Consider the following 144,179-nt stretch of genomic DNA (forward strand, 5'->3'; position numbering starts at 1 on the left):
GTACGACATCAGGTTCAGACTGGCGTGGTTCGGGTATCACACGTTTCTACTCATGACCAGCTTGCTGATGCTCTTACCAAACCTCTCTCCCGACCGCGGTTCGAAGGCCTATGCATCAAGATTGGACTCTCCTCCGGTGTTCCATCTTGAGGGGGTGTATTAGCATATAGAAAGTATATATTACTAGTCGTTAGTATCTCGTTGATTACTCTGTCATAACTCTCGTATATATCTCTTTCCAATCTTGTATATTCTCTGTACATATAAACAGAGCTCCTATACTCAATAGAATTATTCAGTTCTCCATAAGTCAATATTTAGAATTTCAAAGGTGAAAACTGAAAAAGTACTGCAAGAGGCACATAAGCTATATGTTTTTAGGCTAAAAACTGCATGCAGTTTTTTTGTTGTCTTAAGTTTTTGCCCACCAGTCACCGTTTCTACAGTTGACTGAGCTAATGCTGTTGATTGTAATCCAATGGCCACATTTATTCGTTGCCGAGCCATCCTGCTCAATATTAGCCATGTGAGCTGCTTCTCAATCGCTTTGATTGGCCACCCGTAGACTATTCTGGCGGCAGCATTTTCATGTGATATAAATTCCCACGTCGATAAATTTAATTTTTTAGTCAAAAAAAAAGCATAATGATTTTATATTTAAATATAAAGTTTTTTTTGCAACAATGTTAAAATTTTATTACCATTTTCAAGTTTTAAATAGAAATACAAAGGGTACAAGGAACAGAAGATGCACGAAGATAAACTAAACAACAACTCAATCTAAACTAAGCAAAGCCAACAATAAGCAAAACAACAACAAGACCATAGACTACACCAAACTCAGCAAAAACTCTTTCCACAAATTGAAACCACAGTTAATTCGAGAACTGAATCTGATAGATTTGGCAGTACCCGGTGATCAGTTCATAAAGATTAGCTCTTCAAGAACAGTTCGAGAAAGACCTCCTTATCGGCAACAACCATAGACAGTGAGCAACTCAATGGTGCGTGGCGATCTCAGGTGGTTCTTCTCTCCGATTAAATATAAAGCTTTAAGACTACAAACTGATGTTGTTAAAAGAAAAAACTACAAACTGAAAATTAAGAGACCAAGAAACATAACAGACAACCTAGATGACCATCGCATAATTTAATATAATTGTGAACTTATATAGTTACAACAAATTTACATATGCATTTTAATCTATATATGTTATACTTAGTGATTTCTATGCAACAAACGGTTGTCATTAATACTATTCAATTTTTTTTTTCAATATACATTATTATTTGAAAACAAGTAAAATAAAATTAACTTAGAATCTAATAATATGTGACAAATAATATAATTTTCTATTACATCGGTTCCTAAAAAAATGAAACCTATACAGCTTAAGTATATTAATTAAATATATAATAAATACTTAAAATTAAATATATATTATTTATTTCTGTCATATAATTTACAATAACAACTAGTATTTAACTAATTCTGATATTTTAAATTAATATTTTAAAGGTTTACAGCTTATTAATAACAATTTACAAAAACATCAATAAAATCTTAAACATCTGTTTTTCAAGAACATAGGAAATATTTAAAAGAGAAATTGCTTGAAACACACTAATTTGGATACCAATTTTCAAAAATACATTCAATCAAAAATACTATAACATTTGAAATTAGGGCTTATTTATTATTGTTTAGGGTTTAGTTTATAGGGATTGGGATTGAGTTCTTAATCTATTATAAATAATTTTTAACAATTTATAAATGATTTAGAATGATTAATTTTGTATTTTTATAATAAACTTAAGGTATTTATGAAAATAATTATCATTTAAAGATAATTTGAAAATGGTATCATGAGGTAAAGCTAGAATTTTCCCTATTTAAAAGTTGAAAAATAAGAAATTTTTACCATGTATGTCAAATGCTAATTACCACTCATATTTTTGCTAGTTATTTTTTTTTTAAATGTCACGTGGTGCATTAACATATATATTACTGTCCAAGTTAAAGTATAATATAGTCTGTTTTTTTTTGGTTTTTTATTATTTAATTTAAATAAAAAAAATTTCGTTCACATAAATATAATATCAACATAAACAAAAGGAAAATTACCTTTACAAACCTTCCGTTTAATGTATATGTATATACTTTAACTATCAACAATCAGATTAAAATGTTGTGTTTGTAAATATTTTCTGTTTTTATCATATTAAATTTTATTTGTCAAGCTTTTTTTTTCACAGTTGTCAGGTATTTTATAATGTTCAGTAGCGCTAATTAATAATAATAATATTATTTTTGATAAAGGGTTTTTATGAATATATAATATAAAAGAGTTTATAAAGAAACACGTAAACACAGAATACAAAAAAGAATTGGAGAGATTGTATAAATAACTGTAAAGAGAAGGGTTTAGAAGAAACCAAAACTTATAATGATTTCAATGATCAAACCAAAATAAGCTAGACTTTCACCAAGAGGCAAACTCAGAAACTTCAAAGCCAAGCATTTTTCCTGCATCAAAATGTTAATATCACGACCTAGTTTCTTGGAAGGATGAGACATACCAAAGTACCATAATCTATTATCAAATGACATAGATATCTGCATGATAGTCTCTTACCAAATGACATAGATATCCGCATGCCAACCTTGTAAAATAGCCAGCTGCTTATCAATATCTTGATGGGTAGATAGGAGCCAAAATTGTGTAATGCCCCCGGTCATGTATAGGACCAGACGGAAGTCCTATGGACAAGCGTAGTTGAGGTTAAGTCAAGCTATCGACTCGGATACCCCATAGGCATAGTCGAGAGATCGGATCGGAAGCTTGGGTAGTTTCCACGACCCGGAAACAAGTCTCGTATAGCTTAGGATAGTATAATTAGCTCAATTAGCTGAGGCGGTTGGGTTTGGTAGTGAGGAAGTTCTGGTCGGTCTGACCATGACCATCGGGTCTGGTCGGTGGGGTCAGATGGTTAGGCGGTTATACTAGGATGGACCGGGATGGGATAGTTTAGCTAGGCTTGGTTAGGTCTTAGCAGAGGTGGTTAATGGGGTAGAGGTTAGATTTGATAGTTATGGTCGAAGGGTTACAAGTGCATGGACGAATGGTTGTGAGTGCAGGAATCAAATCCACAAAGAGCTAGGGCACACAATAGATCCTAATCAGTAGTGATTAAGCTAGGTAAATTATGAAAACAGTAAATAGCAAGCAAGGCGAACAAGGCAGTTGTTCAGTTGATTGGTTTGAGGTTTGGAAATAGTTATTAGAAAACGCTAGATCTAGGGTTTCTATTCAGGTAATTAGAATTATAGAGGTATATAATACTTAGGTTGTCAATCCTAAAGCTCGACTTCTAGTGTAAAGATATCCAGCTTTCGCTTGTGATTCTTATGTTTTGACTAAGTCCAATATCTCAGCTGTCGCTTGTTGATACGGATCAAACGTTGATCGATGTTATGGTAAGAACGTTGATCGATATTCTCTTAGACAGGCTTTAATTAGTTGATCGATAGGTTCACTAGTATTGTCTAAATCAGCCTTCCCTTGTTTCTAGCAGTACTAGCTCAAAGGAATTAATTCTGGTGCAAAACATACCGTTATAGTTGTCCACAATCCTAAGTTCAAGGTTCTAGTTAGCTAATGTAGAACACATGCATTAACCACAATTCTTTGAAGGATATTTATCATCTTAGCAATTCTATATTTTGGGCTAATCCCTCATAACCTATTTGAACCATAAATCTAACAGTTGAATTCAAACATAGCAAATCAATTCATAAACATAAACTGAATAAAATGCATAAATAGAATAGAGTTAGAAATACTGGAGTTCCAATACAAATCTTTAAAGGAGTCTTGGATCTTCTCTCCAAATCTACTAAAAACCCTAAGTATTGTTTGCTGTGAAAAGTAGAAAGTATGAAAGCGTGTGTTGCCTATAACAATGGCAGAACACATAAATATTATGTTAAAATCGGCCAGGGGTATCTCTGTAAATATGTTGTGCCTTGGGATATAAGTCGGCTGAAAACCTACCCGGGACTAGCGCACTTCGCTGTTGATCGACGGCACATGATGTGCGTCGATCGATGTTTGTCTCTGATTGTCGACTTTCGGACTAGTTCGATGGTCAGCTACGGGCTTCTTCTCATATTAGCTCCAAAATACACCAAAATCACCATTTCCTTCAAAACACTCATGAACCTGTAAATTTACTAAAAAGACTCTAAAACATAATAAATAATTTCTAAAACACCTATATACCATGGCTAAAAATGGGTAAAATCCATGGTATATCAAGGGCCGAAAGAACACAAAGGCTGAGCGAATGGTTAAGAGTGTAACTCGCACCATTTCAGCCCTTGGCCAATGGTGTACCATCGACCATTTCCTCTTGTCTATAAATACCCATCGCCACTTCCTCCTTTAGCATAAGAAATCAAAAGGGAAAACCTTAGAAATTGAGAGAGAGAGAGAGAGAGAGAGAGGGGGGGGGGGGTTAACCGGTAAACGGTTGTAACTGAGTGGTCTACTCGGTTAGGGAGAGTGGTCCGACAATAAATAGGGGCAGTCCGACGAGCTTTGGGCGGTTGTTAAGGAAATGACCGAAAGGGTGATTTTTGTGTTTGTGATTTCTCTTCTTCTCATTTCTCTTTGGTTAGCTAAGGTGAGTGCGTTGACGTAAAGTTAGAACCGATGGTTTATGACTAGACGAGTATTGGACATGGCCTTTAGTTTGATTATGGATTGTGAGTTGGATTGATTGAGTGTTGTGTGATCGATACATAAGGCATTGAAGTTGAGTGTGTTACCTTTGTTTGGTGCATTCATATAGATTACACAAACCGATTATAGGAATATAGATCCTAAGAATGGTCATATGCTTGGGTGAGGCTAATGGGCCGATCAGTTGTATGAAATGCTAGGCGATTAGTTAAGGCAACCGACATATGGGAGGAATTCGCCAAGGCCTTTCCTTGGGAATAAACCATACCTAGCAGACCTAAACTATGAGGCCGAGTGTGTGTTAGATTGATTTGGTTAGGACACTATCGTGACTTAAAAGACTCAGGATCATTTCTTGTTAGGATTAGGTTTTCAGGACTAATTGTGTAGGCGGAATGATTTGCATGACTAAGAAATTGTATAGTTTCTTAGAGCATCATTAATGGGGGTTCTTAGGACGGGACTCTTAGCGGAATGTAAGAACCCGACTCTTAATTTTTAACTGAAAATGCTAAGAGTCGGCTCTTAAATAAGAGATTTAAGAGCCGGCTCTTAACTTTTTCAGTTAAAAGTTAAGAGTCGGGTTCTTATATTCTGTTAAGAACCATGTACTAAGAACCTTGCGTTAATGATGGTCTTAAGCCTCATTGAATGTGGCAGGTTTTAGAGATGCCTGGGTTGACACAAGACAGGCAGCCAATGGGTGTGAGTGGTATTTGAGTCATTTGGGTCTAGTTTTGTATAAGATTGATAGTATTCTATTTAAACTACAATGTATCAAATCCTTTATGATTTATTCAATGCGGCCATATGGCTTTCTTTGCTTCTGCGTATTGATTGAGTAGTTAAGGAATCCTTGGTTGAGAACCTCATTTGAATATTATACTTAAACTAAAAATAGACTGGTTAGACTCGGGTCACCTATCGGTTCGAGTTGTGGGAGATCGGTTTGGACTGGCGTCCGGGTCGAGTCTTACAAATATAATATCAGTCTAAACAAAAGGAGCGGATGAAAAATGCAGCCAAGACATGACAGCAGACCAAAACGAAGATGGATAATTGCAAATGAAGAATAAGTAATCTTAAACTCACAATCCAAACCACAAAGTATACAATTATTCTCAATATCTAAATCCCATGCATATAAACGGTTCATGGTAGGAATACGATTTATAGTAAATACTCAAGTAGTAATAACATGGTTGGGGGTACCAGCTTTGTTCCAAACAAGAAGCCCCCAAGATGTTACCGTCTCTGAGATACAAATGACACTACACTGCTTTTGAAAATATGGTTTTGTAGTTATTACCATTAATGAACCAGATATGGTAATTATTAGTTTTTTGTGGGATTATAGTAAGGAAGGATATAATCTAGAGTTGCTTATCTGACCATGCAGGAAACAGACGCCAACCATTTGGATCCCGAGTATCGGCAACTGTTGATGATGAATGCCCATCTGAGAAGGAGCATCCGGACCCAAAAACTGATATAGACTTCCAAAGAGAATCCAAGAATTCCACAGAAAAAGTGGAGTCACCAAATTTGATGGATAAAGATATTTTTACTTTGTCTCTCATCTTTAGAAAATTCCTGAAATCCAAGAAAAGAAATAATTTCTCTCGTTGAAAGCCCAAAATGAAGAGGTAGAAAAATATATTATTCTAATCCAATCTACTTAAATTGAACCAGCTCTAAAGAAAAGCATCACGCGATTTTAAGATGCAGGTTTCATTACAAAAATTGCATTTTTCTCATCCCCAAACGACCCTCACACACTTGGGAAAAAAAAAAATCTGACATCTAGAAGCACTTGATCCCGAAAATGACTTAAAAAATTAGAGTTAGGCGGCTTCTTATTGATAATGTTTTTTGATTTCCAAGACCCGATCTTTTCACTTGGGATAAATGGAGATCATAATCACGAAGTGCTAGCTAGTTTCCTGGAGCTCAGCGAGAGCCCTAAGCACCAAATGGATAGAGAGCCGTCCCATACACTTTGGTGGCTGAAAGCATTTAAACAAGATGTGTCCCTCATAAAATAAAATATTAAAATTTGGAAAATGACAAAACTATAATATAACAATAAAAATTTATTTGTGAAAAACAGAAATTTCTAGCTTTCTTCAAACAATTCGTTCATACTTTTTTCGTAGTTGTGGGAACCGAAATTCGCACTGTCGATTTCCGTTGATTTAGGAAGGCTAAGAAAACCTAACTTTCCAAGAGGTCTCTGATATCTGCTAAACCATACGCCAAGCAATCAAACACGATAGTAAACAGACGAAACATAAATACGAAATACAAAATATGAATGAGTAAAGAGCAAGAGGAGGTCTTATTTTAAATTTTTGTTTGAACGATTACAGATGGCAAGAGTCTCGGCCACAAGAGCTGTTGGCGAGTTCTCTATTTCAAGTAATTTAAGACTACTAAACCTAATCGAATCAAAGTTCGATAGCAAAAATATTTTTTGCCTAATGCTCTAATCGCTAAGTTTGCTCTGGGTAGAAATTTTTGTGTCTCTCTGCCTCTTCAACCTCGACGTCCTTATATACTCCTCTTAGAGGTGGTTTGCTCTTTCCTTTTCTACCCTCGGTCGAGTTTATCGCTTCAAGAAAATATTCCATTTTTCTTCGATCTTTGATTGACCCTGTTTGGTAAAAGAAAGTTCGTGCTATCGGTCATTCACGCAATGAACAGTCTAAGCTCGTGTTTATCTTTGAAAACTTCACATTTATCCTCCGAACTTGACATTTATCTTCTCATGCAGAATAAAAGATAAACCGTCATAACGATTAGGCATGATTTCGTGTAAAATCGTGAGTGGGCTTTTAGCCGCGTTCTGGACCCTTTCGGGCAGTTTTCTGACTTAAGCGCTTTTACGATTTATCGAAAGAGCGCTTCCGAAACGACGTCGATTCCAAAGAAAGTTCAAATTTCCCGTATAGTGGAGGCAGTTCAAGGTGTTTAGTTAACTGTTGCCGTTTTATACGATCAATTCGAATTTTATACGAGAAAACGAGTTCTTCCAGTTTTTAAATCGTAAAGTTCCAATGGTGACTCCGATCGAGATGAAACAAGAGCAAGTTCGATCCGATCTCGAAGGAGGGAGCTACGAGGACGGGATGAAGATAGATTAGTTGGGCTGCTTGTTCGGTCTAGCTCGCTTAACGGGCGAGTTGGACGATAGAACCTTATAGTTGTTTTGTTTTTTGGGATGCTTTGTCTGAGGTCTAGTGTAACCTTTCTCGAGGACTTATCGTATGAATCTTTTTTGGAATTGATACGAAACTCGATTTAGGTTTTCCCGCTTTTCTTCTCTTTTAAATTTTATCTCTCTTTTTCAAAGAGGATATTTCCCGGGAAATTTCTGACGTTGATTCCGTTGTAACCGATTTTGACCCCAACAGTTAGTCCCCCGGCTCGTTAGAATCATGATGTTCTTGCGAGCGGTTTAGGCATGTCGGGTAAGTTAGGCGGAATCCAGTGTCTGAAAATCCGAAGGTGAATAGTGAATTCTCTTGCCTATAAGTATGTGGAGTAAGTTTTCAAATTCTGTACTTGCTCATTTCCACAAACATTTTTTTCCAAGATAGAAAGATCCTTGTCTCTCTTCTCACCCCTTGGTAAGAATTTTTTATTTTTTTTGAACATGTCTTCAAGGAGAAAAGCTTCCACCAAGTCTCGTCACGATCGTTCCGTTCCTGACAGCTCTAGCTCGCAACATAATGATGTTGCACCAAAGGTGGAGTTTGCAGTACACTCGGTTGATCCTGAGGAGGCCGATGCGTACTGGGCGGCCAGGGGCGAAGTAAAGCCCCCTAGGCCCAGTGATGCGCCTCGGATCGTAGACCCGTGCCAGGATGATGTGATGATGGCTGAGACAGATGTTTCTTCAACAAAGGACAAAGCAGGATGGATTAATGGCGAGCATACTGATCTAAAACCAACTGAAGTGAGAGTAGATGAGCTGAGTGAGCTAAGTGACACTACTTTGGAGCTGGATGAGGTAAGTGACACTACTTTGGATCTGGATGAGCTAAGTGACACTAATTTGGAGCTGAGTGAGCTAAGTGACACTGAAGATGGAGCTGGTTTAGCTGCTGGGCGAAATGGGCCTTGTTCATCCAAAAGAAAAGTTCATAAAAAGTTCAATATGGGTTTGTTTCTTTCCAAATTCGACCAGTCCTTTCCTCAGTCCATTTCAATCCTATTCTCATCAAGAATACTAAGAGGGAGTCAACAAATAATTCATGGTCGTGGCTTTCCAAGAGTTCTTCAAAGACTAGTCAAAATTCAACTTCTCGGTTCTACAAAAGTCTTTAGTCTTAGTCTTTGTTTGTGTTTTCTAAATTTCTAGTTTTCCACAATTTCTTTATGTCTTTGTTTGACCATTGCTGCTATAAATATGTAATCTCATTCCATGAATAAGATAACCTTTTTCCCTTTTATTGAGTTTATCTCCTTTGTTCTTTGTAGAACACTTCTTGTTTCTTGGTGTGGTTAGCTCCAAGCAAACTTCTCTATTCCGTTGGACTTATGAGTCATATCAAGCAACAGATATAAACCCTTCTTTTGTTGGACTTGTGCGTCATATCAAGCAACAACTAAAGTCTGGTAGTATCAAGAGACTTTCCGCCCCTCTTGTGTCACCATTCAATCCATCATTTCTCCCTTTTTGGCGAGTTCATATCCATAAGTCCGGCTGAGTGATCCTTCCCTAATTTAGAGCGTATCAAGTTGTATCAGAGCCACTCAACCGGTACTATCTATTCATCTTCCATTTCTAAACACTTCTTCTTCATCTTTCTATCTCAAATCCGGGCCACTACCTTAACTATCGCCATTCTTCTGTAAAAAAAAAAAGATCTATCAAGAAAAAAAAAGAAGAGAAACAAAAGTTTGATTTATTTGGCTAGGTGATGGAAAAGAAATCTTGCTGGCTGAGGAGAAATCCAGCCTTGGAGTGGTTAATACGAATTTGACAAATCAGATTTCTTATCTCTCTATCTCTTTTCATCCATTGTTTGCTTGGAAAAGCCATCGGATTACTTGATTTGTTCTCTTAGAACTTTGAGAGGAGACTCTTGTGTGACCACTAAAACTTCCGAGAGAAAAACTTGTGTGGGTGAGGATAAACACTTGAGAGTGTGAGGATTATTTTTATTTGTTAGCCTTTTGTGTTGAGAATTTTCAGGTTAAGATGTTTGAAGCTGATCAAAGAAGGATTTTCAGTCAGTTTGAAGTCCGATAGTTTTGTGACAACCTTGTGGAGGGAGTGGTGAAAGCCCTCAAGGACGTCAGGAAGATCCAAAAAAAGAGCACAACCACACGTGCACCTGTAGCTGAACCATCCTTAATCATCAGTGAAAAACCCAAAGGTAAGTCTGAAAACAACCTTGAAGATCTAAAAGATTTTTCAGATTCTTTACCAATTTTTGATGAATATGATGAAGAGCTGATAGAAAATTTGATGATTTGTGAGGATAATTGTAAACTTCCTTTTTCAGAATCTGATCTTGTGTTTGATGATGAAGAAACTAATGGACTAACCTGTTTTGAACCAGAGCATCCAAGTAGTTTTATTTTGTCTTCACATGATTTTGAGGAAGAGCCATTCGACTACCAACATCAAGGATCGCTTCTTGGCACCAGGAGACCCATGGACGCTGATCTATGTCCCATCTTTGACGAGGAAGACGATCACTTGGACGACGATTTTGGTCCAACCTTTGATGAGAAAGCACTAAGCGTCACGTCCATCATCATGGAGAATCAACTTTGCTTTGATCCAGGCACAACTCCTACGCCTTTGTCCGCAGACATTAAAGAGCACTATGAGAAACTTGATTTGATTGATTCTCTGCCTGGAATGTTTGTTAAGATCAGTTCTGAAGATGTGAAACGTTTTGGCTTTGACAAAGTTAAAGAATTTCGTGTTTCAAACTCTATTTTTGAAAACATGATTAACTCTTTTCAAGTGTTTGAACTTGATAAACTTTCTGATCAAAAACGTTTTCAAAATGGCAATAACATCCACTCTGATCTTGTTTTGAGTTTTGATCAGTTTTTGAAATATAGCAAGGGTTTTGATCATCTTGAAAAGTCATTAGAGCTTGGTTTGCAACGACCTGTTTTCTGTTCTAGAAAATAGTTTGATTCATTTGTCTTCAAAGAAAATGGCTTTGATATGAGTTTTTATAAACATGAACTGATCACTGGTGATTTGTGTTCATCCACTTGTGCCTTGGACGAACTAATGATATTTAAGACTTTGCTGGAACAGAAATCACCTAGAGTTGAAACCGATTTTTGTGATTATGTTTTGAAGCTTGATATTTTGTGTTTTGAAACTGATGGACCTTGGCATGTGTTGAGATCATTGCTGAATAATTGTGTTGTTTTGAGCTTTGATGATATTGTGGTTTACAACACATTCTTTGAAAAACATATTGAGCCTTTGATAAGTGATTCTCAATCCGACCTTACTCTTTTGTGTTCTGATTTTGAGAAAGATAGACACGTTTTGAAAATGTTCAATATTATTTTGTGCCTTGATGCCATTCTGGTCTGTAATGCTTACTTTGATGTGAATTTTGAAAGGCTTAAACTTGTGCTACATGTCCAAGGGAAAGAAACTTTGATTTCGTATTTGAACAAGTACATGTCTTGCACATATGATCCTAGTATTCTAGTTTTTGTTTTGAGTGTCCAGGATAAACATGTTCAGTCTCCAAGAAGTGTCAGGAACATAAGCATAGGCCGTGTTTATCAGTCTGAGATTTGGAGATGCATGTACTCGAGGAAAATGACATCAAAACTCCAAGGAAGTTTCTTTCCAAAATTTTCCTTCACTAAGTTTTACATGTTTTTTAAATTCTTTTTGTCTGATTCATTTCCTTTTGATACATGAAAAATGGATTTGAGGTCAAATCCTTTTCAAGAGGGATGGAATGATGCACCTCAGATCGTAGACCCGGGCCAGGATGATGTGATCATGGCTGAGATAGATGTTTCTTCAACAAAGGACAAACCATGATGGATTAATGGCGAGCATACTGATCTAAAACTAGCTGAAGTGAGAGTAGATAAGCTGGATGAGCTGAGTGAGCTAAGTGACACTACTTTGGAGCTGGATGAGGTAAGTGACACTACTTTGGAGCTGGATGAGCAAAGTGACACTAATTTGGATCTGAGTGAGCTAAGTGACACTGAAGATGGAGCTGGTTTAGCTGCTGGGCGAAATGGGCCTTGTTCAGCCCAAGGAAAAGTTCATAAAAAGTGCAATATGGGTTTGTTTCTTTCCAAATTCGACTAGCCCTTTCCTCAGTCCATTTCAAGCCCATTCTCATCAAGAATACCAAGAGGGAGTCAACAAATAATTCATGGTCGTGGCTTGCCAAGAGTTCTTCAAAGACTAGTCAAAATTCAACTTCTCAGTTCTACAAAAGTCTTTAGTCTTAGTCTTTGTTTGTGTTTTCTAAATTTCTAGTTTTCCACAATTTCGTTATGTCTTTCTTTGACCATTGCTACTATAAATATGTAATCTCATTCCATGAATAAGATAACTTTTTTTCCCTTTTATTGACTTTATCTCCTTTGTTCTTTGTAGAACCCTTCTTGTTTCTTGGTGTGGTTAGCTCCAAGCAAACTTCTCTATTCCGTTGGACTTGTGCGTCATATCAAGCAACAGATAGAAAGCCTTCTTTTGTTGGACTTGTGCGTCATATCAAGCAACAACTGAAGTCTGTTAGTATCAAGAGACTTTCCGCCACTCTTGTGTCACCATTCAATCCATCAGTTCTCCCTTTTTGGCGAGTTCATATCCTTAAGTCCGGCTGAGTGATCCTTCCCTAATTTAGGGTGTATCACCCGGGACGTGGGATTTTCCACTGTTTCGTGCTAACCCTATGGATGGTTGTCCGAGCAAGAGCTGTCCGAATGGGCTCGCTGCCATTCGGAGTTTCTGCAGAGTTCCGGAGTTAGTCGAGTTTCATCTCCCAGAAACTGGGGAAGTCGCCGGGTCTCCGCCTGAAGGCTATTTCACATGCTATGAGGCGTACCTGATTCAGTGCCACCAATGGTTTCCCATCCCGGAAGTCATCGTGCGGCTTTTCGACCGATTCAAGTTGTCGATCAGCCAGATCAACCCGTGCGGTTTGCAGCACATCGTCGGGATTTTGGTGTTGAGTTACGAACTGAGTATGACCCTTGACGTTGACCACCTTGAAGCCATGCTGAAGCCCTGGGGAAATTCAGCCATAGTTCAACTGAGGCTTCGGCCGAACATGACGATCATAACGGAGTTCGTGTCAAACAACCACGATTGGAAAGAACACTTCTTCTTTGTCCGCGTCAACGATGCATCTGTGGAAGCGAAAGGCATTCCCATCTTCAGGACTAGATGGGGTCGGAAAGGTATTCCCGATTGAGTGTCCGCTAGTTTTGATTTTGATGATGTTCGATCTTACGTGCTTGTTTTTCGTTTTGCAGATATTAATTCTCTTCCTCCGAATCTGGAGGTCTTGGCATCGCCCGAGACTTACTCCGTGGAGGTCCATCCTTTTGGGCCATGTTTACCCCGAAGCGGGTTCGTCGCGCCGTTGCTCTTCACCATTCTCAGTTTCAGCCGGACTTGCCGGTTGAGGAAGGGTCGGAGTCAAGCATGGATGGGTTCGTCATGTGTGAGGTTCGAGCGAGGACAGAAAAGTCTAGGTCCCGCAAAGACAAACACGTTATCATTGATGATGACGTGGCCGACGGACAGTGCTTTCTTGACAACATACTTAGAAACTATCTCAACAGTGAAGCAGGTGGAAGTGGTGGTGAGCAGATTAATCTTGACGGCTTGCTCGATTTTGACTTTCCTCCGGCCGAAGGCGGATCCAGCGAAGTGCCGAAGTTCACCAAGACGTCGAGGATGGTCAATGGGTTAAGTTTTTGTCCTTGAGCATTTTTTATGGCCAAACTTTTCTTGACTTCGAGAGTTTTCGCAGGGCCTCCTCATGATGAACCGAGCCCTTGACACGAGCAACCAGGAGGTTTGCATGGCTCAATTCAGGGCCGAGATGGCCGATAAGGAGATCGCCCGTCTGAAAGATGAATTGGAGTGTTCTTTTCGTCGTGAGAGAGGGTCCGCTGCGACGGAGGTTCGTCGCGCCTATAGGCGAGGAAAGAGAGAGAGAGGTCTCTAAAGTTATGAAGAACCGTCGTGACAGGTTCTCGTGCGAGTTTCGGGAGTTTAAGGGGAGTTATAAGGTTCTCGGGTATTATCGCGAGTGCCATGGTACCATGGACGGATTGTAGCTTACGCAAGATCCTAAATATTCGTTCGATGTCGAGTATGCAAGGCAAACTAAGCATATGAACGAGAGAGACATGAATTTTGCGATTCCTCATACATGGAGAGGATTTGGTTGCAATGGGATCCGATTCCTGTTTCTCCCGACATGGTGGAAGCCGAGACGGGAGCCCCTGATGAGACGGTCGAAGTGAACCAGACGACGGCTCCCCTTGATGTCAACGACTACTCGATTGGGAGGTCGATGGCTGGGTACTTTAATCTCGACGATTGATCGTAAGATTTTTTGTGACTTATTGGGATAGTTTTCCCTTGTCTTGTAATATGTTTATTTCCGGCCAGGTGTGGCTGTGTTTCGTATAGGGGGACTGGCCATGTGTGGCTTTGAATCCCTGCCGTTTACCGACTTTTGTACGAGTCATGCTTTTTATAAAATAGTTTTTCAAGAATGTTTGGATTTTTGTTAAGTGTAGGGGGAAGGATTCGAGTTGTCATCTTTCCCCTCACCCCTTTTTGTGGATTGTCCTGTTCATTGCTCGACCGAGATGTTTGAGAAGTTCTCAAAGTTTTGAGAGCGTTTAGATGCGGACAAAGAAACATTCTTTCAGGATCTCGTATCTTTTTTATATCATGTCTTGAGACGTTAGAGACCAGTGTGCTGGGTTTAGGGCAAGACCTAGGTCTAATCACGACTTTAGGGGATGCGATGACTACTTTAACTTACGTTTCCTATATCGTTTTCGACCTCATTCTGTCCCGCTTTAAAGTTCGTGATATGTTCTCGGCTTACGTGACTTGTATTGTAGGAATCGAGCATCTCTCCGGGGACAATATTTAAGTCTCCCGAAAGTGATGTCCAAAATTTTGGATTTTTTTATAGCGCGCTATTTATCCTAGTCGGATGTAAGAGGATATCCTTAGGATGGATGTAAAAGCGCTCGGCGGGCCCAATCGACGAGCGTTTGTAATTTATAGTCGCGAATGGACTGAGAGCATGTTCTCGAAGATCTAGGCAACGTCTCGCTTATTTTTTCGAAAACATACTTTGTGTTAGTAATGTTTTGAGGATCTGAGACTGAGGTATTGTGTTCTGGTCGGGAGTCAGAATCGACGGTACGGCCGAGATATGTTTGTGAAGGAGTTTTTGTGGTTTGCGGAATCTGTTGATTCCGGCGATGCCTTAGTCAATGTGACGAAATTTCTTTGTTGGATAAGCTAGTTTGGAGTTGATCCATTTTGAGGTAGGACGATTTTTTTCGTGAGTTTCCATTTTTGGGTTCGTACGATTATCGTTTTGCTCGTATAGGGATGTTTTCCGAAAGTATAACAAGATGTTTCTTGAGATAAGAGAGATTTTGCGAGATTTTAATGAAGTCTTTACTGCTGAAAAAGTTTCAAAAAATATTGAGTACAAGGCAAATATTTTAGAATGCGGGAATATACGAGTATTCTTATATGTACTCACCCCCCCCCCTCCCTTTTTAAGAGGGGGGATAGCTGAACTCGTCCTTTGACGAGCTACCTACGTACCCCTTTCGAGGATCAAGCCATCTCGTAGTTCTGCTTTTTGTGCGAGTGTGTTTACTCGGCTGCTGGGATTGCGTCGATCCCGTTAGTTGCAGGATCGACTTCTTCTACCAGGTTTGTCTCCTCCTGTTGGGTAGAAGCGTTGGGCTCTGAAACTGGTTAGTTTTTGGTTGTTGCTTGAGTTGACGATTCTGGATCGTCTTCTTCCGAAGCGTTTCCCGTTGGTGCCTGAGTTAGCTTCGCCCGTTTGGGCTTCACCATTGCGGTGGTCATGATTTGTCTTAGCTTGTGTTCGGCCAGGAAGCAACGTCTTGACTGTTTCCGCCATCCCCAGATCGCGGCGATTGCGTTATGAGTCGGGAATTTGATGCCTAAGTGATAAGTCGACGGGACTGCCTTCATGACGTTTAGCCAAGGTGTGCCCATAATGACATTGTAAATGGCCGGGTGGTCGACGACCGTGAAGTCGACGATCTTGGTGACTTCTTTCGCCACAACGGGCAGTTTGATTGAACCGAGAGTCATTGACGTTGTGCCTGAGAAGTCAGTTAGCGGCTTGGGCGATGGTACGACTTCTCCTAACTCGACGTTCATCCATTTGAGAGTATCGCGGAAAATAATGTTGACAGTGCTGCCCATATCGATGAGAACCCTGGCGACCTCGAAATCTCTTATCACAAGATCAATCACGAGTGGATCGCAGTGGGGCTGGCCAATCCCGCCAGCCACTTTTTCATCGAAAGTGATCGCTCCTTTCGGGATGTCACTGGGTGCGAACCAGGTTAGTAAGCTCGCGTTCGTCTCGGCCTTGCGCCAATAAGCTTTGACGGCTGAGACGGTATCGCTGCAGTATTGCGATGATCATGTTCACTATGCGGCGACTATTGTTGTTACCCTTCTTGTCCTGCCTTCTTCTGTGTTTTTCTCCCGATTGGTTCCCTTAGGAATTCCCTTGGGAAGAGTTCTCCGTTTTTTCGGGGGGGGGGGGGGGGGGGGGGGGGAGGGGGGGGAGCATCTCAATCGCGGACGAGGTCTTTTACCCTGGACACTTCAGCAAGTTCTCCCGAAAGCAGCTTTGCGGCGAACCTTGCGCGGAGAACTTTGCAGTTAACGGTAGAGTGGCCGTGGGCCTGGTGAAAGTCGCAGAAGACATTCTTGTGTTAATTTGGATTTCGGGTCCATGTGTTCCCCGTCGTCCGGCCTTGCTCCGATCCGGAGTTTATGGCGTAGTTACGTGCTCCTTGGGTCTCTTCTTCCCCGCGATTGACGTTTTTGTCGTTTCGAGGGTTTTTTCTTTTTCGACTTTTGATCCGACCCAGGATCCTTTGACGACGTCTTTGTCAGCTTTTGCTTTTGCGACAAGAACTTCGTTTCCTCCTCGATGATTATGTAGTCTGTGGCTTTGTGGAGCGCATCCTGGATCGTACGCGGCTTCTCCAAAGTTATCCACTTCCTGAACTTCGACTTGTACCAGAGCGTATTTCGGAGCGCATCTATGGCCACTTTGTCGCTTATTCCGCTGACTCTATCCTTAACGGTCTTGAACAGTTTTATGAAGTGGCGGAGAGACTCGTCCTCTCCCTGGGATAGTCTCTAGAGGTCGACGTCGGAGGTTTCTCGATCTATGAACATAGAGTACTGCTTGAAAAACTCCGAGGCGAGTTGGCGGAAACTTCCGTTGGAATTACGCCTCAGGCGAGAGAACCATTCGAATGCTGTTCCTCGGAGGTTCTCGACGAAGAGGCGGCATTCGCCGGCATCTCTTTTGCTTTCTCTAAACTTGGCTCTCCCCATCGCGATCTGGAAAGCCTGCAAGTGTGCCTTAGGATCGGTTGTACCGTCGTATGGTGTCACTTTGACTTTTCTTGGATCCGAAACCCTAGTTTCGGTGATGCGAGTAGTGAAGGGCATTTTTTGAGCCTCCTCGAGCAGTAGATCGATCTAAGGTGCGGTGCTAGTAGCGTGATAGATCTGAGATTTCACCGCTCTAACTTCTGCTACCGTTTTCATGAGATGATCGCGGAGATTGCGAATCTCAAAGTTTTTGCTAGCAGATTTCCTATCTTGTCGGCGTTTGCCGCGAGTGCTTCGAGGTTGTTTCTCGGCCAGTTCTTCCTGTTTGTCCCAGAAGACGGCTTCTTCTTTTTCGATCATAGGGTTGTCGAACTGGGAATCGTATCGAGCCGCACGGCTCCTTGTGCGACGTGGGTGTACGTCTACGTCTTCGTCTATGAGCTCGGACTGACTGCTAGAATCCCCATCGACGCGTTTGATTTCTCCTTCTTCTTTATCTTCCTCGATAGGGGGAAGATCTCCCGGGTTTTTTCGTGTTGGTGCAGGAGTGATATCGTCGAGATTTTGTCCAGACGGTTTTCCCCTGTGCGTTGCCGGACCGGTCCAAAGGAGTCGCAAAATCGAGTCTTTTTCCGTGGATTTGGGTTGTTCCACGCGGAAGAACGGTCCTGGTTCTTGCTGTTAGGGTTTCGAACTGTTTAGCGAGAAAACTCATGACCTTATTATGTTCTGTTGACTTCTTTTCGAAAGTCGAGAACATATTCTCGACTTCCTCGAACGCTGTGGTGTTTGCGTTAGCGTTAACCATGGTAACATTCGTTTCTGGAGTATTCTCAACGTTATCGTTGACGGCGTTGTCGTTGGCGGTGTTGCCGTCATGATTTTGTTGGTTATTGAGATCTCCGGGTGACATGTTTGATCGAGCATTGGTGGCTGAGAGTTAGATTGATCTGTACCTCCCCTCCTTCTAGCGCCAAACTGTGGGAACCAAAATTCGCACTGTCGATTTCCTTTGATTTAGGAAGGATAAGAAAACCTGACTTTCCCAGAGGTCCCGAATATTTGTTAAACCACACGCCAATCAAACTGGATAGTAAACAAACGAAAAAATATACGAAATACGAAATATGAATGAGTAAAGAGCAAGAGGAGGTGTTATTTCGACTTTGTGTTTGAACGATTAAAGACGGCAAAATTCTCAAGAGCTGTTGGCGAGTTCTCTAGTTCAAGTAACTTAAGACTGCTAAACCTAATCGAATCGAAGTTTGATAACAAAAAGGAAATATTGCCTAATGCTCTAATTGCTAAGTTTGCTCTGGGTAGAAATTTTCATGTCCCTCTGCCTCTTCAGCCTCGACGTTCTTATATACTCCTCTTAGAGGCGGTTTGCTCTTTCCCTTTCTGCCCTCGGTCGAGTTTATCGCTTCACAGAACTATTCCATTTTCCTTCGATCTTCGTGTTTATCTTTGGAAACTTCACATTTATCCTCCGAACTTGACATTTATCTTCTCCTGCAGAATAAAAGATAAACCGTCATAACGATTTGGCTTGATTTCGTATAAAATCATGAGTGGGCTTTTAGCCGCGTTCTGTACCCTTTCGGGCTGTTTTCCGACTTAAGCGTTTTTACGATTTATCGAAAGAGCGCTTCTGAAACGACGTCGATTCCAAAAAAAGTTCAAATTTGCCGTATAATGGAGGTAGTTCAAGGTGTTTAGTTAACAGTTGCCGTTTTATACGATCAATTCGAATTTCATATGAGAAAACAAGATCTTGCGGTATCCGATTTTGATCCCAACAGTAACTCATTCAACATTTCTTTTCATATCTTTTCAATAGATTTTCATAACCATATCTTTTTAATAGATTTTATTGATAACTCATTCAACATTTCTTTGACATAATAGATCATTGTTGAACTTTCATAAACTTCAACTTATAAAAACGTCTTTCCACAGAGACAACATAAACTAGAATTCAACAATAGCCGATAATCACTCCATATATTCATATAAAGTAGATTCTCTTTTCCTTTAAAAGAGTATAATACCTCGGAAACTCTTTTTAACTTTTGCTGATAGGAACATTCTTAAAAAAAATAAGCTCTGAACATAAATCTTCCCCTTTACACCTGAATGTTCACCATGTCTCAAAAAACCTCCACGCCTGACACAAAATTCCATCAGCTCATCATCACTAGCTGAATTTAGCTTGTTTAAATCAAACAAAATTTCAAAAGTTTAATCATAACTTTGAAATTGTTAAAATTTTGTTTCAACAGAAATAATATCTTGATAGATGATGTTTATGAAGTAGTCCACCCTATAACCCTCCTCCCTAAGTAATATCATACTTCCAACATCATTTTAGATATCTTAATCAAAATGTCTTTTCCTTTTATAGTACGGTTAGGCTTCACACAAATGTAGTTTCAATCTCCATCTAATTGAAATTCGTCGAGCTTCAGGTTTTTCTCGATCAAAACTTGTTTCTCTGTATTCTTTGAGAAATGACACAAGCTCCTTTAGTTGAGAAATAACATCATTAATATCCATATCCTCTGATTGTAAGATATTGCTTACTATGTTAAAACCACAAAGAAGGTCGTACTAAAAAATAATTCCAAATAAGAATTCAAACCCTCCAATTTCATGTGATTCACTCTCAGCAAGAGACTCATCTTCAGTTTTATGCATTGGATTATCACTACTTTCTGTCAAGTAAAACAAAGCATTTCGTATTTGTGGACTCTGAAATTTAATAGGCTTCACACTATCTATCAGACTTTCTCATCGAGTTTGTGATATTGGTTTGAATGTTATGTCACAATATATACGTTAAACAATCCCAAAGAATGACACTGATTTTGTAGATAGTGTAGCCATATCAAAGCTCGAGATTAAGGATATGACATCACATGGAGTATAACATTATCTTGGATTAATTTCAAGCAATCTGCTTTGCACACATTTGTATTTCTACTCAATTCTTAGCTGTATTTATACTCAACTCTTATAAGAGAAAATGACTAGGATAGCACTAAAATAGTTTTTGTCACAAATATAGCATGTAAGAATAAAAATGATCAAAATAACACTTAATGTTTTATCAAAAGAGATAAATATACACTTATACCCCAATGGTAAATTAATTTAGACATTAGGGTTTAGAGTTAAGGGGTGGGGTTTAGGATTTAGGGTTTAGGGTTTAGGGTTTAGGATTTAGAGTTTAGGGATGGAGTTTAGGGTTTAGGGTTTAGAGTTAAGGGGTGGGGTTTAGGATTTAGGGTTTAGGCTTTAGGCTTTAGGGTTTAGGATTTAGGGTTTAGGGTTTAGGGTTTAGAGTTTAGGGTTTAGGGTTTGGAGTTTAGGTTTTAGGGTTTGGAGTTGGGGAGTGGGGTTTTGGGATAAGATTTCAAATTTTGAAAAATAAAAAAAATTAAATTTTTCAAAAGATAAAATGCTATTTTGGTCATTTTAGTTTTTGAGAACTATTTTTGTGACATAAACTTAGAAAAATGCTATTTTGGAGTTTTGCCCCTCTTATAAAGATATCAGGAGATTTTAGCGGGGAATAATATATGAATCATATCTAAGACGGTTAAGACATCAAGAAAGAAAATTTTTCACGTTTATCTTCAAGAATCGGAGAGGAGAATCCTTAGAATGCGACAAGCCTATTCAAGGATTGGGAGACAATTGTTGGACCCAGATCCCGAATCAACTTAGAATATTGTTTAAAGCATGGAGGGAAAGCAGATAGGAGGTTAGCCTCGGTCTCGAGTTAAACGGATATGGAGGTTGATGGTCCTCGAGGTTGCATTGAACTAGTGCAAGACCATAAGACCGAGTCAATGGAATATGCCATGTAGTTGTAGACCTTCGATATGTGCAATAACAGAAGGCGTCCAGAGAACTTTGGGATCGTAATGAATAGATAGAGAAGGAGATTTGGCGCAACGACTATTATAAAATGAGGAGAAAACGAGAGAAGAGACAAGCCGTCCCGCATACACACACACATACTATTCGACGTCGAGCTCTCTCGATCAAACACATCGACCTCACTTTGTTAGTCCGTTTTTAGCCTAAATTTCATCCTTGTTTCGATCATTTATCTTGTAACCCGATTATCATCAATACAATTTATTTTGTTAATTTTAATTTGATAACATCGTTGTGTTCAAAGAATTTTGTGCACACAAGTTTTTTCTTCCCTACAAATACAATCACTACCAAATTCTTAGAATGAGTTTTATGATCCACATTATTTGTCAAATTAATGATTACGTATGAGTATACATATTTTCACTATACCACTTGAATTTATCATTTGATTTATTTTATTAGTTACTGTAAATTTTGTGGATAATCTATAGATATTACAAATACTGTATAATGCTTTTTACTAGTGTTTTGATAACTGGATCAGCGGGTTAGACCGTGGCTCGCTCATCTAAGCGGTTCTGAATTGTGCTAAAATCAGATTTGATTTAAACCAGCAAACCCGGTCAAAAACCGTTCAAACTCGTTAAAAATCGGTGATCCGATTTGATATGAAAACCGGTTTCTCAAATTCAAATTAAAATATAGATTGATTGCATATTTGAAAAAGCTTTCAAAAAGATCATAATATTTTTAGTATCTATTTAAATAAACAAGATTTCATTATATTTTATATTATTTTTGAAGTTTTGATTTTATTTTTATATCATTTTTAGATTCTAACAATGATATAAAGTTTTATAAAATTATTTTATATTTGTATAGTTACTTAATTTAGTTAATTTAAACTTAGATTAAAACTTAAAATCGTTTAAACCGATCTGATCATTAATCCAGCTATAATACCGTGTCGATGTTCGGTTCGGTTTTCGAAACATCACTTTCTACCGTAGATCAAGGAAAAGAGAAGTTATCACAACCACTCCAGGTCCGAAAAAAATGGCTTCGTGGTCGAGTTAACCAATACTCCGGTTTAGAGGTTAAGCCGATAGAAGAGCACAGCTTGGTATGAGCCGACGAGACCAAGCGAACGCCGTTGGGGAGAAAAGTCCTCGTCTTCTCTCTCTTTTCGCACTTGTGCAAATGGATCCGTTCTTTGTTTCGAGCTAAATCTGGGCACAAACGGGAAACATTTATTCTTTCTTCTTCGGATAAAGTTGAATCGGATCCGTAATCGATGGAGGAAGAGAAAGGTGCGGTTGCGCAGAGCTTAATTGATGTAGTGAACGAGATTTCGTCCGTTTCCGAGTACCGTACAACGGTGAAGAAGCTCTGCAGTAATCTGGCGAGGAGGTTGAAGCTGCTTGTTCCGATGTTCGAGGAAATCAGAGAGAGTAACGAGCCGATCAATGAAGATACGTTGAAGACGTTGGTCTCCTTGAAGGAAGCCATGTCCTCGGCGAAGAATTATCTTAAATTCTGCAGCCAAGGGAGCAAGATTTATCTGGTTCGTCTCTATTTTTTTCTCGATTTTAGATCTGTGCTTAGAAAGTAGAAGCTGATTGATGATATAGTTTAAGGAATTGTTCTTCCATCGAGTGAGCTGCTTTAGTGTGGTAGATATCTTGAATCAACTGCAGAAAATTAGTGTGGAGAAGGAATCAGGCTTGAGCATGTTAGATTTTGTGTTTTAGCTGCTTTGTGACTTGATGATGTATCTGATTTATGGGAAGTTGTGGAAGCTTTATGCTCTGATCACGTTTGATTTTGATATGAGAGATCTTCTTGCTCTGTCTGTAGGTCATGGAGAGGGAACAAGTGACAAGTAAATTGCTGGAGGTTTCAGTTCAATTAGAGCAATCTTTGAGCAAGATTCCGTATGAGGATCTTGACATCTCCGATGAAGTTAGAGAACAGGTAAGTACTATAACAGAGAATAGGATCTTCAGCGGATATGTGCACATTTTGATGGCGTTTTTTTTTTCTTTTTTTTTTTTGCAGGTTGAGTTAGTTCTCAGCCAGTTTCGGCGAGCCAAAGGAAGAGTAGATGCATCAGACGATGAACTGTATGAAGATCTTCAGTCACTGTGCATCAAAAGCAGTGACGTAGATGATTATCAACCTACCCTGCAGCGGGTTGCTAAGAAGTTACATCTGATGGAGATTCCTGACCTAGCTCAAGAATCAGTGGCTCTGCACGAAATGGTTGCTTCGAGCGGTGGAGATGCTGGTGAAAGCATTGAGGAGATGGCAATGGTACTTAAGCTGATTAAGGATTTTGTGCAGATAGAGACTAACAATAGCGAGGACCAGAGTGCTGGGGTAAACTCGAGTAGCAACGGGCAAACTTCTACGGCTGCGAGTCACAAGATACCGGTGATTCCTGATGATTTCCGCTGTCCAATATCTCTGGAAATGATGAGAGATCCAGTTATCGTTTCAACAGGGCAGGTAAAGTTGCAGTTTCTTCAAATTTCTTTAGGTTCTATAATCTTTTCAGATTTAATTATTGAAGCATGTTCTCCTCTGTGTGTAATAGACCTACGAACGCACCTGCATTGACAAGTGGATAGAAGCTGGGCATTCGACATGTCCAAAAACACAGCAGGCGCTAACAAGCACAACCCTCACACCCAACTATGTTCTCCGAAGTCTGATAGCTCAGTGGTGCGAGGCCAATGATATCGAGCCTCCAAAACCTCCGAGCAGTTTAAGGCCCAGGAAAGTATCATCCTTTTCCTCCCCAGCAGAAGCAAACAAGATCGAAGATCTTATGTGGAGGCTGGCTTACGGAAACCCTGAGGACCAACGATCTGCAGCTGGAGAAATCCGCCTCCTCGCAAAACGAAATGCAGACAACCGTGTGGCCATAGCTGAAGCTGGAGCCATACCTCTTCTCGTTGGCCTCCTCGCAACTCCTGATTCTCGTATCCAAGAACATTCGGTAACAGCTCTTCTAAACCTCTCCATATGTGAGAACAACAAAGGAGCCATTGTCTCTGCTGGAGCTATCCCTGGTATAGTTCAAGTGCTCAAGAAAGGAAGCATGGAGGCTAGAGAGAATGCAGCGGCCACACTTTTCAGTCTCTCCGTGATTGACGAGAACAAAGTGACTATTGGTGCCTTGGGAGCAATCCCACCGCTCGTTGTACTGCTCAATGAAGGTACACAAAGAGGCAAGAAAGACGCGGCTACTGCACTTTTCAACCTCTGCATATATCAAGGAAACAAAGGAAAGGCCATACGCGCAGGAGTGATTCCCACATTGACGAGACTCTTAACAGAGCCCGGAAGCGGAATGGTCGATGAGGCGCTTGCCATTCTGGCGATTCTCTCGAGCCATCCCGAAGGGAAAGCAATCATAGGATCATCCGACGCAGTCCCGAGTCTAGTGGAGTTTATCAGAACTGGATCTCCTAGAAACAGAGAGAACGCTGCTGCGGTTCTAGTCCACCTCTGTTCTGTTGACCCACAACATCTGGTCGAAGCACAGAAACTCGGTCTCATGGGTCCATTGATTGATTTAGCCGGAAACGGGACAGATAGAGGGAAAAGAAAAGCAGCTCAATTGCTTGAACGTATAAGCCGTCTAGCTGAACAGCAGAAGGAGACGGCAGCACAGGCACAAAACACAGAAGAAGCTGAACCAACACATTCAGCATCCACCACAGAAGCTGCTGATACTTGAGTTGTTTTTGCTTTGGTCCCTATGGTCTTTTATTATTCCCACTTCTCCTTTCTCGTCTCCTACTCGGTCTTCCTTCGAGGTACGCTCCAATGTAGATGGCAAAAGCAGCAAATGGCCTCCTTGTCCGACATGTTTTAACTTTATGGTGTTACCTCTGCAAGGACGGAGCTATCCGGTCCTGAGGAGAGAACAGCAAATATGCATACATACACGTCAACTTGTATCATTGTAACACTTCAATGTTTGTAATCGTTTCCACCAGCTTTATTGGTTTTAATACAAGAAATGGGAATTTAATTAGAATAGGGTTCGGATCAGTAACCTCAAGCTTATATTATACGGCCCGAAGCAAATGTTTTCTTTGCATTATAGAAGGGACGTGCCTGGTCATAACCTTCCTGTATATACGCATACACACGTAATTCTATTTTATCTTGAACATATGCACAACATTTGTGTTTTTTTTTTTCACTGAAAGTTCATTGCTAGTATTAAAAGAGACGGTCTTGAGTCTTACAAAGCCAAGGAAATAAAGACAAAAACAGAACCCAAGCAAACACATAGCTTACTTGTGACTTCTGTCCATAACATTCCACTAAAAAACGATAGAACCCCATAACTGTACGAACTACGCGATCAAAGCTCTACATCTGTCCACTTCAATTACTTCCTTCAGCCAAAATGGAGCACCGGAGGCCACATACGATTGTACTCTCTGCTCTGATGTTACACTCTTCGCAATCAGGAAAGCACATTTATTTGCCACTCTAGACACAGCTGACCGCTCCCAATCTTTACATCTGCTCAGAGCCTCACGAATCTCCACACCAAAAGCTCTAAAAGAGGGCCAAGCTTTCAGTCTTTTCGCTGCACCTACCATCTCAGAAGCCTCAGTTTCAAAAATTACCTTCTCCAAGTGATGAGACCCAATTCTCTCTGCTGCCCACACTATTCCAATAGCTTTTGCCTCTGCAGATGATCTAATCCGGCTAAACCTCTTCTACTATGTACCACAACCTCTCCTCTGCAGTTTCTTACTATCCACGATGCCCCAGACATTTGATTTTTTCTTGACCACGACACACTGATATTACATTTCATAAAACCAGTTGCCGGAGCTCTCCAAGGTTCCTCTCTTTGTCTACTACTCAAACTTCGTTCCTCTTTTAACCCTTTTTGCGCCTCAAACCATGGTCTCGCATCATCTTGGGCTTTAGCAACTGTCTCATCAGCTGAGAACTCTCTCCCTTCAACACAGAAAACATTTTTGTTTTTCCAAATTATCCATAAGATCCAAGGGAACACACGAGTTAACTCCTCCCTGATGGATTTGTTTTTTCCCATCCTCATCAAATAGTCAAAATTCTCAAACAAATTTCTGTTCTCAAATCCACTGCGTGGAAAGGGAAATCCCGACTGTGCCCAAACCAGCCGAGCTACTGGACACTCGAAAAGAACGTGGTTAATTGATTCATCTTCTCTCCCACACCTTTGGCATCTAGAATCAGTTTTCATTCCTCGTGCTATCAGCTTTTCACCCACAGTTAAGGCATTGGATAAAGCTTTCCACATAAATTTTTTTAATCTTCGGAACAGTGTTAACTTTCCAGACCTCACTCCTCAAACCGTTCACTGATGGCTGTGTTAACGCTTCTCTCCTCACCTCTGACTGATCAATGTTACAAGCCAACCAGTATCCCGATCTGACTGTGTAGGTTCCACATCTATTATTGACCCATTCAAAAGAGTCCTCCTCATTAACAGCTGGTTTCAGTTTCAAAATTAACTCTATGTCCTTTGGAAAGAAATTTTCTTCTAACTTCCCACGATCCCATGTCCTTGTTTGAGGATTAAGGAGGTCACATACTCTTAGATCAAGGTTGAACAAAATCGGCTTCCTCATAGGTGCTCTTGGTTCACTATCAAAAATCCAAGTATCCAACCACACATTAATGCTTTCACCCGAGCCTACTGATCTTCTTAACCCCTTAGACAGAAGCTCGCGACCGAACAGTATGCTTCTCCATGCATAGGATAGCCTTGACCCTAGATTCGCTGATATAAAAACACCATTTGGATAATATCGACTACGCAAAACCCGAGCACAGAGAGAGTCCGGTTCCATCAATAGTCTCCAACCTTGTTTAGCTAGTAGAACCTGATTAAATTTTTCAAGATCCCGAAAACCCAAGCCGCCATTCTTCTTTTCCAGACACATTCTCTCCCATGAGACCCAATGTATCTCTTTTCTTTCCTTCCTGGGCATTCCACCAAAAGTTGGTCATTGCACTGGTTAGATTTTTACAGGTCATCTTCGAAAGCTTAAAACATGACATAGCAAAAACAGGCATCGCCATAGCCACAGATTTCAGCAGAACCTCCTTCCCTCCAGCCGATAGGAACCTTTTATACCATCCATTGAACCGCCCTGTCATCTTTTCTTTGATATAGTTAAGCATTTCAACCTTGGAACCACTAAAATATTCGGGTAGTCCAAGATATTTTCCAGTTCCTCCTTCACCAATAATGCCAGTGATCTCCTTAATCTTTAAAATCATGGGTTCTGCTACCTTCTTTCCAAAAGTTATGGCTGATTTGTTGAAGTTTATCATCTGTCCTGACGCTTCCTCATATGTTTTCAAGATCTTAACCATCGCTCGGGCTTGAGCTTCATCGGCTTTAAGCAGAAGAAAAGAGTCATCTGCAAACAACAAATGATGAACAGAGGGTCCATTCTCAGAGAAACTGATCCCGCTAATCTCTCCATCATGTTCTGCTTTTTGTAACAAATGTGAAAGCCCTTCCGTACACAGATCAAACAAAAAGGGCGACAAAGGGTCTCTCTGTCGTAGACCACGCTTTGGAGCGATGAGACCTTGGGCTTCACCATTGATCAGAACCGCGTAGGTGACTGACTTTACACAGAACATGACCCAATCACAAAATTTTGCATGAAACCCCAAAGACTTCAATAAAGACTCCAGATAATTCCACTCTATGCGATCAAATGCTTTAGACATATCAGTCTTAATAGCCATGAACTCTCTTGAAACCCGATCATGAATTCGCAGTCCATGCACCATTTCGTGTGCAATAATAATGGTATCAGAAATTAAACGCTCAGGGACGAAAGCCGACTGAGTGGGTGACACAGTAACCTCCAGTAATGGCTTCAGTCTTGCTACCAAGATTTTTGAGATTATTTTATACAAAACAGAGCATAAACTTATGGGTCTCAGGTCCACCATATCAGTAGGCTCTGTTATCTTCGGTATCAGGCTTATAAGAGTGAAGTTCCGTTCTGGCTGGAAAGAACCGGTTTAAAAAAATTCCATTACTTCCCTTGTTACCTCCTTCCCTAAGATGCCCCAATACTGTTGGAAAAAACGGCCATTCAAACCATCATTCCCTGGAGCGCTCGAAGCTTTAATGGAAAAGACGGATTCTCTGACTTCCTTCTCTGTTGCATCCCGAATGAGTTTCCGATTCATCTCCTCTGTAAATTTTGATTCGAAACCCTGAAAAAATCTATCCAGATTTTCTGGTTCCGTAGATGCAAACAGCTTGTCAAAATACAAGGTAGCAACCTTTCCCATCTGCTCATTGGAAGAAACCTCACGTCCTTCTTCATCAGTTAATTTGGAGAGTTGGTTCTTCTGTCTAGTTGACTTCACTGAGGCGTGAAAAAAACTCGTATTGTTATCCCCAACCACTAACCATTTATCACGGGATTTTTGCTGCCAAAATTCTTCTTCCTCTCTAAATGCCTTGCCAATCTCTGCCTTCAGATCTCGAATGTGATCAACACAGTCAGCTAAATTCTTATCTCCAAACTTCACTTCCACCTTAACCTCTTTTTTCCAAAGAAGGGCCAAACCTCCACTGTAGCCATCAGGCTCCACCGCAAAGACTTTATCATAACCTAAAGAAACTTGTATATCAGTAACCGAAACTCTCTGTTGCTTTGTCTCCATCAAAAACAAAATCTCTGGGAAATATTTTTTACGTATTTCCTTAAGACGGGGAATTGTCAAGTCTTGAGACCGTCCCAAGCCTTGGCAATTCCAGCTCAGAATCAGCATTATTGATTCGGTAGTCCCCCATTTGGGACCACCTCTGATTTTGCTTGCCTTACAATTCTCAAAAAACTCCCGCCACTTCTTCTGCCCGTCTTTTTGATTCCCTGATCTTGTTTTCTTCGCCATCATCCACTACATCTTGAGCAGGATGGCCCAAAGGCTTAGTCTTAAACTTTCTCATCCTCTTTGAAGGCCTTTTACGTCCTCCCATTCCTTTAGAAAAAGATATCCGGAAGATCTAGCACTGACCATCCCTGCGCTAAAACCCGTCGGACATTCAAAAAAGGACTGACAAGATGAACCACTGTAACCAGATTCTGCCACTTGAAACTCTCTGACTCCTCCTGGCGTGAATCTACTTGCGTTTCTCATACCATCAATTGAGTCATTTTTCTCTGTTTTCCTTTGCTCTTCCTCTGCGCCAGAAACATTGAAAACAATACCCTTGTCTTTGTTAACATCAGTAGTGATCTTAGGAGGAGGTTCCAGTCTCAAAATAGTCTTCTGTCGAACATATTTTTTCACCCTCTCTTTTCGAACACTTCTCTCCCCACCTTCAGATGCTAAGATGTATTCTCGCATGTTTTGTAAGACCTCCGGATTGATTTTCAGGCGCCCTGTTTCCTTATCAACACCAATCTGCTCATCAGTCAATACACCAAAAAGCGGATCATCACTCGGGATCGTGACCACCAGTCTCTGTTTTTCTTTCTGTATTCTCTGTTTCTACTCAGCTGCCTTTTCCCGTCTCGCCTGAATTAGCAGGGGGCATTTGTCCTTCTCGTGTGTTAACCTCTGGAAATTATAGCACCGCCGTTGCAGACGTTCAAAGTCATACCAGATTGTTACTGATCCACCACTAGGTAGATTGACCACTTTGGATCTCCTCACAGGCCTCGATACATCAAAGAAAACCCGAACCCTTACATAATCATGACTTTGGGGTTTGTCTGGATCAAAAGCAACTTCATCAACTTCCCCAACTAGATCTCCTAGGGAAGTAATGGATTCTTTGGTATAATGGTTTACTGGAATGTTATGAATCCGAACCCATACCAGCAGATACTTCAAATAATCTTCTGGAGGTTGCTCCATCCACCTACCTATCAATGATGATGCTCCACTCATTAAAAATCCACACTCTTCTCCTCATAACTTCTTCCAAATCATGTTCGTACTTAAAAACAGACTGGAACGTTGTCTTGGATAAAGATATCCCACGAACCCTATCGTACACTTGCCACTTCCTAGGCATATCCAAAATAAGATCACTGATCTTCTATTTCTCCGGGTTTAGAACTCTTCCCATAATGCTCATCTTGTTTCTTTCAATAGCACTAAACTGTTGGAGATCCGGGAGGTTAAAAGGAACCTCTTCCTCTTCTAAAGACATGGATTCAAACACCTTGTCAATATTCATCTTCAAAAAACTCAATAACCACTCCAGCGCCAAACTTTGTTCTTCGTGTTCTTCAGAGGAAAAGACGGCTACACATGAAAGCCCTAGTCAAAGCCTCTAAAAACACAATAAACTCAAATATTTCCACCCAAAACGAAAGATTTCCTGTTTATTATCAAACAGAAGAGGAAAAAAATCCCGAAACTCAAGCCCTACTTTCCTTAAAGACAAAATTTCCTTTAAGCCATAGAGAGAGAACAATCGCCCAAAAAAGGGAGCCCAGCGCTAGGTGTTGAAATGATACATAAGGTTATACTTGCACAATCTTTGTGTTTATCAGGATATAAACACACAAACAAAATAAATATAGAAAGACTTACCCGAATTAGGTTTTAAACTTGATTTTAGACATAAGTCCTTCTCTTTCTCCTACCACCAGAGTTTCTTATGCCCCATTTGTTGATTTCTAACTATCACAATATTTTTCCCTTCTTCTTTGGGTACTTCTCAAGTACACTTTGGGGCCATGTATTATCACCAAAAATAATAAACTTGTTCCAGAAAATTGATAACTAGTTTAGTCCATTATGAAAATGTTATAAATTTTTAATAACATAATAAAAGAAATCAAATAAACAATATCAGTGACTCTTTTTTTCTTCTTTGAAATGCTAAAATGGATAAAAAAGCAAAGCTAGTACTTTTCTAAAATAAAACCATAGAAACAGATTTGTAAAATACCCGTTTTTGTATAATAGACTTGGAGTGATTACTGTTACATTTACTGCTGACAAAGCTTTTGCCATCATTTATCGAAGAATCAAGCTTTGAAACATGAGTACATTCTATTTACTACTTGAACTCTGTGAAAATGATTATTAACTGAAAATAAGAGCAAACGGAATCTAAAGTAAGAGTAATGATAAACCATAAGTCTCATATGCTCTTCAAGACAAAAAAGTAATCTCTCATACTCTTAATGAATTTACCATATTTTTCATTAAATAGATACTTTTGAGAGGGATGGTAAAAGTCAAAAATAAGAAAGGCTTACCCCAGATACGGCTATGACGCAAGGCCTCCTTGCTCACCAGAAAATTCTCTCACCGGAACCACCGGGGAATTCCCATCATAAGTTTCGCCACTGCCTCTCCTGCAAAGGATACTGGGTGAGATACATCTGATGGCAAAAACCAAACATCGGTAAATACGAAGTCCCAGAGGAATGGTAAACTCAAGACTCAAATAAAAGAGAAGAAGTTACCAACAGTACGCCATAACGTAGAATAACCGAACGGCTCCAGAATCTTCACGAATATATACCGGTTGTTCCAACCAGCCCCGAAGGGATAATTACCCCTAATAACCCTTTAAAGCTCTTCAACTATAGGAGCTCCATCACAGGATCAGAGGTGGTAGAATCATGCTTTGTTCACCAGAGGGGCAAAATAGTAGGAGTACATAACCTCATGAACTCTGACAGAGAATCCATGAAATTCCCCGAGCACTTGGACCGCTATTAAAGTCCTCCAGGTTAAGAGAGTAAGTTGAGAGGGACATAAACCAAAGTAAGAGGAAACCTCAGATATGAGGGAAGGGATACTGCCCCGGAAGCCCGACTCTATATATGCCTCGTAGACAGCCAACTCATTCGCTCCCCCTTCTGGGGTACGCTCGAAATCGGAGGGACTTCTCATCCCCACTGAAGGATGAATCGCGTACTTCCTCTGAATATCAGCAAGATCTCCTTCCTGGATCTCGGAACGAGGACCGTCATCAAAGAAACAGGAGGGACGTCGTCTCAGGGGCGCCATCGGGACCGTTTCACTATCAGCCTCCGGAACATCTCCCCAAGAAGAAATTGAAGATGAGAAAGGATCGGTGATGAGACAACGTGGTCTCGACCGGCCACCCATGAGTGAGAACTTAAACGTGAGAAGATCGGGATTCATCTTTCTTGTCTGAAAATCAGCCTTTATATATCGGGATCGGGATTCATCTTTCTTGTCCGATTAGAAGGTATCACGAGCCTTTATATATCGGGATCATCCTTCTTCACAGAGCCGGAAAAGGAAATAAGATGTTTCCAAATATCCCAGAGAATCCTCGACGATCAGCATAAAAAAGGAAACTCGGTCCTCACAGGAGAAAGGAAAATCCTCCCTGAAAAGGGAAAATTTCGCAAATAAAGTGGAAACGTGCCTCTTAAAGAAGATTCGACTTAAATGTCATTCGAAGCATCTGGAACCCTTGAACGAAATCTTACGCTATAGCTTCAGACCTGCATCACGCTCAAATGCTCAGGCCTCCTCTTCAGAAATCATCAAGGTTCCAGGCTCCATCATCTCCAAAGATACCTCTAAAACACCGAGCTTCGTCATCTTTGACAAGGATCAGCGGTTCAAGAGGATATCGCTAGGTCCCGGTCTACCTCAGAGGAACTAGTCTTCACCCGGGTTCAAAATATGGCTCAGGCCTGAGAGGAACCCTGGATAGCAGGATTACTGGAGCGATGTCCTACCTAGGGGAAGCCTGCTGAGAATAAGCAACTCCGGTTGACTTGAGTGCACAGTTATTCCCCGAGTTCGATGACGAAATAGAGAAATAAGGGGCAAACTGTTGGAGAAAAATACTCAGGTATTGAATTCTTCCAGACCCCAGGCAAGACACCGGCCTTCGGGTCCCCGCTAGGAAGCACTCCGGGTTCGGTCCCAGGGATCACCCCTTCCTCCGGAAAATGGAAAACTTCCGATATGGATAACCTTCCATATTTCCAAACATGGAAGAGTTTAACCTACTCAAACCGACTCAGGCCGACCTCAAGACAACTATATAAAGGGAAATCAAACCCTAGAGTAAGGGGATCGATACCTCGATACTTCGAGACTTAGAAATTAGAACTAGACGGCTAGAGCTAGGGTTCATACTCAATACGTTGTAGTTCCGGATTGTTTACTCAATAAAACATCTCTTCAAATCTATTTCTCTTCAAATCTATACGAAATCAATTTTTTTCCATCGTTTCGTAGTACTCACAAAGATCCTACACAAAGATCCTACAACAGGGGCCAAGAGATCATGCTAAGATTCATCGGGCGGATCTGATGAACTGTCGGATTTCGAGACATGGGAATCAAATCTCCTCCTCGTTTTAGCCTTCTCCTCCGTCGAAGGAATAGAAGAACCAGAACGCTTCGACATAAGGAGATCGTCTCCTGACCAAGAAATCGGTAGATGAGAGCAGAAGGAATCAACCTACATGCCTAAAACGACTAGAAGGAGTTCGATCTACATGATCATAGAGAGAAAAATGGCAGAAAATAATACGTGAAGATGAAGTTGCGGAGGATGAGTTGTGATATTGTGAAGAAAGAAGAAAGAGAGGAGATATTTAAAAGAAGATGTTGCTATCTTCTTGAGAAAGTCGCCGACTTCAATCAAGAAAAAAAAGGGAAATTTCGAGATTTAAATTAAGCCCCTTTTCAGGAAAATAGGGCGAAAACCCAGATTTGATCAAATCTGCAAAAATGAAAGAGAATCAGGAGTATTAAGGCTGATTCGATCAACAAAATCCATTTGCGAGGATAAAATTCCGCCAAACCCCATCCTTCCTCCAGGGTCCTGCACCGGGTCCAAGGACTCGGTCTCCAAACATAAGAGACGACGTACATAAACTATCTTCTCAAGGAGTCTCACGTCAGCTTAAGAAGACTAATCCAGATCTTAAGCCCTGCGTATCCATCTCGCCATTCCTTGAAGTGCAAAGCCAGGGTCCGGAATCCTGCAAGATCATCTCCAGGCATGTCCAGTGCCTATGGATATCTAAGGTAGGCCTCTGTCTATCCAGGGGAAGCCGACTCTCCTCTAGGTTCAAATACTGTCCAGGGCTAGACAGAACCTAGAGAACGGAATTACTGGAGTGATGTCTTGCCCAAGGGAAATCTGATGAGATGGAGAAATTCCGGTTGACTTAAGTGCACATGTTATCTTCCGAATTCGATGATGAAATCGAGAAATAAGGGGAAAATTGTTGGAGAAAATACTCCAGTATGATTATTCTCTAGGCCTCAGGCAAGATACCGGCCTTCAAGTTTCTGCAAGAAGGGATCCCGGTTCCTACCCCTGCTTTCGTCTCCACCTCCGGGTAAAATGGAAGTTTTCTATTTAGGGGGATCCTTCCATATTTCCGAACATGGAAGAGTTTAACCTACCTAACCGACCTCTCCGCGACTATATAAGGGAGCCCATACTTTAGAATAAGGGATCAACATTCAAAGACTAAGATATTAGAGTTAAGCGGCTAGAACTATGGTTTATATACCCAACGTTGTAGTTCTTTCTCAAATCATCAATAAAACATCTTTTAGTCTCGATTCTTGCTTGTTTACCAGCTCTTCTATTGTTATGTAGTACTCACAAAGATCGTACACAAAAATATCCTAACAACTTCCCATAAGGATCTATCAACATTTGGGAGAATGATTACTACTAACCTAGCTTCGCAATTCAGTCTGCTACACCTTCAAAGAGGAAGATCAGCGCAATGGAGCCAGATGAGGACTACAGAGAAGAAGAGATCATTGAGTAACGTGGCCTTGCCATAGAAGAAGCATGAGTTCTCAAGATTTCCCATGAGCCCAGAGGGGAAACATCGATCGACAGAAACAACAAGATATATCGATCGATACTCATCACGGAACAGAGTCAGACGCAAGAGCAGAAGATTCAACATCGATCGATAGGAGAGGAAAACCATCGATCGACGGTCTCTTCGAGTTTGGAAAGAGAGCTTATGATTCCAGCGGCAACAGAATATTCAAGTGGGAAACAAAAGATGAATACGGCGTATACAGGGACGAGCATGGATATGCACGAGCGCCAGATGGCATAATCATTCATGTTTCTAAGGAAGACATCAGAGAAATTCTGGAAAGAGCTACAATGCATGAACAAGGTCATATCTGTGTACCAGAACATGCAGAGAAGTTCACCAGAACCATGCTAGAGTTAGGCAGTTATAACAGAGCAGATATTGATGATATGGTACATGGGATCTAGAAAGCCAAGGAGCTGTCACTAGAAGAATCCTACAAGAGGCTCGATGATGTCTACTACCCACTCAATGACAGCATTGAAAGGTTGACTATACGCATGGATGAGCTGAAAGAGGAGATGAACATGATTCGGAGACAGAATGCAGTCTGATCAGAAGCATCGATCGACGGTTACACTCGACCATCAATTGAAAATAGGCACGCATCGTTGCGAGGAAGGCTGGTAATAGTGAAATTGTTAGAAGACAAGATTGATGAGAATAATTTTTCTCAAGACTTGATGAGAGAGGATTTTCCCCAGAGATTGGAGGACATCGAGGAGACAATTCACACCAAACTTAGAATGCAGCATGACTGCATTGGAAACCTTCAGAACATGATGCATGTCAATGAGGTTGATAAGGAGATACTGAAAAACCAGTGGACTAGAGGAGATGAAGCCATAAGAAGCTTCGTTGGTACATGGTTTCAGATGAGCAAAGAAGATGTAGACACTTGTTTCCCAACAAGTAGTCATCCACCTCCTTACTAGCCAACCTACTTCCAAAGTCAAGCTAAATGACTATAACAAAGCGCTGAGTGGGAGGCAACCCACTATTAGGTAAGTTTTACTTAGTTTTACTTCAAATTATTACTGATTTTCTCATTACATTGACTGCATGTCATAAAAAAAAACCAAAAAGAGATCTGAGGAGACGATTGCTCAGCCTATAGACTGATGAGACCTAGTCGACATCAATCAACAATATTACACCAGCACTGATCGTCGTACACTTAATTGTGTCTATCGACATCAAACATTAGCGGGCATGTATATCGTTCTACCTTGTTAATTATGTACTTGTGTTTTATTTTATCACCAAACTCCGACTAGATATACACTGGGGACAGTGTAATTTAAGTCTGGGGGACGTTTACTAATATTTAGTTTATTTATGAGTCTTATCTTATAAAATATTTCAAAAAAGTTTTTATTGAGTCAAGAAGGAGATAATGAACTTTACAATTTCACTTATTATCTAACCACTATCTAGCACCACTCTTAGATTTATTGACTGAAGAGTGTATTAAAGATACTAAAGTGGATCACCTGCCAGTTATCCACACTAGCTGAGAATGTTTGAAGGAACCAAAGTTGACCTCAAACCTAATTGAGCTTAATCTGCTTGTCTTGGGGCTTGGTATACATTAGATCAGATTCCTCCTGCAAGTCTGGAAGGTAAAAGTCCGTGTGTTTCTGATTCTCTTCTCTCTCTCTCTTCGGCATCTATAAGTATAAAAAGATTGAAATGATTTCATGCGGTTTAGAGGGGTAGGAGTGTCTTGTGACCCCCATTATTCTACTCTAGTGGAATGATCACACATCGTTGGAAGCGAAGGGTAGGGTGTCTTCTATGACCCCATTATTCACCTACACTTTGTCAAGAAAAAAAAAAGAGAAAGATAAAAGAGAAAATCGAAAATAAGATGAATAAATATGGACTGTATCAACATCATTGTTCATTGGAATTGAGATTCAGAGAAGAGAGAAAGAGGGAAGAAAGGGATTAGATAATACTACATGTGTGTTCAGAAACTTGCTTGAGTAAGAGTCCATGTGTCTTTTGATCGATACTCCCAAGGTAAAGCCTACACTTTTTATATATGTACTAAATGAGATTCGTAGAGGGGTGAGTCCGACAATACTGGTTAAGTTGCTGGTTAGATGGATTTGGTTGCTAAGCTAGGATATGATATATAAAATACCTCTAAAGTTAGAATTGATTTTATGTGGCTTGCAACATTGTAGAGGTGATGATAGTGAGTTCTTGAATTGTGTCAATCCCTGCTGTTTTCAAACCTCTTTCATAAATACTACTCTTTGTTTTGCTTGAGGACATGCAAAATGGTAAGTCTGGGGAAGTTGATATACCATGCATTTTATCCATTTTTAGCTATGGTATATAGGTGTTTTAGGAACTATTTATTATGTTTTGGAGTCTTTTAGCACATTTACAGGTTCATGAGTGTTTTGGAGAAAAGTTATGATTTGGGTGAATTTTAGAGATAAAATTAGAGGAAGCTCGTAGCTGACCATCGAACTTGTCTGAAGGTCGACGATCAAAGACAAACATCGATTGACGCACACCCTATGCTGTCGATCGACAGCAAAGCACGCAAAACCCAGCTAGGTTTCCAGCCGGTTTAAATCCTAAGTCATGACATTTTTACAGAAATACCCTTGGCCGCTTTTAACCTAATATTTATGTGTCTGTCATCGTTTTAGGCAACACCCGCTTTCTTATCTTCTACTTTTTACAGCAAACAACACTTAGGGTTTTTAGTAGATTTAGAGAGAAGATCCAAGACTCCTTCAGAGATTTGTATTGGAACTCCAGTATTTCTAACCTTAATCTATTTATGTATTTTATTCAGTTTATGCTTATGAATTGCTTTCCTATGTCTGAGTAACTCACCTGTAGATTTAGGGTTCAAATAGGTTAAGAGGGATTAGCCCAAAATATAGAATTGCTAAGGTGATAAATATCTTTCAAAGAATTGTGGTTAATGCATGTGTTCTAGAGTACCTAACTAGAACCTTGTACTTAGGATTGTGGACAACTACGGCGGTAGGTTCTGCACCAGAACTAATTCATTTGAGCCAGTATTGCTAGAAACAAGCGGAAGCTGATTTAGACAATACTAGTGAACCTATCGATCAACTCGCTAACGCCTGCCTAAGAGAACATCGATCGATGTTCTTACCATAACATCGATCGACGTTCGATCCGTGTGAACAAGCGACAGTTGGATATCTTTACACTAGAAGTCGAGTTCTAGGATTGACACCTAAGTATTCTATACCTCTATAATCCCAACTACCTGAATAGAAACCCTAGATCTAATGATTTCCAATATCTGTTTACAAAACCTTAAACCAATCAACTGAAGAACTGCCTTGTTCGCCTTACAATTTATTGTTTTCATTATTTACCTAGCTTAATCACAAACGGTTTAGATCTATTGTGTGCCCTAGCTCCTTGACTAGCTCATTGTGGATTCGATCCCTAAGTACTACGATTGAACCTCTTATTTGAGAGAGTAAATCACTCCTTAGGATAATTTGAGTGATATCAACAATCTAGAGAATCCCGAGCACACACTGAAGCAAGTGATTTGAAGTGTCGAAATCTGGCCGCAGTTCCGTACTAAACCAGTGATGAAGAGCAAAGAAGAGGGGATAAGGCCGATAAACAACAGGGATGAGTCGAAGAAGATTAGGCGGAAAAAGGAGGTGTCGCGACTGACGTTCAGATGGCACCGGTGGTCATCGGAGCCGAAGGTACGGAGGAGACGGCAAGAGTAAGGATGTGGGCGAAAAAAAGAAAGGAAAAATTCTCTCACCTCTCTCTTATTCTATTCAAGATAGTGCATGTCGTTCATATTTTCTAAGTTGTTCTTTCCCATTAGGTATAAACCATTTCAACCAGTTAGATCCATTATATTTAGAATTATATGTTTGTGAAATTTTGAAAAAACATCATAAGTTGTAACCTTAACTTGTAGTGTAAACGTGAAACCACACGAACTTTGTAACTCTTTTACTAATAACAAACTAACATATTTGACGAACAACCATACACAATATTATTACTCAGCGAAACACTTGTTCGTTGTAGTGCAGCCAACAACTGCACAAAATTGCAACGAATTTGGCCACAAACTGGTTACCCACCTGTCAGTGGCTCGCTACTGGCTACATGATACAATACTCATTGTTTGTCTTGTTCATTCGTTTTGCTTATGTCAGTGGTAGCCACGACATGGCCATGGGAATAACCCCAGATGGTCCGTGGCTAATGCTTTACGTACAACCAAATTTCACATAATGATTTCGAAGTCATCTCAAACGACCGTTTCTAAATTATACTATTTTATAAATTGGATTAACAAGCAGTTCTGATTCGAGAAACACAAGTTCTTTTTTTTCCTTAATGATCTTCATTAATCCAATTAATTAGGTATAAACCTTGGCGAGAGAAAACAGAAAGGAAGTTTCGGCAACAAATACAACTAGTAAACCAAATAATTTATATAATGGGACTTATGGGTGTGGTCCGGGTGGATGATAAACTTCGCCTAGGTCTGCTTGTGGTGTGTATGTGCGGCTTTGTAGTGTTGGGAGAGGTACGTTGAGCATTTGATCGCAGGATATCTATACATTGAACACAACACAACATATTTTAAGACACTGAAACGGTAAAAGGTCGTAATGTAACAAGGTGAAGATGCTAAAGTCTTACTTGGGTGGCTTGTTTTCGGACTGGCAGGTAGGAAGACACTCTATTATACAGTCGTGGCTCGGTTTTAGGAAGAAAGGAAACTGCGATGAGAACACTTCGACTTTGATTAAATAAAAAGTGTTGTATAGTTTTCCGAATTCATTTACGAACATGTTCAATAAAAACTAGATTTTGAAGAAACAGTATCAATTAAATGCAGCATGTGACTGATTTGTTTTCCAATATTAACACAAGAGTCAAGAGACTTACTGAATATCGGTCCTGCCCATTCCCAAGTACCCAATGCAATGTCGATCTGTATGATACAAGAAAATGTGAAATTCATGACCAAAACGAAAACCTTAAGAAAATTATGCTAAAATAATATATTACTTGTAAAAGCCGTTACTCCAACGCTCCAACAAATTACCAAGATTCACAATATAGGCTCTGTAGAAGAAAAAAAAAAACATATAACAGTGGCAAAACTAAAACTAATATAATGGAATATAAAAAATGGTAACGGGAGTCAATGTAGCATGGACCCAATAAACAGAAGATATCTCATTATAATACCCTTTAATCGATGGTACGTATTTCCATTTTTGAGGCTTCAAGTCTTTATCCTTGCATATCTACAGTTAGATGTTGAGAAGTTTTCATAACTTGACCGGTGTCATCATCAGAAGTTATATGAGACTAGCAAAAACTTTACCCTACCCAGGGTCGGCCCTGACCTAAAGCCTGTAAAGCAAGGGCTTTAGGCGCCAGTGGTTATATAAAATTTAAAGGCGCCAAATAATTTTAGTTTTCTTTAGTGTATTGGTCTTTGGACCAAATTTTTTGCCTATAGGTAGTAAGTTTAAAAACTCACTTCTGTATTTTGACTTCTTTCCTTTTTCCTTCTTCCTTGTCTTTTGATAATGATAACAATAATTTTAGTATTATTCTTTTTCATCCGCGAGTTGATCTTAGTTTACTCTTTTTTAGTTTTAAACTATTGTTGTTTTTTTAATAACAACAATGTTTATAAAATATTTATGCCTTCATCTTTTATTGATTGATTATTGTTCTATCTTGTAAATTTTATCTTCTATAATTTTGTGCGATTATTATTTATAATTTGTTTTTCAAAATTTTAAAATATTTGACGGTAAAAAATTCTTAAAATCTAAACAAACATTAAATTATTATGAATTGGGTTCACCTTTCTCAATATTTTTCTAAACAAATCAATGAAATTTTTCAAGTTGAATAAATGATTGTTATCCAAATATATATATATATATATATATATATAAAATAGATATATCCCATCGTATATAGTAGTTCCAACTTTAGTTACTGCTTGCAAACCTCATAAAAAGAACTATGTTCAAGTATGAAGTATGTATCATACTCAACAAAATGAGTTATTAATGATATCAAAAGAATATGAAATGGATAAAAAATTATATTTTGCATGATTTTGATTCCATATTGAATATGCAAGAAAATTATAATGGGGGCAGATTTGTTTTGTTCGCTTTAGGCACCATTCGGATCCGGACCAGCACTCATTCGTACCTGAAGTCCCATCACATCATCAGTTGCTAAGAGAGACAACATTCCGAAATCACAATGTGCTCCACAAGCATATATTCCTTTTGAGGGATTAGACACCCCTGAAAGGGTAAAGAAAAAACGAAGATAATTGAAAAGGGTGAACGTAGAGAGCACTGACATACAAAGCTAATGTGATTAGAAAACGAATCACCTTCACAGTGAAACAATATCATATCTGCAATTGGATTTCGCAGCATATCAGGTGTATCAAAGTAATTCACATCCAAGTCCAGTGCCAAAGCCATTATTCTCGCAATAGACTTACAAACCCTCCTGATCATGCAGAACGGCTCATCAAAACGGTACCGTTTGAAAAAATTTCTCCATTAATGGTTCCACGTAGAATAATACAAGTCAACTTGTATACTTAATTAATTACAGAATCGTCATTTTTTTATTATTTATTGTGAATTGATTTTAAGATGTACATTCATAAATTTTGACATGATGTTAGATTTCGAAATATCAAATATGTACAAAAACTTAATTTATTTTCATTATTATTAATCTATTACACCCAACACACACATATATATATCCCAACTTAATACCCATATTTACAGAGAGGAAGAAATAAAAAATAGTGAAATAACATGTTTACTTAATTAAAAACTGAAGTAACTTAAAATTCTATAACGGTAAATGAAATCTATAACAATAAAGGAGACTTATCTTCTTCTTTATGCTGCCACATAATTCAGAGGCTAGAGCATTTTAGGACACATGGTTTCCTATTTTTTTATTTTCAAAAGTTGATTTCGTGATGGGCTTATTTGGGTCACATGTAAGATTTGTTAGGCCTTTGTGTAATTGGGTTAAACTTTATATGTGAAAAATTATGTATATTATTATTACACATTGTCGCACTAGATTGCTTCTTATTTCGTTATTAGGCTGTCGTTTGAGTGATCCAACATCTGTATCACATCCATATATACCTGGCCTAACAACTTTATATTGGCCCAATAACTTAGGCTGCTAAACAACATATTACCGTCACCGTTTTACTGATTACACCTCCTCTGCAAATTCGACTTCGGAACGTCTCAGGCTAGAATTCAATCAATGTAATTAAGAACCCCTTTTACATTACTTAATTCTTGATGCATTCACTTAAACCAATAAGAACGATTGGCTTCCACTACCACACATTCAATACCCCTTCTTCCTCCATGGTTACAGAAGAAATCTTCTCCTATAAATAAGACCTTCCACTACAAGAAAACAGCGGTATTCTAACGGACATTCCGACGGAAAATGAAATCCTCGGAATATCCCGAGAAATTCCGAGGAAGCACAAAATTGGGTTTCCTCGGAATTTCGTCGGAATATACCGACGGAATTCCGAGGAAATATCTATCCGTCGGAATATTCCGAGGAAATTCCGAGGGAAAATGGGTTCCTCGGAAAAAAACTGATGAATTCCGAGGAAATATTATAGCCGTTGGAGAGCCGTTGGGGGATTTTACAAAATTCCGAGGAAATTCCGACGAACTAGCCTTTTCCGTCGGAATTCCGTCGGAATTTCCTCGGTCTGTTGGCAGGATTTAAACTATAAATACAAGCACTCCTCTTCCTCTTCATTCACTCCATATGTTCATCCTCCCTCTTACTCTATTTACACACGAATTTGATTCATAAAAAATATGTCTTCTTCAAATTATTTTCGTTCTTGGATCGATCGACCTCATTTGGATCCGAACACGAGATTTCTTACGGAAGAATACCAACGAGGTATAACCGAATTCATGGGGTTAGTTCACCGACAACCGGAAGAAAAAACAGGTATGTTAAGATGTCCTTGCTCTAATTGTAAAAATAAAAAGGTTATTAAAGAGTGGGATGTTTGGACTCATCTATATTTGAGTGGGTTTACACGAAGTTACAAAATTTGGTATCATCATGGGGAAACTGATTATGAACATGGTAGTACTAGCGAACCTCAGCCAGCGGTTAGATTAGAAGAACCAATTAGAACAGATGTAGATTATGGTGTAGGTACTGAGCAGATGGTAAATGATCATTTTAGAGGGGAAGATTTACCCAATGCAGAAGCTAGGAGATTTTATGATATGTTGGATGCTGGAAAGCAACCATTGTACGAAGGTTGCAGAGATGGTCATTCAGCTTTATCATCTGCTACAAGATTGATGGGCATTAAAACAGATTATAATTTGGCTGAAGACTGTGTGGATGCGATTGCTGATTTTGTAAAAGGTATTCTACCCGAGGATAATGTAGCTCCTGGTTCATACTACGAGGTTCAGAAACTCGTAGCTGGTCTTGGTTTATCGTATCAGGTAATAGATGTATGCAGCGACAACTGCATGATTTATTGGAGGGCGGATGAACAGCGGGTTACATGCAAATTTTGTGGAAAGCCTCGTTATAAAGATACGAGTGGAAGAGTTCCAGTGCCATATAAAAGGATGTGGTATTTACCTTTGACGGAAAGGTTGCAGAGGTTGTATCTGTCTGAACGCACAGCGCAACCAATGAGATGGCATGCGGAGCACTCAACAGATGGTGAGATTAGACATCCTTCAGATGCAAAAGCGTGGAAGCATTTCCAATCAAAGTATCCCGACTTTGCGTATGAGAGAAGAAATGTCTACCTTGGATTATGTACTGATGGTTTCAGTCCGTTTGGCAAGAGTGGAAGACAGTATTCTCTATGGCCCGTCATTCTTACACCATACAACCTACCCCCAAACTTGTGCTTGCGACGAGAGTTTTTGTTTCTCTCGATTCTCATTCCCGGACCAGAGCATCCTAAGAGATCACTTGATGTGTTTCTTCAGCCACTAATATATGAGTTGCAACAACTATGGGCTCAAGGTGCTGAAACATACGATGTTTCGTGTAAAGAAAACTTTCAAATGCGGGCAGTACTAATGTGGACAATAAGTGATTTTCCAGCATATGATATGTTGTCTGGATGGACAACGCATGGAAGGCTATCATGTCCATATTGTCAAGATAACACTGATGCTTTCCAACTAAAACACGGAAGGAAAACGTGTTGGTTTGACTGTCACAGGAGATTCCTACCACCTGATCATCCATATCGTAGGAGTAGGAATTTGTTTACGAAGAACAAGAGGGTGTTTGACAGTCCACCTCCGGAAATTTGTGGGAAAGATTTGAAGATACAACTAAGAGATTTTGGTGCAGAAAGGACGCCAGACGTCGGTGGACATGAGCGTTTTCCGGTAGATGCTGTTGGAGAACTACATAACTGGCACAAAAAAAGTATTTTCTGGGATCTGCCATACTGGGAGGATCATCTGCTAAGGCATAATTTAGATGTCATGCATATTGAGAAGAACTTTTTTGACAATCTCATGAACACGATCCTTAATGTTCAAGGTAAAACAAATGATAATTTGAAGTCAAGACTGGATTTAGTCGATATATGTGCTCGTTCAGAACTTCATGTTGATGAGAATGGTAGGGCTCCTTTTCCCATATACCGACTTGATGCAGAGGGAAAAGATGCGTTCTTTGATTGGATTTCAAACGATGTGGAATTTCCAGACGGCTACGCATCAAATTTGCGTAACTGTATCGACAGAAAGGAAGGAAAGTTTATTGGCTTGAAAAGCCACGATTGCCATGTAATGATGCAGCGCCTCTTTCCGTTCGCCTTCAAGGAACTATTACCACGAAATGTTCATGAAGCAATTGCAGGGATAAGTGGTTTCTTCCGCGATTTATGCACGAGATCAGTGACTCTTGAAGGTATTGAAAATTTGAAGACTAACATAGCCGTGATTCAGGGCAACCTTGAGAAGATATTTCCTCCCTCATTTTTTGATGTTATGGAGCATCTTGTTATTCACCTGGCAAGAGAATTGGAACTTGGTGGTCCTGTGCAGTATAGATGGATGTATCTGTATGAGCGGTATATGTTCCATTTGAAAAAGATGGTGAAAAATTTAAGTAGGGTGGAAGGTTCTATAGTCGCACAGATGATCAATAAAGAAACTTCAAACTTTGCCGAGTACTACTTTCCAGCAGAAGTTCAGACCAAAAACAGAAGACCTGCTCGGCATGATGATAGAGGCGAACGGGCAACATATCATGTTACGGTTCCAGACATTTTCACAGACGTTGGACGACTTAGCGGAAAACCAAAGGACCGTCGACTTACTGAGCAGGAGCGCAGTCATTTGCAAACATATTTGCTCACCAACTGCGAAGACGTTCTTCAATATGAGAGGTAAATAAATGAGCTTACAAATTTTTATTTTAACAAGTTGAAATTTAAATCTTAATTAATTACATTATTGTCATCATATACAGGATTTTCATGGCAGAAAAGCGGTTCGAGTATAGATACGCCACAGAGGACGAACTAGAAGAAATGAAGCAGAAAGAATTTACTGGATGGATGTTTACTTATGTGAGTGCTTTGAACAAATTAAAATATATTTTATCACATATTTATACTAATTCACATTTATTGATATAACATATATATATGTGCTATTAATAGGTGTCTGCTGGTTTGGCCAGAGGTGAAACATTTGACGATTGGATACGTGAGATGGTCGTTTGACCAAACTTTGTTGTGAAGTCATATCCGAGATTTTGTACTCGAGGATATGCATTCACAACTCAGAAGAGGAGACGTTCGAGTACGACTTATGATGCTGGCGTTTGTTCTGCATCAGGAGATGATGTATACTACGGACACATACATGAGATTTTGGAAATCAAGTATTTGGGCATGGTTGGATTGCGCTGTACTGTTTTCTATTGTGATTGGCAAGACAACACTCCAGATCGAGGTGTGAGAACAGATGCATTTGGTGTTACATCAGTAAATTCGAGGCAAAAGCTGCAATATTATGATCCTTTCATTCTTGCTTCTCAGGCCGATCAGGTATTTAAATGTTAATTATTCAGAAGGATTCATCATCATGTGTATTAATTTATAATTTTTTTAAATGTTACAGGTTTGTTATATCAAGTACCCTCGGGTGAGGAACAGAGATGATCCATGGGTTACTGTTACAAGACTCAACCCGAGAGGCCGAGTTCAGGGAAGTTCTGAGCTGGAAGACCCACTACAACCAAGCACATCCGGCAACTTAAGTGCAGCAGAAGATTTAGCTGGAGTTGGCCTTGTAGTCGATTTAACCGACTTTGAGAGGAAGCCGTCGTTCACGTAGAGGATGAACCAGTGATTGGAGAGTTTCACCAAGATCCAAATTCAGATTCATCTGGTGATGATGACTCGGAAACAGACTACCATTGATTTTTTTGAGGGATGTGGTCGACCTGGTCCAAACTCAGGTGGTAGACGAAGTGTCTCAGCTTCAAACCGAGGATGACGCTTCGACGGCTTCGACCAACTTGTCCCGGTTTCGAATCCACGAAATCGTTGAATCCGTAAGTTCTTTTTTTTTTAAAAGTTCAATTCATTTATTTCTTGGTTTAAATTTGTAAATTTGGCTATTTTCTATTCAGTCGGTTCCAAAGAAGAAGGGACGTTTGGTCGGTTTGGGTCGTCGCACCCGGTCGGTTCCTCCTTCTTCTGCACCACCGCCCTTTGTTGATCCAGAAGTGCTTCCGGCTCAGTTGAAGGACAAAGATGATTGTATATCTTTGTTGGAGACCCAGATGGCGGCTCAACAGGCGGGCTATGAGGCACAGAGGAGGCTGAACCAGAAAATGATGGAGATGATGCAGAGGATGTACCCGAACGAGGTCTTCCCGGACGTGCTAGACTCATAGTTTTTTTTTTTTTCCAAAAACTCGGAATGTTTTATTTTTATTTGTGAAACTTTGAATATTAATTAATATGATTTCAATTTTAATTTTAATTTCATATTTTCGAATTTAAATTTCAGAAATTTTCTTTTTTTAAAAAAATTAATATTTTTTACATTCCGAGGAAATTAATTATATTTTTTACTCGATCGATCGATGCGTTTTTGGACATAAATCCATCAATCGATCTGTTTATAAAAAAACTTTCGGAATATACCGAGGGAAACCTTTCCTCGGAATATACCGAGGGAACGGTTCCTCGGTATATACCGAGGAACATTTCCCTCGGAATATTCCGAGGGACAGATCCCTCGGAATATTCCGAGGAATATGTCCCTCGGTATATTCCTATCGATCGATGTATATATGCCTAAAAACGCATCGATCGATGAACGTCCGAGGAAGTATCCCGACGAAGTTCTCCCTCGGTATATTCCGAGGACCTTTCCGACAAACTAGTGATCCTCGGAATTTCCTCAGAAGTTTGTTTCCTCGGAATTTCGTCGGAAAATTCCGAGGAATTTCCGAGGAAAGAAGAAATTCCGAGGAATTATTTCCGACGACTTGTTTCGTCGGTATGTCGTCGGAATAACGATATTCCGACGAAATTCCGACGATTTTTTTCCTCAGAATCCTTGCTGTTTTCTTGTAGTGTTCGATGGATCACATCACTCATCCTTACGATTAGAAAGTGTTGGGTTTCATCCAGGGATATTAAGGTGTCTTTGATATTGATAAGTTTTTTTCCTTCTTTTTATTAATTCATATTTCCCAACTATGATTTATTGATTCTTTGTGTTTGATTTGATTCTCTAGCTTGCATTGATCACAGAGGTACACCAGAACCTCCTGCAAGGACTTTCACAATCAAGAAAGATGGATAAGCCAACTAAAGTGTCTATATGATTCAAGGATCTTAAAGTCTGTTCATGAGGCTTGTTACCACACATCCCTAACAGTCTAATACTTTGAACGGTGGGGTGCTGCACATTGTGTCCGTCGAGGACCAGAAGAAGAATGTTTGGCTATGGAGGTATGTTTCAGCATCTAAAAACTAAATGATTTATCTTTCACGGCTCTCTCACTTCGGAAGCTCCAAATCTCTCTTTCTCTCTCTGATATTAATCAGACATTTTTTGGGTTATCATTTTTTGGGTTATTATCTTATCAAGATTCTTCATTTCTGTTTCAAATCTATCTATCATTTTCAAGGTTGTACTTAGCAGTGATGCACGGGGACGGCATATCATTGACGTCTCGCGTACCAGCGGCGTTTCAGGGACGGGGACGGCTCGGGGACGGTGTGGGAACGTTTCCGAAACGTTTCAGAGAGGCTGGGGACGGCAAAGGTTTGTGGGGACGGCATGGTTAGGTTTTGGAAACGTTTCCGGAACGTTTAGGATGTATAGTCGGCATAATTTTGTAAAAGTTTGATTATTTACTTTTGCATACTCTTTTTATTTGGATAACAATTGAAAAAAAAAGGAAACACGTTTTGTATAAAACAATTAGGGTTATAAACTTTTAATCCATCTTCTCTTAGTCTTAATCAAGCTCTTATTCTTCATCTTTCTCACATCTAAGAAAAACACACTAAGCATATCATAAACTCTGGTTTTGGTTTTTCAATGCTCACGTAAAAGAAAGTCTTAGACAATATTAATATTAGATAGTATTTGGTTTGTTTCATGTACGTAATGTACGTATGTGTATACACATTTATATATATATATATATATATACATATATATATATATATATATATATATATATATAGACGTACCCATGCCGTACCCGTATCTATAAATTTTAGATTTAGCCGTTTCCCGTCCCCGCCCCCGTCCCCGTATCTGTCACCGTATCCGTCCCGGTGCAACATAGTTACTTAGTCTCGAGGAGTTAATAGTCTGGTTGAATTTGCTTTATTCTTCCTGCTATTGAGTAGTACCAAATAATAAGATTTTTTTTTTATTTTGTTGTTTTAATTTCTCTGTGAATGTGACACTGTAAATGTCTTCATTTGGTATCAAGATTGGTGAGAGAATGCTTATACGAGCTTCTTGTGGAAGTGACCAAAGCCAACACTCCTAGGATACAGAAATGTTATAATCTCTACACACTCAGTCAGACTGATATTGGACTCTCCCCAAACACCTTTGATGTATCAAATTAGCTAGCTGTCAAATGAATCTCAGCCAATTGTTTCTTAAATAGGGTGCACATTCGGATGCAAGGGAAGTTGAATTAACAATCAATGGAATTGGCCAAAGAGATGGAAACCCTCGGTAGAAGAGGTTAGATCAGAAGAAGTTTAATACTAAGTATAGCATTCAAGACTTGAGATTTCTTTGAGAAACAGTGTATGCAAACATAGATGCAAACAACAATGAACCAATCACATATGACGACCTAAACTAAGGATTGGCCATATTTCTACTCAGCTCTTTTCTTCTTTACCATCATATATATATAAGCAAGAGTCTGAAACCTTTGCTTTTGACCAGAACGTTTGTGCAAATACATTCCGATAGAGAATTATAAGATTCACTGAATAAATATGGAATAGGAGATGATGCAACAATCAAGATGTTCCCTCAGACGACGATTCACATAACGTAAGCAAAAATGATTTATCATCTCATCTCTGGCTGCCGTTTTTAACAGTGTCTTCCCTATTTAAGAGTTCCTCTCGCGGCAGTGCGTCACTTTGATTGAAGACATATCATCCATTTTTAACGTATTGTTGTCATATTATTTGCAGACAGAAGAAAACAACATGATTAGAATCAAGTTTCATGTTAATCTGTGATATAAAAATCATTGACCGATTATGATATCACTGGAAGAAACATGTCTAACAAGTGATATAAAAATCATTGACTGATTATGATATCACTGGAAGAAACATGTCTACCAATAAAAACCTTTTTAGATAATGTTTCAAAACATAATGTTGATTATTCGGAGTAAGAGGACAATGAATTAAGAGATATTTAAGATTTGGTTTTAGGTTTAGGTATAATGCAAATTGTTATTGAACAAAATAGTTGGTAATAATATAAACAAAAATTAACATTTAATATATATATATATATATATTTTTTTTTTGTAAGTGATGAATGTTGATAATACTATCAGAAAAGCTGTTAACTGATTATAAAACTTGATTAAATATTTGGAATAGAATGTGGTCATTTATCTTAGTAACATTATGAGTTGAAACTATAATATTTGAAATATGGTTACTATTGTATGTGATACTTCTTCAGATTCTTTTGTTATATGTGATACTTCTTCAGATTCTTTTGTGACGTTGTAAAATTCAGAATTCTCGAATATTATTACAGATAGAAAGAAGATCAGTCACAGAGCTTAATATAGTATTTAGTAAACATAAAATACAGTTAAAGTATTGATCAGAATTATATAAATGATTGTTTGCGATATTTGTAATACCATATTTTCATACTAAACAACTAAATTTATAAAGATTATTCGAACTTTGTTAACAAATTTCCAATCTCGGATTACAACTTAGGTGTTGTCAAAGAAAGAAGATTACAACTTAGACATAAAAGGTTAATGGTTATGAATTTTGGACAAATGTTGTGAAAATAACAATGTCATGCCTACAATAACAATGTCAAAAATAACAATTTCATGCCTACAATCTACGGTACGCAAATTTGCAATTACATCAATTGCAAAAGTATCATGTTAAATACTGGTTCCAACCAAACATTCACAACCCGATAAAATTTAGAAACTAACTTCAAAAATATAGTTGCTTAATTAAAACATAAGAATCCTGAACAAATTTTAAATAATAGTTATTTTATTAATAAGATGCAAAGTCAATATAAAGAACATATATTATGATGCTCTCTTACAAATCCACACAAAATATAAAATATTATAGATAATTTTGATAAAAATTAACTAAGAAATAGTTTCTATAAAAATTAACGAAGAAATATTATAGATTCCAACTAAATTAACATTGTTACGACTATCGGCTTTTTATTCTACTTTTATTGAATCGATTAATCACAACTACTTATGCTATTCCACTTTGAACTAAACAACTTCAAAACAAATTAATACACTACGATCGATAAATACTATCAAATGGATCGTAAAAAAAATCATTCTCTTTCAACATATTTTTATCTTCATATTTTTTAACATATTTTCTTTACTAAGACCTGAAATTGAATTGTAAATTCATTTAAAAATAAAATATATGAATCCGGTGCGTAGCGCCGGAATACACTAGTTATACTTTATAAGGGAGAGAGATGTCACATTCATTGGATAAATAATAGCCAACCTAATATTTATCATTGAGAATATTAACCAAAATATTCACCTACTATTTACATATATAAAGAAAAGAAACATACATGAGATTTACAATGCTTTTTGATAATATTTCTCCATGGTCTCCCACCATCTAGGTAAAACATCTACCAAAAACTTTAGAGTTCAAAGACTAAAAGCATCAAAATAACAAACAAATATACGACAAAAACTAACCAGGGTTAGGCCAAATGTTGGGGCTATATAATGTCTTATCATGATGGGGACCTTTCTTGGGGCCTTCAGTTCCAATGGTAAAACCTTCTTTGTAATCCCCTAAAACCCATGAAGGTATAAAAAGAGAGAAACTTCAACAATAATTTTAGACAAAGCAAGAGAAAGCTGATCGGACAAACCTTGCATTTGAATTTTCACTACAAAAAAACACATGCTTAACTACGAAAATTAACGAGGAAAAACAATCCTCGTAAATTTGCGTCGAGTTTACGACGAATTTACGTGAAAAACTAAAGTCATCGTTATTTCCTCGTAACGTAACGACAAAACTGTTTCGTCGTAAAGTAGATGTAATTTTACGAGTATTTTACGAGGAAAAACTATTTCCTCGTAAATACGACGTAAACTTTGCGTGGTATTTACGAGGTAATAGTTTATGTGTATTTAGCGAGGAAATTTTTGAATCCACCAACTTTATAGGTGTTACACGTTTTTTTTGCCCACCTAATTAATTTTCGTCGTAAATTCATAGCAAAATTACAACTACCAGATTCGAATTTTCCTATAAATATGGATGTTTGAACATCATTTTAAACACACCAACAACAAAAAACGTGAAAGAAAAAAAATGGCTGGCTCCGGGACTATTTACGAGTTGCGGAAGTGGATGTATATGCATAGAGATGCTAACGGGAGAGTGACGAAAGAATACCTTGCGGGTCTGGAGACATTTATGCATCAAGCAGATTCAACACCGCTCGCCCAAGAAAGTGGTAAGATGTTCTGTCCTTGTCGGAAATGCAACAATTCGAAACTGGAAATCGTGAAAATGTTTGGAAGCATTTAATAAATAGAGGTTTCACGGCAAATTACTATATCTGGTTTCAACATGGAGAAGGTTTTAATTATGATCAGAATGAAGCAAGTAGTAGTAATAGCAATTTTCAGGAAAAAGAACCGGTTGATCATCATTTGCATAATGAACATAGTTACCATCAGGAGGAGATGGTAGATTATGATAGGGTTCATGATATGGTAGCTGATGCATTCGTAGCTCATGATGAAGATGAAGAACCTAATATAGATGCAAAAAAGTTTTACGAAATGTTAAACGCGGCGAATCAACCACTTTACAGTGGTTGTAGAGAAGGTCTCTCTAAATTGTCGTTAGCTGCTAGAATGATGAATATTAAAACTGATCACAATCTACCTGAAAGTTGCATGAACGAATGGGCGGACTTGTTTAAAGAGTACTTGCCGGAAGACAATGTGTCTGCTGATTCTTATTATGAGATTTAGAAACTGGTTTATAGTCTTGGGTTGCCTTCGGAGATGATAGATGTTTGCATCGACAACTGCATGATCTATTGGGGAGATGATGAGAAGCTAGAAGAATGTCGATTCTGCAAGAAGCCACGATTCAAGCCGCAAGGACGGGGACGTAATAGGGTACCGTACCAAAGGATGTGGTACCTACCAATTACAGATAGATTGAAAAGATTGTATCAATCAGAGCAGACTGCTGGAAAGATGAGATGGCATGCCGAGCATACTCAGACGGATGGTGAGATGACTCATCCATCAGATGCAAGAGCCTGGAAACATTTCAACAAAGTACATCCAGATTTCGCTAGCAATATCCGGAATGTGTATCTCGGATTATGCACAGATGGATTTAGTCCGTTCGGAATGTCAGGGAGACAATATTCATTGTGGCCAGTCTTTCTTACTCCATACAACCTGCCACCGGAGATGTGCATGCAACGGGAGTTACTATTCTTGACCATATTAATACCTGGTCCGAACCATCCAAAAAGGTCCGTGGATGTTTTCCTACAACCACTGATAAAAGAGTTGAAGGATTTGTGGTCAACAGGGGTGAGGACGTATGACTGTTCAACGAAGACGAATTTTACGATGCGAGCGATGCTTTTGTGGACCATAAGTGATTTTCCTGCCTATGGGATGTTGTCTGGATGGACTACACATGGGAGATTAGCTTGTCCATATTGTAATGGAACGACAGATGCGTTTCAACTGAAGAATGGTAGGAAGACAAGTTGGTTTGATTGTCACCGTCGATTTCTTCCCATTGGCCATCCTTACCGAAGAAACAAGAATTTGTTTAGGCACAAAAGGGTTGTGAGAGACACTCCTCCATATCTAACTGGAGAACAAATTGAAGCGCAAATCGACTACTACGGAGCTAACGAAACAGTTCGTTGGGGTGGTAATTGGCATGTCCCTCGTAATATGCCAGATTCTTACGGTGTTCATCACAACTGGCACAAGAAGAGTATATTTTGGGAGTTGCCATATTGGAAGGATCTTCTTCTGCGCCACAACCTCGATGTGATGCATATAGAGAAGAATTTCTTTGAGAACATCATGAATACAATATTGAATGTCCCAGGGAAGACAAAAGACAACATAAAATCGAGGTTGGACTTGCCGGATATTTGCTCAAGAAGCGAGTTACATATTAAAAGCAATGGACAAGTTCCCGTTCCGATATTCAGATTATCTTCAGAAAAAAAGTCGGTGTTGTTCAACTGGGTGGCATCAGAAGTGAAGTTCCCCGATGGGTATGTTTCGAATCTCTCTAGATGTGTTGAAAAGGGTCAAAAGTTCTCCGGGATGAAGAGTCATGATTGTCATGTATTTATGCAACGACTACTGCCCTTTGCATTTGCGGAGCTACTTCCAACAAACGTACATGAAGCACTTGCAGGTACGTAGTGTATTATATCACAATAATTTACAAAATAATATATGACTAACAATGTGTTTAATTTTTTTTTGAATATAAAAGGCATTGGAGCATTTTTCAGGGATCTGAGCACACGCACTCTTAAAGAAGAAGTTGTGGAACAGCTTCAGGAGAACATTCTCATCTTATTGTGCAACTTGGACAAGATATTTCCTCCCGGATTTTTTGACGTCATGGAGCATCTAGCTGTCCACCTCCCATATGAGGCATTGCTTCGTGGACCTGTACATTACGGATGGATGTATCAGTATGAGCGAGCCATGAAATATTTGAAGGGAAAAGCAAAGAACCTCGCCAAAGTTGAAGGTTCTATAATTGCTGGAAGTTTGACGGAAGAAGTTTCTCACTTCACATCGTACTACTTGATGATATCCTTCTCATTGATCCGCATAATCACGAGTACGAAGATCTTACCGATGATGCCACAGACGAAGCTGTTGAAGACGAGTTTAATGAAAATGATGATGTTTCTAGTGATGACGAGAATGTCGATGTATCCGATTGATGTATTTGTTTTATGAATAAGATGAGGGAGTTTGTTTTATGAATAAGATAATGTGGGGTTTATTTTATGAATAAGGTAATGTGGGAGTTTGTTTTATGAATAAGCAAATGTGGGAATTGTGGTTTGGAATGGAAATAAAGATGGGGTTTGAAATATATGAAGTAGAAAATAAGGAATATGGGGTTTGGGGTTTCGGGTTTCGGGTTTTGGATTCTAGGGATTTAAACATAACACTCGTTAATTCCACGTAAGCTTAAATCGTCGTAAAGTCCTCGTATTCCAACGTGTAAATAACGACGAAGGATTCGTTAATTCCACGTAGGACTAAATCGTCGTAAATACCCCGTAGGATGAATTCGTCGTAAAAACCACGTAGGATGAAATCGTCGTAAATATAACGTAATACAACGAGGAAATAACGACGAAACCTAAAAATAAATATGGGGTTTGGAATATATGAAGTAGAAAATAAGGAATATGGGGTTTGGGGTTTCGGGTTTCGGGTTTGGGGTTTGGGGTTTCGGGTTTTGGGGTTCCGGGTTTTGGATTTCGGGTTTCGGGTTTTTGGTTTCGGGTTTGGGGTTTCGGGTTTAGGTGTTCGGGGTTTGGGGTTTCGGGTTTTGGATTTCGGGTTTCGGGTTTCGGGTTTCGGGTTTCGGGTTCAGGGGATTTAACCATAACACTCGTTAAAAATAACGACGAAACTTAAAATTAAATATGGGGTTTGGAATATATGAAGTAGAAAATTAAAGATGGGGGTTTGGGTTTCGGGTTTCGGGTTTGGGGGTTGGGGTTCGGGGTTTCGGGTATGGGGTTTCGGGTTTTGGTTTCGGGTTTCAGGTTTCGGGTTTCGGATTCTAGGGATTTAAACATAACACTCGTTAATTCCACGTAAGCACAAATCGTCGTAAAGTCCTCGTAGGATGAAATCGTCGTAACTACCACGTAAAATGATTTAAACAAAACACTCTTTAATTCCACGTACGCAGAAATCATCGTAAACACCACGTAAACGGATTTATACATAAACCCGTTAATTCCACGTAAGTACAAATCGTCGTAAATATCTCGTAGTGTACAAACTTGAAAAAAAAAGGAAAAGGAGAGAAATGCCAGATTAACATGTGGCAAGACTTCCAGCAATTATAATACGTAAGTCTCGCCCACATGAATTCTAATATCTTCTCCTTTTCCTATTTTTTTCAAATATTTATAATTTGAATAGGATTTTTTTGAGGATTGTGATTTGAGATAAGGTGTGATTTGGGAGTTTGTGTGTGGTTTGAGAGTGAGAGTTGTGGGTATATTTATAGGAAAGCAAGCCTCGTTAATTCCTCGTAAGGTAAATCGTTGTTAATACCTCGTATAAAAAAACACGGGCCTTTGTGATTCCTCGCAATTTCCTCGTAAAAAAAAAGACGGGCCTTTGTAACTGCTCGCTATTTCGTCGTAAACTTACGAGGAATTTGCGACGATATGTAATCTTATATATACACCCGAGCGCTCACTCTTTCTTTCCTCTCTACTTCCTCTCTACTTCCTCTCCATTTCGTAGCAATGGTTAGCCTCTCTGATTCCTCTCTAATTTGGTTAGTTTATGATAGATTAGGTGGTTAGTATAGGGGATTTAGATAGGTTTGCGGATTTTATGTTGTTTAGTGTTGATTATGTGGATAATGTTGGGAAATATATTGTTGATGTTAATTTTAAAAATTTCATTTTTTTTCCAGGTTCGAAAAGGAAGACTTACTGCCCATTACAGAGAGATCTTCGGTGAGCCGGGTAGTCGTTTAGACCCGGCCTCTTCTTCCGCTCCCAGTTCTTCGGGCCAGGAGACTGTCCCCGAGACTCAGTACACTCAGAGAGTCTCTGGGTCTACTTCTTCTACTGCACCATCGGCTCCTCATGTGCCTCCTCCGATGCCTCCTCCTGTGCCTCCTCCGATGGCACCTCCGATGGCCGCCGATATTCATCCTGATTTGATGGTGCCTCCGAGTGCTCCTTACTCGCAGTACACTGTAGAGGACATTCTCAGTCTGCCAGGCAGAGAAGGTTTACCAGTCATCGACCCAGACCGACCGGACGGAACTTTGTGGTATGTTGCATTAATTTTTTTTTAATTCGTTTAAATTTCTTTTATAACATTAAAAAATAATTTATATTTTAAATTTGTATTTTCCAGGTGGGGGGTTGACGGATGTCTTGCATCGGACGTAACCGACACGATCAAGGGTTACTTCTCCATGCCACATCCAAACTGGAGTAAGACGCCTCACTACGTCAGAAAGACGTGGTTCAAAATTTACGCTGTAAGTTTCTATTAATTAATTATATATACTTTAATTTTTTCATGATTTATATATATACTTTCTAAAAAACTAATTGTTAATTTATTTTTCCAACAGCAAAAATATACTTGGACCTTGGGGATCACTGAGAGGGTGAGGCAGAAGTTTAACGCGAAGGCGAAAGTTCGCTTGTTGGACACGGTCTCCAACTGGAAGGGTGACTGGATCGTGAAGGGGTATGAGCGTGGCAAACCCGCTGAGCTCACCACGGATGTGTGGGATGGCCTCATCCGTTATTGGCGCCTTCCTGATTCCATTAGAATCGCCCAGGCTTGCTCTAACTCCCGTAACACGGTCGATGAGCACGGGAACGGGCCGATGCTTCACACTATGGGCCAAAAACCCCACGCCGGTGTCCGTTTGGAAATGGTAATTAAATATTTTATTAAATAATTTTTTTAATATATATATTAATTTATTCTAACTTTCTTAACTGTTTTTTAGGCCAAAGAGACGGGACATCTCCCTTCTCTTATGGAACTTTACGAGAGGACCCACAAGAACAAGGCGAGCGTATTTGTAGATGGCAAGTCCGAGCAAATCTACAACGACGTAGTTGCTCGGGTTGAAGACCGCCAGACTCAGCTGACCCAGCAGTCTACCGACGGATTACCCGTCACCTTATCCACACTTGACGTGGATAAGATTTACGAGGAGGTAAATTTTCAAAAAAATTAATTTTTTATTATTCATTTAATTTAACTTTAAATTTTTACTTACAATATTTATTTTTTGTTTTTAAGGTTGTCCCTAAAAAAAAGGGACGGACGTTGGGTATTGGTTCCGTCAACGATGTTCCGAGAGCGACATCGTCTTATGGTCAGCGACGGGATGATGAAGTCACTGAGCTGCGTAGAGAGTCCGCTCAGCTGCGTAACGAGTTGACCGCGACAAAATCTCGTATGGGTGGAGTCGAGGGTTTCTTGGACGTTATTGCGGCCACAAATCCGGAATGGGAATCCATGTTGAGGAACATGCGACAACAACATCCCATTCAAGGCGAGTCATCCGACGTACATAACGAGGCGGATGTTACGAGGAGGAGTGATGAATTCTACCGGGCGATGAACGACCCTTAGTTTTTTTTTTGGTTGTTGTATTATATAAATTCAAAACTTATTTATATATAAAATATTTTCATTTTGATTTATTTTTATTTTAAATTTTAATTTATTATTAAATTAAATAATTTTAATTATTTTTTAATTATATTTTTAAATTCTGTAAAAATAATAAAAACGAAGTAAATTCGTAGCTAATGTACGACCTCTTTACGTGGAAACCTTACGAGGAAATGACGAGAAACAATTAACGACTATTTTACGAGGAAACATTTGCGAGGAAATAACGAGGAAAAGTTTACGAGTATTTTACGAGGAAATCGTTTCGTGGTTGTTACGTGTATTTTGCGAGGAAACACTTTCAAGGTATTTACGTGTAGGTTATGAGGAACTCATTTCGAGGTATTTACGAGGAATTGTAGCGACGTCTTTGCGTGGAATATTGACGTGGTCTTTACGACGAATCGCCCTACTTCGTCTTTACGACGAAATATATTCCTCGCTAAGTTACGACGAATTAGCGAGGAAATATGTGTTACGACGGACGAGTAACGAGCAAACGCGCTTCCTCGCTATTTCGTCGTAAAGCCTCTTTTACGACGAAATAACGAGGAAAACCGCCCTCGTTAAGGTGATGTTTTCTTGTAGTGTTTAGGATCTAAGTGTTGATCACATATTGGTGCATAGCCTCGAAACTTTTCGTTTCCAAGACCTTCATCTTCTCTTCCAAAGGAAGGGTGAAGAACTTCTTGCTCTGCTCGAAAGCGTGGTCGTTCAATTCCTCTCTTATACCATGATTTATGACAGAAAAATCCACTATCCGAACATGCCTTGAGAAATATCACCCACAAAAAAACCCACAATGTATCAATGTTTCGACATAAGTTATAATGATCGGAATGTAAAACATATTCGAGGAAAAAAAATACTTGTATTAGTGATGAGCCTAACTCACACCCAAAAGCTAGATCAAGAGTGGAAGATTGCCCATACATATATATATTACCCAAAGATCATTATATTGATCGATGTGGGTCTTTATTAGCCCCTCTCGGGATGTGGGTGAGAAACGGTCCAATGGAAACAACCCAAGCGCAACATCTCAGAAATACCAGAGCAAGATGGACCATTTTTACAGGCTACATAAGCATGAAACTGTTATATGGGAAATCATCTGTTGGGCTTAACCATGGACTCTGATACCATATTAGTGATGGACCTAACTTACACCCAAAAGCTAGCTCAAGAGTTGAGGATTACCAATACACATATATATTACCCAAAGATCATTATATTGATCGATGTGGGACTTTAATAACCTGCTTAAGCAAAACAGATGATTGATGAAGATCAGAGCTTGCTAGATCTATGTAAGTAATGGTTGAAACTTCGATGATCAAAGCCTCTTCCTGATTTTTATTCTCCATCCCTTTTCACTCTCTCTGTTGACTTTTTAAGGAAAAGATGAAGACAGACTTTCCCAATTTGCTTTTCCCCTGTTGCCACAGCCATATGTATATATACATAAATCATTTTCAAAGTTGCATGTGCTCCATATTATTATTACACATTTTCGCACTAGATTTCTTCTTATTTCGTTATTAAGCTGTCGTTTGAGTGATCCAACATCTGTTTCACATCCATATATACCTGGCCTAACAACTTTATATTGGCCCAATAACTTAGGCTGCCAAACAACATATTACCGTCACCGTTTTACTGATTACACCTCCTCTGCAAATTCGACTTCGTAACGTCTCAGGCTAGAATTCAATCAATGTAATTAAGGACCCTTTGTACATTACTTAATTCTTGATGCATTCGCTTAAACCAAGAAGAACGATTGGCTTCCACTACCACGCATTCAATACCCCTTCTTCCTCCATGGTTACAGAAGAAATATTCTCCTATAAATAAGACCTTCGATGGATCACATCACTCATCCCTACAATTAGAAAGTGTTGGGTTTCATCCAGGGATATTAACGTGTCTTTGATATTGATAAATTTTTTTTCCTTCTTTTTATTAATTCATATTTCCAAACTATGATTTATTGATTCTATGTGTTTGATTTAATTCGCTAGCTTCAATTGATCACAGAGGTACACCAGAACCTCCTGCAAGGACTTTCACAATCAAGAAAGATGGATAAGCCAACTAAAGTGTCTATATGATTCAAGGATCTTAAAGTCTGTTCATGAGGCCTGTTACCACACATCCCTAACAGTCTAATACTTTGAACGGTGGGGTGCTGCACATTGTGTCCGTCGAGGACCAGAAGAAGAATGTTTGGCTATAGTGGTATGTTTCAGCATCTAAAAACTAAATGTTTATCTTTCACGGCTCTCTCACTTTGGAAGCTCCAAATCTCTTTTTCTCTCTCTGATATTAATCAGACATTTTTTGGGTTATCATCTTATCAAGATTCTTGATTTCTGTTTCAAATCTATCTATCATTTTCAAGGTTGTACTTAGTCTCGAGGTGTTAATAGTCTGGTTGAATTTTCTTTATTCTTCCTGCTATTGAGTAGTACCAAATGATAAGATTTTTTTATTTTGTTGTTTTAATTTCTCTGTGAATGTGACACTATAAATCTCGTCATTTGGTATCAAGGTTGTTGAGAAAATGCTTATACGAGCTTCTTGTGGCAGTGACCAAAGCCAAACACTCTTGGGATACAAAAATGTTATAATCTCTACACACTCAGTCAGACTGATATTGGACTCTCCCCTAACACCTTTGATGTATCAGATTAGCTAGCTGTCAAATAAATCTCAGCCAATTGTTTCTTAAATAGGGTGCACATTCGGATGCAAGGCAAGTTGAATTAACAATCAATGGAATTGGCCAAAGAGCTGGAAACCCTTGGGATAAGAGGTTAGATCAGAAGAAGTTTAATACTAAGTATAGCATTCAAGACTTGAGATTTCTTTGAGAAACAGTGTATGCAAACATAGATGCAAACAACAATGAACCAATCACATATGACGACCTAAACTAAGGATTGGCCATATTTCTACTCAGCTCTTTTCTTCTTTACCATCATATATATATAAGCAAGAGTCTGAAACCTTTGCTTTTGACCAGAACGTTTGTGCAAATACATTCCGATAGAGAATTATAAGATTCACTGAATAAATATGGAATGGGAGATGATGCAACAATCAAGATGTTCCCTCAGACGACGATTCACATAACGTAAGCAAAAATGATTTATCATCTCATCTCTGGCTGCCGTTTTTAACAGTGTCTTCCCTATTTGAGAGTTCCTCTCGCGGCAGTGCGTCACTTTGATTGAAGACATATCATCCATTTTAACGTATTGTTGTCATATTATTTGTAGACAGAAGAAAACAACATGATTAGAATCAAATTTCATGTTAATCTGTGATACAAAAATCATTGATTGATTATGATATCACTGGAAGAAACATGTCTAACAATAAACACCTTTTTAGATAATGTTTCAAAACATAATGTTGATTATTAGGAGTAAGAGGACAAGGAATTAAGAGATATCTAAGATTTGGTTTTAGGTTTAGGTATAATGCAAATTGTTATTGAACAAAATAGTTGGAAATAATATAAACAAAAATTAACATTATATATATATTTTGTAGCTTGATTCAAGTTAAGAGATGAATGTTGATAATACTATCAGAAAAGCAGTTAACTGATTATAAAACTTGATCAAATATTTGGAATAGAATGTGGTCATTTATTTTAGTAACATTATGAGTTGAAACTATTATATTTGAAATATGGTTACTATTGTATGTGATACTTCTTCTGATTCTTTTGTTATATGTGATACTTCTTCAGATTCTTTTGTGATATTGTAAAATTCAGAATTCTCGAATATTATTACAGATAGAAAGAAGATCAGTCACATAGCTTAATATAGTATTTAGTAAACATAAAATGCAATTAAAGTATTGATCAGAATTATATAAATGAATTTTGAGATATTTTAATACCATATTTTCGTACAAAAAAACTAAATTTATAAAGATTATTCGAACTTTGTTAACAAATACCAATCTCGGATTACAACTTAGGTGTTGTCAAAGAAAGAAGATTACAACTTAGACATAAAAGGTTAATGGTTATGAATTTTGGACAAATGTTGTGAAAATAACAATGTCATGCCTACAATAACAATGTCAAAAATAACAATTTCGTGCCTACAATCTCTGGTATGCAAATTTGCATTTACATCAATCGCAAAAGCATCATGTTAAATACTGGTCCCAACCAAACATTCACAACCCGATAAAATTTAGAAACTAACTTCAAAAATATAGTTTCTTAATTAAAACATAAGAATCCTGAACAAATTTTAAATAATAGTTATTTTATTAATAAGATGCAAAGTCAATATAAAGAACATATATTATGATGCTCTCTTACAAATCCACACAAAATATAAAATATTATAGATAATCTTGATAAAAATTAAGGAAGAAATAGTTTCCATAAAAATTAACGAAGAAATATTATAGATTCCAACTAAATTAACTTTGTTATGACTATCGGCTTTTTATTCTACTTTTATTGAATCGACTAATCACAACTACTTATGCTATTCTACTTTGAACTAAACAACTTCAAAACAAATTAATACACTACGATCAATAACTACTATCAAATGGATCGTAAAAAAAATCATTCTCTTTCAACATATTTTCATCTTCATATTTTTTAACATATTTTCTTTACTAAGACCTGAAATTGAATTGTAAATTCATTTAAAAATAAAATATATGAACCCGGTGCGTAGCGCCGGAATACCACTAGTTATACTTTATAAGGGAGAGAGATGTCACATTCATTGGATAAATAATAGCCAACCTAATATTTATCATTGGGAATATTAACCAAAAAATTCACCTACTATTTATATATCTAAAGAAAAGAAACATACATGAGACTTTCAATGCTTTTTGATAATATTTCTCCATGCTCTCCCGACATCCAGGGAAAACATCTACCAAAAACTTTAGAGTTCAAAGACTAAAAGCATCAAAATAACAAACAAATATACGACAAAAACTAACCAGGGTTAGGCCAAATGTTGGGGCTATATAATGTCTTATCATGATGGGGACCTTTCTAGAAGCCTTCAGTTCCAATGGTAAAACCCTCTTTGTAATCCCCTAAAATCCATGAAGGTACAAAAAGAGTGAGAAACTTCAACAATAATTTTAGACAAAGCAAGTGAAAGCTGATCGGACAAACCTTGCACTTGATTTTTAGGATCTAAGAGTTGATCACATATTGGTACGTAGCCTCGAAACTTCTCGTTTCCAAGACCTTCATCTTCTGTTCCAAAGGAAGGGTGAATAACTTCTTGCTCTGCTCGAAAGCCTGGTCGTTCAATTCCTCTCTTATACCATGATTTATGACATAGAAAAATCCACTATCCGAACATGCCTTGGGCAATATCACCCACAAAAAAAAATCACCCACAACGTATTAATGTTTCGACATAAATTATAATGATCGGAATGTAAAACATATTCGAGGAAAAAAACAAAATACTTGTATTAGTGATGGATCTAACTCACACCCAAAAGCTAGCTCAAGAGTGGAAGATATATTACCCAAAGATCATTATATTGATCGATGTGGGTCTTTAATAGCCCCTCTCGAGATGTGGGTAGGAAACGGTCCAATGGAAACAACCCAAGCCCAACATCTCAGATATACCACAGCAAGATGGACCATTTTTACAGGCTACATAAGCAGGAAACTGTTTATATGAGAAATCATATGTTGGGCTTAACCATGGACTCTGATACCATATTCTGATACCATATTAGTGATGGACCTAACTCACACGCAAAAGCTAACTCAAGAGTTGAGAATTGCCAATACACGTATATATTGCCCAAAGATCATTATATTGATTGATGTGGGACTTTAATAACCTGCTTAAGGAAAACAGCTAATTGATGAAGATCAGAATTTGCTAGATCTATGCAAGTAAGGGTTGAAACTTCGATGATCGAAGCCTCTTCCTGATTTTTATTCTCCATCCCTTTTTACTCTCTTTGTTGACTTTTTAAGGAAAAGATGAAGACCGACTTTCTCAATTTGCTTTTCCCGTGTTGCCACGGCCATATGTATATATACAGAAATCATTTCCAATTTGCATGTGCTCCATATTTTAAAATTTCAATTGGACAATTACTGATAACGCGAGATCATGGCCAAAACAATCTGCTCCTTACGTTGTTTTTCTAGTCCAGGACATAGAGAGAATCAGAGAAATGATCATTGTAAATACATTTCTTTTCAAAGTCCACTTTCTAATCTGGACGTCACGTTTGTTGGCAATCATTACCGTCACATATTATGTTATTGAATCCGTTCAGATGGATATAATAATTCGACCGTTGGAATTAATGGTACATACCGCATCCTTTCATATGTGATTTAAACAATTCCCTTGTTTCATGAAATTAATGCTTGCGACAAAATTAAGGTTTGAAAATATTAGATTTTTAAGTTTTATTTTATAGTTTAGGGCTTAAAATGTATTAATAGTTCAGGGTTTCAAACTGTCACAAAGAATTCATGACAACTTCGTGACTATTTTATAAATACCCCCAAAAAATCAGTGACTAGTCGTGGTAAAAAATACTCAATATAAGTCGTTTTAGAATTGTACACATAGATTAAGAAAATCATTAATTTTTTATATTTTCTAAACAAAAACATCATTAATTATTTACCTAACCACAAATCAACCAATAATAAAATAGAAGGTATATTATCATTGGTCATATAACATTAAGTGAATAAATTTTACATAGAAAGCCGAAAACGTCATATAATTTGAAACATAAAAATCTTTCTAAAACGTCTTGTATTAAAAAATATTTTAAATATAAAACCGAAAACGTCATATAATTTGGAACATAAATTTTTTTCTAAAATGACTTATATTAAAAAACGGAGGGAGTATTTTTGTGTGGATTAGCCACGATTCTATCTATATTTTATTTCGTGATTGTGTTGTCACAAAACAATCATGACTAAAAATGTGGCTAATTATAGTTACGTTTTGTTTCATAACAATTTCATGGCTTTTTAGCCACAAACTAGATACAAGTAGTCACGTATTGCATTTTTTTACTTTTCATGATTTTTTATGATTTTCTTTTTGAAAAAAACCGCGAATTTTTCGAGACTATAGCCGAGATTTTTACTAGCAGATTCCATAGAAAAACTAGATATAGCTACAATTCTGGTATTTAGGGCATAGACAATTACTCATTACTTGTTTGCAAGGTTATTTCATGGTTTAACATAATCCCCATCAATTACCTAATTCCTTGTGTGAAATCATTTGTAAGTACACCTTTTGCTGCTGGATCTTTTTGAGGTTGGTTTGTCCATCCACAATTAAAAAATCAATCATAAGGATTTATTTAGATTTTTAAGCATTAATGTGTACGAGGGTGGAAATATATTTATCGGTGGTATATGTACATTTTCGATTGGTTAGGAACAAATTTCCGATGCATTTACAACTTTTTCAAACCACTATACTTGTCTATCAGTTTCTGCCGAATAGATGGACTATATCAAAGCAGCAGAAAAACTCACCGAATTAAAATATATTCCACAAGTGTGTGTGTCAAAAATATCTGTTTTTGTAATGAAATACAGCAAATTCAGAGGTGCAATCATAGTATATAAAAGTCGAATCTACAGAGATTCAAGATCAGTCAATAAATATCTGTTTTCAAATTAAGTTAAACATAGAAGAATAAAAAAGAATCTAAACGGTTGTATTAATTCAGTTTAGGAAAAAAGTTAGACTCATGGATATTCTCAGGTAAATCAAAATTATAGATCAAACTAATTGCTAAGAGTTTATGTAAGAATAATTCTTGAACTCAAATCACAGTAGAATAATTCTTGAACTCAAATCACAGTATTCAAAACAATAAACTTTTGTTACAAAAATTAGTTTTACTGTTAATGTACCTGGTGTGGTGTTGGGGTCAAAATCGGTCACGACGGAATCAATGTCTGAAAATCCCAGAAAATATTCTCAAAATAAAAAATTAGTATAATTTTTATTGAAAAATGTTAAACGACGAGTTCTGGATATATTTTATCGACAACAAAAAGCAAACATTGTTGGGGTCAAAAACGGTTATCTCGAAATAAACGTCCAAAAATTACGTTTCTGTACGAAAGCTTTCTCGACACACTCTCGAAAAAAGTTCCTAAGCAAAAGACTCGAGAGAAATGGATCACGGAACACGCAGTTCAACTCGTTCATTCGTACCTTTTGAGGTGCAGAACTGCACAGACGCGTCAGATGTTTAGCTATTGATTAAGACCTTACCATGGTTTGATTGAGCCCATCTTTGGACACAAGATAGAGCTTTGAGTTAGCTTTCCAATGCCACCGGTCTGAGGTCATCAGCATTCTGTAGAATAAGTTATGCCAGTTTTATTGAAGGGTGGACAGAGCACACCGTCCAGCTCGGCGGATGGCCGAGCTGAATCGACAACCCGACCAGCTCGGCCATCCACCGAGCTGAACCAGTCCAGCCGCCGAGCTGGATCGAACACGCGACCAGCTCGGCCATCCACCGAGCTAGACCAGTCCAGTTCGGCGGATGGCCGAGCTGGATCGACAACACGACCAGCTCGGCCATCCGCCGAGCTGAACCAGTCCAGCTCGGCGGATGGCCGAGCTGGATCGAACACGCGACCAGCTCGGCCATCCGCCGAGCTGGACCAGTCCAGTTCGGCGGTTGGCCGAGCTGGAACGATCGTTTTGTCTTCGTCCTGTCCTCGCAGCTCCCCCCTTCGGGATTAGAACGAACCTGCTCTTGTTTCATCTCTATCAATCTGTGCAGATTTCCCAACAGCACCAATAAGAAGTAAAAAGGAGTTACCGTTGGAACTTACGATTTAAAAACTGTAAGAATTTGTTCTCTCGACTAACATTCGGATTGATCGTATAAAACGTCAACGGTTAGCTGAACACCTAGAATTTCCTACGCTATACGAGAAATTTGAATGTTCTTCGGAATCGACGTCGTTTCGAAAGCGCTCTTTTTATTAAATCGTAAAAACGCCTAAGACAGAAAACGGCCCGAAAGGGCCCAGAACGCGGCTAAGAGCCCACTTACGATTTTATACCAAATCAAGCCCAATCATTATGACGGTTTATCTTTTGTTATGCAAGAGAAGATAAATGTCAAGTTCAGAGGATAAATGTGAAGTTTCCAAAGATAAACACGAAGATCGAAGGAAAATGGAATATTTTCGCCAAGCGATAAACTCTACCAAGGGCAGAAAGGGAAAGAGAAAACCGCCTCTAGGAGGAGTATATAAGATCTACCTTTTTCGGTGAGTTCGTTTTGTTATCTTTTCGTATTTTCCACATTTGTTTGGTTACTTGTCGTTGGCTCTCACCGAGAATCCGGGACCTCAGGGAAAGTTAGGGTTTCTTGACTCTCCTCTGATTACGAAAATCGACGGTGTGAATTTCGGTTCCCACAGTTTGGCGCTAGAAGGAGGGGGGGGGGGTACGGATGAGGGGGGGGGGTACAGATTATTCTAACTCATAGCCACAAAACGCTTGATCAAAACAATGTCTGGAAATAAGAGAGACAAAATTGCAGTTCGCAACAATGCTGGTAAGACAACTCCAGCCACCACTGCGCCTATGGCCAACGCTACGCTAACGCCACAGTTCTTGAGAAAATTAAAAACCTAGCCGTGACTTTTCGCCAAAGGAAGTGCAATGAAACGAGCTCGCGATTTCTCTCTCTAAACATAAAGGGAAACGATAAATTTTATCAAACCCTGTAAGTTTGGCTCATTACCGAACTAAAGAAGTCTCAACGTGTAAGGGTTTTACCAAAACACGTTTTCGGAAAAGTAAAACTTGCTCTCCCCAAAACCGCAGAAAACCCCTAGGTTAATCGCGGAAAAAGGAAGCACAGCAAATCGGGTACATAACTCACCGCTGTATTTCTTCCGAATATCTTGCGGAAAAACCCTAGGTTAGTCACGGAAAAAAGGAAGCACAGCAAATCGGGTACATAACTCGCCGCTGTACTTCTTCCGAATATCTTTTGGAAAACCATAGATTAATCGTAGAAATAGGAAGTGCAGCAAATCGGTTACGAAACCCCCACGGCCGTACTTCTTGCAAATAACTTTCAGAGAAAAGAAGTTGATTTTTATAGAATCACTCGAAACCTAAAACGGCTGACGAAGACTAAATAAAGCAAAACGGGAGATCGTATCCCCACCGCTAAAACGTTTTCCGAAGCCTAAGATTTCGTAAGAATTCAAGTATCACTTCCATAGTAACAAATTCTGCGAGTTGTCTATGTTTGTCACCTAAATCTTACTTCGGAAAAAACTACTCGAAACATCTACGGATCAATCCCACGGATATGAGAAAAACTTCTGATTAAGCTTGGTTGCAATAATTAACCTCGTCACGGCTCTCGTACAACCAAAACTTGAAAACTTCTTTACAGAACAAATCTCGTAAAAATTATGCTCGACAACATCTTGCGAAAAAACCTTTGCAAAAATTAAGCTCGACAACATTTTACGAAACAACTTTCGTAAAATTAAAATCGATAACATTCTGCGGAATAACTTTTGTAAAATTAAACTCGATATTATTTTTCGGAAAAAACTTTCGTAAAACTAAAGTTGGCAACATTTGACAATCTTCGAAAATCTAACAACGATCGTAGAAAAAGAATCTCGGATAAGGAAAGAGATGGAGCGAAATCCAAGAATCAAAATTCGCCCATCCACCTCTCTCCACGGTCTAACTATCCTTCCTCTAACGCCTTGATCTGTCGCCAAAACCTCATCACCTGGCGAGTCTTCCTGATCATCCTTAGCATCTCTTGATCGTCCCTGGCATCTCCTAAACGTTAAAAATTTTTCGACGAGATGCTTATTCATTTTAGTAAATCCAGTGATTATTGAAACATGGATCACGAAAACCGCAAGATTGGCAGCAGCCTAAACGCGGCCAAGAAAGCAGAGAAGTCCAGGAAGAATCAATATTCTTGCTATTTGAAATGGGCAGACAGACACAAAAAGAGTAAGGGCAAATGAGCAAGCAAAACGGAGAAGAGGCTAACCCGAATCTTCGAGAGAAATAAGGTCTTTCCGACTTGAAATTTTTGAAATCATACTTTGAATTTTCGTAGGAAATTACTAAGAAATAAAAACGCCTTTGAGACTGCCATAGAACTTTAGGGAACTTAAAACCTAGGTGGATAGTATAGCGAACTAAGTCTTAGGCGATTTTCTTGTCTCGGTATATCGTTCCATAACTGTTCAGCCAAATCTTGCAAAACGATCTAAACTCTCTGAAAATCGAGAAACGATCGCCATGCATATCCAGCTCGCTTCCTAATGAGAAAAAAAAACTAGAGACTTGAACGTCGTCTTAAAACCGATTCGTTTCTAGCGATTTTCTCAAAACCGAGACATATTGTAAGTCGTCAACCTAGAAACAACCAAATCACAGTCCCAGCGTTGTCTTTAAATCGACCCGGATTGTCGATCATTCCAAACCTTCAAAGAAAAAACGTACACAACCCTTCAAAGTATCGGTTCAACCGTTTTCTTCGTAAAAAAAGGGGAAGTAGGTACGTATACTATACTCGTATACTCCCAAACTTCAAAAACTTTTGCAAATCGTCAAAAAAACGCTTTCGTCAAAGCAAATCGTCCCAAATAGGCAAACGACAATCGAAAATCTGTCTAAACGCCAGCAACGTATCCAGACAATCATGAACATAATCTCAAAGACTATACATCATTTCTTGTCCCAATCATGCGTATAGAAAACCTGTACCAATATCAAACTGAAACTCGACGATTAGCCAAAGTTTTGAAACCCTCTCCGGCTTTATAAAGCCAATTTCGTATAAATTTTTTTTACGAGAAATCTTCAAGCATCAAAGCATTTCTTGAGTCTCCGTTGAACCAAGTGAGTCACGGTAATGCATCGAAAACATTTGCGGCGAAGAAAACTTGAGAATAAAAGTAGCAGCGAGCACATTAAAGGGAACACTTTCTTCCCGATCGTTGGCCAGATCTACCGCTGGTTGACCAATTCGTTCCAGAAACGAATATGTCATGAGAATCTTCTCAAAAGCCTATGAAAAACGTTATGCGACTAGATCATAGCGAAATAAACTTCGGTAACACTCCATGAGTAACTCCAAGCAACTTTCACCAAAGATCAAAATCAAAGCAGAAATGTTTCTCGTAAAACCCGTAGAAACAACGTTACTTTGACATGTGCAAACGTATCACCGATTTACAACCTTCGTAAAACCGGTCGCCCATTACTTACGCGAAAAATCAGATCAAGTCATACGAAGAAACTTTCAAAAGCAAACATAACAAGTTTTACGAAGAAATATTTTTTGTATAGAAAATACAAAGCTGTAAAATCTGACTTTGGATGATCAATATAAAGGGAGATCTCTTCGCATCATGATTTAATAGATCTCATATTTTAGCCATGCGGCTCACTGGCTTCTGCGTTTCGTTCCCCTCGGTCACATCCGAGCAGGAAATCGTCCCGCAACTGACTCCGCACTGGTTCTGTATCAAACCTCTTAGGCTATGTCTTCCTCAGACAAAAACGAATCAATTTTCATAAGACTATAGGTAACATTATACGAAACATTCATCGTATAACTGAAACCTAAAGCGGAGAATCGTTTTCTATGACTATCGGTCATCTTAACACGGATAACTCAGATAAACTTGGCCTATCAATCTCGACAAGCGCTCTTTGGCCTTGGTCAATTACGCCTTCCAGTAAAGGTCCAAACCAGAATTTGGCCACCCCTTTAAGGACGATCGTAAACTAACATGACCTTAATATTAACACGAAAGTACCATGGTCTAATCCTGCATAACAACGTCCTTGGCTATTTGAGTGAACACATCCTTCACGCCAAGCCAAACTATTTGAGAAACCACCGCTCCATCACTTAACGGCTAAACGACAATCTATGATTTGTCTAAAAACGTCGTGTGACTATTAAGAGAATAATTATCGTATAGCCCACAGTCGGAAATCATATGATAAATTCTTCGTAACGAATCTCAGTCCTAACAACCAAATGGTTAACGGAAAACCTAAACTTGTCGACAATCGACCAAGTTCGATACACTTTAAGCCCGCTATGTTTTACCCATAATACGCTGCCTGTAAGGAAAAATTCGTAACAAATCTCCTTGAGCTATACGAAACATCCTAAAAAATGCATGAAATAGATCTCCGAAGGCCAACACTTCACAAAGCACTATGAAGGAACACGTTTCTTCCCTTGGACAAATTTACGCGACCCCTTGGTCCTAATTCCTCGATCGCAAATCAAACTATTAGCATCCGAACAGCAATAACAGTTTTGGCTGCGAACATCCGTAGATAAACCAAAAATGTTTCTCCGACGTAGGGTTAAGACTAAACGCTTGCAACACCGCGAAACATCTTCAAGCCCACAAACATGTCAACCACGAAAATGCGGCATGCAAAAGAAAAACCAACCTTCAGTATCCCGAGACTTCGCAGATGGTTGAAGAATAAGTTTTTTTTCGACAAAAATACCTTCCTCGATAAAAACACCTTGTTGGAAGACCAAACAGTCATACGTATTAACATCTTTTCAAACACATATCCTTCGTGAGGAGTCAAAAACGGTAATATCTACCGATAAGTTTGTTGCTGATCACAACAAACTCTCAACTTCCTAAACAGACTAAGCCATCTCGTAGAGATAGCTCTCGAACACTCGACACAAGGGTAATAGCGCTATATAAAAAATCCAAAATTTTGGTCAGCACTTTCGGGAGACTTAAAAATTGTACTCGAAGAGATGCTCGATTCCTACCATACAAGTCACGTAAGCCGAGAACATATCACGGACTTTAAAGCGGGACGGAATCAGGTCGAAAAGAATACCGGAAACGTAAGACGAAGTAGTCATCGCACCCCCTAAAGCCGTGATTAGACCTATGTCTTGCCTTTAACCCAGCACACTGGTCTCTAACATCTCTAGGCATAGTATCAAACACCCTGATACGAGATCCCAAAATTTGTCTCTTGGCTAATATTCGAGCGTCTTCAGAAATCCCGCAAGTTTACGCACTGTGGAAAACTCTCGAAACAGATCACAGATATAGCAGTTCACACATAGTTAGATTACGAGATGACAACTCGTAGTCTTCCTTCTACACCCATATAAAAAGCCATCGGCAGCAACATGCCTGATAACCTCTACATATGAACTAGACCGTAAAGGTCTCGCTGGAAAACAGGTCATAAGAACCTTAACTTCAAAACGAACTACGAAAGGCTTGATCCCTTCAACAAGGGTACGTAGGTACCCGTCATAAGGCGCAGCCCCAATCTTATCGCGTTCCACTCTTAGAAGAGCGAGAAGACCACTTACGTCGGACCTTTTCAACCATTAATTCCGCCTAACTTGCCTAACTTGCCAAGCTACTCGCTAGAACCTCACGCTAGAACCTCATGGTTCTAACAAGCTGGGTGGGGGGGGGGGGTAACTGTTGGGGTCAAAACCGGTCACGACGGAATCAATGTCTGAAAGTCCCTAGAAAATATATCTCGCAATAAAAATTTCGTATAATTTTTATTGAAAAGGTTATACGACGAGTTCTTGATATATTTTATCGACAACAAGAAGCAAACATTGTTGGGGTCAAAAACGGTTATCTCGAAATAAACTTCCAAAAATTGCGTTTCTGTACGGAAGCTTACTCGACACACTCTCGAAAAAAATTCCTGAGCAAAAGACTCAAGAGAAATGGATCACGGAACCAAACACGCAGTTCAACTCGTTCGTTTGGACCTTTTGAGGTGCAGAACTGCACAGACGCGTCAGATGTTTAGCTATGGATGAAGACCTTCCCAAGGTTTGATTGAGCCCATCTTTGGACATAAGATAGAGCTTTGAGTTATATTTCCAATACCACCGGTCTTACGTCAATCAGCATCCTGTAGCATACGTTATGCCCGTTTTATTGAAGGGTGGACAGAGTACACTGTCCAGCTCGGCCATCCGCCGAGCTGGACCAGTCCAGTTCGGCGGATGGCCGAGCTGGATCGAACACGCGACCAGCTCGGCCATCCGCCAAGCTGGACCAGTCCACTTCGGCGGATGGCCAAGCTGGACCGAACACGCGACCAGCTCGGCCATCCGCCGAGCTGGACCAGTCCAGTTCGGCGGATGGCCGAGCTGGAACGATCGTGCTGTCTTCGTCCCGTCCTTGCAGCTCCCCCTTTCGGGATTAGAACGAACCTGCTCTTGTTTCATCTCGATCGGAGTTACCGTTAGAACTTTATGATTTAAAAACCGCAAGAACTTGTTTTCTCGACTAACATTCGGATTGATCGTATAAAACGGCAACGGTTAGCTGAACACCTTGAATTGCCTATGCTATACGAGGAATTTGAATGTTCTTCGGATTCAACGTCCTTTTGAAGGCACTCTTTTTATATAATCGTAAAAACGCCTAAAACGGAAAATGGCCCGAAAGGGCCCAGAACGCGGCTAAGAGCCCACTTACGATTTTATACCAAATCAAGCCCAATCGTTATGACGGTTTATCTTTTGTTATGCAGGAGAAGATAAATGTTAAGTTCGGAGGATAAATGTGAAGTTTCCAAAGATAAACACGAAGATCGAAGGAAAATGGAATATTTCCGCGAAGCGATAAACTCGACCAAGGGCAGAAAGGAAAAGAGCAAACCGCCTCTAGGAGGAGTATATAAAGACGTCGAGGTTGAAGAGGAAAGGGGACAATTCTTTTTATTCTGAGAACTCTCTGCACTTAGAAACTTTTAGGCATCTTTCTCGACATGTTCTGTTTCTATGACTGGCACTCGATTACTAGTCAAACTCGCCCAGGCAGTTCGATCTCTTGTTCTACTCTTTCAATCAAACTACGTTCGGCTTGATCCTCGAAAGGGGTACGTAGGCAGCCTTTCATAAGGTTCAGTCCGAAATCAATCAAAACCTTTTTCGTATCTTTTTCGTCTTCTGTTATCGAGCTGCGACTCAACTAGGTTTAAGGTTTTAGGTTGCTAGAACTAAGTAATTCGCTGACAGCTCTTGCGGCCGAAGCTTTTATAATCTCTTGTAATGATCACAATGCTCTTATGCGGATTCGAAATAAGATCTACCTTTTTCTGTGAGTTCGGTTTGTTATCTTATCGTATTTTCCGCATTTGTTTGGTTACTTGTCGTTGGCTCTCACCGAGAATCCGGGACCTCAGGGAAAATTAGGGTTTCTTGACTTTCCTCCGATTACGGAAATCGATAGTGTGAATTTCGGTTCCCATATGTGGTAACTCAAGCGCCAATCTTACTGCTTTCTTTGTCTGGATAAGCAGGGAATTTATGTTTTCCCGTGGTTAAAATTTTTGCACATTTTCTGTCAATGTACAAACTCTTGGTTTGTGCTTATGTTTCCTGCAGAGTTATTGTTTCTTGCATAGTTTTTGTTTCTCGAGCTTCTACGCAGGAATTGACATGTTTTATAGTACAATTATATTTCCTGCAGAGTTATTGTTTTTTTCATAGCGTTGTATGCATTTATCGTTAGGAGGTAATTTTAGTACAATAGATTGATATGTTCAAAAATAATCTTTGATGAACTACTGCAAATTTAGAGGTGCAATCGTAGTATATAGGAGTTTAATCTACAGAGCTTCAAGATTAGTTAATAAATATCAGTTTTCGAATTAAGTTAAACAAACAAGAATAACAGAGAATCAAAACGGTTGTAATTTAGATTAGGAAAAACGTTAGACTCATGGATATTCTCAGGTAAATCAGAATAGCAGATCAAACGAATTGCTAAGAATTTATTTAAGAGCCATTCTTGAACTGAAATCACAGTATTCAAATCAATCTTTCGTTGCAGAGATTTAGTTTTAATGTTACCTAGTGTGGTGACTCAAGCACCAATCTTACTGCTTTCTTTGTCTGGATAAGCAGGGAATTTATGTTCTCATGTGGTTAGAATTTTTGCACATTTTCTGTCCATGTACAAACTCTTGGTTTGTGTTTATGTTTCCTGCAGAGTTATTGTTTCTTGCATAGTTATTGTTTCTCGAGCTTTTACCCAGGAATTGACATGTTTTATAGTATGCTCCCCACGTAAAAGTAAGCATGTGAGCTTCTTACGCATGAATTCACATGTTATGTAATTTGCTCACTACATAAGAGTAAGAGCGTGAGTTGCTTACGCAATAATCTGCATGTTTTTGTAATATTCTCTTTGCCTAAGAGTAAGTGTGTGATCCTCTTACAGAATAATATACATGTTATGTAATATGCTTTCTCCATTAGGGAAAGAATGAGCTTCTTACGAAATACTATATATGTATGTTCTGTAATATGTTTCCAACATAAGAGTAAACATGTTAGCTTCTTATGCAGTACTTTGCATGTTATGTAATATGCTCCATGTGTAAGTGTAAGTGTGTGAGATTCTTACGTAGTAAACTGCATGTTTTTAATGTGCTCTCTGCGTAAGAGTAAGCATGTGAGTTTCTTACGCAATACTCAACATGTCCTGTAATATGTTTCCTATGTAAGAGTAAGAGTGTGAGCTTCTTACGCAATACTATGCATGTTCTATAATATGTTTCTTGTGTAATTGTAAGGTAGGAGCTTCTTGCGTAGGACTGCATGTTTCATACTATGATCGCTGCATAAGAGTTAGTGTTTGGGCTTCTTGCGCAGTACTTTGTATGTTTCATACTATGATCCCTCCATAAGAGTATTGGTGTGAGATTCTTACACATGACTTTGCAGGTTTGCACTATGCTTCTTGAGTAAGAGTTAATGTCCGAGCTTCTGACCCAGTACTTTGCATGTTTCATACTATGCTCCTCACTTAAGAGTTAGCGTATGAGCTTCTTACGCATGATTTTTTATTTCCTGTTGCATAAGATGCAGAAGATATAGAAGATGTAGAAGCTGTATACGTTGATAGTGAGTTTTGCATAAGATGTAGAAGCTGTAGACGTCGACAATGATAAAAACGACGAGGAAGATGTGAAATTTATCAGGTTTTCAGAATCAGAGGTCTAGGAATCAGAGTGGATACAGAAACTTCTATGACAATGAACAGAGGAGCGGCTACCACCAGAGTTCGCAGTACAAGAAACCCTACAACAACAACTACAATAACAGCAACAAACCCTACGGAAACTCTTCTTACTAGAAACCACCGTCAGAGATCCTTGAAAGCAAGATTGAAGAAAAGCTTGATCAAGTTCTTCAAGGCCAGCAGCAGCTGACAGTGGATTTCAATGGGAAGATAGATGCTGTCTACACCAACCTGAACACAATGTTTGAATCTTTGAGCACACATGTGAAGAAGTTAGAGATGCAGGTGGTTCAGACATGAGAAGCTGTTAAGTCGCAAGACGCCTTAGTCAAGGGTAAAGGAGAAGAAGCACTGAAACACCACATGAGTGCCATCATAGATGATGATTTCTGGTAAGTGGTTAAGCAGGAGAAGCTTCAAGAGAGAGACTTTGAAGTTGAGAGATCTATGAGTTTTGGCAGTTCACACTAGTGTCGATAGACACCAAGAGAGAAACATCGGCCGATGGACTTATCCGAGCACCGACCGACACATTTTGTCCAGCATTGATCGAAACCTTATATGGAGTCTGTTGCATCGTGCGAGAAAGTGAGGATCATGACTCACGAGGAGTTCGCAGCTCGACACCCTCATCCACCCTAACCCTGCCGTGTCACCGATCAACACCAGAAGTTAGGCACCGATCGACAGGAGTTCTCCAGCATCGATCGACATCTGCCTTTCACTTACCGAGTGCGACTACCTAGCATCGATGCAACCAGACTGAATGCTCTCAGAAACCCATCTAAACCTACAAAGACATCAACAGACAACAACAGTCAGCAATCTGAAGATGCATGAGAGCCTATGATGGTTAAAATGGTTATTGAGGGACGAACCTTTAGGAGAAGGAAAGAAAAGGTTTCCAAGCATCTAAAGAGAGGATCTTATGAGAAGGATATGGATAACTTCACTAAAAGGGTTCTAAGGATACCCATGGATAAGCCATTCAGTGAGGCTTACTTTACCCACAGATTGTGGATGTTTTTCAGAGAAACCAAGAAAACTGAACCGGACATTGAGAGAATGTTCCATCAGGTCAAAAAGTAGATGAGACAGAGGATTACACTGAAGAAGAAGAATGATCCTCGAAAGTTTGTAGTACCATTCTTGATAAGAGGCATTGACTACCCTAGTGCGCTCTGCGACACAGGTTCTTTAGTCAGCATTCTACCAAAAGTGATGGCACCATCTAGGTTTGGAGATAGAGCCTTCAGAAGATTCGTTCATTTTTGTGGAATGCTCTAAGAGGAACTCATGAGGAATCATCAAAAACCTTGAGGTGCAGATTGGTAATGCCCTTGATCCAATAGACTTCCATATCCTGGATATCAAGCTTAACTGGAATTCTTCTCTACTACTTGGGAGAGCTTTTATGGGTACTGTAGGAGCAGTTTGCAACATGCAGACTAACCAGCTGTGCCTAAAACTCGTAGATCCCAATGTCTATTATGATCCAGTAAGAGTTGTCAAGCCACATACGTCCTACATGGAGATCGGAGATGATCCAGGAGCCAAACGTGAATAGGATGCTAAAGTATCGATCGACACTCCATCTAAGACGAACTCAGCAGGAATCATGAAAAACCTTGAGGTGCAGATTGGTAATGCCCTTGATCCAATAGACTTCCATATCCTGGATATCAAGCTTAACTGGAATTCTTCTCTACTACTTGGGAGACCTTTTATGGGTACTGTAGGAGCAGTTTGCAACATGCAGACTAACCAGCTGTGCCTAACACTCGTAGATCCCAATGTCTATTATGATCCAGTAAGAGTTGTCAAGCCACATACGTCCTACATGGAGATCGGAGATGATCCAGGAGCCAAACGTGAATAGGATGCTAAACTATCGATCGACACTCCATCTAAGAGGAACTCAGCAGGAATCATCAAAAACATTGGGGTGCAGATTGGTAATGCCCTTGATCCGATAGACTTTCATATCCTGGATATCAAGCTTAACTGGAATTCTTCTCTACTACTTGGAAGAGCTTTTATGGGTACTGTAGGAGCAGATTGCAACATGCAGACTAACCAGCTGTGCCTAACACTCATAGATCCCAATGTCTATTAATCTAGTAAGAGTTGTCAAGCCACATACGTCCTACATGGAGATCGGAGATGATCCATGAGCTAAACGTGAATAGGATGCTAAAGTATCGATCGACACTCCATCTTAGCCGTCATTCGATTGTCGGTTTGAAGCGACGATCGACGGAGCTTTGGAAGAACCGGTCGACAGTGACCTTGTGATATCACTCAAATTACCCTAAGGAGTGAATCTCTCTCTCAAATAAGAGGTTCAGTTGTAGTACTTAGGGATCGAATCCACAAGGAGCTAGAGAACCTAATAAATTTAATCAGAGTTGTTAAGCTAGGTTATTTAATGTTTTAAATGTAAAGTTGCAAGTTTTTTGAGCAAGTAATTGCTCCATTGATTGATTGGAGTTTTGGTACTTTAATGGAAATAGCTAGACTTAGGATTTTTATTCAGGAAATCAGGATTATAATCATACAGATGCCAAATAAGTTGTATGCATGATATTATAGAGCTCAACACTTAATAACAAACCCTTAGGCTTTCGCTTTCTAGGTTTGTCTATTGACCAGTGTCGATCGATTATTCTATAGGAATATCGATCGATTATTCTATAGGAATATCGATCGATACACTTGTTGAAACGTCGACCGATTATTCGATAGGAATATCAATCGACGCGCTTGGTCAAGCGTTAATGCACGGATTGAATATACTCACTAAGGTTACTAGATCAACTCTCGCTTATTCTAGGAAGTCTTAGCTCATTTAGGATGGATTCAGGGTGAGATGCAAGCTATCGCTTATGTCTACAATTCCTAGGGCAAGTACTAGGTAGCTAATCTAGAAACAGGCATTAATGACAATCCTAATGATGAATATCACAATTTAGCAATCTATAGTTGAGGCTAATCCCTCATAACCTATTTAAACCCTAAAATCTAACAAGAGAACTACTCAGACATGACTAAGCAATTCATAACAACAATAAGGTATGAAAACTGCATTAGAATAATAAATAGATATTAATGGAGTTCCAATCACAAATCTCTTTGGATCTTCTCTCCAATCTACTAAAAAATCCTAGAAAACCTTTGCTGTCTAAAACAATAAAACAAGAAAGCACACTTTGCCTCTAACATGTTGGCAAAGCTTATATAATTAGGTGATATATTGTGTTTTTGGCACATTATATGTATGTCTTACTAATAGTTTTCAAAGTTTTATCGAGTCTTTTTAGTCCATTTGAGTCATTACATGTCTGGAGTTGCATTGGATGAGAGATGGACCAGATGGAGGGAAAGAAGAGAAAAAGAGTGTGAATTGGAGTCTTTTGCACAGAACAGTCGAACGGAGCAGCCCGAGTGCCTGCTCCAGCGGCAGAGATAAAAAAGGAAGTTTCCAAATATTTCGGGATTTTCCCTAGATTTCCTATTTTTCCCTATAGCCGCCTGTGGCTCTTATATATATAGTCTCCTATTTATTACTTTAGACCTACCTTAGTTTTTACGCAAAAAAGACCTGAGAGAGCTTTGATTTTTGGGTGATTGCTACTTGTAAAGGAGAAGGCCTCATCTATCTCCTAGAGAAGATTATCCCGAACCCTCTGATTTCTATTATCTATTATATGCAGTATTATTCAGAAATCATGCTTCTCTGTTCTTGTGTTATGTCTGAATAGTCACCGAGTTAGTTTAGGGTTCTAGGGTTTTGGATTCGTAAACTGAAGCATAAATAAGTCATCTTAAGATTGTCTACATTCATATATGTTCTTATTGCTTGCATTGAACCGATCACTTAGTGCATGAATTAGGGTTAATCAATTTAGCTAGCCGTTAATTGATAACTCGATATGATTTGAATGAGCTTTGCATCCCTAGTCAGGGAGAGTAGATATTAGGGTGTACTGTGAACATATCGGACTTGCTCTCTAAAGCTTGCTAGCGCGTCTTGATCCAAACGAGAGTTTAGGCATCAAGACTGACTTGCAAAGGAATCAATACCACGAGAGTGGGTTGATTCAACCTGAGTGATCCGAGTTTAGATTTGTTATAAACTGAACTTGAATAATTGCTTGGTTTGCGATTTCCATACCTGAAGAAGAAACCCTAGACTAGCGCCTTTAAATCAATTCAAAACAATCTCATCTTGTTACTTGTTATTTACGTTATTGATTTCTTTAAAACCCCCCCCACTTTGTTTTAGCTTAATTATGATCCCATAAAGATAAAGTGTGAACTGGTCCTCTGGAATTGAATCTAAAAATATTACAACTACACTGTTAACTTGACAGTAGACAAAAATCCAATTTTAGTGTATCAAGTTTTGGCGCCGTTGCCGGGGACCAGCTTTTTACCTTTATTTTTTGGTTATTTATTAGTCTAAAACCTCTAACTTGTTTAACTTTTTTTTTTTTGCAGCGAATGACCCAAGTGCATGACCAGTAGACATACTCGGAGCAACACACAAGGGGACTTAATTTCGCTTACAAATCAGGAACTCGCAAGCTTAGAAAGAACCAACCGTCAACAAAAATCAATTACTGCCACAATGGCCGACTTCGGCACTCCAGAACAAATGACCGCTTCTATGCAACAGATGAAGCAACATATGTAACAGATGCAAGAGTTGCAGCAAACAATCGCAGCGCAGCCGGAACCACCTGTCCCAAATGGTGAGAGGAACCTACCGCGTAACATCCCTGCTACGCGCTCTGCTATCGCTACACCACCATGTCAAAGGGCAGACTTTGAGATAAAACCCGGCATGCTCAATCTTGTCCAGAGAAAGATGTTCCATGGACTGTCAGCTGAGATACCAATGGAACACATTGAAGCTTTTGAAGAGATATGCAGTTTCACTCGTGCAAACGGCATCCCACCCGACTACATCAAATGCATGATGTTTCCATTCTCTCTTGCGGACAAGGCTTCACGATGGCTTAAGTCATTACCTACAGGTTCCCTAACTTCTTGGGAACAGGTTAGAGCAGCTTTCTTGGGCCACTTCTACACGAAAGCCAAAACAGCTGCCCTAAGGGACAAGATCTCCTCCTTCAAGCAACTCGCTAATGAACCTTTCAATGAAGCGTGGGAACGGTTCAATGATAGCCTCAGAGAGTGTCCTCATCACGGGTTTGACGATGACCATGTCTTAGGAATCTTCTACGATGGTGTGGAATGGGAGTTCCGCAATGCTCTACACGCAGCGAGCAATGGAGATTTCATGACTCAAACCACAGAAGGAGCTCACGCGCTAATAGAGAACATGGCAGCTAGTTCGTCCAACAAAAACGAGGAGACTGACCGTTCCAAGAAGGTGAACAGCATGGACACTAAGAAGATTGATGACCTCGCCGCTAAAGTCGATCTGCTGCTTAAGAACAATCAGAATCAGATCTATGTCATGGAAGAAACCAATCTGCAACCAGGTACTACAGATGCTGCAGCAGAAACCGAGACACCTGAAGAAGATCAGCAAGAGGTCAGTTACGTCAATGGGCAGGGTTGGCAGTTCAAAAACTACCATCCAAACCCTAATGTGAGGAACAACCCGCATCTGTTCTCATACAAGACCAATCCGGACAACCCCAACGACAGACCTCAAGGAAATCAGTTCCAAAACCCTGGATATCAGAAGCCATACTCTCAGAATCAGAATGGAAAGATGTTCATCCTCAGCCAAGCTCATAACCAGTTTCAGAACATGCAGAATAATCCGCAAACTGCTCCTGCAACCGCGAGCGGACAGCCAGATGAACTGAAAGGAATGATGCAACAGCTTTTGCAAGGACAACAGATTCAAGGGAAAGCACTGAACCAGGTTACCAACGAGATCAACACTCGGATGGACAACATGTTCACAGAATTAAATTCCAAATATGATGCTGTAGCAAGCCACATAAGAAAGATGGATGTTCAGATTGCTCAAACTACTAAAACAATCAAGAGGCAACAGGGAACACTCCCTGGGAAAACAGACAAGAATCTCAAGGACTGTAACGCAGTGGAGTTAAGAAGTGGAAGACATCTCCCAGATCCTGTCCCCAAAAAGCTCACTGCTAAAGAGAAGGGAAAACAGAAAGAGGGAGAACAACCTGAGGATGTCTTGGACCACGAACAAGACGCTGAACAGCCAGCTGTGATAGAACCAGTAGCTCTTACAACATGTTCCTGCTCGCGTCTACACTCCAAAAGTTCCCTACCCAGTCCCTGCTAAGAAGCCAAGTAAGGATTGCGAAGAGATGAAGTGCAAGAAGATGCTAGAGGAGTTGAATGTATCTCTCATGGACACAATTCAGATGATTCCCTCAATGCGCAGTCTTGTGAAAGGGCTGATCTCTGGGAAGAACTCTGCAGACAGCGATATCATGATGGTCTCAAAAGAATGCAGCGCAGTCCTTCAAAACAGAACAGTCAGGAAACTGGAAGATCCTAGAAAATTTGTCCTCTCGATTCAGATTGGAAAAACAATTTTCGCCTGTTCCTTATGTGATTTAGGTTCCAGTGTGAATCTCATGTCCTATTCAGTTGCAAAACGTATGGGACTAACCAACTTTAAGCCTACTAGGATTTCGTTGGTGTTCGCAGACAGATCCGTCAAGCTGCCAGTAGGTGTTCTCGAAGACCTGCAAGTGCAAATTGGCAACACCACTGTTCCGGCGGACTTCGTGGTCCTGGAACTCGAAGATGAATCGAAAGACCCTCTCATTCTTGGCCAACTGGTGCAATCATCGATGTGCGCAATGGGAGAATCGATCTCCAACTAGGGGATATTGTGATGAAGTTTGAGATGGACGAGCTGCTCAAACGGCCTATGCTAGATGGTCAGAACTTCACAATTGACAACGAGAACGCCGCCTTGACCCCTCAACAAGGGATGATCGAAGAAATCCTCGCATATGATCCTTTGGAAGTGGCTTTGATACGAGCCGAGTCCAAGCATAACACGTGCAATATTGATGCTGATGGGTACGAAAATATGCTAGATTCGAGCCAAAGCATTGAGAAGATGGTAGCTCTCCTAAGTCTGGGGGAAGCGAGCAATCAGGCTCCACTAGAAGGAGAAACTGCTCCTAAAAGAGGGAACAAACCGACCAGCCTGCTCGATGATTCCTGGAGCGAACTCAAAGCTCCAAAAATCGAATTAAAGTCCCTCCCAGCGGGACCCAGGTATGTGTTTCTTGGACCTAATTCCACATATCCTGTTATGGTGAACTCTGAGCTTAATAATGTGGAAACTGCTAAACTCTTGTGTGAATTGAGAAAATAACGAAAGACAATAGGGTACTCATTAGAAGATATTCCCGGTATTTCACCTGATTTATGCATGCATAGAATACATCTAGAAGATGAATCGATGACTTCTGTAGAACATCAGAGGCGGTTAAACCCAAATCTAAAAGATGTTGTCAAGAAAGAGATAATGAAACTTCTAGAAGCTGGTGTAATCTATGTGATCTCTGATAGTAAGTGGGTTAGTCTTGTTCATGTAGTTCCTAAGAAAGGTGGCATTACTGTGGTCGCTAATGAAAAGAATGAACTACTACCTACTAGGACAGTAACTGGTCACCGTATGTGTATTGATTTTCGGAAATTAAACACAGCCATACGAAAGGATCACTTCCCGCTACCATTCATTGATCAAATGCTTGAGAGATTGGCTAACCACCCATATTACTGCTTTTTAGTTGGTTATTAAGGTTTCTTTCAGATTCCCATTCACCCAGACGATCTTTCACATATCCCTACGGAACTTTCGCCTACAGGAGAATGCCGTTTGGACTGTGCAATGCCCCTGCGACATTCCAGCGTTGCATGATGTCTATTTTCACTGACCTAATTGAGGACATAATGGAAGTTTTCATGGATGACTTTAGCGTCTATGGGAACTCCTTTTCTGTCTGTTTGTCAAACTTGTGCAGGGTCCTTCAGCGGTGTGAAGAAATGCATCTCGTGTCGAATTAAGAAAAGTGTCTCTTCATGGTGCGTGATGGAATTGTTCTCGGTCACAAAATCTCAGAAAATGGGATCGAAGTGGATAAGGCAAAGATAGAAGTGATGATGAGTTTACAACCTCCAAACTCTGTTAAAGGAATCGGGAGTTTCCTCGGACATGCTGGTTTCTACAGAAGGTTCATCAAAGACTTCTCCAAAATCGCAAGACCACTCACTAGACTGCTCTGCAAGGAGACAAAATTTGAGTTCGATAGCGATTGTTTGGGCGCCTTCCACACGATAAGAAGAGCTCTAGTCAGCGCACCAATTGTGCAACCACCAGACTGGGAACTTCCTTTCGAGATCATGACTGACGCAAGCGACTTTGCGGTTGGAGCAGTACTCGGTCAACGAAAAGATAAGAAGCTTCACGTGATCTATTATGCGAGCAGAACACTAGACAAAGCTCAATTTCGCTATGCAACTACAGAGAAAGAACTTCTGGCAATTGTCTTTGCCTTCGAAAAATTCATATCCTACCTAGTTGGCTCTAAGGTGATAGTGCACACGGATCATGCAGCATTGAGGTATTTGCTGACGAAGAAGGATGCGAAACCAAGGCTACTCCGATGGATCTTATTGCTCCAGGAATTTGACCTAGAAATCAAAGACAAAAAGGGCATTGAGAATGGCGTTGCAGATCACCTCTCCAGAATGAAGATAGATGAAGACACAGCACTTGATGACAGCCTTCCGATCGAGCCTTCCGATCGAGCACGTCTACTCGATCAGTATGGGAAGCGTTACAGAACAACCGCTCCGTCCAGTTTCCTCCAGCGTTCTGGGACACCTTGGCTGTGCGATCAAAAAGCAATATCCCAATCTTCCATGGTTTGCTGAGATCGCCAACTATTTGGCTGCTGAGAAAGAACCTGTCAAATTCACTAGCAATGATTAACGGAAATTTCTAAGAGGAGCAAGACACTACTATTGGGATGAACCCTATCTATACCAAAGTTGCAAAGATGGAGTATTCCGACGATGTGTATCTGAGTCCGAGATTCCAGGAATCATCTATCACTGTCATGGTTCCTCTTATACAGGGCACGTTGCGACATTTAAAACTGTGTCTAAGATTCTTCAAGCCGGTTTTTGGTGGCCAACAATGTTCCAAGATGCCCATTCTTACATCTCTAAATGTGACTCATGCCAGCGCCAAGGGAATATCAGTAAACGGAATGAGATGCCTCAGAACTTCATCTTGGAGGTTGAAGTATTCGATTGTTGGGGAATCAACTTCATGGGACCATTCCCGTCATCTTTCAAGAACGAGTACATATTGGTAGCAGTTGACTACGTTTCTAAGTGGATGGAAGCAATAGCCAGTCCCACAAACGTTGCAAAGGTGGTGACTAAGATGTTCAAAACCATAATCTTTCCAAGATTTGGGGTACCACGAGTAGTCATCAGTGATGGGGGTAGTCACTTCATAAACAAGATCTTCGCAGGCCTATTGAAGAAGAACGGCGTGCAACACAAGGTAGCCACGCCATATCACCCTCAAACTAGTAGACAAGTGGAAGTTTCAAACAGAGAGATCAAGAGCATCCTGCAGAAAATAGTTAACACCAGTCGCAAGGATTGGTCGCTCAAGCTAGATAACACTCTCTGGGCTTACAGAACAGCCTACAAAACACCAATCGGGACCACTCCCTACAACCTGGTGTACGGTAAAGCATGTCACCTGCCGGTTGAGTTGGAGTACAAGACAGCATGGGCTGTGAAGCTACTCAACTTAGACATCAAACCAGCAGCAGAGAGACGATCCATGCAGATACACGAGCTGGAAGAAATTAGACACCTAGCCTATGAAAGCTCAAAGATCTACAAGGAGTGAACTAAGTCCTATCATGACAAGAGGATCATCAGCCGCAACTTTCAACCTAAGGATCAGGTCCTCCTTTTCAACTCAAGGTTACGATTGTTCCCCGGAAAGCTGCGATCTAGATGGTCTGGACCATTCACCATTAAAGAGGTCCGCCACCACGGAGCTGTTGTGTTGCTGAACACAAAATGGGAAGAATTTGTTGTCAATGGTCAACGCATAAAGCCGTACCTTGCTGAGACAACAATCACAGAGGGTGAAGAAATTCCCCTAAGCGATCCTTCTTTAGACTAATAGGCCAACCAAGTCAAGCTAGTGACTTAAACCAAGCGCTTGGTGGGAGGCAACCCACTGGTGAGTGTAAATATTTCATTTAGATTTAGTTTTGTGTTTCGTTTTACTTATTTGCAGGATAAAAAAAAAAAAAAACGAGTTACTCAACCAGTACAGTCTTCGGCTGTTCCTGATTCGGAGCAGCTGCTCCGCGAAGGTAAGTCTCTCGGGACCAAAAAAAAAAAAATTTAGCTTTAATTTATTTTTGTAAAATAGAGGGAAACCCTAGCAAGTGGGAAGTGGGGCACGAAGTGGACCTATAAAAAGGGAACTTTCCCCATCTTTTTCCCACTTCCACCATAAAACCGCCTCCCCCATCTTCCCTCTTCTTTAAAAACCTAACACTCTTCACACTTGTTTTGAGTTTTGCAGTTTCTATTTGTTTGGATTTCGAACTGTTTGGCTAATTTGCAGGACTCTTCCATCAACAATCGAACGGTAAGAGGCGAAATCACACTATGATTCTCGGCCTAAAATCTCTTTCTTTTCTTTTGCACTTGAATAGATCGATTTTAGGGTTTATCTAAATCAAAATCGACCTCTCCTTTTGCTGCTAGGATGGTTAATAGAAGTTGAGATGAGAATGGTTAAATCGATTAGGTTAGATGGAAAGTCATAACCTTTGGGGCAATGTTCTTAAACTACACATGCATCGATTGTTTAGATATGGATTTTGGGATCTATTAAATCGATTTCTGTTGTTGGTGAGATGATCTAAGTACCTAGTCTTCTAAAGTGATTGTATCTGGTTTACCATTATCAATCGCTTGTTCTCTCTACATTGGGTTACGGAATAGTTTGGAAAGAGCAACTAAAATCGCAAAAAGCTTCCAACTTTCCCTACTAAACCCAATCGAATGGTACTAACTCTTTCCTTTGGTTTTGTTTTGCAGATGGCTCCTAGATGTACCAAGATGGCTTCCAGGATTAAACCAACGTACGCTCGAGGAGAACCAGAGGATGACACCGTCTCCCCGACCCACCCATGGCCATGAGAAGAGGGAATGGAGATCTCCCTCACTGACCCAAACATCCCTGCCAAATCCGAGGAACGATAAGATAAGGAAGCCTCGCGTCGCTACAACTCCTTGCTCAACATCAACATCCTCCCAACACGATTTGTTGACGCTGGGGCTTTAAACGACTTGGGCCTCCACGAGGATTTACATGCTGTTCTCCAAGTGCTGGGAATAGATGATCTCTGCCACATCACTTACCCGTTGTACCCAGATTTGGTGAGACAGGTCTTAGCCACCGCAAAGCTCACCTTCAAGAGACCCGACTTCCCAATCTTTGAGGAAGCCTCCTTCACTTTCTTTGCGAGTGGTGTTAACCATTCCATCAGTTTAGAGAAGCTCACCGAGATCTATGAGATATTTGAAGAGTACACCGCGACATCCTTCCCAAGGAAGTTTCCTCCCGAGCAAGCGTTCTGGAAGTTCATCGCTTCGGGGGATTTCAAATCGTGATCAGCCAGTCAATCTCGCATCCGCAACCCTGTTCTGCGGATTTCTGCAAAGGTCGTGAGCAATTTGCTCTTCTCAAAGGACCAGACGTCCAAGGTGCAACGCGGGGAGCTTCATATGTTATTTGCGGGAGTTGAGGACGAGATCAGATCCGCAAACATTGGGATTCTGACCGCTCAAATGACAACTAGTCCAGGTTGTGTTCTTGTTCAGATGTTTGTGGACAAGAAAGCGAGGGTGACTAAGGGTTCTCTGAAAAAGGACCGATCTGGGAGTTTGCATACTCCTCTATTCCGCCACTTGGAGCTTGATCTCAGCCTCTACCAGTGTAACGAGACCTCGGCATTCATTGATATCCCTTACCTGATCAATTGCCAGATTCTTCGCGACGAAACCACCTATAGCTTCCTCGGTAAGGACGGGAACGACCTCTACTGTAAGCTGCGTCAACCGGACATCAGCTTGGAGATGTGGTCAACATTTGTTTCGTCCCCGAGCCTCAGTATCTCTGCGCCGACCCAAAATCATCTTACCAGGATGATACGATGGATGAGCCAGAGTTTGTATGCACTGTTAGAAGCAACACTGCATATGACCTAGGCCCGCTTAGTGACGACGCAGATGACACCGCCTACCGTCGCTGGATGGTAGATTATCAGCGCAAAAACAACAGCCTCATGAAGATGATACTGAGGGCGATCACTGGAGGATGCATGGAAGCTCCGAGCACAGCTGAACCTCGTCAAGACCAGCCTACACCGAGCAATCGTCATCCAGGGAAGGAGCCAGCAGGAACTGCAAGGGGTGACAAAGAGACTCCATGGGCAACTCCACGCAAAAGGAACAGACGTTCCGCTGGCCAGTCCGAGAGCGATGATACTGACTAGGCAGTCTCCTAGTTTATCTCCATTGTTATATCCGTTTGAACTTTTTCTGTTTCCTGCACTTTTTTATTAATTTGGCCTTTCCTTGAATTATTTTCTCACCAGGGATGGTGAGAATTAAGTCTGGGGGAGGTGCTTATCTGCTACTAATTGTTTACCTTTGGTTTTATGTTTAGAGTCAGTCCGCTTTGAGTCGTTTTGATGTCTTTATCGAGTCTGTTTGTTAAGATCGAGTCAGTCCAACCTTGTGGGAATCAGGACCTTATTCTATTATGTGAATTAACCACCCTCGTGCTTTAATTCATCTTATTCAGTGACCTTAGCAGAGGCGACAGACGCACATGTGGATCCAGAACACCCTGACATTACATCATCTTGTTCTCCAAAAGCTTTCAGCTTGTCGAGGTTACTCTGGAAAGACTTAACTCCATCTAACTTGAACTTAATCTTGACTGCAATTCTTCTTATTATGGGCGTTAGAATAGGGTTTAACGTGATCAACACTCAGGTCTTCTTATTCTTTTTACCCATCTTGCTGATCCTGAGTGGCTAGCTCATCTTTAGCTAGTACCCACCTTAAACCCTAAAGCCTTTGTTCCGCCCTCATGCATTTGTTATTCAGTATCTTATGTGCGGATATGTACAAAAGGCCCGGAGAGGAAAGGATCGACACAGTCTCTCACTCGTTGATGCAACATAATTTTCTGCTGAAGAATAGGCGGAAGCACACGGAGCAGCCGCTCTGCCGCCGATGATCTAACTAAGAGAAAAGGAGAAACAAGAATGAATGTAAAGTCAAGAACTCCAATGGCATGTCACCATCACAATTGTTACATCCTGCTTCGTCACCATCACCTATGTATTATTCAAAAAAAAAATAAAAAAAATAAAAAAATAAAAAAATTTCCTAGCTTTATGTACTTCAGAATAAGGTGATGAAGAAGGAGAAGATTCCTAAGAAAGATAGACGCCACTGGTAAATTAGAAGGAGTATAAAGTGAAGAGAGGAGAACCATGCAGATCAGAGCGACTGTTCCTAAAGAAGAACACGCAAAAATGAGTAGAGGCTGTGGACATCAATGGATCTATCCTCTCTTGCAATTTTGCACGATATCCTGCATCCCCTACAAAATCTGGTAACCCCTAAACACTGATTAGCTCCACTTAAACACAAAAAGGCATGTTTCATACCTAGACCGTTACCCTATCTAATGCCTATGATGAGAAACTCACGCTACTCTTAAATGAATATAAGGAGTTTTGTCTGGAAGGTTTTAACTTTGGCAGGTCTGAGATACATAGTATGGAGCCGTTTTGAACAACAGTCAGTGGGGTTCTTGGTAAGGATGTGTTGTTTTAGCTAAACTGCTTATATGGTTCAGAGATTCGTGGTTATTGTATGGTTGCTGAGAATAGGCGAGTTCCCACACTTTCAAACCTTTCTCTCGGTTCTTGGTACTTGATTTTCTTTGAGGACAAACAAGGATCTAAGTCTGGGGGAGTTGATATATTGTGTTTTTGGCACATTATATGTATGTCTTACTAATAGTTTTCAAGCTTTTATCGAGTCTTTTTAGTCCATTTGAGTCATTACAGGTCTAGAGTTGCATTGGATGAGAGATAGACCAGATGGAGGGAAAGAAGAGAAAAAGAGTGTGAATTGGAGTCTTTTGCACAGAACAGTCGACCGGAGCAGCCCAACTGCCTGCTCCAGCGGAAGAGATAAAAAAAGGAAGTTTCCAAATATTTCGGGATTTGCCCAAGATTTCCTATTTTTCCCTATAGCCGCCTGTGGCTCCTATATATATAGTCTCCTATTTATTACTTTAGACCTACCTTAGTTTTTACGCAAAAAAGACGTGAGAGAGCTTTGATTTTTGGGTGATTGCTACTTGTAAAGTAGAAGGCCTCATCTATCTCATAGAGAAGATTATCCTGAACCCTCTGATTTCTATTATCTATTATATGCAGTATTATTCAGAAATCATGCTTCTCTGTTCTTGTGTTATCTCTGAGTAGTCACCGAGTTAGTTTAGGGTTCTAGGGTTTTGGATTCGTAAACTGAAGCATAAATAAGTCATCTTAAGATTGTCTACATTCATATCTGTTCTTATTGCTTGCATTGAACCGATCACTTAGTGCATGAATTAGGGTTAATCAATTTAGCTAGTCGTTAATTGATAACTCGATATGATTTGAATGAGCTTTGCATCCCTAGTCAGCGAGAGTAGATATTAGGGTGTACTGTGAACATATCGGACTTGATCTTTAAAGCTTGCTAGCGCGTCTTGATCCAAACGAGAGTTTAGGCATCAAGACCGACTAGCAAAGGAATCAATACCACGAGAGTGGGTTTATTCAACCTGAGTGATCCGAGTTTAGATTTATTATAAACTGAACTTGAATAACTGCTTGGTTTGCGATTTCCATACCTGAAGAAGAAACCCTAGACTAGCGCCTTTAAATCAATTCAAAACAACCTCATCTTGTTATTTGTTATTTACGTTATTGACTTCTTTAAAAAACCCCCCACTTTGTTTTAGCTTAATTCCGATCCCATAAAGATAAAGTGTGAACTGGTCCTCTGGAATTGAATCTAAAAATATTACAACTACACTGTTAATTTGACAGTAGACAAAGATCCAATTTTAGTGTATCATTAGGTTAAAACTCGTCAAGGGTAATCTTGTAAATTGGTGAAGACTTGGGCTCTAAGTCGGCTGAGACCAAACGGGCTTTCTGTGCGCTTCGCTGTCGATCGATGTCAAGATGTGAACATCGATCGATTATTCCTCTTCAATATCGACCGATGGTCGAGCTCGATGGTCATCTCGGTGCTTACTCCAAATATCTCCAAAATTCTCCAAAATCATCACTTTCCTCCAAATCACTCCTAATCCTATAAATATTCTAAATAGACTATATAATATAATAATAGTAGTTAAAACACTTATAAACCATGGATAAAATTGGGTCAAATCCATGGTCTATCACCTTGTGAATGAGATAGACGATTTCCAAAAGGGTCGATCGACAGTTGGGAGAATGATTACTACCGACGGAGCTTCGCGATTCACACTCTATCCCTTCAAAAAGGAAGATCCGTGTCATACAACCAGATGAGTATGGAGTATACAGAGATGAAGATGGCAACGCACATGCACTGGATGGAAGGATCATCAATGCTTCGAAAGAAGATATATAAGCAATATTGGAGATGGCTGATAAGTCAGGAGGGTAGTATCTGAGTCTACCACAGTACGCAGGAGAGATAAGCTGTTTAATGGGTTTTATAGACACATTGATGACGTCTATTTCCCTCTTGTCAACCCTGTTACAACATTGGAAGGACAAATGGAGGCATTGAAGTTGAAAATATATTTTGCTCATGATATTATTCAGAGGCAGCGAGATCACAGAACCAAAGGTGAAGAAGCAATCAAAAGCTTTGCTGCTACCTGGTTCGAGATGTCCAAAGAAGATGTAGACACTTGTTTCTTAACAAGTAGTCACCTACCTCCATACTAGTCAAACCACCTCCAAAAAGTCAAGCTAAATGACTATAACAAAGCGTTTAATAGGAGGCAATCCACTGGTAAGATTTATTTAAGTTTTCATTTGCAATTTTACTTGTTTCCGTGTTTACTTTGTTTCAAAAAAAAAAAATCCGAGGAGACGATTGCTTTAATCATCGACCGATGAGACCTGGTCAACATCGATCGACACTGACATCAGCGGGAAGGTATACCGTTTTCCTTATTACATTAAGTATTTATGATTTATGTTCTCGCCAAACTTCGACTGAATAACCACTTGGGACAGTGTTGTTTTAGTCTGGGGAGAGGTTCACTGATATTAGTTTATTTTGAGTCTTATAAAAAAAATTTGTTTTACTTATGTTTTATTGAGTCAAGAAAGGGATTATGATCTTATTACAATTTAGTTACTACTCTAACCACTCTCTAGCACCATCTAGATTTATTGAATGTATTATGTATTAGATGGAAACACAACAGTGTATCACGTGTTACTCACATCCACACTTACTAAGAATGTCTAGAGAAACCAAAGCTGACTTCCAACTTTAATCTACTATACTTGCTTGTTTTGGGGTTTGGTATACATTGGATCGGAGTCCTCTTGCAATTCTGGAAGGTATTAGACTTAGTGTCCATGGTTCTCCTTCCACCTCTCTTTGGCATCCATATTTACAAAAGATTGAAATGATTTCTTGCGTTTAGAGAGGTAGGAATTTTTCATGCGACCCCATTATTCGACCTAATAGAATGATCACACATTGTTTGAAAGCGAGGGGTAGATACATTATCAAGGACTCAACTATTTGCCTACAACTTTGCCAAGTAATACTATATATACTATATAATAAAAAAATCAGATTCAGAGAAGAGAGAGGAGAGAAGGAAAACCAAAAAGGGTTACCTGTAGGTCTAGATACTTGCTTGAGTTGATTTCACGTGTCCCTTGATCGATACTCTCAAGATGTAGCCTACACATTTTCTTTATGCAGAAATGAGGTCAGTAGAGGGGTATGTCAGGTGCTATCAGTGGAGTTGCGTGATGTATGGTAATGATGACTAAGATAGAATGTAGTACATTGAATCATCCAAGGTTACTAATGATTCACTTCCACCTTTCATATTTGAAGAAGTGAGAGTAGTGATTTAAAAATATGTGAGTCCATGTTGTTTTCAAAACCTCTTTCATTAGGACTACTCTTGTTTTTCTTGAGGACACGCAAAATAGTAAGTTTGGGGGAGGTGATATAGAAATTGATTTTACCAATTTTTAGCCATGGTATACAAGTGTTTTAGTAGTTATTTATTATGTTTTGAGTCTTTTTAGAGTATTCACAGGTTCAAGAGTGTTTTGGAGATATGTGGTGATTTTGGGGCATTTTGGAGATAAAGCTAGAAGAAACTCGTAGCTACCCATCGAACCAGTCCAGAGTCGACATTCAGAGTCATACATCGATCGACGAACAACTGTTTTTGTTGATCGACAGCGAAGCGCGCAAGGTTCGACTTGGTTCCCAGCCGGCTAATGGTCCAAATTCCGCATCAATCACAAAAATACCCCTAGCTAACTTTAACCTAATATTTATGTGATTTGTCATTGTTTTTGGGCAACACATGATTTCATACTTTATTCTTTTCACAGCAAAACATATTTAAGGTTTTTAGTAGTTTGGAAAGAAGATCCAAAACTCCTTCAGAGCTTTGTATTGGAACTCCAGTTTTTCTACCTTATTCTATTTATGCACTCTATTCAGATATTTGCTATGTTCTGCTTTGCTATGTCTGAGTAGTTACTTTTGTTAAAATAAGGTTATGAGGGATTAGCCCAAAATATACGCTAAGTTGATAAATATTTCCTTCAATGAATTATTTGTAATGCTTATGTTCTAGAGTAGCTAAGTAAAACCCTGAACTTAAACTTAGGATAATTAAGCGCATGCAATGTCATGGCCTTTTACCTTAATTAATTCCCTTGCGCTAGGATTGTTAGAAACAAGCGACATCTGATTTAGTTAATAATAGAGAATCTATGGAACAGCTCGCTAAAACTTGCCTAGGTAAACATTGATTGACGCTAATCTCATAGCATCGATTCGAACCATATCAAGCGACAGCTGAGATATTGGACTTATTCAATAAGATTTATTCGCATGCAAAAGTTGGAGTACTTGGCAATTAGAATTCGTGTTCCAGGATTAAAATCTTTAGCATTTTAACTAAAATCTTAGATCTAACTATTTTTCATAATTGTTTATAACCTCAGCCAATCAATCAATCAATTGAAAAACTACTTTGTCCACATTTTCTCTTTATTAATTACTGTTTGATTAGCTTAATCATAAACAGATTAGAATCTATTGTGTGCCTTAATTTTTTGTAGATTTGATTCTTAAATATTACGACTGAACTTCTTATTTGAGAGAGTACATGTCACTCTTTATAGTAATTTGAATGATATCACATATATAATATACAGCTCTGTGGTTTGTGTATATTAAGACAAACGAGAGAGTAAAGACTTGTCTCATATCTTTCATTCATCACATACAAGGTCTTTATATAGGAGGTAAAAGTCGGTGTGATCAGACCAACTTAGACAAGAAGACAAAACCTATGATAAGCATTATTTTTTTCTGAACTTATCACCTTTCTTATTTTCCCAAAATTTATTATTTATATTATTATTATTACTTTTTTTATTGCTTAAGGTGTTAACCAGCCTTGACGCTTTTTAAGGGAGAATTTGTGAAATGACCAAATTTGAAATGAAAATTAAATGTAGAATATTGATTTTGACAGAATTAAGTATCTAACAATTAAGTTTGATCTGGGCCGGTTTTACCCCTTTGGACTTACAAGTAACCGGTAAAGGAGAAATGGTGAGATGATGTTGACAACATGTATTGTCATTATTTACAGTGAGCTATATCTTAAAAGGAAAGATACACCTTCCATGTCACGTACTAAATAAACGCATACATTTCAATGTGTTCAATAAATAAGTGGACAAAAATAAAATACTCCTGCAGTAAATGGTATATTTCATTTACTTCCTATCAACAAATTAATATAGAACACCATTTTCATCTCTACCCTAGATATTAAAGCCTATCACAATTACATCCACAACCCCTAAATACTAAATCCTAAATCCTAGTCACTAAAGCCAAAACCAAAATATAAATCCTAAATCCAAATATAAACTCTAAACCCAAATAGAATGAAGTAAAATAAATAATATAATACATATTTACAAAATTATGAAATGTCTAGGCTTGCATGTAAGAAGTTAATAATGGTCTCAATCTCAACCTCCACCTTCCAAATACTAAATACTAAACCCTAAACCTTAATCACAAAATCCTAAACCCAAATATAAATCTTAAATACCAATATAAACCCTAAACTCAGATAGAATGGAACAAAATCAATAGTACAGTACATATTGGTGAAATTATGAAATGTATATGTTGACCCCAACCTCAACCCTCACCTTCCAATTACTAAACCTTAAACCCAAAATCACTAAACCCTAAATCAAATTTAAACCCTAAACCCAAAACTTAAAATAGTGCATAATATTATGTAATATGAAACTATACAATGTAGATCACCGAAATAGTATTATGTATTATTAAACCCTAAACCTTAAAAGAAAATATAAACTGCAACCCCAAACCCACAAACAGTAAAGCTTTTTAATAAAAAAATATATATATTTCATATCAGCAAAATAGCATAGGATTCTAACCCCACTCACAACCACTAAATACCGAACCCAACAACAAAACATATATCATGCATTTCACAGTAAAATAATATAAACCCGATCAACTAATCACTAAACTCTAATCCAATGTAAACTCCAGTTTTCCATATAATAAACCCAAATTTCGAAATGCCGGTAAGATGCATTACCATTCTATATGAGACATATATAATAGAAAATGTGAAAATGTAGTTGCAATCTAAAGATCTATCGTACCATATTTCTCAAATGTTGATATGGCTATGCCTTCATGGAAGGTGGTAATGCTTGATCCATTGTCAATCCCAATCGTACATAAACTAAACTCAATCAACTAATCACTAAACCCAATCAATTAATCACTAATCAATAAATAGAATAGTACAAATTGATGAAATTATGAAATATTTATGATTGCATGTAAGAAGTTAATGCTGACCCCAATTCCAACTACCAACTACTAAATATTAAACTCTAAACTCTAAATCCTAATTACTAAACTCTAAACCTAAATAAATAGATTAAGCTAAACCCTAATCAAGGAAGTATAAACCCAAATAGAATGTATATAAGATGGTTTACTATACCAAAACCTTTACTTAGTAAATCTAAATCCTAGGCAGAAACCTATAAATCCAAATAAATTGTATAAATTATTTTCCAATATTAAACACTTGAAAGTACATTTACTATGTTAGCATGTTGCATATCTTATATTCAATATAGCCTAAGTAGTATAGTAAACGAATGTTCAAAATAATCAAATTTGTCCAACACGCGAAAAATGAATTTCATATTACAATCAATCACACAAAATGACAAAGAAGAGAACTATCAAATTTAAAAACATGACAGATTATTACATTTTTAAGGAGTAGTATAGAAATATTTCTCAAATAGTATGGTAACCTTACATAGATAGCTACACTCAAGAATATATATTATACATTCCTTTCACTGAATATAGTATAGACGGCGAGTTCATCTTCTTCAATTCTTCTTTATTTAAACAGGCTGATACACATTCATTTCGTTCACCATCATTATTCTTCACAACTATATAGAGATCGTTTTCATCTTCTCTCTTTTTTCCGACACGACGACGCTTTTACCGACTCGACGTCGTTGATCTTCACCACTGGATCTGTAAAACAAACAAAAAACAAAAACGAAAACAGAGTATGAAAACAAAAGCATGATTGTGAGAATCAATTGATTTAAGAAAAAAAGGAAAAAAAATGAAAGAGTTGTGGTGTGTGCTCATAGTCTACGTCTTCATCGTTGTCTTTTCTTCACCACTGGATCTTTAAAACAAAAACAGAAACAAAAATAGAGTATCAAAACAAGAAAAAGAAAGAAAAGAAATGAAAGAGTTGTTGTGTGTGTTCACCCGTCTATGCCTGCATCGTTGTCTTTTCTTTATCACAATTTATTGTTCTTTTGGTGAGAAGAAATTCAATTCAAAAAGATATGTGAGTAATGAAAGACCACGTTTTACCTTTTACAGTTACAAATTATTAATTAAATTTTGTTTTCTTTGTGCAGGTTTCACCGGTTGTATACAAGAGTATAATGACATTAATTATACAAAAGACACAATACATATTTGCAAGCTAGATCTTTTTATCATACAATGAATTATAATTTGTTTGAAAGTTGAATGCAATTTCCTTTTTTTTCAATTAACCTGGTTGTAGATCTTGACGTATTTACAAAAATACGCATTAGTTGGTTGACTTTGATCTTATATATAGCTGTATCTTGTTTTATATGAAACATGTAGCTGTATCTTCTTTTAATATATGCAATTTGTAAAATGTATGCAATTTGTATCTTCTTAGTCAAAAAATATATGCAGTTTGTACGTTGACATACATGAAAGTAACCACACCATACGTAAACGATACATGGCTGGGTTTTAGGGCTACGCAATTAAGACACAAGGTTTCCTAATCTATCAACAAACGTGTTTTGTTCCATATTTTCCAGAATATTTTTTATAAAAAAATATTTTCCAGAATATATATCAGTTATTTTTTATCCAGATATTTGTTGAATATTTAAAATAATGATAACTATAAATTTCTAAATTATATATTTTTAATTTTGTACATATTTTATATTTAAATTTTAAATATAATATATTTGATAGTTCTTAGATAGGCTAAAGTTTTGGTGACTAAAAAAAATTAAGATTAAAAAAACATCTGATCATTTCTTCAAAAATTAAAATGTTATATGATAAATAATTTCTTGATAATATTATTTTTATTTTCAGTTTTAATGCATCTATAATTTTTTTATTTTAAATATATTTTTTTGAAATTTTTAAAAAATATTTGAAGTGTTAAATATAAACATTATTTGAGATTATGATAAATAATTTTCAAAACAAACACAAAATATATCCGTAGATATGTTAAGTTTTAACCCGTATTCAAAAGTCATATTAATTCAATAAAATCATCATTTTAACTTTAACATGTTTAAAATTTATTTTTATTATTTTATAATTTACGTAACGATATATACATATAATTATAATCAAACTAAATATTAAGTAAATGTATTGTCCTTATTTCGATATTTTTTCCTTATTAAGTAAATGTATATTATTTTTTAATTTAAATTTTTAATAAATAAATTACTATTAGTCCTATATTTTAAAAATAAAATTTATTTTAAAATTCATTAACTGGTGTTATTTTCTGAGTATATAAACTTAATTAAAAATTTAAAATTATTAAATTTATTATTTGGATTAATAATTTAATTATTGTTATTAAGTTCCTTTTTATTGTTGCAATCCAATTAAAATTATTATAATTATAATAATATATAATTATTTATTAACAAATTAAGGAGGTATTTAAAATTTTATAAATTTTGATATGAAAGATATTGAAATGAAATATTCAAAAAATTAGAGTATTATAATTGTTAGCTGGACATTTTTTAATTTATTTAAACATATATAATGTTTGTAAAAATCAGAAAACTGTAAAAATAATGGTTGTATCGATTATCTGACAAGTTAATTATAATATCGAAGACATAGAACAAAAGAACTAAACATCATAGATAAAAGAACTGGTTGTAACATTTTGGGGAAGATTAATACAATGAGTCCCATACGTTGATGAGAGATTTAGAGCAACCTTAGACCATGTTTATTAAGGTCCCTTAAGTGTCCCTTAAGTGGGTTTGTTAGAATATTTGGGCTTTTAATATTTAAGAAGAAAGGGAATTAAAGGAAGGGGCGTAGCTTAATTAGGAGCGTGAAGGGGCGTCCCTTACGGGCCACGTGCCGCGCTATGAATGGGGGGTCGAGCGGTGTCAGGGTTTCGAGAAAGGAGTTTCATTTTTGCTTCTCTTTCTTTGTGTTTTCTCTCCTTCGCTAAACGAAAGACGATGGCGATTTGAAAGGCGATTCTTTCGTCTCGGCGCCTCTCGTCGACGAAACGGCGACGGCTCTATCGGTGGGTGTCGGCGACGAAGGAAAACAGAGACCTTTCCATCGGTGGCTGTCATCGACCAAAAAAAAAGGCCGACCTCTCGCTCTACGACCAAGGAAAACGCCGACCTCTCGCTCTATCGGTGGCTCTCTGAGACGGGTAACAACGGCGTCGCTTGCGGCTGAGGTGAATCGAAAAGGTAAATCTGAGGCTCCTATATGTTTATGTTTCAATCTTTCAAGCATGCATGTCTTTGATTCATCTTCGTGAATCTTTCAAAATCATCTCTGATTTGTTTTGATATGTTGGTGTTTTTGTGTCTTTAGGTTGATTGATGAAGAGGCATGAGCCAGGTAGATTCTTTCCTTCTTCATCGTCAATTTCAAAATACATATCCTCTGTTTTATTTTTGATTTGTCCCTGTCTGTTTTGTTTTTAGGTGGAGTGATGAAGAGGCCGTCCGAGGTAGATGGTGTCTTGGTGTAATTAGGTATATTTTGCTCCTTCCTCATCGTCATTTTGTCTTTAGATGGTTTGATTTAGACATCACACAAGTTCATGGCTTCATTATGTACCAGTGATTGAGGTTTGATTCTTTTGCTGGAATGTGATTAGGTATAAGATCGAGGAAGTGTAGATACTGGCTTGGGAGAATCATGAGAAGGGAAAGGCTGAGATGGAGATGAAAACGATGGAGGTATGATTCTCAATCAAAATACATTGTGGACCGGTTTAAACAGTTTTGGTGTTTGTTTGGAGTTTACTCGAAGAGTTTCTTTACATTGTTTTGAAGTTTGAATTGAAAGTGTTATCAATGTGTGATTTAAATCGTGGGTTAGTGTTAGGTAAATGTAATAAATAGCTTTCGATACATCCTCTGTCTTTAGTCTGGTAGTTGACGAGTTTACTCTTCTTTGAAAGCGTTTCAGAGAGTCATTTGTTTTCTGTGTTTGTGTGGCTGCAGGATTGATCAAGAGCCGTGAATGTGTGCACAATGTAGTCTCTTTGTCAGACAAAAAACGCCACCATCGTAAAGGTACTTTCTCTTTGACCTTTCTAGATGTATAACGTTTCTTTTAGCTCTGTTGAATTAAAATCGAGTGTACGCTTGTTTGAAACGAACTGAAATTATCAATGCTTAGATAATAAATAGAGTGGTTAGTGTAAGATAATGGTTGGCTTATTAGGTAATAAATACAGTTTATAGTTAGACTGAAATGAATGCTCTTAGATAAATGTGTGGCGATTGTGTTGTGTGATGAATGCTATTAGATAAATGTCTAATCGGTTATGGTTGCTTCTGATCAATGCTTGATCCCTCTCTTCAATTTCTAAACCGTGTGATGCTCTTCCAACTTTCTCACCTCTCTTCTTTTCTTTATCTCTTCCCTTTTTCTTACTTTTGTTGTTTTCGTCCTCCTGATATGGATTCTTATCCATTTTCTTCTCACTCAAAGTTTGTTGAACTACTTAGTCAACAAACTCTTTCGTTTGGTAACAATGAAGATAGTGTTGAACTATCTTCATCACAAGTTCCATTTCAAAGCAGTCTTGGGACCGATGCTTCAAACTATGGGGGAGACACTGCGGCGGAGCGTAAAGGAAGACGCAAATGGACACCAACGGATGACGTGGTCCTGATCAGTTCATGGTTAAACACGAGCAAGGATCCAGTGGTTGGGAACGAGCAAAAATCCTTCGGTTTTTGGAAAAGAATAGCTGCCTACTTCGCTGCTAGTCCTCTGGTTGCTGGCTGTGAAGAGAGAGAGCCAAGCCATTGCAAGCAACGATGGCACAGGATCAATGACCTTGTGTCAAAGTTCTGTGGCTCGTGCAAAGCGACTACTAGAGAGAAAACGAGCAGCCAGAACGAGACTGATGTTCTCAAGCTTGCTCATCAAATCTTCTACAACAACTACAAGCAGAGATTCACTCTTGAACACGCTTGGAAGGAACTGCGCCACGACCAGAAGTGGTGCGAGCTTGCTACTTCTAAAACCGAAGGGAGCTCGAAGAAGAGGAAGTGTGAGGACGGTGCTGATTCCTCAAGCTCTCAAGCAACTTGCCCCAAGCGTTCCCCGGGTGTGAAGGCCGCAAAGATGAGTGCTAAGAAGCCGGTGGTAGATGAGCAGACGATGAATGGGTTCCAGACGATGTGGACAATCAAACAGCAGGATTTGGCCGCCAAATCAATGTTGTGTAAGATGAGTCTCCTTGAAGGTTTTATTGGAAAAAAAAAGAACCTCTATCTGAGTGTGAAGATGCCCTCAAGAAGAAGCTGATTAGTGACTTGATGTCCAATTAGTTTCATGTTAAAGTTTAATTTCCTGTTTCATGTTTCATGTTGAAGTTTAATTTCCTGTTTCATGTTTAAGCTCTGTTTCGTTTTTAAGTTTCCTGTTAAGATGGTCTCTCTTTAAGTTTCATGTATAAAATGTAGTTGAAAGTTTTATGTATAAAATGTGTTTGATGGTTTCATGTTTCAATGTGTTTGATCGTCTTTTCATTTTGTTCTTGCAGGTTCACGGGTCTTTGGAGTCTAAATCAAAAGAAAGAGTTCACGGGTGTAAAGCAAAAGACAGAGGTCACGGGTGTAAAGCAAAAGACAGAGGTCTTTGGAGTCTTGTAATGTGTCATTGGAGTCTTATAACGTGTCTTTGGAGTCTTGTAATCACATTGTCTTTGGAGTCTTCACGGGTCTTTGGAGTCTTGTCTTTGTATAGTGTTAGAGCAAAAGACAGAGGTCACGGGGCTTTGGAGTTTAGTGTTTTCATTGTATAGTGTTCGAATGTTGATGTTGTTATATATTCGTAAGTGTTGATGTTGTTATATATTCATAACATAAGCCATCTCTCTATCTCCACTCTCACAAGCCATCTCTCTATCTCTACTCTCACAAGCCATCTCTCTATAATCTTTAATCTCCCATTCTCTCTATATTTAATCTCACACAATCTCTCATTCTTCTCTCCATTCTCACTATCTTTTATCAAAAATTTCCATATCGTAAACAACATTGTAAAACCAACCTCTCATGGCTTCTTCTTCTCATCAAACTTTCGATGAAATTTTCGATCAAACATTTGATCAATATTTTGATCAAACTTTCGATGAAACATTTGACAATTTGTGCAATGTTTATGGTAATCAAGAAGATGAAAGGAGGAGAAGAAAAAAACGAGTTTTTATCGAACGGAACCGGGAAGAAGGTCATCTCCAGTTATGGAATGATTATTTCAGTGACACTCCCACATATCCCGAAAATCTATTCAGACGACGATTTCGAATGAACAAGGCATTGTTCATGCGTATTGTTGATCGCCTCTCCAATGAAGTTCGATTCTTTCGTCAAAAGCAAGACGTTACCGGAAGACTTGGTCTATCTGCACTTCAAAAGTGTAAAGCATCTATTCGTGTGTTGGTATATGGTTCTGCGCTTGATGCGGTCGACGAATACCTCCGGCTCGGTGCAACCACTGCTCGCTTATGTGTGGAAAACTTTATGGGAGCAATAATAAATTTGTTCGACGATGAGTACCTAAGAAGACCAACACCGGCTGATCTTCAGTGTCTACTTCATATTGGAGAGGTTCGTGGATTTCCCGGGATGATAGGAAGCATCGATTGTATGCATTGGGAGTGGAAGAATTGTCCCACTGCATGGAAAGGCCAATATTCTCGTGGTTCGGGAAAACCCACAATCGTTTTAGAGGCCGTTGCTTCATATGACCTCTGGATATGGCATGCGTTTTTTGGACCTCCAGGTACTTTAAATGATATTAATGTTCTTGATCGCTCCCCGGTTTTTTATGACATAATAAATGGTCGTGCCCGGCAAGTAAATTTCTCGGTCAACGGAAGAGAGTACCATTTGGTTTACTATCTCACCGATGCTATTTATCCAAAATGGGCAACTTTTATCCAATCTATTTCAATTCCACAAGGGTCGAAAGCAGTTTTATTTGCGCAACATCAAGAAGCTGTCCGAAAAGATGTCGAGCGGGCTTTCGGAGTTTTGCAAGCTCGATTTGCCATTGTTAAAAATCCGGCACTTTATTGGGATAAAGTCAAGATTGGGAAGATTATGAAAGCATGCATCATACTCCTTAATATGATAATAGAAGACGAACAAGATGACTACACTCAATATGATGTCTCAGATTTCCAACAAGGAGAAGGGAGCAGAAGTTCACATGTTGATCTGACCTATTCTACAGATATCCCTACTAATATTGCCAACCAGATGGGTGTTCGAACGAGAATTCGTGATAGACAAGGCATGAACAACTAAAAGGTGATTTGGTTGAACATATATGGCGTAAACTCGGAAGTGATCAAGACAACAACAGAGCTTCGATGCCGCTTTGAAATTATTATCGTTCATTTATGTAATATTTGTTTTAATGTTTTAATGTTTCTATTTTAAAATCTATGTTTGAAATGTTATGTTTGATCTTTTTTATTTAATAAATAAATTTAATCTTTGTTTAAAATTTTATGTTTAAAAATAATTTTAATCTTTTTTAATTGTTAAGAACCTTAAGTAAGATACCACCAATAAACCCCAATAATTAACAGTCTCTTAGCAAAATCTCTTATCATAATTTTAATAATTAAAAAATCATTACAACCCACTTAAGAGACACTAATGGGTCTCACTAATAAACATGCTCTTAATGGTTGATCTCTAAAACCAAGTTTCTTGACTAAAAAATAATATTATTTTAATGTAATATAATTTTGTAATTAATGTTTTTATCCTTTAGACATGTGAACAAATAAAAATGTGACATGTGTGAATTATGCATCAGCAGAGTTTTTTGCAGGTTCAGTTTTCAGAACCTTAACCTCACTCTCTCTCCTCTTGTTTTATTGTTTTAATATATTAGTTGTTAGATATCAGTGAAAAAGTCTCGTTGGAGTTGCTATTTATATGTGAGTGGGTTAAGAGCATGATTATCCATGAAACTCAAGTGGGTTTCTTTAATCATTATTTAATTAATTAAATGTACTTAAGTGGGTTTAAGGATTCTAGTTAAGAAACTGTTCGATTTTGTGCCTCTAATGGTAGTTTCTTAACTAAGGGTTCTTAAAAAAAATTATAAATTTTTTTAAAAATAAAATTGATTTATTAAATAAATCATATTGAAAGATAACATTTTTAAAATAGATTTTAAAATTTAAACATAAAAACAAAGAGTAGTAAAATAAAATAATTTGAAACGAGCCTTCATCACCTCCAAATTTACGCCATATATGTTCAACCAAATCCGCTTTTAGTTGTTGATGCATCTGTCTATCACGAATTCTAGTTCGAGCACCCATCATATTGGCGATATTTGTAGGCATATCTTGAGAAAAATAGAGATCGACATGTGAACTTCCGGTGTCGTCTCCTTGTAGGAACTCTGAAACATCAAATTGAGTGTATCCATCTCGTTCGTCTTCTAGTATCATATTATGGAGTATGATACATGCTCTCATAATCTTCCCAATTTTGACTTTATCCCAAAAAAGTGCCGGATTTTTGACAATGGCAAAGCGAGCTTGCAAGACTCCAAAAGCACGCTCCGCATCTTTTCGGACAGCTTCTTGACGTTGAGCAAATAGAACTGCTTTCGGTCCTTGTGGTACTGGAATAGATTGGATAAAAGTCGACCATTTCGGATAAATACCATCGGTCAGATAGTAAGCCATATGATACTCTCTTCCATTAACAGAGTAAGTGACTTGCGGAGCTTGACCCTTTATTATGTCATCAAAAACAGGTGAGCGGTCAAAAACATTGATATCATTTAAGGTACCTGGAGGACCAAAAAACGCATGTCATATCCAGAGATCATATGAAGCAACGGCCTCTAAAACGATTGTTGGTTTACCCGAACCACGCGAATATTGCCCTTTCCAAGCGGTGGGACAATTCTTCCAATCCCAATGCATACAATCGATGCTTCCTATCATCCCGGGAAATCGACGATACTCTCCAATATCAAGTAGACGTTGAAGATCAGCCGGTGTTGGTCTTCTTAGGTACTCATCACCGAATAAATTGATTATTCCTTCCACAAATTTTTCCACACATGCCCGAGTTGTTGTTTCCCCGAGCCGGAGATATTCGTCGACCGCATCAGCCACAGTACCATAAGCCAAGACACGAATGGCTGCTGTACACTTTTGGAGGGCAGAGAGACCAAGCCTTCCAAGACCATCTTTCTTTTGGCGAAAGAATTGAACTTCGTTGGAGAGTCGCTCAACAATGTGCATGAACAATGGCTTGTTCATTCTAAAACGTCGTCGGAATAAATTTTCAGGACACGTAGGAGTCTCACTGAAATAATCATTCCATAATCGTATATGACCGGCTTCTCGATTTCTTTCGATATAAACTCGTTTTTTTCTTTCTGGCTTCTCCTCTTCTTGACCACCATAAGCAATGACAAGATTCTCGAACGTTTGATCAAAATGTTGATCAACATATTCATCAAAATATTGATCAAAATCATCAGGATTATTATGAGAAGAAGATGCCATGGTTACCTACATCAAAATATTCATCAATATTTTTTTTTTGTCATGAAGCCTCATATTATAATTTTTTTTTTGTCATGAAGCTTCATATTATATAAGGTTGGTAAAAAAAATTGGTAAGTAGTAAAACCCTTCTTAATCACCTTCAATTAAAAAAAAAAACTAAGCCTCATATTATATTTTTTTTTTGTTATGAAGCTTCATATTATATAAGGTTGGAAAAAATATAACTTGGTAGGTATTAAACCCCTTCTTAATCACCTTCATTAAAAAAAAAAAACTAAGATGAATGTTTGTGAACTTGCCTTACGGAGTATCTCTTTATGCAGCCCTTGTTTTGTTGTACCCCTTGGTATGTTTTGTTGTACCCCTTGGTATGTTTTGTTGCAGCCCTTGGTATAAGAAAGAGAAGATGATATTGGCGATGATATTTTGATGATATGTGATTGAGAAACGAGAATATGAGAAAGAGAAGATGGTATTGGCGATGAACACTGAGACTACAAATGACACAAAGAAACTAGAATACTTTCATTTCATTACAAACTAGAGTACTTCATTTCATTTAAAGACAATGAGAGTAGAAAACAACAAACCCAACAGCAGTCTTGTGACACAACAAAACAAGAAAGACCAAGCTGTTTCCGTGACACAACAAACCAAGAAAGACATAGCTACTTCCGTGACACAACAAACCAACAAAGACATAAGACTGACACAAGAAAACAACAAAACACTTCTGCTTTTCCATGTCCGTGACACATCACGAGAAGACCACTGCAATGCTCAACTATGTGATGAACACAACACCTGAGAATAATAAAATTTATATGAGAACAACAAGACATAAGAATAATAAACAGAAACAGAAACCTGAGATGTGCTCACCCTTCGGAAACAGAACCAGAAACTACTCTGAGCGGCCTGATTCAGAGCAAAAATAAGAATGAGAACCAGAACCAACATAAAACATAAACAGAACTTGCTAAATAAGAAGTAACAATAAGCTTACCCAACATTTCTGTAATAAGCTTCTTTTTTAAAGCTTCTTCAAAGTCAGATAGTGTCTCTTTTTTGGCAATGAGAGTCTCAAGCAGCCCCATCTTGGACAGTCTCTCTTTCACTTCCAAATCTTTCTCCTTAATTGCCCACAAGTTCTGAAACTCAGAGACACCCTTGAGGGCTTCACCGATTCTCTTACCACTTCCTCGTTTCGATGCTTTGACACCAGGAGGACGTTGCTCAGCATCATTGGTAGTCGCGTAAGAGCTTGAGGACTGAGCACCATCGTCACACTTTCTCTTCTTATAGCTTCCATCAATCTAACTACTAGATGCTTCACACCATTTCTGGTCATACCTTAGCTCGTCCCACGCATGTTGAAGATTAAATTTGATCTTGTGATCATTGAAGAAGATCTCGTGTGCTAGTTTAACTACATCATTCTCATTCATTCCACTTGTCTTCTGTCTTGTTGCAGCCTCATAAGAACCAAAAAACTTGGAAACGAGATCATTTATCTTCTGCCACCTCTGCTTACACTGGATAAACCCTCGCTTTTCACTGCCTTGAACCTTTGGACTAGCTGCAAAGTAAGCAGCTATATGCTTCCAGAAAGCAGCAGCTTTTTGCTCATTTCCTACAACAGGGTCCTTGCTGGTGTTCAACCATACGCTAATAAGCACAACATCCTCGGTGAGACTCCATTTCTTTGTTTCTTTTTTCTCTGATGGTGTGTCTTCACGCAAACTTGAAGGGTCAGTACATTGAGTACTAAAAACAGGGAGTTGTGAACAACTCTCACGAAAATAGGTTTGAGGAGGGAAACCATCTTGTTGACTGTTCAACAGATCAACAAAGTTGGAGTTTTGACTATATGAATCCATATCCTAGACTGTCAAAGAAGAGAGAAAGAAGAAGAAATGTGTTTGAAGATGGAAAGAGTCACAATGAACGTGGTTAGCAGATGGAAAGCAGGAGCAGTAACTACAGGGTTTAATAGAGATGAGTTATCACAATTAACCTAACTCTAAGCAGCATTCATTGTCACAATTAACTCAACCACAAACTTAACTCTAAACAAGCACACTGTCCTAACCACAACCTAACTGTAAGCAGCATTCATTATCACAATTAACTCACGCCATCAGTAAAGAAAAAAGCTAGCAAAAGGAGTGAGTTACTCGTACCATTCAATGTTTCTGCCTCAACAAAGCTCGTCGATGTGATTGTTAACCATCCTCTGTTTCAATTCAATGCTTCTGCCTCAACAAAGACACCATCTGTAGTCACTTTATCCCTGCAAAGGCAAAGTAAAAAATAACCTGAGACAAGGTACACTTTAATAAAAAAATAAGACAAGCAAAACAATATAATCTCCGGTTAGTGGTTTATACTTTACAAATTATATAGAGAGTTGAGCCTTGCTCTGTATAATCTCCAGTTGAGAATCATTCTCTTCCACTCGTGCTCCATGTTGTGTCCTGTCTCTTTCAGATACCTTCCTCAAGTGTTATCAAACAAAATAATGTTGTGTTAATCAACTAAATTAAACCAAAATTATTGATCCACAAGGAGCTAATTGATGTTAATCAATTATGTTCATTGGTCCTAACAAAAAGCTATGAACTTTGAATACAATGGAACAGAGAAACAATAAGATGGAGCTGACCTTTATTGAAGAAGACTTGATTCTTCTTGTGATTGTTGAATCTCAGCTTCTCCTTTCTTGATGCATGACTTTGATCTTCCATCAATCGACAAACTCTGCCTCAGAAACAAACCATCGACGAAGAGAAGACGAAAAGAAGACGAAGAACGAAGAGAAGACGAAGAACAAACCATCAACTCTCACCTTCCATCAATCGACCAAGAGAAGACGAAGAGAAGACGAAGAACAAACCATCATTTCCGATCTTCAATCGATCGATGAAGAACAAACCATCGTCGTCCTCTGAGATGTCGAAGAACCGAAGAGAGATGACGGAGAAAACAAGAGAAAGAAGAAAGAACCGAGAAAGAAAAAAAGGAAAAGGAAAAAAAATGGTGTTGTCTTGCCCACCATCTTACACTTGTTTCCTTCTTTCATTAAGAAACCGATTTGCAAACCACAGATTAAGGAACGGTATCACCCATTTTAATTTAGTTTACATTTAATTAATTCCTGTTATTTTTTTAAAACCCCTTCCCGAAACCGCAATAAAGTTGCTCTAAATATCCTCATATAAGAATCGATAGGACTGCGCAAAAATATATTAAGAAAATGTTCTTCATTAATGAAGGATATAATTCCTTTTGAGAAACCAATGGCAAAAAATATTATGATAGGATAATAGAAGGGCCAAAATAGAGATAATTTTATTTTAATGGTATTGATTAATATTTTAGTGAATGGTATACTTATAATGAAGCTAGCTAATAAAATAAAAATAAAAAGAATTTGACTGAAGCAAAAGAAAAAATCGCTTTTGGGATGGTTGATACCTGTGTGTTTGCTTATTACTAATGTAAGAGAAAATTACATGAAATGACATTTTCTATCTTCTACCTAACTAATTAAATTAGACACTTTGGAGTGAAGCACAACGGCAAGTGAAGCACAAACGGCAACATGGAAACCTTAAACACAATCACTAACCACTAGGGAGGAGGTAACATAAAGCATACCATCTAGATTAACCTTAAACACAATCACTAACCACTAGGGAGGAGGTAACATAAAGTATACCATCCAGATGATGTTTTACAGATGGCTCTTGGAAGAAAACGACATATTCTCAAAACAAGGTTGGTATCGTACACTAGAAATGCTCGTGTGACTGATGGAGGGAATCAATAAAAGAGCCAGCCTTTCATCCTTACTTGCTGAGTTTGAAGCTCTCATCTTAACGATGAATGCATGAAAACTTTCCGAGAATTACATGTAACTTGTGTTACAAACTATTCTGAGTTGGTGAAGCTGATTTAATTAAGAATCTGAACAATGGCATGCATTTGCAATTTATGTGGAAGAAATACAAAGAGTGAAGAAAAGGTTCAGCACTTTTGAAATCACATATATACCTTGAACTCAAAATACAAAGACGGGCAATATTGCACGTGGTGCGTGGAGTCAACCATCCTACTTTGTCCACATAGACACAAAGTCATCAGTTTGGCTAGTGTGTATGTCTACGTTGATTACAAAAAAAATACATTTTTAACACTTAGACGCTTTGGTGTATGATTCGGAGATTGAATACCTCAACATGTCCTTTTCTGTTTCTTCATCTTGTTAAAAATTAATCAAACCTAAATACTAATCTAACTATGAAAAATATTACTTGTAAGTCAACTGATAAATTTGAATAGAAAAATGACATGTATTACTGATAAAAGTAGGGGTAGTGAAAGAAACACTCTTCTCATCTTAATGTGTTTCCTCGAATGCTTTCACTCTCTTCGTCTCTCATCTTACATTTCTTTACTAATAAAAGTATTGTTTTTGATTCGTCTCTGTCGCATAGAGAACCAATTGTCAATCTCGAAACAAAATTAGTGATGGTTATCCATAATGTTTCTTCTCTGATTCCGAAAAAAAAATTCATCCCTTATACTTTGTGATATATTTCTGTTTACACCGCTTACTCGACCAACACCAGAAATTGTCTGACTAGCTTGAGCTCCGGCTTAATGGAGACTGGGAAGTTGGAAATCGATGGATTACAATTACTGGAATATCTATATCAGAATGATCTAGAATCTGTTCTATAGAAGAATTGGTCATTTTTTTATGCCACAAGTCAATTAATACAGTAACAGTTTAAAGAAAGTGAAAAAATCCATGGAGGTGGAAAATTAGGTTAAATATGACTTATAGCTTCACGATGTTATATGCAGATAACCAGGTGATTTCTGGTCGAGGGAAACGGTTGGGTGGTTGATGAATTGCTAGTTAGATTTGAAATTTATTGCTTCAGGATGGTAGTCCAATATTTCTTACCTTATTTTTAATGCAATTTATTTAGGATCGTGAATTGCTAATTAGATTTGTTAGGGTTTATCTTTTATTCTTCATCTTCATTAGTTTTCAACGCTAGATTTGGATTGACAACCTTGATAATCTAGAACATAGGATAATTGGTAGACACGACAATGTTATTGATTGCCTTGAATAATCTTTATGAGCTAAATAACAATTCGCCAAAAAATTTGGTTTAGGGATTTAGTGAACATATCAAACATGATCTTAATTATTTTCTTAATTTTTTGAATTAGTAGAGAAATTTAGGATTCTAGAATCTATACAAAAATATTTTCTACTGCTAAAACTGATTGATTGATTGCAGTGATTTGAGTTATAGAATTGTTCTTCATAAACAATGGAATCTGTTAACTGAAATTCTAAATTACCTTATTGATTTTCCTAGATATAGTGCTTTTATTCCATAGTTTTACAACAGTTTAATTTACTGTCTTTCCTGCTTTCTATTTGTTGCCTAGCTTTAATCTGATAGCCTATAGTCTATTGTGTGATAAAGTCCATGTGGATTCGATCTCTAAGTATTACAGCTGACGCTATGAAAGGCTAAATTTGAGCATATCAACAAGCATTGTGTCATATCGGGCAGCGCTTGAAGGAAGAAAATGATGTCCCAACAGCTTAAGGAGACAATATATTGGCTCTTCTGTGGGAACCGAGATTTGCACTGTCAATTTTAGTTAACAGGGAAAAGTAAAGAAATCTCAACTTTCCTTGAGGATCCAAATTTCTACGAAGCCAACGACAAGTATCAAACTATGAATGAAAAAGAAAGTAAACAATACGAAATCGAGAGCAAAGAGAGGATGATGTTATTTCTAATCTGTGTAAGAGTGATATATGGTGTTTTTGACATCATAGTGTATATGTTTCCAAAGGTTTTTCAGTCTTTATCGAGTCTGTCTAGTCCTTTTGTAGTCATTTCAGGTCTCGAGTAGGTAGAAGAGTGGAAAAGAGGATGCATGAAGAAAGATGCCATTTTGGAGTGTTTACACGCGGAACAGCCAGGCGGAGCGCCCCGAAGATTGTTCCCACAGCGGAACAGCCGAGTGACTGTTCTCGACAAATAAGGAAACCTCCAAGATATTTTGGGGTTTTGCCTTAGCTACCCTATTTTCCCTCTAACCTATCGGCGCCTCCATATAAAAAGCATATCTTATCTATTTTATTTTCTACGCTAGTTTTTGCAAGAAACCTATACTTGATTTGGCGATTTGCAACTTGTAAGGGAGAAGGCTTCATCTCTCATCTAGATAAGATCATCTTGAACCCTTTGTTTCTTATTCTATTTCTTATGCAGTATTATTCAGAAATCATGTTTTTGATGTTTTGCATTATGATTGAGTAGTCGGCTAGCTCACCTAAGGTATTTGGGTGTTGATTACACGAGCTAAACATATATAAGCGACTTCCTTGTGTCTTCGTTCATATAACTCTTATTGCTTGCATTAACTTGATCACCTAATGTTCGAACTTAAGTTTAATCAACTCACTAACCGTGTGGAATATAACTTGACATCATATGAATGAGCTTAGCAACCCTAGTCAGAGAAAGTAGATATTAGGGTGTTGAGTGAATTTATCGGACTTGATCTCTAAGGCTTGCCATCGCATCTTGTTCCAAGCGAAAGCTTAGGTAGCAAGATCGATTCGCAAAGGGAACATCACCACGAAAGTGGGCTGTCCCAGTCGTGTTATCCGAGTTCTAGATTGTATCCCACTACAAGAAAACAGCGATATTCTGACGGACATTCCGACGGAAAATGAAATCCTCGGAATATACCGAGGAATTTCCGAGGAAATTCCGAGGAAACACAAAATTGGGTTGCCTCGGAATTTCCTCGGAATATACCGACGGAATTCCGAGGAAACTACAGTCCGTCGGAATATTCCGAGGAAATTCCGAGGAAAACTCTGTTCCTCGGAAAAAACCGATGAATTCCGAGGAAATATTATAGCCGTTGGAGAGCCGTTGGGGGATTTTACAAAATTCCGAGGAAATTCCGACGAACTAGTTTTGTCCGTCGGAATTCCGTCGGAATTTTCTCGGTATGTCGGCAGGATTTAAACTATAAATACAAGCACTCCTCTTCCTCTTCATTCACTTCATATCTTCATCCTCCCTCTTACTCTATTTACACACGAATTTGATTCATAAAAAATATGTCTTCTTCAAATTATTTTCGTTCTTGGATCGATCGACCTCATTTGGATCCGAACACGAGATTGCTTACGGAAGAATACCAACGAGGTATAACTGAATTCATGGGGTTAGTTCACCGACAACCGGAAGCAAAAACAGGTATGTTAAGATGTCCTTGCTCTAATTGTAAAAATAGAAAGGTTATTAAAGAGTGGGATGTTTGGACTCATCTATATTTGAGTGGGTTTACACGAAGTTACAAAATTTGGTATCATCATGGGGAAACTGATTATGAACATGGTAGTACTAGTGAACCTCAGCCAGCGGTTAGATTAGAAGAACCAATTAGAACGGATGTAGATTATGGTGTAGGTACTGAGCAGATGGTAAATGATCATTTTAGAGGGGAAGATTTACCCAATGCAGAAGCTAGGAGATTTTATGATATGTTGGATGCTGGAAAGCAACCATTGTACGAAGGTTGCAGAGATGGTCATTCAGCTTTATCATCTGCTACAAGATTGATGGGCATTAAAACAGATTATAATTTGGCTGAAGACTGTGTGGATGCGATTGCTGATTTTGTAAAAGGTATTCTACCCGAGGATAATGTAGCTCCTGGTTCATACTACGAGGTTCAGAAACTCGTAGCTGGTCTTGGTTTATCGTATCAGGTAATAGATGTATGCAGCGACAACTGCATGATTTATTGGAGGGTGGATGAACAGCGGGTTACATGCAAATTTTGTGGAAAGCCTCGTTATAAAGATACAATTGGAAGAGTTCCAGTGCCATATAAAAGGATGTGGTATTTACCTTTGACGGAAAGGTTGCAGAGGTTGTATCTGTCTGAACGCACAGCGCAACCAATGAGATGGCATGCGGAGCACTCAACAGATGGTGAGATCAGACATCCTTCAGATGCAAAAGCGTGGAAGCATTTCCAATCAAAGTATCCCGACTTTGCGTATGAGAGAAGAAATGTCTACCTTGGATTATGTACTGATGGTTTCAGTCCGTTTGGCAAGAGTGGAAGACAGTATTCTCTATGGCCCGTCATTCTTACACCATACAACCTCCCCCCAAACTTGTGCTTGCGACGAGAGTTTTTGTTTCTCTCGATTCTCGTTCCCGGACCAGAGCATCCTAAGAGATCACTTGATGTGTTTCTTCAGCCACTAATATATGAGTTGCAACAACTATGGGCTCAAGGTGCTGAAACATACGATGTTTCGTGTAAAGAAAACTTTCAAATGCGGGCAGTACTAATGTGGACAATAAGTGATTTTCCAGCATATGGTATGTTGTCTGGATGGACAACGCATGGAAGGCTATCATGTCCATATTGTCAAGATAACACTGATGCTTTCCAACTAAAGCACGGAAGGAAAACGTGTTGGTTTGACTGTCACAGGAGATTCCTACCACCTGATCATCCATATCGTAGGAGTAGGAATTTGTTTACGAAGAACAAGAGGGTGTTTGACAGTCCACCTCCGGAAATTTGTGGGAAAGATTTGAAGATACAACTAAGAGATTTTGGTGCAGAAAGGACGCCAGAAGTCGGTGGACATGAGCGTTTTCCGGTAGATGCTGTTGGAGAACTACATAACTGGCACAAAAAAAGTATTTTCTGGGATCTGCCATACTGGGAGGATCATCTGCTAAGGCATAATTTAGATGTCATGCATATTGAGAAGAACTTTTTTGACAATCTCATGAACACGATCCTTAATGTTCAAGGTAAAACAAAGGATAATTTGAAGTCAAGACTGGATTTAGTCGATATATGTGCTCGTTCAGAACTTCATGTTGATGAGAATGGTAGGGCTCCTTTTCCCATATACCGACTTGATGCAGCGGGAAAAGATGCGTTCTTTGATTGGATTTCAAACGATGTGGAATTTCCAGACGGTTACGCATCAAATTTGCGTAACTGTATCGACAGAAAGGAAGGAAAGTTTACTGGCTTGAAAAGCCACGATTGCCATGTAATGATGCAGCGCCTCCTTCCGTTCGCCTTCAAGGAAATATTACCACGAAATGTTCATGAAGCAATTGCAGGGATAAGTGGTTTCTTCCGCGATTTATGCACGAGATCAGTGACTCTTGAAGGTATTGAAAATTTGAAGACTAACATAGCCGTGATTCAGTGCAACCTTGAGAAGATATTTCCTCCCTCATTTTTTGATGTTATGGAGCATCTTGTTATTCACCTGGCAAGAGAATTGGAACTTGGTGGTCCTGTGCAGTATAGATGGATGTATCTGTATGAGCGGTATATGTTCCATTTGAAGAAGATGGTGAAAAATTTAAGTAGGGTGGAAGGTTCTATAGTCGCACAGATGATCAATGAAGAAACTTCAAACTTTGCCGAGTACTACTTTCCAGCAGAAGTTCAGACCAAAAACAGAAGACCTGCTCGGCATGATGATAGAGGCGAACGGGCAACATATCATGTTACGGTTCCAGACATTTTCACAGACGTTGGACGACTTAGCGGAAAACCAAAGGACCGTCGACTTACTGAGCAGGAGCGCAGTCATTTGCAAACATATTTGCTCACCAACTGCGAAGACGTTCTTCAATATGAGAGGTAAATAAATGAGCTTACAAATTTTTATTTTAACAAGTTGAAATTTAAATCTTAATTAATTACATTATTGTCATCATATACAGGATTTTCATGGCAGAAAAGCGGTTCGAGTATAGATACGCCACAGAGGACGAACTAGAAGAAATGAAGCAGAGAGAATTTACTGGATGGATGTTTACTTATGTGAGTGCTTTAAACAAATTAAAATATATTTTATCACATATTTATACTAATTCACATTTATTGATATAATATATATATATGTGCTATTAATAGGTGTCTGCTGGTTTGGCCAGAGGTGAAACATTTGACGATTGGATACGTGAGATGGTCGTTGGACCAAACTTTGTTGTGAAGTCATATCCGAGATTTTGTACTCGAGGATATGCATTCACAACTCAGAAGAGGAGACGTTCGAGTACGACTTATGATGCTGGCGTTTGTTCTGCATCAGGAGATGATGTATACTACGGACACATACATGAGATTTTGGAAATCAAGTATTTGGGCATGGTTGGATTGCGCTGTACTGTTTTCTATTGTGATTGGCACGACAACACCCCAGATCGAGGTGTGAGAACAGATGCATTTGGTGTTACATCAGTAAATTCGAGGCGAAAGCTGCAATATTATGATCCTTTCATTCTTGCTTCCCAGGCCGATCAGGTAATTAAATGTTAATTATTCAGAATGATTCATCATCATGTGTATTAATTTATAATTTTTCTAAATGTTACAGGTTTGTTATATCAAGTACCCCCGGGTAAGGAACAGAGATGATCCATGGGTTACTGTTACAAGACTCAACCCGAGAGGCCGAGTTCAGGGAAGTTCTGAGCTGGAAGACCCACTACAACCAAGCACATCCGGCAACTGTAGTGCAGCAGAAGATTTAGCTGGAGTTGGCCTTGTAGTCGATTTAACCGACTTTGGAGAGGAAGCCGTCGTTCACGTAGAGGATGAACCAGTAATTGGAGAGTTTCACCAAGATCCAGATTCAGATTCATCTGGTGATGATGACTCGGAAACAGACTACCATTGAACTTTTTTTTTTTTTTTTTTAAGAAATACCGAGGAAATTCCGAGGAACACTTGATATAACCTCTTTCCTCGGATAATAGTTATTTGGTTTATCTAGCAAGGCAAAGCTGAATACGAATTAAAAGCTACACAAAACACAACCAAATAAAACAAAGAAACCATGTAAAAGAAATACGAACTCATAATTAAGAAACCTAAAAAAAAACTCAGTTCAAAATTAACAGAAAATAAGACCATAAAACGTTAGAATAGAAAAGAAAATAAAATAGCCGGTGATAGCTCCTACTCCTCGTCTCCTGCTCCAGATGTTCCTGCATCGTTGGGTCTCTTGGACCTCTTTCTTACCCTGTGTGTACCACTCGAACCCGAACCAGAGCTGGATGGAGAGTTGTCCCGATGAACTACATCATCCTTTTGGCAACGACACGGCCTGATACGTGAAATGGCAGCCCAGATCTTGTGTAGCATGTCGTTGTTTGTCTTTATGCTCTGATCTCTCCAATGTTGTTGCTGGCGCGAAGTGGCGTTCGGTGGAAGCTCTTGCAGCTTGTACTGGCTGGAGTCTGATGGGAGTAGCTGATGGGGTTGTGAATCATCTGGAATGGCTTGTGCAGCCTCATCTTGTCCTTCTTCATCAACCACGCCCTTGCCTTTGGTCTGATATTTTGGCGTGAAGAAGGATGGCTTGTCTACTAGTGCGGTAGCAGGGGGTAGAAACTCAACTGCAGCCTCTGAAAGTAGAGCAGTCAGGCCGATCTGAGGCAGGTGGCAGTAGAGTGTTTTCTTCGCTCGGTCCTGGAATACGTAGACGTAAGGACCATCCCGATCGATCCTCGAGTGGGGACCAGCTATGAACTCCTTACTTACTAGAGAAATGACATCCAGGTAGTTCCAAGCAATGTTGTTCGATCTGTCCAGTGCTACCTGGTGGTTCTCACAGTCTACACCCACATGTCTAAGGATCCGAGTAATCACTGCACCAAATCCACATGCATTGCTCTTGGATTTGGTTACTTTCCCCTTGTATCCTGCTAAGTTTGCGGCCAGCACCGCTCCCATGTTGAAGGCAGTAGCAGGTGGGAATGTAGAGTTTCCAAATGCCGGTAGCAAATGCCTCACACCTTGGTACAGGAGGCACAACTCCCATTGCGTGACTGATGCGGCTGTGGTTGTCCCGTATAGCAATGAGCCAATGAGGCGTGTCGCATATCTCAGTACTGGGCTCCGGATAAGTGACTCCTTTGCCTGAGAAGATCTATAAACCCCTGTGCCAATCGTTTCCCAGAAGTTCAACAGCTCTGAAGTCCAATAAAGACCATATGTCCTCTCCCCCGCACTCAATCCAAATAGTCCGCAGAGGTCTGTGAAAGATACCTCATAGTATACTTTCTGCACTACGAATGCCAGAAAACCTTCCTGATGGCTATCATCGGGACGGGTGACGTATGCGGATGCTATGAACTGGCGTACCAACTCCGGATAAGTGGGTTCCTTGAGGTTGCATAGTTGGCCTAGACCCATGTTCTGGAACAGTCCTTCAATGTCTGCTTTGATTCCCAATATTGTCATCGTCTCAGGACATGCTAGTTGTGTAGCCGGAACGGCTACCTTCTTCATGTTGTTGTAGTGGGTGGTATCAGACTTATCCCACTTCTTTGGCCTTTGCTTCTCCAGCTGTGACGAACCCGCTTCTTGTGTGTTTTTCTTTGCTGATGTTTTCGTGCGCTTCATTCTCTACAAAATAGAATCATTGCTCTCAACATGGTTATAATCAATTAAGAAGGCAAAGCTGAACATGAAAATGAAAAGCAAAATCGAGTTGTGATAAAAAAAAACGAAATTGAAAAAAATTCTCTATCCCTAAATCATCTCAAATCATGTTCCAAACTCGTTGATCACAGACAATTGTGTTCTATTCCATGTTTAAACATCTGTTTCATGCATATTTGATCAAGGAATCAACACGGAAATAAGAAATTCACAAAACCCAAAAAATTGCTCAAGAACACGATTTCAGAATGTGGAGATTCGCGGAGTATACCTGTCTTAGGGTGAAGACGAGTGTAGGAATCAGGTAGAGCTCGAAAAATCAAGTGGAATAGAGCCCAAAATTGTTCAAATCGGATGATTATAGAGAGAGAAAGGGGGGGGGCGAATTATAGGGGAAATCGGAGGGGATGAGAGTTCTAAGGTTTAGATCCAAAAAAGGTCGGGTTTTGCCTTATAATTCTGTTTTCCGAACACGCATCGATCGATGCGTTTTGTTTCTATAACGCATCGATCGATCACATTCTTACGGCCCGGGCCATCTTGGTAATCGATCGATGCGTTTTTGTTCTATAACGCATCGATCGATGCGTTTTTAAAAAAACATACAAGATTTTCCGAGGAAATTCCGAGGAACAATTCAGATTGTCGATCGATCGATGGGATACTCTCATCGATCGATCACAATCTTACGGCCCGGTCCATCCTAGTAATCGATCGATGCGTTTTTGTTCTATAACGCATCGATCGATGCATTTTTAAAAAAACATACAAGATTTTCCGAGGAAATTCCGAGGAACAATTCAGATTGTCGATAGATCGATGGGTTACTCTCATCGATCGATCACAATCTTACGGCCCCGTAAATCCTAGTAATCGATCGATGCGTTTTTGTTCTATAACGCATCGATCGATGCATTTTTAAAAAAACATACAAGATTTTCCGATGAAATTCCGAGGAACAATTCAGATTGTCGATAGATCGATGGGTTAATCTCATCGATCGATCACAATCTTACGGCCCGGTCCATCCTAGTAATCGATCGATGCGTTTTTGTTCTATAACGCATCGATCGATGCATTTTTAAAAAAACATACAAGATTTTCCGAGGAAATTCCGAGGAACAATTCAGATTGTCGATAGATCGATGGGATACTCTCATCGATCGATCACAATCTTACGGCCCGGGCCATCTTAGTAATCGATCGATTTGTTTTTGTTCAAAAACGCATCGATCGATGCGTTTTTTTAAAAAAAATTACGTTTTGAAACCCCAAACACTAGTTCGTCGGAATTTCCTCGGAATATTCCGAGGAAATTTCGAGGAAGAAGAGGGTTTCGTCGGAGTTCCCTCGGAATAATCCGAGGAAATTCCGAGGAAATAGGGTTTTTAAACCGAAAACAACGTTTTGCCGTTTGAATAACACCTATATAACCCTTATTAAGTGTCTTACGTTCATTATGAAGTCAAAAATTTGTTCCTTACCGTATAATTAACACTTTTCCGATTGTATGAACGAAATCTCGCAACATAAGAGAAACACTTATACCTTTTAACGAACGGTAAAGGGAATACTTTCAATTAGTTTTGAAATTTGTTATTTCATGGTTTATGCTCATGTATACAAAGAATCCTCAATGGTATGCATTACAATTGTATAAGAAATGAAATACGGCAAAAAAAATTGATGTTTTGAAACCCCAAACACTAGTTCCTCGGTATTTCCTCGGAATATTCCGAGGAAATTCCGACGGATATTTTACTATCTGTCGGAATTTCCTCGGAATATTTTCATTTTACCGGGCAAATATTTCGCGAAAATTGAAATTAGAATTCCGACGGAATTCCGACGGATAATGTCCGTCGGACCCTAGGTTTTATAACCACGAGCCCCTTCTTCTTCCCCATTTCTCTCTTCTTCCTCTGCGCGACTCCTCTCTTTCTCTCCGGCGATTTCCCCCTGAAATCCGACGATATCTCCGGCGATCTCCCTCTTCTCTTACACAAATCATGTAAGGACCCTATCCCACTCTCTTAGGTTCTATTTGTTAGGTTTTTGTGTAGTTTTGATAGATTTTTGTTAGGGTGATTGGTTAGGATTGTGATTTGGTTGTATAATAGGTTTAGAATTGTGATTTGGTTGAATAATTTGTTTTGTTGAATTGATTTAGAATTTTTTTATAATTTTTTTATTTTTTGTATTTATAAAATCGATTTTTGTATATAAAATCGATTTTTGTATTTTACAAAACGATTTTTCTATATAAATTCGATTTTTGGATTTTACAAAAAAAAATTTCTATATAAATTCGATTTTTTGGATTTTACAAAACATTTTAATTATTAAACAATTTTTATTTATTAAAACTATTTTTTGTTATTAGAACTATTTTTATATATTTATTAAAAAATTTAATATATATAAATCTTTTTCTGTGATTAAATTATTTGGGATTTTTTTTTAATAAAAAAATTAATTTATATATTTCTGTATTTATTAAATATATTTTTTTAATTTACAGGTCTCATGATGATCAGACCCGGCCTCGACAGCGTCGTGGTCGTGGTGGTACGGGGAGCCAGTCTCGGGATTCCAGCCATTTTCAGGATTCCCCTTCGCCCCACAGCTCCAACCATACATCTCCCTCTGCTGCACCCGCTCATGCTCCTCTCGCTCCCGCTGCTGCATCCGCTCCTGTTCCTCCGGGTCCTCCGGGAGTGATGAGGGTTGCGGAGTTGGTTCAACAGCCCGGTCGTGACCATCTTCCGTATCTCACTCCGTATCCACATGGACGGGGTCAAACATGGTAATTAAACATTTTTTTTTCTTTAAATTTGGATTCATTATTAACCGTTTGTTCTTTTAATAAGGTTCAACCGATCCGGGAACGGGATCAGCGCATGGATCAACCGTATGATGTACTCGGCCCTCGACAGTGGACATCCGACTTTCACTCACTTCCCAACCGACAAGCAGGTTCTGTGGTTTCGTCAGTTTGCGGTAAGTATTCTAATTTTTTACTTATATTTTTAATCTTTAATATAAATTTTCTACTAATTGTGTTTTTTTTTCAGCAAGAGTTCAACTGGAATTCCGATGAGACGCTCTTTATCTATCACCACTTCGTCCATAAAGTAATGGACAACTATGGGAAGCAGATCCACGAGTGGAAGAAGAAGTGGGAAATCAATAAGGTTCGATTTAATTTATTAAACAATTTTTTAATTTATTAAACTATTTTTTAATTTATTAAACTTTTTCTTTTTTTTTAATTAAAAGGTCCCAAAGTCGATGAACGATACGGTCTGGAAGGAGTTGTGTGCGCATTGGGATAAGGAGGAGACGAAAGAAACTTCTTCCACCAACTCCACCAACCGCAGGAGCGACCGTAAAGGGAAGGGCATCTACAAGCATAACTTGGGTGCTCAATCTATTGCCACTCTCGGAGATCGCATGGTAAGTTCAACCGCTTTTTCTTCAATTATTTGAGTTTCAGAATTTAAATTTATTGTGCATTTCTTCTAATTTCTAATGTTTCTTTAATTTTATGTTTTTTTTCAAGGCGGAAGAAAATGATGGCGAGCCGGTCGATGATCTCGCCCTAATGAGGAGGGCGTATACCAACAAGAAGACCGGCCAGATTGATGACGGTCTTGTGAGGGACGTGGTCGACCTGGTCCAAACTCAGGTGGTAGACGAAGTGTCTCAGCTTCAAACCGAGGATGACGCTTCGACGGCTTCGACCAACTTGTCCCGGTTTCGAATCAACGAAATCGTTGAATCCGTAAGTTCTTTTTTTTTAAGTTCAATTCATTTATTTCTTGGTTTAAATTTCTAAATTTGGCTTTTTTCTATTCAGTCGGTTCCAAAGAAGAAGGGACGTTTGTTCGGTTTGGGTCGTCGCACCCGGTCGGTTCCTCCTTCTTCTGCACCACCGCCCTTTGTTGATCCAGAAGTACTTACGGCTCAGTTGAAGGACAAAGATGATCGAATATCTTTGTTGGAGACCCAGATGGCGGCTCAACAGGCGGGCTATGAGGCACAGAGGAGGCTGAACCAGCAAATGATGGAGATGATGCAGAGGATGTACCCGAACGAGGTGTTCCCGGACGTGCCAGACCCGTAGTTTTTTTTTCCCCAATCTCGGAATGTTTTATTTTTATTTGTGAAACTTTGAATATTAATTAGTATGATTTCAATTTTACTTTTAATTTCATATTTTCGAATTTAAATTTCAGAAATTTTATTTTTTCAAAAAAATTAATATTTTTTACATTTCGAGGAAATTAATTATATTTTTCACTACATCGATCGATGCGTTTTTGAACAAAAACGCATCGATCGATCCGTTTTTTTTTTAAATATAGCGAGGGACATTTCCCTCGGAATTTTCCGAGGGACAACTCCCTCGGAAAATTCCGAGGAACGGATCCCTCGGAATATACCGAGGGAACAGTTCCTCGGAATAAACCGAGGAAAAAGTCCGTCGGTATACTCCTATCGATCGATGTATATATGTCCAAACACGCATCGATCGATGAACTTCCGAGGAATTATCCCGACGAAGTTCTACCTCGGTATATTCCGAGGACTTTTCCGACAAACAAGGGATCCTCGGAATTTCCTCGGAAATTTATTTCCTCGGAATTCCGTCGGAAAATTCCGAGGGATTTCAGAGGAAAAAAGAAATTCCGAGAAATTATTTCCGACGACGTGTTTCGTCGGAATTGCGTCGGAATAACGATATTCCGACGAAATTCCGTCGATTTTTTCCCTCAGAATCCTTGATGTTTTCTTGTAGTGTCCTATCGCTCTTGAATAATTGTTTGGCTCAATATCAGCACCCAATGAATTACCCTAGGCTAGCTTCTTGTTTAAATCGAATACAACCTCTTGTTACTTGTTTCCTACGTCATCATTGAAATCAAAACCCATAATTGTTCTTAACTTAATATTGAACTCATAGGAATAAAGTGTGAATTGATCCTCTGGATTGAATCTCAAATATTACAATTGCAACTGTTAAACTTAACAGTAGCAAGGATTCATTTTTAGCGTATCAAATTTTGGCGCCATTGCGGCGGGGACCATATCTTTTACCTTTATTTTTCTGTTCAATATTCAGTCTAAGATATCTAACTTGCTCTAATCTTCATGTTGCAGCTAATGATCCAGGTGCATGACCAGTAGACATACTTGGAGAAACGCACAAGGACCATTACATACGCTTAGCAAAGAAGAACTTGCAAGATTAGAACAAACGAACAGACAACAACCAAGACCGATTAACACCACAATGGGTGATCACGGTAATCAAGACGATCTCGCTGCAGCTATGGCATTCATGCAGCAGCAGATGCAGCAAACAATGAACGCACACGAACAAGCCGCTCAGGCTGCAGCTGAACTTGCCGCACAGCAGAAACAACAGCAAGGCGTTCCGATAGGAGAAGTCAACCTACCTCGAAAATTCCCTACTACTCGCTCTGCCATCAACCCTCCTCTATGTCAGATGCAGGACTTCGAGATCAAACCCGCTTTCATCACCTTAGTGCAGAGGAAGATGTTCAATGGTCTCCCGGCTGAAATACCAGTGGACCATATTGAGAACTTTGAAAGGGTTTTCGGATTTACCCAAGCGAATGGTGTGCCACCAGACTACATCAAGTGCTCATTGTTCCCATTTTCTCTTGACGGGAAGGCCACTAGATGGTTAGACTCTCTCCCGACTGGCTCTCTGACTACATGGGAGAAGGTCTGATCAGCCTTTCTGAGCAACTTCTACACGAAGGCAAAGACTGCTGCCTTGAGGAACAAGATCTCCACGTTTAAACAGATCCATGATGAACCGTTCTGTGATGCATGGGAGCACTTCAACACCTACCGTAGGGAATGCCCTCACCATGGGCTCGACAACGAATACCTTTTGGGAGTGTTCTATGATGGAGAAACCTTAGAAGAGCGAAACCAACTCGATTCCTCGAGTAATGGAAATTTCATGACTCAGCGACTGAAGGAGCTTTTGCACTGATCGAGAATATGGCTGCAAGCTCAGCTAATAAGAACGCAGACACTGACCGCTCAATGAAAGTCAGCAGCGTCGGCACTTCAAGGATGGATGAGCTATCAGCCAAGATGGACCAGTTGATTATGAGCAATCAGAATCCGATTTTCATCATGGAAGATTCATTATTAGAGCAGAGCGTCAAGGACACTGCATTGGATACTTATAAGCCCGCAGAGGACCAGCAAGATGTGAGTTATGTCAATGGGCAAGGATGGCAGTTTAACAACTATCACCCAAACCCTAACGTCAGGAACAATCCACATTTGTTTGGTAACAACACCAAAGCAGACAATCCTGACAGGGCACAAAACACGGGATATCAGAAGTCCTACCCTCAGAAATTCTCAGGACGAACATTCGTACTCAGCAAATCAACGTCAGAACTTTAAACCGCAAAACAACCCGCAGACTGCTCCGATAGTTGCCGCTGCTCCACAGGATGAGCTGAAAAGCCTAGACATGATGATGCAGCAGCTCTTGCAAGGTCAGCAGGTTCAAGGCAAGGCACTGAATCAAGTCACAACGGACATCAACACCAGGATGAATAACATGTTCAACGACCTGAGTACCAAGTACGACAATGTCGCCAGCCACATGGGGTGGATGGATGTTCAGATTGCTCAAACTGTCGAGAGTGTTAAGAGGCAGCAAGGTAGGCTTCCTGGAAAGACATACAAAAATCCTAAGGAGTGCAATGCAGTTGGGTTGAGGAGTGGAAGACAACTGACTGATCCAGTACCAAAGAACTTCACAGCAGCCGAATAAGGGAAACATAAAGAATCAGAGCAATCGCCTTCAGATGCTCCAGCCGCTGATAACGTACGGAGCAGTCTGTCGAGGTTGATCCTTCTGAAACAGAACAGCCTGCTGAGGTTGTTCAACCACGCACTGAGCCTGTTCCTGTTTGCAAATACACACCCAAGGTGCCATATCCTGTTCCGGCAAAAGCTACTCGTAAGGATTGAGAGGAGATGAAATGCAAGAAGATGCTGTAGGACTTGATCATCAACCTTCCCTTTATTGATGTGATCCAAATGATGCTTTCTATGCGCAGCCTGATGAAGGGATTGATCTCCGGGAAAATATCTGAGGACAGCAATTTCATGATCATTTCTAAGGAGTGCAGCGCAGTGCTTCAGAACAAGACAATCAGGAAACTGGGTGATCCGGGCAAGTTTGTTCTCTCTTTGCAGGTTGGTAGAACAGTCTTCTCGTGCTCTCTGGTTGATCTTGGATCGAGCGTAAATCTCATACCATACTCTGTAGCAAGACGTTATGTACCAATCTCATACCATACTCTGTAGAGCGTTATGATAAACTTGACAGTAGCAAGGATTCATCTTTATGAGCTAAATAACAATTCACCAAGAAATTTGGTTTAGGGATTTAGTGAAAATATCAAACATGATCTTAATTATTTTCTTAATTGTTTGAATTCGCAGAGAAATTTAGGATTCTAGAATCTATACATAAATAGTTTCTACTGCTAAAACTGATTGATTGATTGCAGTGATTTGAGTTATAGAATTGTTCTTCATAAACCATGGAATCTGTTAACTGCAATTCTAAATTACTTGATTGATTTTCCTAGATATAGTGCTTTTATTCCATAGTTTTACAACAGTTTAATTAACTGTCTTTCATGCTTTCTATTTGTTGCCTAGCTTTAATCTGATAGCCTATAGTCTATTGTGTAATCAAGTCCATGTGGATTCGATCTCTAAGTATTACAGCTGACGCTATGAAAAGCTTAATTGGAGCATATCAACCAGCATTGTGTCATATCGGGCAGCGCTTGAAGGAAGAAAATGATGTCCCAATAGCTTAAGGAGATAATATATTGGCTCTTATGTGGGAACCGAAATTCGCACTATCAATTTTAGTTAATAGAGGAAAGTAAAGAAATCTCAACTTTCCTTGAGGATCCAAATTTCTACGAAGCCAACGACAAGTATCAAACTATGAATGAAAAAGAAAGTAAACAATACGAAATCGAGAGAAAAGAGAGGATGATGTTATTTCTAATCTGTGTAAGAGGGTAGTGATTGTTATAACATCTTGTAAAAGCTTCGGCCGCAAGAGCTGTCATTGAGTTCTCTATTTCTAACCACCTAGAACCTTAAACCTAGTTGAGTCTTAGTTCGATAACAAAAACGAAAGAGCTAAAGTTGCTAAAAAATTTATGTCCCTTGTCCTCTTCTCCTAGGTCCTCTTTATATATGCCTCCAAGGTCGGCGGTCTATTATTTTCCGCCATGATTAGAGTTTATCCGTTTGGGGATATCTTTCCAAAATCCATGTTTATCTTGGAAACTTTACATTATATTACGGGCCTGTTCGGGGCCAGTTACGGGCCCATTCTTATTTTAATTCAAGTCGATTAAACCGTCATTATATTCCGGGCCTGTTCTTATTTCAATTCATAAATGGTCATTCGTCATGTTTTAGGTTGCTTCGAACCGTTTCACGACTAATGTGTTTTTACGACTTTTCCGGAAAATCGTTGATTTCTCCAAAGTATGTTTTTATAATGTTGGTCTTACGAAATGAAGAGTTCAAATTATTTTGTTGAAAATTTGTTGGTTTTGGGTAAACCCTTGTTGACACGGCGTTTGACTCTAAGTTTTATAAAAAAACAACTCCTTACTTGTTTTCTTCGTAAAATCTTAACGGAAACTTTGATTGCAACGAGACGAAAGACATTTCGAACGAGATTCAAAGGAGAACATGATGAGAGCCTCATGGGCTATGAAGAGACTTGAAGGGCGACATGTAATGAGGAGAGAGAGAGAGAGAGAGAGAGAGAGAGAGAGAGAGAGAGAGAGAGAGAGAGAGAGAGAGAGAGAGAGAGAGAGAGAATTGCAACTTTACCTCAAAGTTTCCCTATTTACAAAAGTCCCCAGTACATGACCTAATCTATATATTTTCTAAGCCATTTCTTTTATTCTTTGTTTTTGAGTTAGGAGAGAAGAGAGGAGCTCCTTTGGAGTCCTCTTGGAACTCCACTGTTTTTGGTTTGATTATATGATATCTATTCTTTCTTTGATTATGTCTTCTCTAATCATGTCTCAGTACATCACCTGTTAGATTTAGGGATTTTCTATGGATTTGATGAACTTTCGATTTATAGAACTGCTAGGGTAATCATATTGAATCCTTCACAAAATTGTTCTTATTGCTTGTTTCTAGAGTAATTAACTAGAAACATGATGATAGAATAGTTAGGCGCACGCCATAGCATGGTCTATTACCTGAACTGAATCCTGCTGAGCTAAGTTGTTAGGCGCACGCGAGAGCTGGTTTAGCTAACTTAGTAAAAAATCGAATTAGATCTTAACGCTCGTCTAGTAGAAGCATCGATCGACACTTTTTCTGAATTCGCATATGAGAGTTAGAATCACATGATTTAGACATCAGATTAGTAAATGCATGCGAGAGCTAGATCACTTGCTTATTGAATTTGATTTCTAGGACTGATCTTCAAAAAACCCTTAGCCTCTTTAGATTGAGTTCTGATAATCTGAATGAAACCCTAAGTCTAGAAGCCTTCTTCCATTGTTTACAACTCCTATTTACTTTCTTATTATTTACTGCTTCATATTATTTACTGTCTAGGTTAATCTGATACACATAAGTCTATTCAGTGAATCATAGAATCTATGTGGATTCAATCCATAAGTATAATAATTTGAGCGTATAATCGACCAATACACAAGGAGTATCGATCGACACTACTTAAAAATATCGACTAAGACTTCAACACTTCGGGTTTTCTTCACTTAAAACTCCAAATGGCTTCATAATCTCCATAATGCTCCAAAACATACCTAGACCTGAAAAGACATTAAAACAGACTCGAAACATAATGTAAAGACCAAGGTATATCACAACCGGTAAAAACCAAGGTATAAAGATAAATAGTGTAGAGATAAATGGACTTATACCATGGTTAAAACCGATAAAACCCAAAGTATATCACAACTACAAGATTGGTTGCGACAACCAAATCAAACATTCCAATAACATAAGCGTGGAAATTTGATTGTGGTGATAAATTCAGGGTATTCAGAAGGGGAAAGAGTTTGGTGTTAGGGGAAATAAACTGGATTTATAAACACAAAAGATAAGTGAATTGTCACTGATAAACTAATTCAGTTTTACTGTTTGTTCATATTAATGAAGACGAACAAGCACAGTGAAAAGGTGATAAAATGTGTTTGTATGTGTTTCTAACCTTTTTGAGTCTTTGTCAAGTTTTTTTCTCATCAAACAGTTATTCTATTACTCAAACTCGAACTAGTCTGGAGAACCAGATCGGAACAAAATAACTAATGTAGTATAGGTCACTATGAAAGGATCTTGCTATCTTAGCTAATGAATCAGAAGATACATTTTCAGTACGAGGAATAAAAACAATCGAGAACTCAGTGAATCTATTCTTTAGCTTCATCAACTCCTTTAGCTCAGTGGAAAATTTAGGCCATGCTCCGGGATCTTGAGTCATCGAGACTAGATCCTTACAATCAATGCCAAAAACCTGACAAGTCGATAGATGTAGCATGCACTCCATTTCCCATGAATGGGCATTGAGCTCCAAGTGAAGTGGTGAGATTCTTCGCCGTTGGTTCCTTGCTCCAAATAACTAAGTTTGTCCTCTAGAGTTTATCCATGTTCATCCACAGCCATTGAAGAGTGCGTCATGTGTCCATGATCCATATATCATACATCTCTCAAAGATTGTCACTTGTTCATGATGTTGTATTTCCACTGGTTCTTCCTGTTTACGATTACGTGTTTTATCAAGTTAAAGTATGTTTTTTAGACTATTTCAGATATTTATCAAGTTTTACATGTTTTAGGTGCAAGTGAGAAATTAGGAATGCAGAACTGTGCATATGTGTCGTAAGTTTAGCAATGACTGTAAGACTTTCCTTCCATGGATTGAGATCAGCTCTGTACACAAGATAAAAAATTGAGTGAGATTAATTTTCAACGAGGGAGTATGTTCCACAGAAAATTTGTGAGAGACAATATTCCCTAGCAAATTTGCGAGGAAAAATATTCTCTCCCTTGCAAGAAAGTTGTGAGCTTTTTTTTGCGAGTATTGATTAGCGAGGAAAAGGTCTTCCTTTGTAATTTTCTTGCAAATGGTATTTTTTTCTTGTAGTGAGACTTCTGATGCCATCTGTTAAATCTGAACATTTTACTGAAGCTTGGTCTGTGTACCTATTCAGTACGAGGAAAAGGCAGTTATCCTTATTTTCAATTTAGTTGGCTCTTAAATTTGATTCTCACGTGATTTTGACATATATATATATATATATATATTGTTAGCCATCCTCTATGATGTGTTTTCTTTTAATTAGATTTTACATTCTTCTCGAGATTTGTAAGTTTTGCCTCCATAGATATATATATATATATATATATATCCTTGTGAGGAAATGCGGTATGCTATTATTGCATTGGTTGTAGTATGTCTATGTTGTTATTTATATTTCAGAAGTTTATTTTATTTACTAAATTTCCAGCATAGACGTTAACTTTCAAATATTTATAAATAGAGATTTCAGAAATTATTATTTATTAATTTCGAAGTGACGGGTGTCACACATATATCCTTGGTGAACAACAAAACAAGCCAAACCCAAAACCATGAAAATACTGAAAGACAATCAACTCAACTTGAAAACCAAGGATAATGGAAAGACGGTGGAGAACAAACTTCACTCAAGTTTGTTTTTTTGTAGCTGCTGAACTTCAAATGCGATTCTTCGTAACGTTGGGTGAGATACGCCGAACATTTGATCGCTGGATATCTATTCATTAAACACAGCCATAAAGATATTTAATGCAGTATGGATGACCATAGTTCTGAATATAAAACAAGGTTAAACCCTTACTTGGGAAGATTGTTTTCGGACTGGCAAGTTGGAAGACACTCTATTATGCAGTCGTGATTCGGTTCCACGAAAAATGGAATCTATGACGGTAAACATTATAAAACTAATGTAAAGTGACAACACTGACAAGAACATTAATGTAGAGTCGAAATTAGTAAAAGACTTACTGAATATCGACTCTGTCCATTTAAAATAACCCGGTGCAATGTTGATCTTTATCGTAAAAAAAAAATAAAAGGCTCGTGAAACAAATGTCAGCTAGAAAAATTTACTTGCAAATTAAAGACTGACATAATGAGAAGCCCAAGTGTATCAAGTATGCCTAAAGAGAAATATATTACCTGAAAAGACCGTTGCTCCAACGCTCCATCATATCACCAAGATTCACAACAATTGCTCTGTAGAGAAAAATTAAACCATATGTCCACCAAAACTGTTAACTAGGGAATTATAATTTTACGAAGGATTGGTGTAGCGGAAAACTAAATTCTCATGTTGTACCCTTCAATCGACGGCACATATTCCCACTTTTGAAGCTTAGCGTTCCTATCCTTGCATATCTGTCAAGGTATATACTATTGCTTCCAAAGTATATGCATAAAATAATAGAATGTGATTTTGAAAAAACAATTATGCGTAAATCAATACCTGGAGTCCCATTACACCATCTGTTGCTAAGAGTGTAATCATCCCATAATCGGAATGTGCTCCAGTTCCATATATTCCTTTTGAGGGATCCGATATTCCTAAGAAGTAAACATAGTATGGTTGGCATATATACAATGCTTAGAAAAATTTGGAGTAATTTTCTTCCAAATTATCACCTTCATAGTGCAGCAAGCGTAAAGTTGAAATAGGCTTCCCAAGCATCTCAGGGCTATCAAAGTAATCTGCATCCAAGTCAAGCGACAATGCCAATAGTTTTGCAATAGCCTTACAAACCCTCCTGATACAGAAGATGAACATTCAGCAAACCCCATGGAACCAAAATTTTAACTCTATAGATGGAAGGATCAAACGCAACACTTAAATCACAATGTGAAAAAAACAACAAATGAGAATTACAATGCTTCTTGATGGTATTCCTCCATTGTCTCTCGCCACCCAGGCAAAACATCTGCCGAAAAAGAAATAAGTTCCATTAAAGGAAATTGCACTAACTTTTGTATGCATTGCACTAAAGTTTTTGAAAAGCTATGTATATACAAGAAAAATGAAAAGTATAAAAGCAGGAAAGAGAATAATCTTATAAAACAGAGCAACAGAGTCTATTTTTGTTCGACTATACCATTTCAAATCATAATAAACTCATAACTAATAAATAAAACTGAACTCACTAACCAGGATTAGGCCAAGTGTTGAGGCCATAGAATGGCCGATCCCACTGAGGATCATCTCTGGGAACTTCGGATCCAATGTAGTAACCTTCTTTGTGATCCCCTAAAACCAAAAAAAAAAAAGACATGATTGGAGAGCACTTACGAAAATTTTTTGAAGTGAAAACTGGTTACACATACCTTGGACTTGATTCTCAGGATCAGGGATTTGATCATACAAAGGTGTATAGCCACGATGCTTTTCGTTTTTCAACACTTTCATCTTCTCCTCCGAAGGAAGAGCAAAGAACTTTTTGCTCTGCTCGAAAGCCTTGTCCGTGACTTCTTTGCTTATTCCGTGGTTTATAACGTAGAAAAATCCACTATCCAGACATGCCTGAAACAAGAAACTCCCCAAATAAAATCATTGGTTTCTTAAAAAATAAAAAAGTAGTAACAAAAATAAATGGATGTACACCTTCTTGAGCAAAAGAGCTGATTGGTGAAGATCAGAGTTTGCAAGATCAATGCAAGTAAGCAATGATTCCTGGATAATCGAATCCTCCACCTGATTTTTAGTCTGCATTTCGCTCATTTCTTTGTTTGAGTTATTGACTAAAATGTCTTTTGCGTTGCTTCCTTTCATGATCGAGTGGGTAGCTATATAATCTACATTATAATAGGGCATTTGCATCACTCCGGATGCGACACGTCTTTATTTATGAAGATCTAAACAACAACATTTATACCACTGAGTTAAAGGATTCTTTGTACATTGATGGCTGAAACAAATATATATTTATGAAGGTCAGAAACCTTTGTTTCTTCAGTTTTCTATGTAAAACCCACACTTATTTATTTTATCTAATGATTTAATAAATACTTGATAACTCACGTTTTGAAATGATATTCGTTAAAAAAAAGCCCAATAAACCTCTTTGGTCTGTAAGCGTTCTCTTCAATGGAAGTTTAGGGCTTTCAATTTTTAATCATCGGTTCATGACTCATCTAAGAAACACAGATTGGCTCTTTGAGTTTCATGAATCAGTTTTTCTTCTTTAGTCTCTACATCTTCCCATCTTTAATAAATTCATCATAGGTTCTTTTATTTTGCCTGATAAATCATGATTGTGTGGTTTTAATTTTCTTTGGTGATCCTTAGCTTGCACCCTTTGATCTAACCAAGAAGAAGAAGAAGACATTTGTCGTTCATGATGCCATCGAGGACTCAGCTGAGTCACACGGGAGACATACTATCTGTTGCCTGATTGTTCAAGAAGAGTTTATGTGCTTTGAAACATATTTGTTTCTTTTCATCAGTTGCTTTGTTTAATATTTTTTCCTGCAAATAATGATGGCTTTGACAGTTCATTCACGGGAGCCAAGAAGTAAAAGAAGAAGAAGCCAGTGAGTGTTTGACATTTTCTGTCTTCTTGAGTTTTTTTTTTCATTCATTAAACTTGGATTTTGAAGATTATGTGCCTCACATTCTTTTTATTTTGATGGTTGTTAGGTTGAATGAAGATCATTGAATAAAGAAAATGTCGATGCTCCTGAAGATTTGGAGGGTACTTTATATTTCTTTCTCTGATAATTCTAGCGACATAAATTTGAACCTTACAGAGGGTATATTGCAGAGCATCATAATGATGAAGAAGAGGTGGAGGGAATTGATCTGCACCAGCAACGTTACCCGTGGGAGGGAAGTGACATGGATTACTTATACGACGAGGTAAGCATATCATTAGATGGTTTGTGGTCCATCTTTGAGAGCCGTCGATTGTAAGTGTCTATCGTTTTGAAGTTGTACGACACTAAGATGTAAAGAATTACTAATCACGATTACCTTACTAGCAGAGTTCTTTTGCACAACTATTGTCAATGGAATTAACACTGGAAATTGATGGTGCTATATTTCATGTTCCAAATGCTAACGCAAGCTCCAATGTTGATTCTCAGCTTTAACATGCCAAAATCACAATACAGTGGATGTTGTAAGGTAATTCAGTAGGCACAAATGTTCAGTTGAAAAAAATTCTTAATTGTATTTATGCATCAAACTTATCATCCGTAACATAATAATATGATTTTTCTGTGCTAGGAACCATTTGTAAATAAATGTCTCGGATGTATATGACTGCTTAGTTTGTTGCTTTTGACAGTGAAATCACTAAGCTTGCAATGTGTCAGGACAGCAAAAGCATCTCAGCTGATGGTTAGCTTTACAATTTCGTTGGTTTCTTTTTCCTATTATGTTGGATGGATTATTTTAGCTAACAAATATTGCAACAGAGCGCTGACAATAATTCTAATAGATTTATATATACATGTAGAATTGGAAGTTTGGTGAGAACAGGAACAAGTACTTCTGTCACGCTATTGGACAGTTATACACCATTTCAAGAGAATTGATTTCTTATATTTCCCATAATCAGTAAGATTTTAACTGTTATGTCTACTTTGCGTTCATACATCATTCTCCATCTAACTTCTCGGTGCTACTATATAATGATCAAGTCATTTTCTGCACAAATAGGCAAGTGGGGATGTTACGTTGGGTGTTTGGTTTATTGGGCTTGGCTATACAAAGTCTATTATGACTCTAAAATTTTTACATCATTTAACATTGATTCTGGTTCTTGGGAGAATTGCAGATTGTGAATGAAAGACACAAGCAGGGAACATATGTGTAGCTGCGTTCGACTCGACATGTAGCGGTATCTGCAGATCCGCTGATCCCATTGTGGAGGTTAACATGCAATGTGTTGACCTGGAAATCATTATTTGGAAGCTACATTTCGAGGTATTTCCTCAACATATAAATAGACCATAAACAGAGTTTGATATTTATAATACTCAGTGATCATGGAGTCTACAGAAAACAGTCATTTTGCATATTCTATATGGAACCAAGAGATATGTGTTTTGTTTGATGATTGTATTATGATAGCTACTAACATAGGAGATGACTAGAGAAAGATAAATGAGTATGAAACTCTTATATGGGTAGCTTTTGTAAACACATTTGGGTTTATTAACAGTTGTGACAAGCAATTATGTTTATAGTAAAGGAAACCCGCCGCATCGTCAATAACAAATGCGCCTGTTTTTTTGTTGTTTGGGATTGAAATAGCTTATGAGTTTTCTAAATCAATATAATTGATTTGACTAAAACTATCTGGATGACAAAAAGAAAGATTGCAAGTTTAATAACTTATACTTTAGACTTTAATTTCAGCTAAATTATAATGAATCTTTTATCCATATTATCTTAGTTAATTTCAACTAAATTATAATCAGTCTTTTATCCATATTATAATTAGGATTTATTAGAATAAATAAACAGTTTCAACAATATTTAATATGTGATTTAATAAACAAAAGAACATGTAGGGTTTTTAGGAATTAAAGAGATGGGAGACAATAGTTAATGAATATTAAAAAAATACGAAACAGATGATGAAAAATGATTCGAGCAAATTAGTGACAACACAGAGGTAAGCGAGATAAAAATATCAATCAATAAAGAATAAAGAAGAATGAGCAGAGTTAAGTTATTACACAAGCCAAAACTAAGACAAATCAAACAACAGGACGTGAAAACAAATGTAAACAAGACAAGAAGAGATGACGAAGATAAAATGCATTGAAAAACTGAATGCTAGATTAGTAAGCAAAAAACAAAAAAAGATTAAAAAGCAAAAACTCCGCGTCAAGGCGCGGATAACGATCCCTTGCATGAATATGCAAACAAAAAGTTATAATAATATTAACTAAATAAAAGATGATTTTAATAAGGCAATAAATTTGCTGTTTTCTTGAACAATGAAAAGATGACTCATACCACTAATATAATAAAATTAAATCAATATTTTGTCGACATTTAAGAAAAACTTTTGTCTTCTTTCTAGATCTCGTTTGATCTTCCCTGCTAACTCTGATAATCAAGTTTATCTCTGCAGCCATAAGTACTTCAATAGTTTTTATTCAACCATTTTCAGTGTAGCATTTTATAACACGCATAATGCAATCTCATTTCTATAAAAAAAGCCTTCTTATTTTCTTTATTTTTAGAAACTATCCAATCTAACGGGAAAATGGATTTTTTATTCTTCAAATATCTGCAATCGGCACTTTTAATATTGACATATACAGCTGATCTGAGTTTCTGTTGTTTATTTAGACCAATTGAAGTCGAGTTCTTCTGATGGTAGAATCAGGAACCTAGGGAGAGTGAAAAACTACATTGCCTTATACCAGCACCTAAAGCATATGTTAGACCTCTCTCTTGGCCCAAGAGTATAGATTATGTGCCTTATGCTAATGCCCCGTTGAAGGCTATTCAGAAATGGATTTAGTATGAGATGGACGTTTTTAGATTCCTTGGTGGTGGAACTCATTTCCCTTAAGGTTGTAGGACTGCTTTGGACAATGGTTGTGAGGTTATGTTTGCTTCTGTTTATAATGGATGCATACAACAGCTACAGTAGCTATACTTCACTTACTACAGATATTAAACATTATGAATCAATGTATTTCACATTACATGAGCGAAACGTAATAATTAGTAGTTCTAAAAACCAAACCGAATAAAAGAAATAAGAATACTTATCGAATGGTACATATAGTTAAATGGGCCTAACCGAATGTAATTTTTACAAATATACCAGATAGATACGAGTCACGCAAAAAAATATATACACCTAGCTTGCAACTTATACTATATCCAAATAAAGAATACTTATCAGAGCAGTCGTCAACTAAGTATCTTATTAATTTATAGTCATTTTTCAAGTTCAACACATAATATATACTAAGTACGAAAAAACATAAAAATCTCTAAAATTTGATCATTATATATTATTTATTTCAGTCAAATGCTTTATTGAGTTTTGAAATATAAATTTATATATATATTATTTATTTTAGTTTATATTTTACTCTTAATTAGATACTTATGCCGTGGTTATGGAAGTTTTTATCATATAATAACTAATGAGGTGCATCTAATATCTAGATATATTGTGTAGTTATTGAATCAGATGTATATATTAGGAAACTCACACCTAAAAAGAAGATTAACTATGGGTTGTATTCATTAACAATATTGTAAGCAAAGAGAATTCAAAAAATTACCATACAATCATATCTTTCACCATCAATGCATCGTTGATTGGTTTATATCAAATTTAAGTTGTCCAACATGTCAAGCTACGATATTTTAATATTATTGTTTACGGTTTACACAACTAATAATTAACCCCAATAATTAACCGACCTTATAATAAATTTTACAAATAAATATTTACTTAATCTATAATTACAAGTTCGTCTCTTTCCTCACGATACTTTTAGATTCATCCAGCTCCAGAAAATTACTAAAAAATGATGTGATGTCACCATGAAAAAAAAATACTTATCAATACGTCATGAGATATATTTAGTCTTCAAATACAATAACACTAAGTGTTTTGCCCGCACATGCGGGCATAATCTTATTATGAATACTTATTAGTTTATGTTTTATTAATCTAAAATCCGCATAATAAATTATTATTTATATTTTCAAACTTTTAAATCAAACATCGAAGTATTTATATATGTCAAATATTTTTCATCAAAATATATACTTATGATTGTGTTAATTATTTTGAAATACTCATCTCTTAGAAATAGTTTAGAAAATATCTTTATATAATTTTTTTTTGCTTGAGTAATATTTAATTATAAATTGTTTTTTATCTTAATTTTTTTGGTAATTTTATTATATTATTTTATAATAAATTTTTTAATATTTAAAATAACATATAAATTTAAAATTATTAAAATAAAATTCGGTAAGGGCATTGTTTAAATTAATAAATTAATGAATCAATTAGAAACTAATAATAAATCAATAACCTAGCTAAAAGTCTAAAACATAATAAAAATATCACAAATAACAAAAACTAACTAAATATTTAATATAGCATATGAATTTAATATTATTAAAATGAAATTTTTTTTATATAAAGGTTCTTTTTTTTTGTCGATAACATTACAGACTCATGTTGACTCTGTAAACCACACTAAGAGATGTTGACCCATGTGAACGACGAAAGACGTTTATATATATGGTTCATTAAGGGTATTTTTTAAAAATAATAAATTAGCGACTCAATAAAAACTAATAATAAATCAATGATTTAGCTAAAACTTAATAAAAACATGACAAATAAAAATATTACCTAAAATTATGGAAAAGATGACAAATCAAAAAATTCACTTCTCAAATAATAGTATAGATATACAAAATTTAACTAATATGTATATTTTAAAATATAACAATTTATATTTAATATTTACTCTAACTATTTACATAATTTTCAAAGTATCTTCCCGGGCCGGCCCTAGTATCTTATATGTTTGTGTTAAAACTTCCATTCTCATTCCGAGTAAATATTTTGTATATTGGTTTTATCTAACATGAAAATCCTTTTAACTAAATTTTTTTTAAGGGATTGTTGCTCCTACTTTAAAACTTATATGGAGCATAACAAAAGTGAATTTTTTTCTTCAAGTATTTGCAGTCCCCTTATTTAATACTCAAGTATTGTTTATGTATATTTATTTATTCTCCAACTAAATGTTGACTCCACAAATTAGGATTAGAAAAGTCGACATAAAAATAAATTCATTTGTTAATGGTTGATTATTTTGTTCACAATTTTGCACAGTTAACTGTTAGTATGACGATAATTATGCGAAAAACATATTTGAATATTAAAACAACCAATTACAAATAATTTGAGAATCAAAAGCCTATTTTCCCCAATCTAACTCTTATTTATGAGTTATTTACTGATCTAACTCTCGGCTATACATTAGCGTGGTTTAAGACAGATTAACCATCCATGTTATCAGTTATTACGAATCTGTCATTTCATTTAGTTACATCAATACCATTAAAAGAGGATCATTCTCAAATTATGACTTTAATGAAAATTATATTTTTGTCAAAAATACCCTTATTTTTACAAGAAAATAATAAAATTCATTAACTGCATTTAAGTATTTTGGTTTTGGGCTTACTAATACAGCTAAATAGATCTATAAATAATGGGTCCATATATACTTATAAGATATGTTAACTTTAAATTTAATATAAATATTCTAAGTATAAATATAAGACATACATATATTATGAACCATATATAAATTAACAAACACAAAAAAAATAATGTTTTCTTAAATCTATGAATTAATATTCAAAATATATCATTAGAATATTATGCAAATTTTCAATACAAACCAAAACCCTATATCCTACACTGTATATTATATACATATTTGAATATCATTTTTTCGTGTATAATATTATTTAACAATCGAAAATGAGTATATACACACAAATTAAATAAATATATTTACTATGGCATTTTGTACATAATATATGGCAATTACGAGTGTTTAAGAATATTTTAAAATTTATCTTAAAATCAATTTTCAAATCTAAAATAAAAAATACAAACTTATAATATGTTATTAATAACGAAAATAAACTAATATTGTCATATCAATAAAAATTTATATTATCATTTTTTATTTAGATAACATAATAAAAATTTCATCGAAGTCTAAAGAATCAAAAATTTATGTAATAATAAAAAAAAACATGAGTAATTTAATCAATTTTTAAAAAATATAAGCAGATATTTTGTGCGTGTTTATCATATCAATGGTACATATCGCGGTTAATTGCAATTTTTGAAGTTTTACTGGGTTCTATCAGATTTCTAATTAACAAATTTTTCATTAAATCTGAACCGGATTATGTACATGTGTCGTGTCACCCGGTTCAACCAAGAATCTAGGTCGGATATGAAAACAATTCCTAAACTCAAACATTATTATAGAATAAAAACAAATGATAAAAACCTAAAAACTCAATTGTTATGATTCGAATATGGATGCATAAATTTGTAGCATAATTAAATAAAACATTCCACAACACTCTAGATAAAAACGATAATTAGGAGTTCTATAAATAAATCCAATAATAATTAGTCATATATACCCCTTTTTTGTGTGCACCATATACCTCTTCAAGTATTCTTTTTCTGAAATTTCATTAATACTCCTATCATGTTAGTGTTCTCGTCCCTACATTTCAATCTCCTAACTATCGTCTATCTCTTTTTCATCCAGGCATCAATTAATTTAAACTCTATAATCTTCATCTAACTCACCGTGTCTCTTCACCTCTTCCACTATTCACCAAAAATATTCTTTACTTTGATTCCATCGACACCATAATCATAGTCTCACCATCTCCCAAAAATACTACCAATTTCAATTTTGAATCACGATCCACCTTCAATTTCAAATTTTAATAGCAATTATGCGTTGTGGTCTTGTTCCGATGTGGTGGGGTGACTTGTCGGCCTTGGCGAGTTTGTCAACATCACTCATACGGTGGTTGAATAAGTGTTTGTGAAGTTGTTTGTTGATGTAGATAACATATATGTTAGTAAGTATTTTATTAGTGACCCGATATAATTTATGCTTTAGCGGATTCTCAATTTTTTATCGTTGTTTAAGATACATGTCTTTTTATTTGTTAAAAAATATTTTTCATTAGCAGATACATGGTTTCTTAATCGATACATATAGGTTGTTAGCTGTTACAATTAAGTTGCTGTTAACTGATAAATGATTGATAAGATATTATAAGTTAGTTTTCATTTACATGGTTTAGTGATCGATACATGGTTTTCTAAAGAAAAAATGATATTTTTGTTTGATACAAAGTTTGTTAGTTGGTGCATGTTATGATACGAGATTTCTTAGCTTATATTTGATTTAATACCAAATAATGAATATTAACAAGTATGTATAGTATTGATTAGATTTTTGTTAGTAGTCTCACAATTGTTACATATTTCTTAAAGAATCGTTATTGGTTCCATATCCAGATAACATGACTATTAAGTATTAACCGGTAACAGTTAACTTTTATTCTTAGTATGTTAATATATCATTGTCAGCTGACAAAGATGAGATTAAGAGGAGATTGGTGGAGAAGGATTTTAAGAGTTGCTATCGACGTTGATGAAGAATGAGAAAAGTCATCGTCACAGTGAAGGTTTGGAGGAAATAAAAACAATAAGCTTCAGGGAGATGTGAGCACTGAACTTCTGTGAGAGAAGAAAAATGTATAAATTAATTTACATAAACAAAGAATCGGATGAGAATGGGGAAAATAAATAGATCAGAGGGAGATAGAAAGATATACTGACAGTTTTGGAATTTGGAGGTAGGAAAACTAAACAACTTGCCGTAATGTCCCATCAGTACAAATCCGGGCAAAACTTCGTATATAATATATAGCTAAATGTCTAGATAATCTAGAAGGAAAATAAAAAAGAATTTTGTGAATTAACCACTACTCAGCGACATTTGAAGTATTAATTTACTTACCTTTTTTGTCTATACCTGAAGCTGTTTGAATTTGTTGATAGAAGCCTGTTTTTATAATTGGTGTTAGTTGTCACAGATCTTGTTACCTTTATCCCACGCCGATCACGTGGAAAGAAGAAGATCATAACAGTTTACCTACCGAATATATGCAAACACGTTTTCATAGGATGAAAATCTATTTATCTTCTCTATGAAAGGAGAGAAAATGCATCTTAGAGAAGATAAATAGATTTTCATGTATAATACAGGAAAAACAACGTAGAAGAGAATTCCAGTCTCATTCCTCTCGCATACACAAACCCTTTCAACATTTATAACTATAAGCATATATGAGTTATGATATACAGACAAAATTCCTCACCCGATCCTATACATACTTCATGAATCGCACTCAAACGACTAGTCTCTTAACTTATGCATTAGAGAACATTTGATAGCTAGTGATTGAAATGTATTTAAATTGTTATAAATTATACCTATTTGACCAATAGTATTTGAAATAAATAAAATTATTTATAAAATTAATACAGTTTACAATTAATCTTCATCTAAAAATAAAGTATAATTTGCATTGAATATCTAGAGTGAAATTTTTATGCAACAAGATTTTTTTTTTTTTTAAAACAACATTTATTACGAAACAAAAGAAGTAAAAGACAAGCGTAATATCGACTCTCACCATTTAAAAGAACCCTGGTACGTGAAATGGGGATCTTCATTCTTTAATCTTTATAGTAAAAAAAACCTTGTGAGATAAACATCAGCTAGAAAATTTTCTTTGAGATTACAAAAAAAATCTCTTTTATATTATAAAAAAATATTTGTAAGAAATATGGTCACACCCTAATTGACATGTGACAGTGTCAGAATCATTAAAAAAATCAGAATGATGACGTGACAGTCTCACAATCATTTAAAAATTAATGTGTTCACACACTAATTTTCTTAATTCCATCGCATATAATTTAATGTGTTTACACACTAAATTTTTTTAATCAGCTCATTTTTAGTTTATGTATTTTAACCTTTGTATTGGTAAATTAAAGTTCTCTCCATGCACCTACTGAAAGAAAAAAAATTACAAATCATTAAAATTCACACCAACTAAAATGCTGGAATGAGAATATTTTAGAAACTGAAAGTTTCGTACCTTGTTGAACTTGGCTATAGTTGAGGCTTTTGTACACGAAAACAACAAATAATTGTAATTGGTTATCAATTAAGGAAACTGAGGTGAAAAACACCACAGAAAAATTCAGATCTTTAGTTTGGCCAAGTATTACCCTTCTGTACAGAGTTTTCATATCAAATCAAGAATAAGAAACATAATCAAATTGCTAGAAAAATAAAAAATCAGAAAAGATTTAAAAGAAAATAAAATTCACGAAATCGATTGAAAAACAAAATTCAGGTGCCTAGTGAAGAGATCATATTAATTTTACGCAACCATGATCCCTTTTCGCTCAGTTGTATCATGTTTTTATTATATTTACCAGGAATTTATTAATAAGAAAGTACACGTTATTGGTTATCGACTACGTCAATTTTGTAACATGCTCAAAGATATTTACACGACGCCCAACCATTTTATTGGTATTCTTAATGTATGGTCCAACAATTATGTATGTAAAATAAGCCCAAAATATTTGTTTTACATTATTTTATTTTGCTTTATATTAGTAGAAGAAAATAAATATGGATAAAAAATATGGATCCGAAGAATCGAACCGAACTTGATTTGAAAGTAATACTAAACACAAACTCAAACTGATAAAGTAATCCCCTGGATCAAAAATTTTAATATCTGGATAACCAGAACCGAATCCGATCTGAAATATTTTAGATACCAAAAATATCTAAATCACAATTATCTACTTAAAATATTTTAATTTTATATCTATTAGATATTTAAAATATGAAAATACCAAAACAAATATCAAAGTAGTCACAAGTAAATATCTAAAAATAAAAAAAAATGTTCAAAATAATGAAAATATCTATTTTTCTCCATCCAAATATTTAAATTGTACTAATTTTTATGTAAGTTTAAAAAATTAGTCTTACATTATTCAAATTTTTATGTTTTATAATATTTTATTTTCGGATTTTGAGGACTTAAGTATCTTTGGATTTTTGTTACATAATTAAAATGGGTACCCGAACTCGAATCCTAACCGAACCCACAAAGATTCGAACCAAATACAAACCAAATTCAAACTGAAATTTGTAAATATCCAAATCAAATTTAAATTTCTAACTCTCAAAATCCGAAATCCGAATAGATCAACTAAATCTGAACGGATATCTGAATGCCCATCCCTAAAATAAAAGAAGCTATACGACAATCTCTTAGTACAACATAAAATAAATAATCTAATCAACTATTTTACTACGTGCACGGCGCGGATCACTATCTAGTATGAGATATATAAA

At 37.9% G+C, this 144,179-nt stretch overlaps 7 protein-coding genes, 2 long non-coding RNA genes, 2 other non-coding genes and 1 pseudogene across 11 annotated transcripts; 5 read left to right on the top strand and 7 right to left on the bottom strand.

The window, feature by feature from the left end:
• Window positions 1-12,658: 12,658 nt before the first annotated feature.
• On the top strand, window positions 12,659-13,698 carry LOC111203063 (meiosis-specific protein ASY2-like). Its single transcript, XM_022696460.1, has 2 exons — window positions 12,659-13,166; window positions 13,271-13,698. Exons 1-2 carry the CDS (start codon window positions 12,659-12,661, stop codon window positions 13,696-13,698), a joined length of 936 nt encoding a protein of 311 aa, XP_022552181.1.
• An 8,665-nt stretch (window positions 13,699-22,363) lies between these two features.
• Window positions 22,364-25,303, top strand: LOC106413135 (U-box domain-containing protein 13). Its single transcript, XM_048744594.1, has 4 exons — window positions 22,364-22,822; window positions 23,116-23,232; window positions 23,317-23,766; window positions 23,855-25,303. Exons 1-4 carry the CDS (start codon window positions 22,553-22,555, stop codon window positions 25,001-25,003), a joined length of 1,986 nt encoding a protein of 661 aa, XP_048600551.1. The 5' UTR covers window positions 22,364-22,552; the 3' UTR covers window positions 25,004-25,303.
• A 3,956-nt stretch (window positions 25,304-29,259) lies between these two features.
• LOC106373464 lies at window positions 29,260-30,177 on the bottom strand. Its single transcript, XM_013813634.1, has 2 exons — window positions 29,932-30,177; window positions 29,260-29,721 (listed from the first exon to the last, which is right to left on the bottom strand). The coding sequence occupies exons 1-2, from the start codon at window positions 30,175-30,177 to the stop codon at window positions 29,260-29,262; spliced, it is 708 nt and encodes a 235-aa protein (XP_013669088.1).
• Window positions 30,178-39,523: 9,346 nt separating this feature from the next.
• On the bottom strand, window positions 39,524-64,439 carry LOC106374639 (annotated as a pseudogene).
• Window positions 64,440-81,691: 17,252 nt separating this feature from the next.
• On the bottom strand, window positions 81,692-81,798 carry LOC125581118. Its single transcript, XR_007318829.1, has one exon. It is a non-coding gene; the product is annotated as a small nucleolar RNA R71 (small nucleolar RNA).
• Window positions 81,799-82,904: 1,106 nt separating this feature from the next.
• Window positions 82,905-83,429, top strand: LOC106373463. The gene has a single exon (XM_013813633.1). The coding sequence runs from the start codon at window positions 82,905-82,907 to the stop codon at window positions 83,427-83,429; it is 525 nt and encodes a 174-aa protein (XP_013669087.1).
• A 1,213-nt stretch (window positions 83,430-84,642) lies between these two features.
• On the top strand, window positions 84,643-86,494 carry LOC125579901. The gene is made up of 2 exons (XM_048743808.1): window positions 84,643-85,488; window positions 85,811-86,494. The coding sequence occupies exons 1-2, from the start codon at window positions 84,643-84,645 to the stop codon at window positions 86,492-86,494; spliced, it is 1,530 nt and encodes a 509-aa protein (XP_048599765.1).
• Window positions 86,495-101,328: 14,834 nt separating this feature from the next.
• LOC106373461 (glutathione S-transferase T3-like) lies at window positions 101,329-102,447 on the top strand. The gene is made up of 2 exons (XM_013813632.1): window positions 101,329-102,124; window positions 102,425-102,447. The coding sequence occupies exons 1-2, from the start codon at window positions 101,329-101,331 to the stop codon at window positions 102,445-102,447; spliced, it is 819 nt and encodes a 272-aa protein (XP_013669086.1).
• Window positions 102,448-106,933: 4,486 nt separating this feature from the next.
• On the bottom strand, window positions 106,934-109,538 carry LOC106373460. Its single transcript, XR_007318631.1, has 4 exons — window positions 108,829-109,538; window positions 107,445-108,731; window positions 107,321-107,356; window positions 106,934-107,242 (listed from the first exon to the last, which is right to left on the bottom strand). It is a non-coding gene; the product is annotated as an uncharacterized LOC106373460 (long non-coding RNA).
• A 15,267-nt stretch (window positions 109,539-124,805) lies between these two features.
• On the bottom strand, window positions 124,806-124,912 carry LOC125581109. The gene has a single exon (XR_007318820.1). It is a non-coding gene; the product is annotated as a small nucleolar RNA R71 (small nucleolar RNA).
• A 5,754-nt stretch (window positions 124,913-130,666) lies between these two features.
• On the bottom strand, window positions 130,667-132,997 carry LOC106374638 (2-oxoglutarate-Fe(II) type oxidoreductase hxnY-like). The gene is made up of 11 exons (XM_013814623.3): window positions 132,766-132,997; window positions 132,489-132,684; window positions 132,313-132,411; window positions 132,037-132,088; window positions 131,796-131,917; window positions 131,620-131,717; window positions 131,473-131,531; window positions 131,313-131,369; window positions 131,139-131,184; window positions 130,972-131,051; window positions 130,667-130,887 (listed from the first exon to the last, which is right to left on the bottom strand). The coding sequence occupies exons 1-11, from the start codon at window positions 132,979-132,981 to the stop codon at window positions 130,749-130,751; spliced, it is 1,164 nt and encodes a 387-aa protein (XP_013670077.2). The 5' UTR covers window positions 132,982-132,997; the 3' UTR covers window positions 130,667-130,748.
• Window positions 132,998-141,144: 8,147 nt separating this feature from the next.
• Window positions 141,145-142,200, bottom strand: LOC125580886. Its single transcript, XR_007318609.1, has 2 exons — window positions 141,566-142,200; window positions 141,145-141,463 (listed from the first exon to the last, which is right to left on the bottom strand). It is a non-coding gene; the product is annotated as an uncharacterized LOC125580886 (long non-coding RNA).
• Window positions 142,201-144,179: the final 1,979 nt, after the last annotated feature.

The sequence above is a fragment of the Brassica napus genome, chromosome C1, assembly GCF_020379485.1.
Source record: "Brassica napus cultivar Da-Ae chromosome C1, Da-Ae, whole genome shotgun sequence".
NCBI lineage: Eukaryota > Viridiplantae > Streptophyta > Magnoliopsida > Brassicales > Brassicaceae > Brassica > Brassica napus.

Bases quoted from the DNA above. Each gene is read 5' to 3' on its own strand.
- LOC111203063 (XM_022696460.1), top strand. From the start codon at position 12,659: ATGGATGGTTGTCCGAGCAAGAGCTGTCCGAATGGGCTCGCTGCCATT. The intron at 13,167-13,270 runs GTATTCCCGATT...CCGAATCTGGAG, and splicing joins GACTAGATGGGGTCGGAAAG to GTCTTGGCATCGCCCGAGAC.
- LOC106413135 (XM_048744594.1), top strand. From the start codon at position 22,553: ATGGAGGAAGAGAAAGGTGCGGTTGCGCAGAGCTTAATTGATGTAGTG. The intron at 22,823-23,115 runs GTTCGTCTCTAT...CTCTGTCTGTAG, and splicing joins AAGGGAGCAAGATTTATCTG to GTCATGGAGAGGGAACAAGT. The intron at 23,767-23,854 runs GTAAAGTTGCAG...TGTGTGTAATAG, and splicing joins TTATCGTTTCAACAGGGCAG to ACCTACGAACGCACCTGCAT.
- LOC106373464 (XM_013813634.1), bottom strand. From the start codon at position 30,177: ATGGAGCAACCTCCAGAAGATTATTTGAAGTATCTGCTGGTATGGGTT. The intron at 29,722-29,931 runs GTAACAATCTGG...ACTGATGAGCAG, and splicing joins ATCTACCTAGTGGTGGATCA to ATTGGTGTTGATAAGGAAAC.
- LOC106373463 (XM_013813633.1), top strand. From the start codon at position 82,905: ATGAAGTGCAAGAAGATGCTAGAGGAGTTGAATGTATCTCTCATGGAC.
- LOC125579901 (XM_048743808.1), top strand. From the start codon at position 84,643: ATGGTGCGTGATGGAATTGTTCTCGGTCACAAAATCTCAGAAAATGGG. The intron at 85,489-85,810 runs GTTTGCTGAGAT...GACTCATGCCAG, and splicing joins CAATATCCCAATCTTCCATG to CGCCAAGGGAATATCAGTAA.
- LOC106373461 (XM_013813632.1), top strand. From the start codon at position 101,329: ATGGATTCTTATCCATTTTCTTCTCACTCAAAGTTTGTTGAACTACTT. The intron at 102,125-102,424 runs GTTTTATTGGAA...TTGTTCTTGCAG, and splicing joins TAAGATGAGTCTCCTTGAAG to GTTCACGGGTCTTTGGAGTC.
- LOC106374638 (XM_013814623.3), bottom strand. From the start codon at position 132,981: ATGCAAATGCCCTATTATAATGTAGATTATATAGCTACCCACTCGATC. The intron at 132,685-132,765 runs GTGTACATCCAT...TTCTTGTTTCAG, and splicing joins CAGCTCTTTTGCTCAAGAAG to GCATGTCTGGATAGTGGATT. The intron at 131,532-131,619 runs GTATTGATTTAC...ATACCTTGACAG, and splicing joins ATGGTGTAATGGGACTCCAG to ATATGCAAGGATAGGAACGC.